Consider the following 144,179-nt stretch of genomic DNA (forward strand, 5'->3'; position numbering starts at 1 on the left):
GGCATTTGGGACACTTTCAGGTTGAAATTTATCCTGGCCAAATTGAAAAACTTGGCCAACTCGACGAAACTGGCCCAGAATCAAGGTTTAATAAATTTGCTCATCTCTAACCACATGCGCACAAACCATAATCAAAGCTCCGCTTTGTCCATACCCAAGGTTTACCACAATCAGCTTCAGTTGTGGTAAGTAACAAGGTGAACAACAAAGATCTGAGTATAGCTGTGCTCTATTACAACCAGATCGCTGTGACAAACTTTTTCGTCATGGTGCACCAAGGGATAAATAGGCTGCAGTATTTGCCCATGTCAAAGCTCTTGACATCATTAAATAATGGGGTATACCTAGAGGGGTTCTAGCTCTGCTGGGGCATAGCCTCCTTCCTTATAGGCGAAAACCTAAAAGAGGGGAACGATTCTACAGTATCTTCCTTTATTCAAGTTTTAGGAAGTAGGGGATAACGTTGTAGTGTAACAGTAATAATCTTTGTATGACATTGTGATGCCAAGAGCTTAAAGGGTGGTGGAGACCAGATTCCCTTGTGTGACCATTTACCATGATGTAAGGGGATCCGGTCTTTGCCGTTGTCAGTGATTGACTGAGGTGATGTCAAACTGGATGATTACATCGAGGGAGCCCAGTGGAGCATTGCAGCCTAGGAGGAGAAGGAGCAGGGAGCCAGCGCCAGGAAGCAGGTAAGTAATCTTCTCTACAGGTCTGGTAAAGTGGGTGGCGGTGTTGCAAAAAAAAACTAAATTTTTGCACAACCCCTTTAAAAGCCCCAGAAAAGCACCCAATGATTCGAAGACTAATTAATTAATGCCATCGTTCTCCTCCTCCCCTTTAGAGCTTCCTTCACGTCTTTATTTTTCAAACTGTAAATTAAGGGGTTCAACATGGGGACCGCCGCGGTATTAAACAGAGAGTAAAGTTTATTGGAGCCTTTGCTAACCATTGAATCTGGTTGGAGATACTGGCAAACCAGAGAAGTGTATAGAAGTATTATGACCGTGAGGTGCGAGGAGCAAGTGTAGAAAGTTTTACGTCTCCCGGTAGAAGAACGAATTTTGAGAATAGCGAGGACAATAAATATGTAAGGGATGAACGTGAGGAAGAATGGAAATACAGCCAGGATTAGTCCATTGATTAAATTGTACAGTTCCAAAGTGGAGATGTCCTCACAAGGAAGTCTTATAAGGGGCATGATATCACAGAAGAAGTGGTTGATCTCAGTGGTCTTAAAGCAAGTGATGCGTGAAAGCATGACAACAAGAGGCAACACCTGTAGGAACCCAACCACCCAACAGAAGGCAGTCAACTTGCTGCAGAACTTAAGACACATCACAGTGTGATAACGCAAGGGGCTGCAGATGGCCATGTAACGATCATAGCTCATAATCAACAGAAGCAGCTCATCACTAGTTAACAATGCAAAAATATACATTTGGGTCATACAAGCAAAAAAGGATATTGTGGTATCTCCTGTAATAAAGTTGATGAAGATCCTATGCATTGTGACGGTGGAGGAGGACATGTCCAGAATGGACAAATTGCAGAGAAAGAAGTACATTGGGGTGTGGAGGTGATGATCCAGGCAGACCAGGAGAAAAATAGTGATGTTACCAACAAGCATTGGGATATTAGAAATCCCAGTTAGAAAGAAAAACATCACCAATGTGTGGTTTGAGGAACTCATAAGTCCTGAAGGAAATTGTGTCAAAGTTCATATTCAATATGGGAAATATGTATCAATTATTCATTATGACATGTTCATTAGACTTATAAAATAAAGGAGTGTTGTAACATCATCTAACATTTATCTATTATCTATAAATCTGTCTTTATCTTCTTTCTATCTATCTAGCATGATACCGGGTGAATAAACGCACATTCACGGAAATGCCGCATCTTTTCTTTATTTTTTGTATTTTTGGGCTTGAGGGATGGCCCTTCAGCCGCTGGCACTCCAGCATTTGTTTGTTTTACAGCGGTGCTCCATGATTTATTTATTCTTGTATCTATCTATCTATCTATCTATCTATCTATCTATCTATCTATCTATCTATCTATTATCTAGAGTAAAGAAAAAAGGCAGCACTCCAAATTTGTGATGAAAAAAAGTGGACGGTTTATTCACCCATCAGACAGCAACGTTTCAGCTCTCTCAATGGAGCCTTTGTCCAGCTGAATAACATGTGCAAAAAAGCATATATATATAGTGCAAGCAATATCATGATCACAAATTGGTAATTAAACATTAAAGTGCAAGTGCATCAAAAATACACTGCTCAAAAAAATAAAGGGAACACTTAAACAACACAATGTAACTCCAAGTCAATCACACTTCTGTGAAATCAAACTGTCCACTTAGGAAACAACACTGAGCTACAATCAATTTCACATGCTGTTGTGCAAATGGGATAGACAACAGGTGGAAATTATAGGCAATTAACAAGACACCCCCAATAAAGGAGTGGTTCTGCAGGTGGTGACCACAGACCACTTCTCAGTTCCTATGCTTCCTGGCTGATGTTTTGGTCACTTTTGAATGCTGGCGGTGCTTTCACTCTAGTGGTAGCATGAGACGGAGTCTACAACCCACACAAGTGGCTCAGGTAGTGCAGCTTATCCAGGATGGCACATCAATGCGAGCTGTGGCAAGAAGGTTTGCTGTGTCTGTCAGCGTAGTGTCCAGAGCATGGAGGCGCTACCAGGAGAGAGGCCAGTACATCAGGAGACGTGGAGGAGGCCGTAGGAGGGCAACAACCCAGCAGCAGGACCGCTACCTCCGCCTTTGTGCAAGGAGGAACAGGAGGAGCACTGCCAGAGCCCTGCAAAATGACCTCCAGCAGGCCACAAATGTGCATGTGTCTGCTCAAACGGTCAGAAACAGACTCCATGAGGGTGATATGAGGGCCCGATGTCCACAGGTGGGGGTTGTGCTTACAGCCCAACACTGTGCAGGACGTTTGGCATTTGCCAAAGAACACCAAGATTGGCAAATTCGCCACTGCGCCCTGTGCTCTTCACAGATGAAAGCAGGTTCACACTGAGCACATGTGACAGACGTGACAGAGTCTGGAGACGCCGTGGAGAACGTTCTGCTGCCTGCAACATCCTCCAGCATGACCGGTTTGGCATTGGGTCAGTAATGGTGTGGGGTGGCATTTCTTTGGAGGGCCGCACAACCCTCCATGTGCTCGCCAGAGGTAGCCTGACTGCCATTAGGTACCGAGATGAGATCCTCAGACCCCTTGTGAGACCATATGCTGGTGCGGTTGACCCTGGGTTCCTCCTAATGCAAGACAATGCTAGACCTCATGTGGCTGGAGTGTGTCAGCAGTTCCTGCAAGACGAAGGCATTGATGCTATGGACTGGCCCGCCCGTTCCCCAGACCTGAATCCAATTGAGCACATCTGGGACATCATGTCTCGCTCTATCCACCAACGTCACGTTGCACCACAGACTGTCCAGGAGTTGGCAGATGCTTTAGTCCAGGTCTGGGAGGAGATCCCTCAGGAGACCGTCCGCCACCTCATCAGGAGCATGCACAGGCGTTGTAGGGAGGTCATACAGGCACGTGGAGGACACACACACTACTGAGCCTCATTTTGACTTGTTTTAAGGACATTACATCAAAGTTGGATCAGCCTGTAGTGTGTTTTTCCACTTTAATTTTGAGTGTGACTCCAAATCCAGACCTCCATGGGTTGAAAAATTTGATTTCCATTTTTTAATTTTTGTGTGATTTTGTTGTCAGCACATTCAACTATGTAAAGAACAAAGTATTTCAGAAGAATATTTAATTAATTCAGATCTAGGATGTGTTATTTTTGTGTTCCCTTTATTTTTTTGAGCAGTGTATAACAGTGTTAAAAAATGCAGTTCATCTATCACCATGATAGAATCTCATATATTGTGAACATGATCGTATAAAATACATATCGTCATTAGTACAGTGCAAAATCCATAAACATACATGATTGCCAATCAAGCATAGTGAAGTGTGCACAGTGAATAACAATCAAGAATCAATATAAACATTAAAACCTTTGAATGGATCACGTTTGAACCATGGAGACCTGGTGGAATCTGCTGGCGTCCGGAAGAGCAGTCGGCGCATGCGCTGCTCCTATGTGTTCACGCGAGACACGTGAAAATAACCAAGAATAGGGAACCACTTCAAAGATGGCCGCTGACAAACTTCGCATCAGAGCGCATGCTCATGCCCATACAGGCCGGCCGGCGCCCAGCGACTAGCACAATTATTGCAGACACTGTACAGTGTCAAAAGCCCCACAGTATGAAGCAGATGAGGCTAGTCCACAGCCGGGGAACCGGCGGGTGAGCGACGGTCTCCAAATGTGATATCCGTCACAGGGGGGCGGTACGGCCGTGAAAACCGCATACACCCCTCTGTCCAGAAATGACAGCACATCCGCTCCGCGACACAACCCACCAAATGGGAATAGGGGTCCACATAATGTGAACCCGCTACCACCAAACAGCAGGGGGAGTCACGGATGAACCGCATCAGAGCATTACAAAGTATATAGTATAATAAATATTACAAAAGGACACGGCAGCCCGTCTGAGGTCAGTGTCACCCAAGTCCCTAGGGGCTGGAGTGGCACCAAGTACGGACGAAGACTGTCGTAAGAAAATTAAAGTGGTATCCCAATATAATAAACTATTTAGTAGCATTTAAGTGGATCGTCTGCATAGTTCCTCCAGTCTACACCGAACGTGACCATTCATGACATACAGTCAAGGAGATTGTCCTACAGAAAAAAGAGAGAACACAATTTTAGCATATAGCACATGTTGTTTTCCATACAAAAAACGAAGGGAGAGGGCACATACACAACTGGTAACTAAACGACCCTAAATTCTGCGTTAAGACCCTGTGGCTTCAGAGTACCTAGTGTGTATATCCAATAGAGCTCTCTTCTTTTCAATAATTTATTTCTATCACCACCTCGTCTCAAAAGTGGTATTTGCTCTAGAATTTTAAACCGTAAATCCCTTTCTGAATGTTTTGCCTCAGCAAAATGTTTTGATACAGGGAGATCCATTTTTTGTTTCCTGATAGAATATCGATGTTGGTTGAGTCGGGTTTTAACATCCCAGGTAGCTTCGCCTATGTATAAAAGATGGCAGGGGCACATCAACAAATAAATAACATGGGACGAGTCACACGTTAGGTATTGTTTGATTTTAACCGTTTGGCCAGAAACCGGGTGAACAAAAGAGTCACCTCGTAACATCAAATTGCAATTTACACAATTGTTCCATGCTACAATTGTGTAAATTGCAATTTGATGTTACGAGGTGACTCTTTTGTTCACCCGGTTTCTGGCCAAACAGTTAAAATCAAACAATACCTAACGTGTGACTCGTCCCATGTTATTTATTTGTTGATGTGCTTCTGCCATCTTTTATACATAGGTGAAACTACCTGGGATGTTAAAACCCTACTCAACCAACATCGATATTCTATCAGGAAACAAAAAATGGATCTCCCTGTATCAAAACATTTTGCTGAGGCAAAACATTCAGAAAGGGATTTACGGTTTAGAATTCTAGAGCAAATACCACTTTTGAGACGAGGTGGTGATAGAACTAAATTATTGAAAAGAAGAGAGCTCTATTGGATATACACACTAGGTACTTTGAAGCCACAGGGTCTTAACGCAGAATTTAGGGTCGTTTAGTTACCAGTTGTGTATGTGCCCTCTCCCTTCGTTTTTTGTATGGAAAACAACATGTGCTATATGCTAAAATTGTGTTCTCTCTTTTTTCTGTAGGACAATCTCCTTGACTGTATGTCATGAATGGTCACGTTCGGTGTAGACTGGAGGAACTATGCAGACGATCCACTTAAATGCTACTAAATAGTTTATTATATTGGGATACCACTTTAATTTTCTTACGACAGTCTTCGTCCGTACTTGGTGCCACTCCAGCCCCTAGGGACTTGGGTGACACTGACCTCAGACGGGCTGCCGTGTCCTTTTGTAATATTTATTATACTATATACTTTGTAATGTTCTGATGCGGTTCATCCGTGACTCCCCCTGCTGTTTGGTGGTAGCGGGTTCACATTATGTGGACCCCTATTCCCATTTGGTGGGTTGTGTCGCGGAGCGGATGTGCTGTCATTTCTGGACAGAGGGGTGTATGCGGTTTTCACGGCCGTACCGCCCCCCTGTGACGGATATCACATTTGGAGACCGTCGCTCACCCGCCGGTTCCCCGGCTGTGGACTAGCCTCATCTGCTTCATACTGTGGGGCTTTTGACACTGTACAGTGTCTGCTATAATTGTGCTAGTCGCTGGGCGCCGGCCGGCCTGTATGGGCATGAGCATGCGCTCTGATGCGAAGTTTGTCAGCGGCCATCTTTGAAGTGGTTCCCTATTCTTGGTTATTTTCACGTGTCTCGCGTGAACACATAGGAGCAGCGCATGCGCCGACTGCTCTTCCGGACGCCAGCAGATTCCACCAGGTCTCCATGGTTCAAACGTGATCCATTCAAAGGTTTTAATGTTTATATTGATTCTTGATTGTTATTCACTGTGCACACTTCACTATGCTTGATCGCCCGTCATGTATGTTTATGGATTTTGCACTGTACTAATGACGATATGTATTTTATACGATCATGTTCACAATATATGAGATTCAATCATGGTGACAGATGAACTGCATTTTTTTAACACTGTCATATTCTTGATGCACTTGCACTTTAATGTTTAATTACCAATTTGTAATCATGATATTGCTTGCACTATATATATATATGCTATTTTGCACATGTTATTCAGCTGGACAAAGGCTCCATTGAGAGAGCTGAAACGTTGCTGTCTGATGGGTGAATAAACCGTCCACTTTTTTTCATCACAAATTTGGAGTGCTGCCTTTTTTTCTTTACTCTATACACTTGGGACCTTGGTCTCAGGCCCCCAAGAGGACTTTGCACCCGCGTTTAATGTGTGCTGCTTTTTTTCTTTCTTTTTCTATCTATCTATCTATCTATATCATATCTATCTATCTATCTATCTTTTTCCTATCTATCTATCTACCGTATTTTTCGCCCTATAAGACGCACCTAGGTTTTTGAGGAGGAAAATAAGAAAAAAAATATTTTGAACCAAAAGGTGTGCTTTTGGTGGGTTTTATAACTAATTGTGGTCTGTGGATGGCACTGTTATGGGGGATCTGTGGGTGACGCACTGTTATCGGGGATCTGTGGGTGACGCACTGTTATGGGGGATCTGTGGGTGACGCACTGTTATGGGGGATCTGTGGGTGACACTTATGGGGGATCTGTGGGTGACACTTATGGGGGATCTGTGGGTGACACTTATGGGGGATCTGTGGGTGACACTTATGGGGGATCTGTGGGTAGCTCTTATTGGGCTCTCTGGATGGCACTGTTATGAGGATCTGTGTATGACAGTTATGGGGGGGATCTGTGGATGACACATATATAGCATCTTATGCTATGTGTCATCCACAGATCCCCTCCATAACAGTATCCCTGTAGTGAATGACCCTCAATACACGCTGGGGGCTGGTATCTGCTTTTATAATGACAGCGGGGCCCGTGCAGTGACTGTATTCTACTACACGGGCCCCGCTCACTGTATGATCCTATGTCTAATAGTTAATTGTAATTGTATGTAATCACATAAGGAGCGCTGACACGGTACTTACAACTAGAAGCGGTAGGTAGCAGAGAGAGGAGGGAGGAGGGAGAAGGCAGGCCGGGAGGACGAACGCTGGCAGCGTGAGTCATACGTCATGCGCCCAGTCCACGTCGCCTGCTTCATTCATTCATTCATAAAGTGGGCGGCGCAGCCGCATGACGTATGACTCACGCTGCCAGCGTCCGTCCTCCCGGCCTGCCTCCTCCCTCCTCCCTCCTCTCTCTGCTACCTACCGCTTCTAGTTGTAAGTACCGGTAATACACAGCCCTCCTTATGTGATTACATACAATTACAATTAACTATTAGACATAGGATCATACAGTGAGCGGGGCCCGTGTAGTAGAATACAGTCACTGCACGGGCCCCGCTGTCATTATAAAAGCAGATGCCGGCCCCCAGTCCCGCCTCCCTCACAGCTGATACACCCGCCGCACGGCATCGCGGCGGGTGTATCATTGAAAACCCGGCAAAATCGGCAGCATTCGCCGTATAAGACGCACTGCTATTTTCCCCCCACTTTTGGGGGGGAAAAAGTGCGTCTTATACGGCGAAAAATACGGTATCTATCTATTTTCTATTTCCTATCTATCTATCTATCTATCTATCTATCTATTAGCAACATAGTACATAAGGTCGAAAAAAGACATTTGTCCATCCAGTTCGGCCTGTTATCCTGCAAGTTGATCCACTTCCTGCTTTTTAATACCACGCCAATTTGTAGTTTGTATTTTGAATTTTTGGAGGTGTAGAAACTCCTACATGGAGTGCAGAATTATTAGGCAAGTTGTATTTTTGAGGATTAATTTTATTATTGAACAACAACCATGTTCTCAATGAACCCAAAAAACTCATTAATATCAAAGCTGAATATTTTTGGAAGTAGTTTTTAGTTTGTTTTTAGTTTTAGCTATTTTAGGGGGATATCTGTGTGTGCAGGTGACTATTACTGTGCATAATTATTAGGCAACTTAACAAAAAACAAATATATACCCATTTCAATTATTTATTTTTACCAGTGAAACCAATATAACATCTCAACATTCACAAATATACATTTCTGGCATTCAAAAACAAAACAAAAACAAATCAGTGACCAATATAGCCACCTTTCTTTGCAAGGACACTCAAAAGCCTGCCATCCATGGATTCTGTCAGTGTTTTGATCTGTTCACCATCAACATTGCGTGCAGCGGCAACCACAGCCTCCCAGACACTGTTCAGAGAGGTGTACTGTTTTCCCTCCTTGTAAATCTCACATTTGATGATGGACCACAGGTTCTCAATGGGGTTCAGATCAGGTGAACAAGGAGGCCATGTCATTAGATTTTCTTCTTTTATACCCTTTCTTGCCAGCCACGCTGTGGAGTACTTGGACGCGTGTGATGGAGCATTGTCCTGCATGAAAATCATGTTTTTCTTGAAGGATGCAGACTTCTTCCTGTACCACTGCTTGAAGAAGGTGTCTTCCAGAAACTGGCAGTAGGACTGGGAGTTGAGCTTGACTCCATCCTCAACCCGAAAAGGCCCCACAAGCTCATCTTTGATGATACCAGCCCAAACCAGTACTCCACCTCCACCTTGCTGGCGTCTGAGTCGGACTGGAGCTCTCTGCCCTTTACCAATCCAGCCACGGGCCCATCCATCTGGCCCATCAAGACTCACTCTCATTTCATCAGTCCATAAAACCTTAGAAAAATCAGTCTTGAGATATTTCTTGGCCCAGTCTTGACGTTTCAGCTTGTGTGTGTTGTTCAGTGGTGGTCGTCTTTCAGCCTTTCTTACATTGGCCATGTCTCTGAGTATTGCACACCTTGTGCTTTTGGGCACTCCAGTGATGTTGCACTGAAATATGGCCAAACTGGTGGCAAGTGGCATCTTGGCAGCTGCACGCTTGACTTTTCTCAGTTCATGGGCATTTATTTTGCGCCTTGGTTTTTCCACACGCTTCTTGCGACCCTGTTGACTATTTTGAATGAAACGCTTGATTGTTCGATGATCACGCTTCAGAAGCTTTGCAATTTTAAGAGTGCTGCATCCCTCTGCAAGATATCTCACTATTTTTGACTTTTCTGAGCCTGTCAAGTCCTTCTTTTGACCCATTTTGCCAAAGGAAAGGAAGTTGCCTAATAATTATGCACACCTAATATAGGGTGTTGATGTCATTAGACCACACCCCTTCTCATTACAGAGATGCACATCACCTAATATGCTTAATTGGTAGTAGGCTTTCGAGCCTATACAGCTTGGAGTAAGACAACATGCATAAAGAGGATGATGTGGTCAAAATACTCATTTGCCTAATAATTCTGAATGTGCCTTTATTTCCATCCACAGGCAGCATTCTGGTGCACATGTGAGGCCCGGGCTATATCAGCCAGTCTTGGGTGTGGCTCAGAGCTCTCTGCCTCCTCCCATTGTATGCATGGTCACATGCTGGAGGTCACTGGGAGATTGCTTTGAGTCGGAGCTTGCACACCTGTAATTCGCCCACTGGCTCCTGGTATTGCCCATACGGCCTAGGTAGGTTTAGCGTTAGGTCCCGAGCTACTTGAGAAACCTTGGCGCGGTGCTCGGGCTCATACATGTCCTCCAAGCAGGATATGTTGGCTAATTCTCAATTTTACACCAGTACGAGGGTTAGTAAGACCGGAGAGTGCACCTGTCTTTGTTTTTGTTATGTTATTTTGATTCAAAAGGAAGGCAAAAAAAAAACTGGGAGGTAGAAGCCAATTTTCCCCACTTTAGGGGAATAAAAAATGCCTCCCCGACTCCAATCGGGCAATCAGAATAACTCCCTGGATCAACGACCCCTCTCTAGTAGCTATAGCCTGTAATATTATTACGCTCCAGAAATACATCCAGGCCCCTCTTGAATTCCTTTATTGTACTCACCATCACCACCTCCTCAGGCAGAGAGTTCCATAGTCTCACTGCTCTTACCGTAAAGAATCCTCTTCTATGTTTGTGTACAAACCTTCTTTCCTCCAAACGCAGAGGATGTCCCCTCGTCACAGTCACAGTCCTGGGGATAAATAGATGATGGGAGAGATCTCTGTACTGACCCCTGATATATTTATACATAGTTATTAGATCTCCCCTCAGTCGTCTTTTTTCTAAAGTGAATAACCCTAATTTTGATAATCTTTCAGGGTACTGTAGTTGCCCCATTCCAGTTATTACTTTAGTTGCCCTCCTCTGGACCCTCTCCAGCTCTGCTATGTCTGCCTTGTTCACAGGAGCCCAGAACTGTACACAGTACTCCATGTGTGGTCTGACTAGCGATTTGTAAAGTGGTAGGACTATGTTCTTATCACCGCCATCTATGCCCCTTCTGATGCAACCCATTATCTTATTGGCCTTGGCAGCAGCTGCCTGACACTGGTTTTTGCAGCTTATTTTGCTGTTTATTAAAATTCCTAGGTCCTTTTCCATGTCAGTATTACCGAGTGTTTTACCATTTAGTATGTACGGGTGACTTGCATTATTCCTTCCCATGTGCATAACTTTACATTTGTCAGTGTTAAACCTCATCTGCCACTTATCTGCCCAAGCCTCCAATCTATCCAGATCCCTCTGTAGTAGTATACTGTCCTCTTCCGTGTAAATTACTTGACAGGGTACTGGTTATTCCCACTCGACCCCCCTTTTTCCTCAGGCTGCCCTCCACACACCATCACGCCTCAACTTCCCCTCCAACCTTCTTCCCTCCAAATAAAAACACCGACACCTGGATGGAATAAATTGGCCACAGCAGCCTTTTATTAAACAAACATACATATAAAATTAACCCCACATTAACCTAACCCAGGGGGAGGTCCTTGAAGCCCGGAAACCTTGGAAACCATGCCGGGGTGGCCGACCTTACCTCCAGCCGTTGCACCTTAGCTCGGAAGCACCACGGTTGACACACCCCAACAATCCCGCCACAGCCGCCAAGCAACCATGGGAGTCCAGCCCCCACCGTGGGGCCCTCCCATCCTCGTCCTCTGATAAACCCACCGACTCCAAGGACCTCCCACCGCCAACCTAAGCCGCCGTGACAAGAGCCACCCCTTTTCATCCTTCTACTTTTTTTTTTTTTTACAAATGGAACCCTCATTATGTGCAGACCAACACACAACCCAAAATCCCACACTGACGACTATTTTCCATGGGCCTTCACCCCCCTCCCCCTCCCAAAACACAAGGGTGGGTGGGCGGGGGTCAGTACGCACCAAAATGGCCCCTCTCTCCTGCCTCGCTCCCCCTTTTAACCCCTCTGGCTCCCCCCCACCTAAATCCAACCCACCAATCCCTAACTATCCACAGGGAGGGGTCTCCTTAAACCACCCCCTGTCATGCTCGCCTCCCCCTATGCTGCGCCTTAAGTCCGGCTCCTTCTTGACAGGGTACTGGTTATTCCCACTCGACCCCCCTTTTTCCTCAAGCTGCCCTCCCGCCATGCTCTCCACCGCTCCCTCGCTGGGAGGCCCCAGTCCCCGCTCCATGGACTGGGCCTGCCGTACCGGGTCCCGCCTCCACACGCCGACCGTCACGCCGGGCAGGCCTGGCAGAGCATGCAGCAGAGCTCCGCCGCTGAGCAGGATTCCTCCCACGCCTGGGCGTCCAGGGAGGCACAGGTACCGACGGCCCCAGGCGTGAAGGGTCCCTTGAGGGGCTCCTTTTCCGGCGCTGAGCTCTAGGGGGCGCCATCTCGGGACTGAGGCGCGCCGGCGGTACGGACCGCCGCGGCCGGGACGTCTGAGGCAGAGACAAAGCGGGAGCCTCTGCCACCCCCTGCAGCAGCTCCTGGACCCGACCTTGCAGCCAGTCCTCACCCTTTTCGGCCGCCGCTGCTCGAAGCTGTGCAATGATCGCCTCCATGATGCGTCCGGATGGCGGTCAGTACGCACCAAAATGGCCCCTCTCTCCTCCCTCGCTCCCCCTTTTAACCCCTCTGGCTCCCCCTTACCTAAATCCAACCCACCAATCCCTAACTATCCACAGGGAGGGGTCTCCTTAAACCACCCCCTGTCATGCTCGCCTCCCCCTATGCTGCGCCTTAAGTCCGCCTCTTTCTTTACACAGTTTAGTGTCATCTGCGAAAATTGATACTTTACTATGCAAGCCTTCTACAAGATCATTAATAAATATTATCCGGCCAGAAGAAGCGCTATCCCAGCGCGAAACGGCCGTCGCCGCCGACGCACACTGTGGCCATCCCGCCCCCCCTGCCTGCGCATGATGTCGTACCTGTAATAAACAGTCACCAGCATTCAGAAGTCCGGTGAGTGCCGCGTCTCTTTCTCAACTTCTATTCAGTTACCACTTTATCACGCTGAGCACCACCTCCAGCTGGGTCCCACATCACGGCTGCCTCCCCTGGATTTGACACGGACGCACGAAGGTATAGGTGTTTTGCAAGTAGTGCCGCTGCATTTTCCTTTCCCTGTCTCCCTGCTCCACTCATTAATAAATATATTGAAGAGAATAGGGCCCAATACTGACCCCTGAGGTACCCCACTAGTGACAGTGACCCAATCTGAGTGTGTACCGTTAATAACCACCCTCTGTTTTCTATCATTGAGCCAGTTACTTACCCACATACAGACGTTTTCTCCGAGTCCGAGCATTCTCATTTTATATACTAACCTTTTATGTGGTACAGTGTCAAATGCTTTGGAGAAGTCCAGATATACGACATCCATTGATTCGCCGCTGTCAGGTCTAGAACTTACCTCCTCATAGAAACTGATTGAATTAGTTTGGCATGACCGATCCCTCACAAAGCCATGCTGATATGGCGTTATTTGCTTATTTCCGTTGAGATGCGGATCAATGTTGGCAGCACATCTTCTCATGTAAACAGGGGATGTGCTGCCGACAAACTGCAAACTTTATGGGGGCAAATAATCAAACTTACAACCGTTGTTTCATTTCAGCGTGCTCAACAAGTTCCAATCGACATGTCGTAATGTTGATTAGTGATTGTTTACATGAAAATGAATCAACCCTTGTAGAAGGACCCTTAGGAAACCTTAAGCCATGTCTTTCCGAGCCTTGATATTTATATATTAAACTGATAAGACTTAATAACAAGGGCAGAGAAGTCAGTATAAATGGCTCTATAACTGCAGGCTGTGTCTGTGATAGACACAATACTCTACTAATGAGCCATCAATATCTGGTAACTGAGGATTTTTTCTCAATTACATCTACAAGTACATATGCCCTGCCATCTTACCAGCTCAGGTACCTGTACGTATAACAGTCTCCCTCACCTTAATATACCATCAGACGTGTGCAAGTGCAATAAAGTTATCAAAACAGTGAAGAGTCTTCAGGGATTTAAAGCACTGGAGAATGGGGTTATCCCAGGAGAGATGATTATTTTAATGACGATGAATTGTACAAAGTATGAAACAAAATAAGCATGAGTAGATTTTTATTATTAGTATTATTTATTATTAAAGTGCCATTCATTCATTCCATGGCTGTACATATGAAGTGGGGTATAAAATACATAATGCAAACAATTGTAATAATCATGAACAAGTTACAATCTGGTACAGAAGAAGAGAGGACCCCGCCCGCCAGGGCTTACAATTAGGGTTGAGTGAACCCGAACTGGAAAGATCGGGTTCGTACCAAACTTTAAGATTTTTTGACCCCAAACTTTTCAGTAAAAGTTCGGGTTCAAGTTCGGTGTTCGGCGATTTAATGGCGCGTGTTGAAAAGCTGCAGGGCAGCCAATCAACAAGCATTTAACTCGTGTGCCCTTAGAAGCCATCACAGCCATGCCTACTAATGGCATGGCTGTGATTGGCCAGTGCAGCATGTGACCCAGGCTCTATATAAGCTGGAGTCACGTAGCGCCGCCCGTCACTCTGCTCTTACCAGTGTAGGGATAGGATGCTGCTGCTGTGAGGGAGAGAATAGGAAAGAATTCTGGTGTTCTTGGTGTTAAATCTGCAAACTACAGCAATTATTTTTGTGGGTGCTATGCTACATTTTTGTACCCCTGAAATAAGCTTTAATCAGTTTGTTAGGTTGGCGTCGGCGACCAATTTTTTTCAAGTCCAGTGCACTTGCAACTGCATGTGTGCCAGGGACATTATTTTAATCCTGTTCTGGTAGCTCAGTGGGCGACATCTAGGCATTTTTTAAGGACACCTACACTGCATATGTGCCAGGGGAAGGGAAAATAATATAGGTAATCCGTCTTCAGGGCCCCAGGGGGGCGACATATTCACATTTTTTTCTGTGAACTACCCCTGTGCTGAATATCTGACAGGGAAAATCTATTCATTAAATCCATCTGTTAGATTCCAGGGGGACAAATTCCCTTTTTTTGGCGGTCAAGTACCACTGCGGCCTGCAGGGCATACCTACCAGTGAAAATAATTCAATTACATTAGCCTGTCACATATTTGTGTGACCTAAAGCGATTTTTTATTTTTCTGACACCAGCACTGCATATCTGACAGTCAAATAAAACCGTTAAATACTGCTGTTACATTGTTGGCTGAAAAAAAGCACACTTTTTGTGCTAGATAGTACAATTGCGGCCTGCGCTGCCTTTCTGACAGTCCACTAAACCGTTAAATACTGCGGTTACATTGTCGGTTGACAAATTCATATTTTTTGTGACCGTGAAGTAATTGTATTAAATTCGGCTGTCACACTGTTGTGTGGCCTCAAGAAATGTTTTCTCTTTATGACACCGGCACTGCCTTACTGTCAGTGAACTTAATTGTTGACTATTGGCGGTTACATTGTCGCCTGACATAAACCAACTGTTACTTTGGTTGGTGAACGCAAAGAATGAGGAGAGCGTCAAATAAGGGACGTGGCCCTTGTCATGGTGCTGCTGGTGTTGGTGGAGCTCCTGTTGCAGGAAGAGGACGTGGTCGATCTATGCCAGCTACACGCACAAGTGAAACACCTTCCTCAGGTGCGAGTAGGCGACAGAACCTGCAGCGGTATTTGGTGAGGCCAGAACAAGTACAGACTATAGTAGATTGGGTGGATGACAGTACCTCCAGTTCCCTCACATTGTCTCCAACCCAGTCTCCTGCTGAAAGATCAGAGTTGGCACCTGCAGCCGATGGCCATCAGTCTTTCACCTCACCCCTTGCAAATCAGCCAAGCAGTCTGAGCCCCAAGTCATGCAGCAGTCTCTTCTGATTTTTGCTGACTCTGCTAGCACGGTTTTCCAGGGCCATCCACATAGCCCTCCCCCAGAAGTGGAAGAGACCCAACCACTTATGTTTCAGGGTGAGTACATGGGAGGACCATCGCAGCACGTCTCGGATGATGACGAAACACATGTGCCAACTGCTGTGGCTTTCTGCCGTGTGCAGACCGACAAGGAGGGCAGGGGTGAAGAGTGGGTGGAAGATGATGTGGAGGACGATGAGGTTCTCGACCCCACATGGAATCAAGGACATGCGAGTGACCTGTGAATTTCGGAGGAAGAGGCGGTGGTCGCACAAAGCCACCAGCACAGCAAAACAAGGAGCAGGGTGCAAAAGCGGAGCAGCCATCCCCTAGATAGTACACCTGCTACTGCCCACCGCACCAAGGGACCGAGCACACGAAAGCCAGCTCCAAGGAGTTCCCTGGCATGGCAGTTCATCAGACAATGTGCTGACGACAAGACACGAGTGGTTTGCACGCTGTGCAATCAGAGCCTGAAGCGAGGCATAAACGTTCTCAACCTGAGCACAACCTGCATGACCAGGGATTTAAGTGCAAAGCACGAGCTGCTGTGGAGTAGACACCTCAAAAACCAAGAAAGGTCTCTGGCTCCTCCTGCTTCCTCTTCTGCTGCAGTCTCGGCCTCTTCATCCACCTCTGGAGTGACAGAGGATGTGGCAGCAACGTCACCACCTCGGTCACCAAGCATCTCCAAAATGTCCCATGAAAGCGTTCAGCTCTCTATCTCCCAAACACTGAAGCGAAAGAGGAAGTACCCCCCTACCCACCCGCGATCCCTAGCCCTAAATGCCAGCATTTCCAAATTCCTGGCCTTTAAAATGCTGTCATTCCGTCTGGTGAACACGGACAGTTTTAAGAATCTGATGGCGGTGGCTGTCCCACAGTTCGTTGTGCCCAGCCGCAACTACTTTTCCAGGCGAGCCATCCCTTCCCTGCACAACCAGGTGGGGGGCAAAATCAGGTGTGCACTGCGCAACGCCATCTGTGGCAAGGTCCACCTAACTACGGATACGTGGACCACTAAGCACGGTCAGGGACGTTATATCTCCCTAACAGCACACTGGGTAAATGCAGTGGCGGCTGGGCCTGAGGCGGATAGCAGTTTGGCGCATGTCCTTCCACCACCGAGGATTGCAGGGCGTTTCTCTTTGCCTCCTGTTGCTTTCTCCTCCTACTCCGCTTCCTCATCCTCTACCGCCTCCTCATCCGGTTAGCGAAACACCTTCACCACCAACTTCAGCACAGCCAGGGGTAAACGACAGCAGGCAGTTTTGAAACGTATCTGTTTGGGGGACAAACCCCAGACCGCGCAGGAGATGTGGATGGGCATGGAACAACAGACCGATAAGTTGTTGGTGCCAGTGAGCCTCAAGCCCTAGATCAAGATTATTATTGTCACGGAACCATGAACCAGACGTACAACAAGAGATAAGAGAAAATAAGAAGGCTTTATTGAAAATAAAGCTGTAAAGCAAAAGTCCAAACGGATGGTGAAACCGAGCAGAGTCTTTGCGAAGCCAGAGGTCAGGAACCAGAGGGGTAGTCAGACGAAGCCAGGATCAGGAACCAGCAGGGTAGTCAGACGAAGCCAGGATCAGGAACCAGCAGGGTAGTCAGACGAAGCCAGGATCAGGAACCAGAAGGGTAGTCAGACGAAGCCAGGATCAGGAACCAGAAGCAGCAGCAGTCTTAGAAGCATGTGAACACAAGAGGACCAAGCAAGGAACTGAAGCCACAGACCTCCTATATATATGAGCTAGGCATCCAGCTCCTCCCAGTGGGAAGGAGGAGCCGCAGGGTGGAAGGCTACAAGAAACCCAGAAACCAAGATGGCCGCCAGCACATGTCAAACGAAGGAGAACAGCAAGAAGGTAAGACCATGACAGTACCTCCCCCTCAAGGGCCCCTCCTCCGCGGAGCACAAAACGGTTTCTGAGGGAAGCGTGCGTGGAAGGCTCGGAGCAAGGCAGGAGCATGGACATCTGCGGAGGGAACCCAGGAACGCTCCTCTGGACCATAACCACGCCAATGGACCAAAAACTGCAACCGACCGCGGACCAGGCGTGAGTCCAGGATATTGCTCACCTCATATTCCTCACGATTGCCCACTTGGACCGGACGAGGCCGAGGAACCGAGGAAGTGAAACGATTACACACCAGTGGCTTCAACAGGGAGACATGAAACACGTTGGAGATCCGCATGCCAGGAGGAAGCGCAAGGGCATAGGCTACCGGGTTTACCCTGCGAAGCACTCGGAAGGGACCAACAAAGCGAGGCGCCAGCTTGGGAGTGGGCACTCGAAGGTTGAGGTTGCGGGTGGACAACCATACACGGTCTCCGACCTGGTAGGAAGGAGCAGGCGCTCGTCTGCGATCAGCCTGGAGTCTCTGGCGCTGCGCAGAGACCTCAAGGGACTTCTGGATCTGTACCCAAGAAGCACGTAGGACGGAAAGGTGATCCTCCACAGCCGGAATATCCTGGGGAGAGAATACCTCCGGTAACACGGCAGGTTGGAACCCATAATTGGCCATGAAGGGAGACGTCCCAGAGGAAGAGTTCACCGCCGTGTTCCTGGCAAACTCAGCCCAAGGCAGGAGGTCAACCCAATTGTCTTGGTGATCGGAGACATAGCAACGAAGGAATTGCTCCAAGGCCTGATTGGATCGTTCTGCGGCCCCATTGGACTGAGGGTGGTAGGCCGAGGAGAAGGAGAGATGAATCCCCAACTGGGAGCAAAAGGCGCGCCAGAACCTGGACACAAACTGACTCCCCCGATCCGACACAATCTCCTTGGGCAAACCGTGCAACCGGAAGACCTCCCTGGCAAAAATCGTGGCCAACTCCACCCAAGATCTGCCCCCGACAGGATCTCAGGTACGAGCGTTTTCCCGGACGGTTCGGACATGCCAACCGAAAATGCCCACCGAGACCACAGTACATGCATCGGCCCTCGCGTCTCCGGAGTGCCCTCTCCCCCTCGGACAGGCGAGCAAACCCCAGCTGCATGGGTTCACCCCCAGACAAGTCATCCCCAGGAGGCGTGGGAGGAGAGGGAGGCACGGGTGGGACAGCAAACGTAGGCACCAATCTGTTAGAAGACCTCCGCAAGTTCTCCTTAAAGGAAGGTCTCTCCCTGAGTCTGGTGTCAATCAAAATCAGGAAAGAAATAAGAGACTCGAGCTCAACTGGTAGGTCCTTAGCTGCAACCTCATCCTTCAAGGCATCCGAGAGACCATGAGAGAAAGCAGCGACCAGAGCCTCATTATTCCAGCCCACCTCTGCTGCCAGGGTACGAAACTCAATGGCGTATTCAGCTACGGATCGTGAACCCTGTCTGATGGACATAAGGAGCTTCGCAGCAGAGGCAGCACGAGCCGGCACATCGAATACCTTCCGAAGAGAAGCAACAAAACCGGAAAACTCGGCAACCACCGGATTGTTGTTCTCCCATAAAGGGCTGGCCCAGGCCAAGGCCTTGTCCGAGAGCAGCGAGATCAAGAAGCCCACCTTTGATCTCTCAGTAGGAAAGGCATGTGGCAGCAACTCGAAATAAATGCCCACCTGGTTAAGGAAACCTCGGCACTGAGTTGGCTCTCCCCCAAAGCGCCGTGGAAGAGGGGCAGAACCGGTCATACCCCGAAACACCGCAGGCGCAACAACAGGTGTCGGGGTAGACTCTGGTGCAACAACCGGAGCGGCAGTAGGAGCGAGCCCAGGAGCGACAACCGACCCATCGGCAACGGGAGCGAAATGAGCCGTGCGTTAAAGCAGGGTTTGCAACGCCACAGCGAACCGACCCAACAGGTGATCCTGCTGATCAAGTCTGGCAACCAGCGTGGGTAGCGAGGATGGCCCTGTACCGTCAGAAGTCATGGCTTGGTCCTAATGTCACGGAACCATGAACCAGACGTACAACAAGAGATAAGAGAAAATAAGAAGGCTTTATTGAAAATAAAGCTGTAAAGCAAAAGTCCAAACGGATGGTGAAACCGAGCAGAGTCTTTGCGAAGCCAGAGGTCAGGAACCAGAGGGGTAGTCAGACGAAGCCAGGATCAGGAACCAGCAGGGTAGTCAGACGAAGCCAGGATCAGGAACCAGCAGGGTAGTCAGACGAAGCCAGGATCAGGAACCAGAAGGGTAGTCAGACGAAGCCAGGATCAGGAACCAGAAGCAGCAGCAGTCTTAGAAGCATGTGAACACAAGAGGACCAAGCAAGGAACTGAAGCCACAGACCTCCTATATATATGAGCTAGGCATCCAGCTCCTCCCAGTGGGAAGGAGGAGCCGCAGGGTGGAAGGCTACAAGAAACCCAGAAACCAAGATGGCCGCCAGCACATGTCAAACGAAGGAGAACAGCAAGAAGGTAAGACCATGACAATTATTTTTTATTTTTACATATTTTATGTTATTTGAAGTCATTTCCCTATCCACATTTGTTTGCAGAGCACTTGCCATGCTCTTAACCACATGTTGCTGCCTTTTGCAGCCCTCTAGCACTTTCCATGACTTTTTAGAGCCATTTTAGTGCTCCAAAGTTCAGGTCCCCATTGACTTCAAAGGGGTTCGGGTTCGGGGTCAAGTTCGGGTCACGTTCGGGTCCCGAACTCTAACTTTTTTGCGAAGTTCGGCTGAACCCGTCGAACCCGAACTTCCAGGTGTCCGCTCAACTCTACTTACAATCTACAAGTATATTATTATATTAGTATAAAAGATTAATGAAAGACACAGGACTTTTGTATGCAGTTCAGGATTAGTAATGTAGTTCTATCTCTTGTCACTAGATGTCACTGTTGTAAAAGATACATACAGAACTGCCTGTAGGAGGTTAGGTTGAATGTGGCTGAAGCCACATGGTATGCAAAGATGTCTTGCACTAATCTAAGAGATGACAACAAGACTTGGGGCATGGTTTGATTCCTTAAGAAGGGGTCTGACAAAGGAAGTGCTTCAGAGATGTCTATGAGAAATATGACAGCAGCAACTAAACATGTTGGTGATAAGCTTCGAATACCCTGCAAATGTCATTGAGGAGATGAGAGGTATTGGTGCAGGAGATAACAATTATGAGAAAGAGGGTTGATGTGTAAGTGACAGGCTAAAATGTATTGGTGTCATCCCTGAGGTGCAGGCTTCGTGTGTGAGGTGTGTATCTTGTGCTGTGTTGCGCTTTGCCCCACGTCGGTCTCGCACTTTGTACATCAGGTTGGTGGCAAGATGGTGGGCTTCTATATTCCACACCACCACTCAACCTTTCCCTTATAAGTAGGTGTCAGCACCTACTTTTTCCAAGTCTAACGCTGCTAAAGGTATTAGTATTGGCATTTGGCAGTAGTGTGCTGTGCAACAATGCTGGCATTCCGGGCAACAAACATGGTTTTCAGAAATGTGGAAGATGCATGGGTAAGCTGTTGCTGGCCTATGGAACTGTTAGGCCTGAGCTTGTCCATTAAGAGCATGTTGGTGAACTGTATATCAAAGAGGGCTCGATAGGAGTCAGTGTGCTGGAGGGTAGACTGGATTTTCCACTGAAGAGAAGTGGATGAAAGCCTCTCTATGTCCTTTAGAGTGAGAGTGCATATAAAGGGGCCTTTGAGGTGAGGAACTGGATAGCAGAGGTCTACCTCCTGACCATATTATGGGATCCTTGACGTAAATGCCTGAGAAGTGGAGACTGGTGTGGATAACCTGAGGTAAGAGAATCCTAATAGGAGATCTGTGTGAAGTAACGTAGGCCAATTCCAGCATTCTCTGCTCATAAGTACATAATATGTAATACTAACATGGGGTATTAATGTGTCAAAGTGAAACTTTTTCTTAAAAACAGAAACACTTATAATCTTTTTGTACTCGCCAAGGGAGCGTGGCTCATCTGGGAAGAGACGTGAAATAGCTGGAAGGAGCTTGGCTTGAGATGCACTAATGTGCTCCAAAATTTCACCAAAATTTAAGAGCAAAGTAAGCTTAACCACAAGGCGGTAAAAAGTCAGACATCTAAAATTGTTCACTTCTATGAGAGTTAGAAGAACAGGTGAGTATGATGCATGCTGGGAGTTGTAGTTTCACAGCAGCTGGAATGCCAGTGGTTGCTGATCCCTGGTCTAAGGCCTAGTGTCACACCAGTGATCAGAGATCCAGGAGACTGTTAGGGCACAGAACGGCCTACTGAAGCTCTCTGGATCCGGCGTTGCTGAACTCTGTCTGAATGCCTAAGGGCAAACTAGTTTTTTACTTATACTCAAGGTGCTGTACAAAATAAGAATAGATCGGTCAACAGTAGCTTGTTGACAGTTTCCAGGTAGCAACATGAAATAAAAAATTGTACTAAAAAAGAAACAAATAGAAAAATAGCAATGCAAACTTTTCGCTGTAGTATCTGTGGTTATGCTATATTCTCCATCTCATATGAATGTAGCAGACCCTAAATCACTGTAAATATTTCGAAACAGCCTGAATAAACAGAAGGTCTGGACGCAACCTACTGTAAATACAACTATGGACACCGTGTGATCTCAGCTGTTGACCCCCGGGTCAATGTAAAAAGCCTCATGTGCATATTCCACTCCGTCTATGTCCTGGTAGGAAGAAACTTCAAAGTTACTACACCTAAGATCTAGATACAGGATACTGGAGTTAATGTGATGCTAGGGATGGAGCTGTGACAACCTCCATGCAACAAAGGTTGTCACCCCATATAACATAATATATTACTGATATTGTCATCTGATAGAGCTAGTTAAAATGTAACATGGGCGCTCAGGTTGTGTGAGGGTAAATTAAACAACAACCAGCGTAGGAGTTATGTTCAATGTTGTTTTAATTTGTCCCAAGACTCTTACATTCTGGCTCGAGTTTCATTTCAGAATTATTGAACACATGGCCGGTTCTACCTGCTTTAAAAAATATAAATTTATTATAAAAACAATACATTCAACATTCATGTAGTGAAATAAAAACAAATTCATAAAATAAAACCAATTCATATGGCTTGTGCGCACTTTTTGCATTCGCGCGTATTGGTAATCACAGTCCCTCTTTTCCTGTTGCGGAGCTCACGCAAAGCAGGAGTAGTATAGCGGTGTTATGTAGGAGACAAGTACGTGTCTTGCACTGTATATTTATGCAGTGATAGGCCTCATGCACACGACCGTTTTATTCCGTGTCCGTTGTTCCGTTATTTTGTTGTTCGTGATTTTCTGAGGACCTATTGACTTTCAATGGGTCCGTTGAAAACTCGGCTAATGCACCGTTTGTCATCCGCGTCCGTGTTCCGTGGTTCCAGTCCGTCAAAAAAATATAACCTGTCCTATTTTTTTCACGGAAAACGGCTCGCGGACCCATTCAAGTCAAAACGCGGAGGCACACAAGATTGTCATCCGCGTCCGCGCGTCCGTGTCCGTTTTTTTCCCATCATTTGCATGGCAAACTTGACTTGGACTTTTTTTTACTTTCCTTCATGTCTGGTGATCCTCCAAAAATAAAGGAAGACACGCGGAAACAAAAACGGATCACTGAAAAACTGAACCCCATTTTGCGGAACGGAACACAACAACGGTCGTGTGCATGAGGCCATAGTCCGTTGTTGCTGGTCCCTTATATTGCAATATGCCTATATCAGCAGGTGGATATGTTTAGCGCTTCAATTCTGCGCCATATTGGTCTTTTATTTTATGCCTTTTGTATTGATGTTTTTATGTTACCCTTTGTTAGCGTTGTCCATCGAATATAACATATAGGACACACTTGGGTTAGTTTGTTGCTTACCCTTTTCCTGGTGTGTTTAATCAATGTATTGGGTACTATATGTCATATTCGATGGACAACAGTAACAAAGGGTACCATAAAAACATTGATACAAAAGGCAATAAATAAATAAAAGACCAATATGGCGCAGAATTGAAGCGCTAAACATATCCACCTGCTGATTATACGCATATTGCAATATAAGGGATCAGCAACAACAGACTATCACTGCATAAATATACAGTGCAAGACACGTACTTGTCTCCTACATAACACCGCTATACTATTCCTGCTATACATAACACCGCTATACTATTCCTGCTTTGCGCGAGCTCCGCAACAGGAAAAGAGGGACTGTGATTACCATTATCGCAGTGTATGAATACACGCGAATACAAAAAGTGCGCACAAGCTATATGAATTGGTTTTATTTTATGAATTCGTTTTTATTTCACTACATAAATGTTGAATGTATTGGTTTTAGAATAAATTTATATTTTTTAAAGAAGGTAGAACCGGTCATGTGTTCAATATTTTATAATTACAGCTGAGTGGTTTCAGCTGGGCCGTCTTATATTTCGGTGAGCAATCCAAACTCATCTATTATTGTTCATTTTAGAATTACAATGTTAGATGCTTAACCACACCTTTTAACCCTAATTCTACTGGAAAGTGCAGATCTGTCCTAGATGTAATGTAACCTGAGATGTGTGGCACACAAGGATCTGCTTTAAAAAAAAAACTTATGTTTGCTTAGTGCTGGAATGGTCCACTAGAGTACCGGAGGATCCTCCAGTGGGCCCAGGCTCTCATACTATAGTGGGCCCCAAAGGTCCAGGAGAAAAATCCCATTAGAAGTTGCCTTTGGAGCCAGTCACTTGCTACTGGGGTCTATTTCTTTGATTAAAAACATTTAATCAGACATTATTTCCTCTGGTGGGCCTAAGGAACTCCAGTCCGACACTGGTGGCGGTGATAGGAATTGCAGATTGACAAGAGTTTTGCTAGCATAAAGCTATATTGTATTGAATTCGTTTTGTTTTCTGGTTTCATAATGATTTTTTTAAATACCTAAACACTGAATACTTTTGCCCCATATACCAGTTTTTCATGCTAGCACTTTCCATCCCCTTTTGTCAGCATCAATGCCTCCTGGCAGTATGTTTACAAAAAGAACTTCCTGTTTTCAGAGGCTTCCTGCTGTGTTTGCTAACCAATCCCAGCATGCTTAGCTCTGTAATGTTTCACCGGGCTTGCTCCGCCATTGAGAGGGGATAACTACTACAGATGGAATTGTGTGACAGGAGGAGCAAGTCCAGATAAAAAGTTACAGAGCACAGCATGCTGGGATTGATTAGCAAACAACAGCAGGAAGCTGATGAAAACAGAAAGTTGTGCAGGTAAATACGGGAAGGAACTTGCTGACATGAAAAATAGGTATATGGAGGGGGTAAATCTGTAGTGTTTGGGGCACTCTAGGTACATTAAAAAATATTATTGAAATGGAGAACACCTTTAACCAAATTTGAGCAATGGTAAAGATGAACACATCTGTGTTGGCTTCAGTGGCACCATGTAGGCATCTAGGGGCAAGCTTGTCTACACACAAACAATTGTCTATATTGGTTGCTCGAAAAGTGTTATGGTTAAAAGAAATCACAACCATGGTCTAAACGGTATACTCTCCATGGTAGACAGGGCTGGTAGAGATGAGACAACAGGCCTTCTACTGACTGGAAGTGACATCACTGGTTTCCAAAAGACAATGTAGACAGAGGCATACATAGAAGAGACAAATCTCCAAAGTAAAGATCTAAATTGCCACCCAAAACACATCATTTGTATAGCCTGTGGATCAAGCCCCCACCCTTTTGCTGGCTATAAAGGATTTAATCTTTAAATGGGAGGTATGTGCAACCAGGACTGGAACCTCTCTCCATTAGCCCCACAGCCTCCTGTCTTTACGGTATTTATGCTCTTGAAAGTTGTATGTAAAATAAACACAATGATGCGAGTCCCATGGAGGTCCTGTTGTGAAGGACCACCTTATGACCACTCTTCTTTGTCATGATTCTTCACATGATTTCCCCTCTCCACCAGCTATGCCTATTAGCAAACAGGACAGATGGAAACAGCTCCAAGGGTCACACCACCCTTTCCTCCTGCAGGAGTTAGGAAGTAAGGAGAGAGAACCTTTCCTATCACTAGGGTGCAACTGCAAGAACCAGTAAGATAGACTTCTTTTTGACGTGCTGTTCTATGTATATGACACAGCTAAAGCAATACTTTTTGTATAGTATGAATAGTGAAAACTATGCAATGCCAGGGTTAAGTATTTTATCTTCCTGATTGCAAGACCTGTGTCAATATTAAGTTTGTATGAATTGTACTTTGTTTCCTCATCTCTGTGAGACCTCCGATCGTTGACCCCTGGTAATGGGAGCTGTTTTTTTTTTTTTTCTGTTGAGTAATTATACAGTTATATTATGACCTGTTCTTGGAAAATAGGTTCCTTTCTCATTCATCTCGTAAAACCATGAGGATCACCACCACACTCCGACTGATCGTTTGTCTCTTTGTAACATGTGCGCGATCCTCAGATTCTTGCGTGGAGCTAAAGGGTTTAACCATCGATTTCAGCCAGGTAAGTTGTCCGAATAGAAGACTTCTCAATTGTTATGTTCTTCCCTTCTTCTAAAGGGTAAACAACCGCTTCTCCAGTAACACCGTACAGACCTCTCCTTCTTGTTATATTGACAGTTCTTAAACTGGTAATGATGATACAGGGGAATTCAGGTGCACCAAATGGAGCACCCCGGCCCATGGTGCACCAAAAGCATTATTTGCATAAATAGACGCATTTCTTATGATTAAAAGACCAGATTTTCACAAGAAAAGTATTGCTATGTTTTGTGAAAGGTTAACTATTTGATCATCAATTGAAAATTCACCACCCCGAATAGAAACATAGAAACATAGAATGTGTCGGCAGATAAGAACCATTTGGCCCATCTAGTCTGCCCAATATACTGAATACTATGAATAGCCCTTGGCCCTATCTTATATGAAGGATGGCCTTATGCCTATCCCATGCATGCTTAAACTCCTTCACTGTATTTGCAGCTACCACTTCTGCAGGAAGGCTATTCCATGCATCCACTACTCTCTCAGTAAAGTAATACTTCCTTATATTACTTTTAAACCTTTGCCCCTCTAATTTAAAACTATGTCCTCTTGTAGCAGTTTTTCTTCTTTTAAATATTCTCTCCTCTTTTACATTGTTGATTCCCTTTATGTATTTAAAAGTTTCTATCATATCCCCTCTGTCTCGTCTTTCTTCCAAGCTATACATGTTAAGGTCCTTTAATCTTTCCTGGTAAGTTTTATCCTGCAATCCATGTACCAGTTTAGTAGCTCTTCTCTGAACTCTCTCTAGAGTATCTATATCCTTCTGGAGATATGGCCTCCAGTACTGAGCACAATACTCCAAATGAGGTCTCACTAGTGCTCTGTAGAGCGGCATGAGCGCCTCCCTCTGTCTACTGGTAATGCCTCTCCCTATACACCCAAGCATTCTGCTAGCATTTCCTGCTGCTCTATGACATTGTCTGCCTACCTTTAAAGGGACTCTGTCACCACTTTCTAACCCCCCCTTTTCAAAGTATTGTTATCTGCATGGCGCCCCTGTGATTATAAATGTGTTGTTAGAAGTTAAATTCGCCGTCTCCTTTTGATAAAAAGAGCTTTTATCTAACCTGTCAATCTTCTTGATAAGGTGCCCAGGGCGTTTCTTTTCGTCTCAATCTGCCGCCCGCCGCCGCCACCGTTGGTACCCAGCTCCTCCCCTCATGCTTTCAGCGCCGCCTGAATGTAATCAAATACGCCTCCGGCTCTCTCTCAGTGCCCCCTCCTCCTTTTCAAAGATCCCGCGCGTGCGCACAGGGCTGTGCCTGATGCGCCCGTGCGGACATTTACAATCAGCCTCATTGAGCGAAGTGCGCATGCGCGCACTTCGCTCAACCTCCTCATCAGACGAGCACTGCAGCCGGCTGGCTGCAGTGCTCGTCTGATGAGGAGGTTGAGCGAAGTGCGCGCATGCGCACTTCGCTCAATGAGGCTGATTGTAAATGTCCGCACGGGCGCATCAGGCACAGCCCTGTGCGCACGCGCGGGATCTTTGAAAAGGAGGAGGGGGCACTGAGAGAGAGCCGGAGGCGTATTTGATTACATTCAGGCGGCGCTGAAAGCATGAGGGGAGGAGCTGGGTACCAACGGTGGCGGCGGCGGGCGGCAGATTGAGACGAAAAGAAACGCCCTGGGCACCTTATCAAGAAGATTGACAGGTTAGATAAAAGCTCTTTTTATCAAAAGGAGACGGCGAATTTAACTTCTAACAACACATTTATAATCACAGGGGCGCCATGCAGATAACAATACTTTGAAAAGGGGGGGTTAGAAAGTGGTGACAGAGTCCCTTTAAGTTTTCTGAAATAATGACCCCTAAATCCCTTTCCTCAGATACTGAGGTTAGGACTGTATCACTGATTTTATATTCTGCTCTTAGGTTTTTACGCCCCAGGTGCATTATCTTGCACTTATCAACATTAAATTTTAGTTGCCAGATTTTTGACCATTCCTCTAGTTTTCCTAAATCCTTTTCCATTTGGTGTATCCCTCCAGGAACATCAAACCTGTTACAAATCTTTGTGTCATCAGCAAAAAGACACACCTTACCATCGAGGCCTTCTGCAATTCCGCTGATAAAGATATTAAACAATATGGGTCCCAGAACAGATCCCTGAGGTACCCCACTGGTAACAAGACCTTGGTCTGAATATACTCCATTGACTACAACCCTCTGTTGTCTGTCCCTCAGCCACTGCCTAATCCATTCAACAATATGGGAGTCCAAGCCCAAAGACTGCAATTTATTGATAAGCCTTCTATGTGGGACAGTATCAAAAGCCTTACTAAAGTCTAGATAAGCGATGTCTACTGCACCTCCGCCATCTATTATTTTAGTCACCCAATCAAATAAAATAAATAAGATTAGTTTGACATGATCTCCCTGAAGTAAACCCATGCTGTTTTTCATCTTTCAATCCATGGGATTTTAGATGTTCCACAATCCTCTCCTTAAGTATGGTTTCCATTAATTTCTCCACTATTAATGTCAGGCTTACTGGCCTATAGTTGCCCGATTCCTCCCTACTACCTTTCTTGTGAATGGGCACAACATTTGCTAATTTCCAATCTTCTGGGACGACTCCTGTTGCCAGTGATTAGTTAAATAAATCTGTTAATGGTTTTGCTAGTTCACCGCTAAGCACTTTAATTAGCTTTGGGTGTATCCCATCAGGCCCCTGTGACTTATTTGTATTAATTTTAGACAGCTGACTTAGAACTTCTTCCTCTGTAAAGACACATGCATCAAAAGATTCATTATCTTCCTTCCTAACTGAGGTCCTTTTCCTTCATTTTCCTTTGTAAAAACTGAACAGAAGTGATCATTGAGGCAGTCAGCTAGTTCTTTATCTTCTTCCATATACCTTCCTTCTTTTGTTTTTAATTTGTTAATTCCTTGTTTTAGTTTCCTTTTTTCATTTATGTATCTGAAGAAGGTCTTATCTCCTTTTTTCACTGACTGAGCTAATTTTTCTTCTGCCTGTGCTTTAGAAGCTCTTATAACTTGTTTGGCCTCTCTCTGCCTAATCTTATAAATTTCCCTGTCATCCTCTTTTTTTTTTATAATTACTAAATGCTATCTTTTTGTTTTTAATGATTTTGGCAACTTCTACTGAGTACCACAGTGGTCTCTTCCCTTTTTTTACTTTTACTGACAAGCCTAATGCAATTATCTGTTGCCTTCAATAGTGCCACTTTTAAGTAGTTCCATTTCTCCTGGACTCCATTGAAACAGTTCCAATCTGATAGGGACTCATATATCACTAATCTAATTTTAGAAAAGTCAGTTTTTTGTGTGGGGTGACTCACTCACTGTGCTTATAGTAAACCACACTGACTGGTGATCACTAGATCCAAAGCTTTCCCCTACAGTAATATCAGATACCAAATTCCCATTTGTGAATACTAAATCTAAAATGGCCTCCTTCCGGGTTGGCTCCTCAACTACTTACTGTAGAGATAATCCCAGAATTTTACCCTGACCTCCCAACCTAATGCTGACTACTTTGCTTCTTTATTGTTGGTGTCACCATATAACCAGTTGACTTCACCCAAGTTCATAGGGTATGTTTACACAGTGCTTTTTCACGTGGATTTCAGAGCTTATTCTGAAATGCGCATCCCATTGTTTTAAATGGAAATCCGCATTGCCTTTTGTACACTTAGATTTGAAATTAATGTCAAGTGACATTTCCCATATTGACACAGTGTGGAGACCACGGTGGAAAACCACATGAGGATTGAATGGAATTGGTCCATGCACAGATCCGTAGCAGTTCAAATAGAAAAATCCGCAGATTTCTACTGCATCTGATCTCTAGATTTTTTAACATGACAGATTGCACTCAACCTACTATGACCCTACACAAGGAAAAGAGAACTTGGGGTAAGATAGGACTAGGGCTCAGGGGAAGGTAGTCAGCAGCATCCCAGTTTACTGTTGTAGACTATGGGGGTAATTTATTAAGATTGCCGTTTTAGACGCCAGTCTTAATAAAGCCCTGCACTAGCAGTGGATCCGCCAAAGTTATGTAGAGGCACCAGTAAATGGTGCTATTCACACCCCCACTTTTCTGCATGGACTGAGGGTCTGTGTGTAGAAACTCAGGAAATGCAATATTTTAGTACATGTCTCACAGAACACAGAACTGCAGACCACTGGAGATGATGGTTTCTTGTGGTCACCAAGTCAGTATTCTACATGAATAAATTGACCTGCAGCACTGGCATATCAAAAATGATGCATGTTTTGTGGAGCTAAAAGGTTTTTAATGTCATTACATTATCGATTATCGTTATTACAGACACGTGATTCCTGACATAGAGTTTTCTACGTCTTTTCTCTACAGATCAATGGCCTGTGGAACATGAAAGCCATAGCATCCCAGGAAACGTTGATGGCTCTAAATGATATACATTATTCCTATGCCAAAATATCTCTTGCAGAAAAGGAGGGAACAATAACAGAATTCTCTAATCCGTAAGTTCATGTCAGAATTCCATGTATTGGAGTATTGAAAATTCTTTAATTGGGTAGAGTCATTGTCCCTCATAGCTTAAGAGGATATCCATTATTTTTTGGTTGGAGTCCTCGTAATAAGTTTTTATGTTATCTGTCTTTTATAACCTTTGAAATGCTGAGGTAGAGATTATTATCATATGTGATTTTGAGACCTTGTATAATTTACAAATGATCTTTTCCTTAACGTTCACAGCCTGAAGAGTACCAACCGTGGACCCATTAGTTTTCAGAGGGTGTATGACGAGAAGGAGACTCTGGCTTACAAAAACGTTGCTCAGAATGGTAAAATAACTGCATGCTACAAAACTATAACTTTGGTGGTAAGCCTTCACAAGTTTCAGGACCAAGTCATAGTTCAAAAACCGCCAGTGTAAAGGGGTTGTCCAGGATAAAAACAACATGGCTGCCTTCTCCTGCCCAAAGTTTGTGTGTGGAATTGAAGATAAGCTCCATTTAGTTCAATTGAGCTGAACTGCAATCCTAGACACAACCCATGGACAGTTGTTGAGCTGTTTTTGGAAGAAAGCAGCACAATGGAAGCCAGTCATCTCAGATATTCTTACCCATGAAGGTAGATGGACCAAGTCAACTGATCACAGAATATGACCCCAGAAAACTGCACTGCAATCTGCAACAGATATACGCCAAAAAGTGGTGTATTCTGTTCGTAATTACTCCTTCAGTTCCTACTGGCCAAGACAGGGTGGCTTGTTGGCATACCGTGGCCCCCTTAGCGCCTAACACTTTGGGCACGTGCCTCTTTCTTGGCATAGTGAATCTAAGAAATGGTGAACTCTCCTGAGCAATAGCAACAACAACATGGCCATCATTATATAGTAGCTCCTGCAAAGGTTGTCGCCAAGTTGTCCTGACCTTTAAATCTGTCTAGTTAAGGGCTCTTTCACACTTGCGTTCTTTTCTCCCGGCATAGAGTTCCGTCGTCGGGGCTCTATGCCGGAAGAATCCTGATCAGTTTTATCCTAATGCATTCTGAATGGAGAGAAATCCGTTCAGGATGCATCAGGATGTCTTCAGTTCCGGACAGGAACGTTTTTTGGTCGGAGAAAATACCGCAGCATGCTGTGCTTTTTGCTCCGGCCAAAAATCCTGAACTTGCCGCAAGGCCGGATCCGGAATAAATGCCCATTGAAAGGCATTAATCCGGATCCGGCCTTAAGCTAAACGTCATTTCGGCGCATTGCCGGATCCGACGTTTAGCTTTTTCTGAATGGTTACCATGGCTGCAAGGACGCTAAAGTCCTGGCAGCCATGGTAAAGTGTAGTGGGGAGCGGGGGAGCAGTATACTTACCGTCCGTGCGGCTCCCCGGGCGCTCCAGAGTGACGTCAGGGCGCCCCACGCGCATGGGTGACGTGATCACATGGATCACGTCATCCATGCGCATGGGGCGCTCTGACGTCATTCTGTGGCGCCCCGGGAGCCGCACGGACGGTAAGTACACTCCCCACTACTACTATAGCAGCCAGGACTTTAATAGCGTCCTGGCTGCCATAGTAACACTGAACGCATTTTGAAGATGGATCCGTCTTCAAATGCTTTTTTCCGGATCCGGCGGGCACCTCCGGCAAATGGAGTGCACGACGGATCCGGACAACGCAAGTGTGAAAGAATCCTAAGCCATTATATCAAAGAAGGATGTATCATTAGCAGACTTACTGTTTAGACACCCCTACATGAGAAATATAGCCTGTATAGTGCTTGTCATCCAGCTTTGTCAAAACTATAAATTAGAACTGGACAGAAGACAATTGTTCTAATATTCGACTATAATATCATGGCAAAGTGGTTGAAGAGGTCTAAGTGTGACATGTTCATTTCTCTTTCATCCAGAACCTTGGTTGTTGAAATTTTTTCAAGTTCACCCCAATGTTTTAATCGTAAACCGTCAATCAAATGAAGTCATTAAAACATCAGCCTTATACGGTGAGTCATGTGTATGGAATCAGGCCCTGATTATGGTTTTGTCTGATTTCTCAGTGCTTCACACTAGTGCCTCTTACCCCCATGGGTCAGCTGTCACTTGAACATAGACTACTCCAATATGTAGTGGCCAAGTAGTCCCTCTGCAGCAAAGTCCCTGTACACGGGTAAAAGGAGCAGCCATGGGAGTAGCCACAATCCAAATCTGTTCAAGTGGCATGGCGGATCCACACCCGTATCTTAAAGGCTATGTACACCTTTCTTTTTTATGATTGCATTTTGCTCATTTGGGGCCAAAAATCATTTTTCCAGTTGGTCTTTATTTAAAAATATCGACAAGTTCTGTCACAAAGGGTTAACTGTTTGTCTAGCTGCATGAATCATGCATTTTACTTTCACTTGGTGCCGTTTATTTAAGCCACATTCTTATCAGTAAGATGTCAAAGATCAGAGATAAGGAGTCTGTCAGCTCCCCAACTGATGGGGCAGAGAGAAAATTCAGAGTAATTATTCTTTTTTTATTTTTAACAAACATTACGTTACATGATAACATTTTGGCAAGTACTGATACTGGAGTTCCAAGATGACTAGTCTGACTGATTTCTACTCGTAGTGAGATCATCATCATCATATCCAGAATCAGAGGTGGAAAATTTCAAAGAATGGATCAAATGCAAGGAGTTCGCCTTTCTTAAAGAGTTCAACATCGATGTTGATCATGGTAAGAAAAATTATATCATTGACCTCTGCGATTGTGATGGGACAATTAGATTTTATTTCAACTATTGTACTGTACGTACATTGTCAACATTTTTCATGGGTCATCATGGTGATGGGCCACCAATAATAAGCTGATCAGAATTAGTCCTAATGCTAAGATTCCAGCAATTAGCAGTTATCTGTGGAAGAATCTGGCAGTATGCGTTGATTTTAGCCTGAGCGCCACCTCGGGAGAAATGTAGTATTACATAGCTTCCATACATATCAATAAGCCATCTATGTAATGCACAGTTGTGCTAGGTCCTCCATAGTGACAGATGTTGTTTGTAGACACTCTCTGTGTAAATACTGTTAGAGGAAATGTACTCTGTCTAGAAGCATTTATAACCAGTACAGGCAGCATGAAGATATAATAATGAGATAACAGCGAAGGTTCAGGTTGTTTTTAACTACTTTTCGGTATGTCTTGAGTTGATATCATTAGTGATGGCCCATAAGAGAGGATTATTAGTGGCAAAGGCATAACTTGGGGGAGTCTGGTAGAGTACACGTATCTAGGGGGAGCTGGTGTGGAATGTGTCCTGGGTAATGTCAAAAGTCAAAATAGGGACATTTAAGCTCTATCCCAAGAACAGCATAAAACACTGCCACTCTTTTTGTGGCCGGTTTTCCAGATTGTACTGGTAAACTTGGAACTGTTGCCAAGTGTGGTACTGGGTGCCAAGTGTATCATCAACAGGTCACCCTGCCTTTGCCAAAGGTATACAGGACTTGGACAGCTAACAAGGTGAAGGAAAGTTTGTACTGTACATCATCACAGGGTTGGTTGTGACATTGTCAGAAGCTCATACCCATAAGGTGGAAGATCTGAGCAAAAGATCTAAGGAATCAAAGTCAGTAATTTATGGAATATTAAATTATTCCACTAGGTGTCAACTAACACTTTACTATAATGTTTATTCTTTTTAGCACAGAAATGTTATGGAATTTTTGAAGAAAGTACATCTCTGGAGGCAACTGAGGTTCGTATCTATATGTGGTTTAAAAATGTAGAACAGCTTGATTCTATCAATCCACCATTCATATAATCCAGAAATTTTGGTAAACTAATAATAATGAGATTAATACAATAATTTAACATATCAACGTAGGTTTATTCAGGGTAAAGGGATACCTATAAGTACTGCATAGAGACCTTGTCTTCCTGGACTCTCATGAATTTTATTTGTGGAGAGTTAAGCAAAGTTAGTCTATAAAAGGTAGTTTTCTGACGAGTCACACAGGTGGCATATACACAAAATATAAGGAGCCAAGGAAACAGCTCTGCTTGCTTGGTTTTTCTGTAACTCCCCATAGACTTTGCTGGACATTGCCAAGGTGGTGGCAATGAGGGACATGGGATTCCCTTACATCACCCTGTGTTAGGCCACATAGACAATAATGATCTTAACCACTACTCTCTCCATTTCTGTAGGAGAAACTTAGTTCTTGGCATCTTGTGGCTAAGTCTTCCACTTTCATGGACCAACATTATAATTTGAGAATCCTGTACACAGCCCGGCTGGAGATCAGTGAAGAAGAAGGAGACCATACTTTCAAGGAGATCATTACAGCGTGAGTTCTACCTTAATTTCTCAGTCACTGTGTTGGTACATTTTATAGATTCACCCCAATTTTTCTTCTTTATCTCACTATAAACCTCAATATTCTCAAAGACTGAAGTTCTCCGTGGTTATATATTTTTCCACTATGGTTAGCCATTTTCAAAAGTACAGTATGTAGAACCACCTGTGGTCAAGTGGTTACCAGCGTCAGACTGGCCCACCAGAGGATCTTCTGGTGGGCCCTGTGTTCATACCCATAGTGGGCCCCAAAAGGTACAAGAGAAAAACATTTGGACCTGCCTTCAGAGCCAATCACCTGCCATTAGGGTTTATTTCTTGGATTCAAAATCTATTAGACTTCATCGATAACATAGGTCCCCAAGAAGAAGTCCTCTGGTGGACCCAAACAACCCCAATCCGACATTGCTGGTCACTCAAGCTGTATACAAGCTCGGACTGGTCCACAGGGGTACAGGTGAATCCCTCGGTGGGCCTCTGAGCAAGGTGGGCCCCTAGTCTCCCACTCCCTGCACAAGTGGCACATAACACAGTAGACTTACTGCACTACATACATATATTCACTGTACAGCACTTCAACCAGCCTATGTTCATATAAAAAAAACTTGATAGATTATTAAAGAAACTCCCCAGTTTATTATTATAGACGCAATCAGAGCTGAGATGACTTCTAGGTAAAGAGGAAAGCTAGACAGTATCCTCTTTTCTCCAGGACCTACCGTCTCAAAGTTTCTGCAGGGACCCCTATATTTAATCATCTGGTAGCATCTTGATGCTATGTGAGCAGGTAATATTTGAATGTATCCGTACGGTGAGCCCCCAAAATAAATTTTACTGGAGGGCCCTGGTCTACCCAGTCCTACACTGGCTGTATATACAGTACAGACCAAAAGTTTGGACACACCTTCTCATTCAAAGAGTTTTCTTTATTTTCATGACTATGAAGGCATCAAAACTATGAATTAACACATGTGGAATTATATACATAACAAACAAGTGTGAAACAACTGAAAATATGTCATATTCTAGGTTCTTCAAAGTAGCCACCTTTTGCTTTGATTACTGCTTTGCACACTCTTGGCATTCTCTTGATGAGCTTCAAGAGGTAGTCACCTGAAATGGTCTTCCAACAGTCTTGAAGGAGTTCCCAGAGATGCTTAGCACTTGGTGGCCCTTTTGCCTTCACTCTGCGGTCCAGCTCACCCCAAACCATCTCGATTGGGTTCAGGTCCGGTGACTGTGGAGGCCAGGTCATCTGGCACAGCACCCCATCACTCTCCTTCATGGTCAAATAGCCCTTACTTTCAAAGTTTTCCCAATTTTTCGGCTGACTGACTGACCTTCATTTCTTAAAGTAATGATGGCCACTCGTTTTTATTTACTTAGCTACTTTTTTCTTGCCATAATACAAATTCTAACAGTCTATTCAGTAGGACTATCAGCTGTGTATCCACCTGACTTCTCCTCAACGCAACTGATGGTCCCAACCCCATTTCTAAGGCAAGAAATCCCACTTATTAAACCTGAGAGGGCACACCTGTGAAGTGAAAACCTCTTGAAGCTCATCAAGAGAATGCCAAGAGTGTGCAAAGCAGTAATCAAAGCAAAAGGTGGCTACTTTGAAGAACCTAGAATATGACATATTTTCAGTTGTTTCACACTTGTTTGTTATGTATATAATTCCACATGTGTTAATTCATAGTTTTGATGCCTTCAGTGGGAATCTACAATTTTCATAGTCATGAAAATAAAGAAAACTCTTTGAATGAGAAGGTGTGTCCAAATTTTTTGTCTGTACTGTATATCTATACATTTTACTCTCTTCAATTTACCTCCTACTTTGTGAATGTTACCACCAGAGTCACACTCTAGCATGTTCTGTTGCATCTATACCAATGGTAACAATGTCCATATAATAGCTCACATGAACCCTGGGAGTTAACAATCCTGATTATATTATGGTTTACATCCAGTTCAATGGAGGATACAACAAACTTCTAAAAGTCTGAGAAACATGCTTAAAACAGAGATGACAATGCAGTGAGCCGGAGCGGGGTATGCACTCTGACGCCAAATTATGCAGTGGCTGGCTCAGGTGTAGGTGATATTCTATAGTTTTGTTCGTGATGCCAATTGCAGCATGCACAGGGTACAATCACAGGGCCCTCCAAGGTGTTATAATTCACACCCCAGGTTAAGAATGCCAGAGTGGTGTAATGTCTCTGTATGGTGGTTATAATGGTGTCAACGGTGTCTCCTACCTGGGTATGGCTGGACTCCTGGATCCTGGCTCACTTTCAATAAATTGAGTGTAGTGCTAGTAGGAGTAATAGAGGAATTTGCAGCAGAAATTGAGATCCAAACCTTGGGTGAAGTTCAGACTTGTCTTTACTGATTGTAACTTCCATCCAAGCAAGATACAGCTTTTGTCTTAGGTCCCAGCAGGTATTGGCAATGGTTGGCAGGAATTTATCTTCTGCTCTATCAACCTGGAGCTTGCAGGAAAGGACGTCTGCTTTGTAGCTCTATACTGTGGCAGGAATTTGGCTTCTGCACTATCTATCTACTGCTGTATGGGGACTGACTAGCTGAGGAGGAATATGGCTTCTCCTGGATCTCTGGACTTTACTCACAGTTATCTTCACAGGGTATGACTTCTTCCTGGAACTGGAGTTATCTGCTTGCTTCTGTCTTCCAGCTGATGCTGCAGGGCTCAAACTGGGGATGGGGATCAATGTCTCAGCCGAGACAAGATCCTGGGTTGGTTCCCTAAGCAGGGGGGCTCATGAAGACTAACACACAGCCTTCCCCAACAGGGGTGGCTGGCACACTAACTCTAACTTCCTTCTCCACCCATGAGGCAGGATGTGGGCACAGCCCACTCTTATCACAGAGGGGTGAGCTAAACTGGAATGAACTATTCCAGCCTAGATGTACTAAACTGAACTTAAGTCCTTGCCAGAACGTTGCTGCCACCTGCTGGTGAACATGAAAATTACAGCAATATATATTTAACAAGGTTTACAATGCACAGTTGTGAGGATATAATGTAAAATTACATGAGATGACAAGGTAAATGCTTTTAACAGATTGTAGCGGGGTAAAAGAGTTTAGTAACACAACTATGGGGTGTTACACCATATTAAAAAAACAAATCTCCAATTTTCATTTAGCAATACAAGTTTAGAGAAAAGTTAAGCTCTGTGGCTCATTCTCATAACTTTGCTTTGTCTCACTACTTTCTTCCTTAGGCCGAACGATAACATCATCTTAGAGCTGAAGTTTGGCAAGTCATTTCCAGGTACAGACTAAGATAGAGCTCTAATGTCTGAATTTGAATGCATGTGCAGCAAGTTCCCAAGGAGCCTGTGCAGAGGATGTGAGTGGTAGTGGCCCAATGTGCTCCCTCAGGCTGTCACTGCTTGGGGTTCGGTGTGGTGAAAAGGTAGTTTGAAGAATCAGGCCAGAAGTAAATAGGTTGGCACTAGGAAGCACTATATAGGTGTCCACTGTAGTATAGTTTGGCTTAGTGATGGCTTAGGTAGGTGGTGGTGTCTGACCTGTTGTCCCTCACCTTGCAGCAGTGTCTGCAAAGCTGTATTTTGTTGATCACTCTGCTGTCTTGTCACCCAGATGTTTTATTTAAGCTGAATTTGCTGGTCACTCTTTAGTGTTGGTCACACAGTAGAAGAATATCCAGTTTCTGAGTTTCTCTCTGGAGTGTTGGTCTCACATGAAAATAAGATATGGTTATTGGTAGTAGGAGCCCTTCATGTGCTTCCTCACTCCCCCACTATCAGAACAGGAACTTGTTCTCCCTTCTCCTAGTGAGACTGGAGCTCCCCCTCCTGGTAGGAAGCAGGACCAGCCCACTCCTACCTAGAGGGGAGGAACAGGGTGGTTAGCCCTCTTCGTGCCAACCTTTGCCAACCATTACCTCCCCCATGCTTCCATTTAAGTGACTGATTTTCTTAATTTTGTTGTTAGCTGGGGATATAATTTGTATGACCTTCAAAACTGGAGAGAATTTGCTGCTTCTGGTGATACAAACTAAAAGAGGAAGAACCCTATATCTCGCATGTGAGTATATGGCACTGACATACATACTATATATTTCAGACTATAAGTAGACTAATTATCTACAAACCGGATTCCAAAAAAGTTGGGACACTATACAAATCGTGAATAAAAACTGAATGCAATGATGTGGAGGTGCCAACTTCTAATATTTTATTCAGAATAGAACATAAATCACGGAACAAAAGTTTAAACTGAGAAAATGTACCATTTTAAGGGAAAAATATGTTGAATCTGAATTTCATGGTGTCAACAAATCCCCAAAAAGTTGGGACAAGGCCATTTTCACCACTGTGTGGCATCTCCCCTTCTTCTTACAACACTCAACAGACGTCTGAAGACCGAGGAGACCAGTTTCTCAAGTTTAGAAATAGGAATGCTCTCCCATTCTTGTCTAATACAGGCCTCTAACTGTTCAATCGTCTTGGGCCTTCTTTGTTGCACCTTCCTCTTTATGATGCGCCAAATGTTCTCTATAGGTGAAAGATCTGGACTGCAGACTGGCCATTTCAGTACCCGGATCCTTCTCCTACGCAGCCATGATGTTGTGATTGATGCAGAATGTGGTCTGGCATTATCTTGTTGAAAAATGCAGGGTCTTCCCTGAAAGAGATGACGTCTGGATGGGAGCATATGTTGTTCTAGAACCTAAATATATTTTTCTGCATTGATGGTGCCTTTCCAAACATGCAAGCTGCCCATGCCACACGCACTCATGCAACCCCATACCATCAGAGATGCAGGCTTCTGAACTGAGCATTGATAACAACTTGGGTTGTCCTTGTCCTCTTTGGTCCGGATGACATGGCGTCCCAGATTTCCAAAAAGAACTTTGAATCGTGACTCGTCTGACCACAGAACAGTCTTCCATTTTGCCACACTCCATTTTAAATTATCCCTGGCCCAGTGAAAACGCCTGAGCTTGTGGATCTTGCTTAGAAATGTCTTCTTCTTTGCACTGTAGAGTTTCAGCTGGCAACGGCGGATGGCACGGTGGATTGTGTTCACTGACAATGGTTTCTGGAAGTATTCCTGAGCCCATTCTGTGATTTCCTTTACAGTAGCATTCCTGTTTGTGGTGCAGTGTCGTTTAAGGGCCCGGAGATCACGGGCATCCAGTATGGTTTTACGGCCTTGACCCTTACGCACAGAGATTGTTCCAGATTCTCTGAATCTTCGGATGATGTTATGCACAGTTGATGATGATTTTTCGCTGGGTAACACCTTTCTGATATTGCTCCACTATCTTTCTGCGCAGCATTGTGGGAATTGGTGATCCTCTACCCATCTTGGCTTCTGAGAGACACTGCCACTCTGAGAAGCTCTTTTTATACCCAATCATGTTGCCAATTGACCTAATTAGTGTTAATTGGTCTTCCATGCTCAAATTTACTTTTTCCAGCCTCTTATTGCTACTTTTTTGGGATTTGTTGACACCGTGAAAATTGCAATCAACGTATTTTTCCTTTAAAATTATACATTTACTCGGATTAAACGTTTGATCTGTCATCTACGTTCTATTACAAATAAAATATTGACATTTGCCATCTCCACATCATTGCATTCAGTTTTTATTCACAATTTGTTTAGTGTCCCAACTTTTTTGGAATCCGGTTTGTAGACAATATTCTGTATTACAGGGCCCTTTCATGACATTGGTTAACTTAACCAACCACTGTCAATTTTATGTGCAATACCATACATACCTGACCACATGGTGTGTTATTAAAGAAAAATACTCAATGTCAGTGCATTCTTGAGCGCAATGCATTTTTTCAGGCACCTGTAGTTCAAGAATCTAGAGCTCCATCTAGAGGTAGAAAAAAAACAAATACAATGTAATTACCGTATGTCCATGGGCCAAATGAAGGTCCTTGGACGTCTCAGACAGCCATAGTGCTAAAATCATGCTCAAATATCAAAATGCATAAACAGTACCACTATACATTGCCCAGGGTTGGACTGTCCCACCAGAATCCCAGAGGTTTCTCTTGAACATTCAATCTCTGACACAAAAATAGGCCTCTAAACTAACAGGTACCATAGGTCTACCAGGAGACAACCCCACTTGGATGTCATTTTGGACACAGTCACCTGCATTTAGAGTCTATTTCAAATAGGATGATACACGCTCAATCTTAATGATGATTTGTCCTGTGTGTAAAATATTATAATAATATAATGGAGAAGGGGTTGGCCAATTACAATGACATTTCTCAAAATGACATAAACAGTCCTGTATTTCCACCAGCCTAGTCTACTGGTCATAATGGAAGCTTTATTTGCATTTTAAGGGTATTATTGACTTTTTGTATTTTTCCTGCTAAACAAAGGTACAATCATAGATGTATAAATGGAAATCCCCATATATTTACCTTCTTTCTGGGTCACAGTGGTCGGTCACGTGGTTTATATACAGCATCCGCTCACAGCAGCGCGTGCGGTATTTAGAGGAGCTGGAGATAAAGCTGAGGCTGTGAGGTCAGTAAGAATACTGAAACTCCCATCATCTGTGTCACAGTCTCTATAAATGAGTTAGTCAAGCTAATATCTAATAGAATTTTTATGTCCACTGATAATTGACCTTCTCTTTAGCTTTTTAGTTTTTTTTTTCCAGTTTTTAAGTCAACACATTTAGCATACAGGGGAATATACAGGTCATGTTTGGGGGGTTCCCAATACTATGCTTCTTTCATAACAGAAAATATAGTTTCCCTTTCCTGTCTGTATGTGCTCTGTAAATGTTCAATAACCTAAACGGAAGACAGGGAGGGGGAGGAGGGGGATGCAACTGCAATCTCTCTTTCTCAGGGAAGCAGCAGGATGGAGACATCAAAGCAGACAGATGTAAAATCACATCAGCATGGAGATAGATAATGTGTATGTTCAGAGCCAAAAAGAGTCACAGAAAAATACCCAAATGTGCATAATCAATACAACGGTTCTAGATGAAAAACCGGTATACATCTACGTTACTGTGTAAAGCCAACAGAGCCTATGGGCTTGGCATATGAGTCAGAGCCAACGAGTGGATATGAGCTGTTAGAGACCACTACAATAGCTGAATGCTCTTTACTTTTAATTGCAGCCAGGACACCAACCGTAAGAAAATCTGTTATCGAGAAATTCATGACCCAGACTCTGTGCATTGAGAATAAATATAGTTACTTCATACCAGGGAGTATCAGGAAAGATGATGATGGTAAGAACGGGATTGAGTTATTTTGTCTGAAATATTTATATGGCAAATTCTGAAACCAGCAGCCAATATTTTTCAGTTCTAGCATGATTCAACATACAGGAAGAGACATGGAGGCAGTACTATCTGTACCTACATCATTTATAGTGGGTGTTAAGGAGACACATATCTGTACCTATGTCATTTACAGGAATAAACTGGAAGTGCTGTAGGACCAGTAATTACATAATTTACAGGGAAATACACAGAGGCAGTAATATTCGGGTGTTGCTATCTTTCATAGCACTGTCTCTTCCTATAAATAATGTTATATATACTGACATCATTTACAGGAAGAGACCAAGATGCAGCACTATCTGCGATAGCATAGCTTATAGGAAGAGACCCAGATATAGCATCGTCTGTGATTACATAATTTGCTAGGACAGAGCAGAAAGCAACACAATCTGTGATGACATACTTTGCAGGGAGAGACCAGGGTGCAGAGTGATTACATAATTTACAGGGAGAGACCAGGGCGCAGCACTATCAGTGATTACATAATTTACAGGGAGAGACCAGGGTGCAGCACTATCAGTGAATACATAATTTACAGGGAGAGACCAGGGTGCAGCACTATCAGTGAATACATAATTTACAGGGAGAGACCGGGGTGCAGCACTATCAGTGATTACATCATTTGCCAAAAGAATCTAGTATTTAGCACTATCTGTGATGACATAACTTGCAGGGAGAGACCAGGATGCAGCACTATCTGTAATGACATAATTTACAGGTAGAGACCGGGAGATAGTACTATCTGTGATGACATAACTTGCAGGGAGAGACCAGGATGCAAGACTATCTGTGATAACATAATTTACATGGAGAGACCAGAAAGCAGCACTTTCCATGATGACATAATTTATAGGGAGAGACCAGGATACCGGCGGTATCCTGGTCTCTCCCTATAAATTATGTCATCATGGAAAGTGCTGCTTTCTGGTCTCTCCATGTAAATTATGTTATCACAGATAGTCTTGCATCCTGGTCTCTCCCTGCAAGTTATGTCATCACAGATAGTACTATCTCCCGGTCTCTACCTGTAAATTATGTCATTACAGATAGTGCTGCATCCTGGTCTCTCCCAGCAAATTATGTCATCGCAGATAGTGCTGTATCCTGGATTCGTATGGTAAATTATGTAATCAGAGATAGTGCGGTATCATACCGCACTATCTCTGATTACATAATTTACCATACGAATCCAGGATACAGCACTATCTGCAATGACATAATTTGCTGGGAGAGACCAGGATGCAGCACTATCTGTGATGACATAATTTACAGGGAGAGACCAGGATGCAGCACTATCTGTGATGACATAATTTACAAGGAGAGACCAGGATGCAGCACTATCTGTGATTATATAATTTACAGAGTAAGGCAAGGAGCAATACTATGTGTGTATACACCATTCACATGCAGACATAGATGAAGTACTGTCTGTACCTACTTAGGTTAGAAGGAGAGATAGTCAGGCAGTACTATCTGTTCCATATGTGTAATATGGATTGTAATGGGAAGTTAACACAACCTGTGTTTCTATATCTTTAGAGGTTGAAGCTTGTTCTAATCATTTGGAGAAAAAAGTGCCCATTAATTTCCGAGAAGTAAGTCTATAACGTTTTCCTGTATTTGCTGCACAATGCACCTGTACCTTTGTCTCTATGTCTTGTTGGTTTTCATCCTACATTTGGAGGGATTTTCTAACGATTCCAGGTGGGAAAACCTACAAGCCCATCAGCAGAAAATAACCTATTATCTGGCAGATAAGGCTCAGACAGGAAGACAACTGGCTACTAGTCAACAGAGCAATGTGTTAAAGGGGTCATTCGAGAATAGTTATTGGTGACTACTATATGTACGGAGCTGTGCTTGGAAAGCTGCCGGGAGTCGGCTGAGCTCCCTGAAACAGCTGATTGGCAGAGGTGCCGGGACTTGGACTCCCGCCGATCTGGTAATGATTGACCCATTGGGTGGGTGGTTTGTAAGAAGGAAAATAAGTATAGACATGTTATGTCACAATAGCAATCCCACTTACATAACTGGTCTTCTGTGGATCAGGAAGGCGGTAGGTGGTAACAAGAGCAGGGGAGGACCACTAACATCTTCTATCATTGATGTGTCTTCAGCCTGGGATAGAAATGTTCCCTTCTCCGTCATCATTACAAATACAATCTATTGTAGAAGGACTATATAACTAGTGAGATGGTCATCTTTCCTTAGGACAACTTTGCATATCCTTTTCCCATGGAGCATTGTCAATAAGTCTCCAAACCATGGAGCTCTTCCAGTAAGTCCATGTAAGACTGGTCTCTTACTTTCACACAATTTAGACACAATTGAGACACACAAGACGGCTCACATGTAGAAGCAGCATGTCAGAGCCTGATAAAACCACTGCTTCTGCACAGCTTCTGAATTTACAGAAACCTCCTGTGTGTTTGTAAGTGTGATCCCCCCCCCCCCCCCTTCCTTATCTGTTCTGTGAGCATCGGATCTTAAAACAAACATAGTGGGAAGTAAAGGAAAGGATGTCACAGCATTACAGTGCTGGCAGATTCCTCAGAAGTAACACAACGGCTGCTTCTGAGAGAAATGTATCTAGCTGTGCAGCTGAAACATGGAATAAAATGGATGAAAAAGACCTGTTCTCTCACAGTTATGATTGTAAAAAGAAGCATAGCCATTATGTAAACTTTTTTGGAAAACTCAGGTATGCTTTCGGGACAACTGCTACCACGTCTAAATTGCGTGTGTCGAACTTTAAGGTTTCTAATATTTACCTGTCGATCTTTATTTTAGTCTGTAGGTAAATGGATCCTGATGGCCTCAGCCCATGAAAACACAAAAATGGCTCTCGATGATCTCCTAACTTCTTACGGAGCCACAGACATTAGGGTTGTAAATGATACGGTGTACTTGTCCCACATTTCAATACAGTAAGTATGACCTAATGGGAGTAGTAATATCTCAAGAAAGAAAAGAAACCCAGCAACTGGGTATGCCGATTTATAAAAGCTTTAAAAAACTATTGACTTTCCACCTGAGCAGAAAGCAGTTTTGCTGCCATTTGCTGGCCACACTTGAATTTGGCTACCACCTGCTGGCCCCACTGGATTTAAGCTGCCACCTACTGGCCACAATGGAGTTATGCTGCCACCTGGTGGCCCCACTGGATTTAAGCTGGTCACAGAGAAATTATTCTACCACAAAAGTTATAATACCACCTACTAAATACACTGAAGTTATGCTGCCACCTGCTGGTCACACTAGAGTATTATTGCTACCTGCTGGCCACATTGAAGTTATGCTGCCACCTGCTGGCCATATTGAATATGTGTCCTCTAAAACAGGGGAATTATAATTTATGCCGTTTCCAGATATCAGATTCCTGAGACAGCAGGACTGGGCCCAGAGTCCGGGATATTCCTGCTGAATCAGAGACACTTTGGAGTAAGTGTGTCACAGTGTTGTATTGCTAAGTAGATAAAGAAAATCTCTCCATGTCACCTGCAGTACAGGGACAGATAAAACCTTTGCGCCATGACATATCCCTGTGTGGGGCATTGCATCTACTGTATCTATTGAATAAATATATAACGAGACAGATTTGATGGAGTTGTGACAGCGCCACCATTGTCCATGGGCCACGTCTGGTATTGCAGCTCAGTCCCATTCACTTACATAGATGATTGTTAACTGAGTGTACACTAATTTATTATTGTACTTACAGTGGTGGTAGAATCAGCCATCTGGATGACATTGACGTGGAGGAGAAGACCGGCCATATTACATACAAAGGTAATGCCGCACAGGTGCCTATAGAGGAGCTGGGCACACAGATTTCACAGGGCATAGCAGAAACATAGATGGGCTCCACATCACTCCTTGTGATAGCGGGATTTAGCCAATGCAGGAAATCCGCTATTTCCGAATCAGTTCCAGTCCATACTCCCAGAACGTCATCGATGTGACGTAGCCAAGAGGGCAACAGATTGGTCATCCCTTTGGCCACAGAAAACAAATAACAAATGCATTTAGTGAATTTTTCCAATTTTAATACTAATTAATAGAGGAAGGAATTATTATTTTCACTGCTTTGCTGAACTGTGTGCTTGACTGAGGACCTATGATATTTATTTGTGTGCTTTCTCGAGGGGGTGGGGGAGTCCTGGCTGCTGCAACTGGTGACAGTTGAAGGATGGAACTGAGCATGTGCTTCCATCTCAGTGAGCAGGACAGAGAAATTAGAAAAAGAGTAAACAGCAGGTGGCGCTATAAAGATAGATTTCAGTGAATAACAGTGGTTATACCAATTTATTTTTTTCATGCAATTACTAAAATATTCATATCCAGTTACTGGTTTGAAAAATGTAGAATATCTTTTGTGGAACCACCTCTTTTATGTTCGATGTTGAGCACCAAATGCTCCAAACGCTGCATTATCTATTAGACTGTTGTATGTATGGTCCAGCACTATTCACGGATGACCATAGACGTGTGCTGCCATTCATGTTATCTGTCTTCTGTGCTGTGGGGAGGAGTAATAGGACTGACTGATCTCATATACTCATAAACTTTACTTTGTGTCTCCGTAGATACCCCATCAGGGACCAGAGTGGCCATCCACAGTGTGAGCCCCACCTGCATCATTTTCTCCCCTGAAGGGCGCCTCTTTCTTAACTGTATGTACCTGGCTACCTGTCTCCTACATGCAGTAGGAGATATATTCTTCTACACAGTGACAGTGTTATCATAGTTATAGTCTTCTACATGGGGTATTATAGTAGTTATATTCTTGTACATAGGAGGCAGTATTATAGTAGTTATATTCTTGTACATAGGAGGCAGTATTATAGTAGTTATATTCCTGTACATAGGAGCAGTATTATAGTAGTTATATTCTTGTACATAGGAGCAGTATTATAGTAGTTATATTCCTGTACATAGGAGCAGTATTATAGTAGTTATATTCCTGTACATAGGAGCAGTATTATAGTAGTTATATTCTTGTACATAGGAGGCAGTATTATAGTAGTTATATACCTGTACATAGGAGCAGTATTATAGTAGTTATATACCTGTACATAGAAGCAGTATTATAGTAGTTATATACCTGTACATAGGAGCAGTATTATAGTAGTTATATTGTTGTACATAGGAGCAGTATTATAGTAGTTATATTCTTGTACATAGGAGCAGTATTATAGTAGTTATATTCTTGTACATAGGAGCAGTATTATAGTAGTTATATTCTTGTACATAGGAGCAGTATTATAGTAGTTATATTCTTGTACATAGGAGGCAGTATTATAGTAGTTATATTCTTGTACATAGGAGGCAGTATTATAGTAGTTATATTCTTGTACATAGGAGCAGTATTATAGTAGTTATATTCCTGTACATAGGAGCAGTATTATAGTAGTTATATTCTTGTACATAGGAGCAGTATTATAGTAGTTATATTCTTGTACATAGGAGGCAGTATTATAGTAGTTATATTCTTATACATAGGAGCAGTATTATAGTAGTTATATTCTTGTACATAGGAGCAGTATTATAGTAGTTATATTCTTGTACATAGGAGGCAGTATTATAGTAGTTATATTCTTGTACATAGGAGGCAGTATTATAGTAGTTATATTCTTGTACATAGGAGCAGTATTATAGTAGTTATATTCTTGTACATAGGAGCAGTATTATAGTAGTTATATCCTTGTACATAGGAGCAGTATTATAGTAGTTATATTCTTGTACATAGGAGGCAGTATTATAGTAGTTATATTCTTGTACATAGGAGCAGTATTATAGTAGTTATATTCTTGTACATAGGAGCAGTATTATAGTAGTTATATTCCTGTACATAGGGGCAGTATTATAGTAGTTATATCCTTGTACATAGGAGCAGTATTATAGTAGTTATATTCTTGTACATAGGAGGCAGTATTATAGTAGTTATATTCTTGTATATAGGAGCAGTATTATAGTGGTTATATTCTTGTACAAAGGAGGCAGTATTATAGTAGTTATATTCTTGTACATAGGAGCAGTATTATAGTAGTTATATTCCTGTACATAGGAGGCAGTATTATACTAGTTATATTCTTGTACATAGGAGGCAGTATTATAGTAGTTATATTCTTGTACATAGGAGGCATTATTATAGTAGTTATATTCTTGTACATAGGAGCAGTATTATAGTAGATATATTCTTGTACAAAGGAGGCAGTATTATAGTAGATATATTCTTGTACATAGGAGCAGTATTATAGTAGATATATTCCTGTACATAGGAGCAGTATTATAGTAGATATATTCCTGTACATAGGAGCAGTATTATAGTAGTTATATTCTTGTACATAGGAGCAGTATTATAGTAGTTATATTTCTGTACATAGGAGGAAGTATTATAGTAGTTATATTCTTGTATATAGGAGCAGTATTATAGTAGTTATATTTTTGTACATAGGAGCAGTATTATAGTAGTTATATTCTGGTACATAGGAGCAGTATTATAGTAGTTATATTCTTGTACTTAGGAGCAGTATTATAGTAGTTATATTCTTGTACATAGGAGCAGTATTATAGTAGTTATATTCTTGTACATTGGAGCAGTATTATAGTAGTTATATTCTTGTACATAGGAGCAGTATTATAGTAGTTATATTCTTATACATTGGAGCAGTATTATAGTAGTTATGTTCTTGTACATAGGAGCAGTATTATAGTATATTTTTAAAGGGAACCTGTCGCCAGGATTGTGTATAGAGCTGAGGACATGGGTTGCTGGATGGCCACTAGCACATCCACAATTCCCAGTCCCCATACCTCTGTGTGCTTTAATTGTGTAACATTTGCACATGTATCAAATCGGGTTTTTTTTTACACAATAAAAGCACACAGAGCTATGGGGACTGGATATTGCGGATGTACTAGTGGCCATCTAGCAACCCCTGTCCTCAGCTCTATACCCAAAATCCCGGTGACAGGTTCCCTTTAAGAAAACTAGATGATGATCTTTAGATTATTACATCTTCTTACTGTGGCAAATGATGTTGAAAGACTTTGACAACACATCCTGCTCTTTTATTCTTATAGTTCAATAGTTTAGTAGGCACAACAAGCATAAGAGTAAATCAGAAAACAAAACTGGATTGTGACTGGCTATGAATGTTATTCGTAATTAATATCTGCTGTCTCAATGGTAGCCCTGACACACCTCAGTCTATTGTCTCCTTTCTCAGATATGTTTTTTTAATCTTTTTATTACAGGTCGTGCAAACCAGTTTCCTTCTATAGGTGACATTAATCAGTTTGCGAAGTATGCAAATTGTCGAAACTTTAATAATATTTTGTTTCGTCAGCCGTCATGTGAGTATCAGACTTCTGGATTTAGCCATAGTGCAATAAAGCATGAGAAGACCAAGAGCAGTAATATACTAGAGGAAGAAAGGGTGTCTGCCATGAACAAAGGGGAACACATCAGGTATCCCCAGGGGTGCACCACCAATGAGGCCAGGTGAGGCGATTGCCTCAGGCAGCAACAGGTAGGGGCAAGAGAGGGGCAGCGGAGGGGGATTATCTGTTTCTGAATTATAGTATTGGGAAGCACAGTGGGCACAGTATGTGGCGAGGTATTACCCTGTATGTTTTGTAGCTCTGTATGTAGTGTTTTACTGAGTACGGGCCGGAGGAAAAAGTTTAGGTTAAGAAATTGGCATTGGAGGGTTGGGGTGCCGTTTCAGTTTTTTTTCAGAAAGGCTAGGTACTTCACTGGGTGTCCCCATAGTCTGATTGTATTGTGACCCCACATTAGAATATAAATGAAAGGGAAAGAAGCCCAAGGACCATAAACACCTCTTGTTCTTCAAGTGATAGGTCCATTTTTACTATAGGGCCTACTCTGTTCAGCCTCTGCCCCCCGTGGATGAGGGAGGCCATATGCCAATCATTTGTTGTATAGAGAAGAGCGAAGTAATGCAAAATTCGATTTGACGGCTTCGCCGAATTTCACGAAGAAATTCGCTTTGTGACTAATTACTTTGTCACAAAGCATGTTTCTTTGTATATAGCAGGTGAAATGACGGGAAACGGCAATGATGGGAAACGGCAATGATGGGAAACGGCGATCGCGCCATTCCCCTGTCATTGAACCTCTGAGATGCTGCGTTTATTGCTGATTGCGACCTCTGAGGCTACCATTTAGTCCTTTCAGGGGTTAATCAGGGTAAAAAAAAGAAATAAATAAATACTCACCTCATCCATTCGATCATGTAGAGGCCGTCGCAGCCATCTTGATCTAAGACACTGCGCAAAATACGTCATCACGCTTGCCGGCTTAATGACATCACACGTCACCGCGTGAGAGATTTTGCGCGGTATGTTCAATCAGGATGGCCTCCACAGCCTCTTGGCGCGCTAGTGGTTGAGGTACGTTTTTTTTAACACCGTTTCAGGGAAATTTGATTCGTTACCATGAAGCGTAAAGAAATTCGGCTTTGCTGCGATCTAATTTTTAGTTAAATTCGAATTGAAGTCAGTTCATTTGACTTTGATTTGCTCAACACTAATGTCCTATGACATGTACATAGTTTATGGCTCACACACAGGGGTGGACCACCAATGAGGCCTCAGGCAGCACCAGGTAGACGTAAGAGGGGGGCAGCGGAAGGGCCAAGGGGAATGAGCGCTTTCATCATGGCAAAGGGGTTAGGTTAAGAAGTTGGCATTGGAGGGAGGGGCGCCGTTTCAGTTTTTGCCTCGGGCAGCAGAAAGGCTAGGTGCACCCCTGCTTACACATAAAGAATTATCACTTCTCTTATTCTTTGATTCGTTCTTATTTTTATTTTTTTAGCATTTTTGTGCTCGGAGATGCCTGACGAAATTGATGCTCTAGATTTGGAAAAGGTAATCTTCAGCCATATTTACTTTCACAGGGCTTTGATTTCTGTCACCTGGTCACCAAGAGCCGCCCTCTGTCTCTAAGATTTTTACCTTACCACAGTATGATCCCAGTAAGGGCTCCTTCACATGTGTCCTGCCATCCGGTTCAGTTCACTTCGGACATGAAGCGGAAAATGCGGCGGGCTGAAGCGACCGCGGCCAGGGGTCCCCTCTTAGCAATGGAATGGATGTTTTGTCGTGACGCCAGTTACAGTGAAGCAACAAGGGCACAGGGCCCCTTTTAGTGATATGGATGGTACCCAGGGTAGGAATGCCAGAGTGGTGGTGGATGGCCTAAATGTTCCTTAATGGTGTTGCACTTGTCACATTGCTCCTACCTGGATACGCCCCAGGCGGTGTCGTCCGCAGCAGAGCAAAGGGGTAGTTGGAAAAGGGGATGAAGAAATAAATTGAGTCCAGACCTTGTGATGAGGTTGATAACAGCTTTACTTGAATAAACTTTCTTCGAAAGCTATTTACAGGCTTTGTCTTGGTTTCCAGCAGGCATTGGCCTTAACTGTGGCAGGCAAACTCCTCTCTGCTACATCAGTTGCTCTCTGGCTCTGCTGTGCTCACAGGATAGCTGTATAACTTAGCTTTCGCTGTACTTGACTTTGTAATCTGGTCTGTCTATAGCTTTACTCCTGGTCTCTGAGGCTTCAGGCTTTGGTTGGCCTCCGTGTCCAGCAGATCTGAAGCTGCTCTAGCTGGCCCAGACAGGGCTCATCCAGCAGGGACGAGCTCCTGTTTCCTTCCCCAAGGAGGGGTTACTCTCCACTGACTTCTAACTAACTAGTCCCTCCCTCTCTTAAAGAGAGCTAGAATGGAAAGAAGAGTTCCAATCTAGGTAAAATAGCTCTGCCAATTATGCTGCCACCTGCTGTTGAACCAATAGATTTGCACAGTGTGACGGTCCTGAAAGTAGCAAGGCGCAAAGGTGGTCAAGCGTACAGTTATGTCTAATCTTCAAACTGCCATTGTGTCACTGCGGCGGTAACAGTGAAGCGGTCACAAACGGTATTGACAATTGCCGAGTGTATCTTGTCAGCACGGGACCGATCACACAGGTCACATGCCGGCGATCACTTTGACTGAGCAGTCAGTAATAGAATGGCCAATCACAGCGCTGAACACTGGATTTGCAGGCATCTCCCATTCGGACAAGCTCAGTTCTGTCAAAGAGCTTGTCAGAGCAGGGGAGTGTCCACACTGGTCACTGGTCATCCACCCAGAGATCACCCACTAGGATTTGAGATTTGTGATTGGGATCACAGACCCAGCATGCCCAATTTGCCTGACGCCATTGCCTGATGCTACTGCCTGATGCCATAGACCTGTGTCCAGTGTCCATTTCACCCTACTGGTCACCCACCCAAAGGTCACCCTAAACCCCACTGGGATCTGTGATTTGTGATCAGGATCACAGACCCAGTATGCCCAATTTGCCTGACGCCATTGCCTGATGCTACTGCCTGATGCCATAGACCTGTTTCCCAACCCTATACTGCCCAGTGTCAATTTCACCCTACTGGTCACCCACCCAAAGGTCACCCTAAACCCCACTGGGATCTGTGATTTGTGATCAGGATCACAGACCCAGTATGCCCAATTTGCCTGACGCCATTGCCTGATGCCATCGACCTGTTTCCCACCCCTAGACTGCCCAGTGACCATTTCACCCTACTGGTCACTCACCCAAAGGTCACCCTAAACCCCACTGGGATTTGTGATCAGGATCACAGACCCTGTATGCTCAATTTGCCTAAAGCCATTGCCTGATGCCATTGCCCTGTTTCCCACCTCTAGATTGCCCAGTGACCATTTCATGCTATTGGTCACTCACCCAAAGGTCACCCTAAACCCCACTAGGATCTGTGATTTGTGATCATGGATCACAGTCATAGTACACCATTGCCTGATGCCATCACCGTTTCTCACACCTAGATTGCCAAGTGACCATTTTAGCCCACTAGTCACCCACCCAGAGATCACTCTAAGCCCTACTGGGATCAGGATCACAGACACAGCATGCCCAATTTGCCTAAAGCCATTGGCTGATGCCATTGCCTTACCCCATCACCCTGTTTCCCGGTGATCACCCTAAACCCCACTGGTATCTATGATTTGTGATTAGAGATCTCAGATTTAGTAATCCATTTCCGGACAGAATTAAATTTTTAATTTTTTTATTTCTGATACTGTAGTTAGTATGGCCCGCAGGAATTTCACAGCTTAGGAGTCATACAAAATGCTATACTCAGTGAAGGTCAAGTACAGTTTGAGCTTTCATCTTCATCTGAGTAAAGCGACTTTGACCCCCCTCCACCTTCTCAGCGCCGTAGAGTTGCAGGTCCTGCTCTGCCCAAGCTGACATTGGTAGCTGCAGACAATATTAGCCCCCAAGTGATTTATTTTACTTCCCCCAGGCCTTAAATTTGATGCCACAAGGTTAAGGCCATCAATTATTTTATCAGCTCATCACCCAGAATCCCAGCTGTTTCTATGATATAGGCCCAAATTGGACAAGTACAACAGTACTGTGCAAATTTTGGGGCATATTTCTAAGTTTTGGCATCATTAAAAAGCCAAGTATTCAAGAATATTGATCCTCAAATATATTACATAGCATAACCTTTACTTACAAGTTGAACACGTTTTGAGGCTTCTTCTAGAAGTGATTAATAACGTCATCAGGGGGTTTCAAATGTTGTATCTGACTACAACTACAGTTTTGTAAGCAAAAGGGTGCGCTACCCCTATAGATCATGTATAATCTTTTTTTTTTTTTAAATAGACATACTTTACTAACATTGAGTGTTATCCTTTTTTATTTCTGATGTATTTTCTCACCTATCAGATTGTCGGTACATGGAAGTTTGCTGCCCTTGCCTCCAATGTTCCAGCTGGTGATGTGCAGTTTCGAAATGAAACACAGGTTACTGTGAACAATGAGGAGGTGACATTCATAACTGACGGTTGGTAAGAAAGAAAGCCTTAATCTTAAGCAGTAATGTATCTGCAATAGAAATTAGCAAATGTATGGGACCTGTAGTCAGGCTAAGGTTGACCCAGCTTTATTTAAGCTCCAAAATAATTTACTGATTAAGTTAGCCATGTGACAAAGTTAGACCAAAATCCTGTCCAGATTGGGCCTCCCTGTTTTGGGAGCAGCAGCCTTTAAAATCCCCAAAGTGGTTTCCATTGGTGGCATTAAACAGACCCCCATCGCTGTGCCAGGTTTGTTTGAAAAATCTAAGACACACTCACCACCATGGGAAAATTAAAGCAAAATTTTAGGTAATTTATGGTAAGGCTGCTTTCACACTTGCGTTCTTGTCTTCCGGCATAGAGTTCCGTCGTCGGGGCTCTATGCCGGAAGAATCCTGATCAGTTTTATCCTAATGCATTCTGAATGGAGAGAAATCCGTTCAGGATGCATCAGGATGTCTTCAGTTCCGGACCGGAACGTTTTTTGACCGGAGAAAATACCGCAGCATGCTGCGCTTTTTGCTCCGGTCAAAAATCCTGAACACTTGCCGCAAGGCCAGATCCGGAATTAATGCCCATTGAAAGGCATTGATCCGGATCCGGCCTTAAGCTAAACGTCGTTTCGGCGCATTGCCGGATCCGACGTTTAGCTTTTTCAGAGTGGTTACCATGGCTGCAAGGACGCTAAAGTCCTGGCAGCCATGGTAAAGTGTAGTGGGGAGCGGGGGAGCAGTATACTTACCGTCCGTGCGGCTCCCGGGGCGCTTCAGAGTGACGTCAGGGCGCCCCACGCGCATGGATGACGTGTCGCATGGATCACGTCATCCATGCGCATGGGGCGCTCTGACGTCATTCTGGAGCGCCCCGGGAGCCGCACGGACTGTAAGTATACTGCTCCCCTGCTCCCCACTACTACTACGGCAACCAGGACTTTAATAGCGTCCTGGCTGCCATAGTAACACTGAACGCATTTTGAAGACGGATCCGTCTTCAAATGCTTTCAGTTCACTTGCGTTTTTCCGGATCCGGCGTGTAATTCCGGCAAATGGAGTACACGCCGGATCCGGACAACGCAAGTGTGAAAGAGCCCTAAATCTCAAACAATTTGAATGTATTCATTATTTTAAGCAGAGAAATTTCAATCTATTGCAGTGTGACTACTTTCCAGAAAAGAGGAAATAGACGACTTGAATATGTTAAGGGTAAGGGCTATCTCACAGAGTACATTGGCTATACTGTTCCCATCTCATGAGTTGTTGCATATTTCCCAGGTGATCCGTGTGCAATGGAGGTCAGATTTCATGAAACACTGAGAGACACCGGGTTGATATGGGTTTCCACCCCCAGAAGGCAGGGAATCTTCTTGATCCTTTTCTGTAAGTGAATGTGTTGTCTGCATCAGTATAATAAATGCATACAAAGTATGGAAGGTGGATGGCATATGGTCAAATAACTCTACTAGATTGTATATAAATCATGAAATTTCAGAGCTCAATTTACAAAAATAGAAAAGTAGATGGAGATTACCAATGACAGGAAATTGCTTTTGCTGGAATAGTGAGGAACAGAAGTATTTGAACACCCTGCGATTTCTCCCACTTAGAAATCGTGGAGGGGTCTGAAATTCACATTGTAGGTGCATTCCCCCTCTGAGAGACAGAATAAAATAAAAAAAAATCAGGAAATCACATTGTATGATTTTTATAGAATTTATTTGTCTTGCACTGCTGGACATAAGTATTTGAACACCTGAGAAAATTAGTGTTAATATTTGGTACAGAAGCCTTTGTTTGCAATTACAGAGGTCAAACGTTTCCTGTAGTTCTTGACCAGGTTTGCACACACTGCCGCAGGGATGTTGGCCCGCTCCTCCACACAGATCTCCTCCAGATCTGTCAGGTTTCGGGGCTGTCGCTGAGCAACACAGAGTTTCAGGTCCCTCCAAAGATGTTCTATTGGATTTAGGTCTGGAGACTGGCTAGGCCACTCCAGAACCTTGATATGCTTCTTACGGAGCCACTCCTTGGTTATCCTGGCTGTGTGCTTCGAGTCGTCATGTTGGAAGACCCAGCCACGACCCATCTTTAATGCTCTGACTGAGGGAAGGAGGTTGTTGCTCAAAATCTCACAATAAATGGCCCCATTCATCCTCTCCTTAGTATCCAGAGTATTAGGTCATCAGTATTAAAGTCAGGGAAATGCTTGGCTCCGCCCCTTGGTGCACTGAATCCCTCTTTTGCAGAAAAAATTAAAGTCTTTTTTCTCAAGAAGGCAATCACCCACTTTCACAAGCCAGGTATCATTTTAATCAGCAGGATCAACCCCATTAGGCAGCATGCCTGGTTTAATAGGTTTCATCCTGCTGACAGGTCCCCTTTAAGGAGCATCCAGAGAAGTTATTCATTAAGGCTGCAACCTGCAACTCACAAAAGCGCTTGAAATATTATCACGAAAAGGTATAAAAACCAAAGTTTTTGGTACACTAAATATCTACATCTCTAATGGCATCATTTACTGATCTTTTCTGTCACAGCTAAATCCGACCACGTCAGACCCGAGGAGCTCATAAGGTTTAAACACTTCGCAGCCTGTTTGTCGCTCCCTGTGATATTTCCGAGGTAAGTACCGAGGTAAGGGCCGGGTGGAACTGACCCTCACCATTATGGATCAAAATACTAGCGGACATGTTTGCTTTAATAAGTCACTGACAGTCACAGGGAAATAACTAATGTTATCATAGTTATCCTGTCATCTTCTCCATTCACATCCAAAGCTGCAGAATTCTGATATTTCATATATAAATTGCATAATAATAATAGTATATTAGGTAATTGTGCTTTATGTAAAACACTTCCAAAAGGGACTATATTATTTAAAGGAGGGGGGGGGGGTGCTGGTTGTCAGACCCCCAACAAACAGCTATTGATCGCCTGTCTTTGGATAGGCCGATACTTGTAAAATCCTGGACAACCCCTTTAATAATTGTATATTAGGAGATCTGAATTGATGCTTTGGAGCAGTGTTCCTCAACTCCGGTCCTCAGGGCCCACCTACCGGACATGTTTTCAGGATTTCCTTAGTATTGAGCTGGTGATATAATTAGTGTCAAGTCCTCTAAAGCAGTGTTCCTCAACTCCGATCCTCAGGGCCCACCTGTCAGTCATGATTTGAGAAGATCCCACAGAATGAATACCTGTGGGATCTTCTCAAATCATGACCGACAGGTGGGCCCTGAGGACCGGAGTTGAGGAACACTGCTTTAGAGGACTGTATAGTTCCATATAATGACGCAACTGCTATAGAAGCAAGGCAGGCCAATGCTCATGATCCACTTGATGGAGCATTCCAGTTACAGCAAGTTATCGCCTATCAACCGGATGGGGTAGAACTCTTAAATTGGTGGAGGTCCAACCACCAATCATGAGAAAGAGAGTCCCGTGCCCCACCATTTAAATGAAGTTGCAATCAAGAACTTTCACTCCATTCCAACTTTGTTGGACTGCCGGGGAGCGACAAATGTTGTACTCTGCTATCTCCAGCAGTCTCATATAGATGAAGGAAGCAGTAGTGTGCATGCTCAACCATTGCTCCCCAGAACCCCTGTTTTTTTGATCATTGAGGGTCCCAGTGGTCGGACCCCTACCAGCCTAACAGTATGTTCTTATTCAGTGGGTAGGGGATATCTTGTTTTTACTGAAATACCCCTTAATTGCTTCCCCTAGTTTCCATGACACTTGCAGCTGCCACTGCATACAAGTTAATATAGCTCCAACTGAGTGTAATGCTAGCTGTACACATCAATTTGCAGTTATCTTCCACAAAATGTATACTTTATCAAGTCTAAAAACATTCCTCCTTCACAGATATATTCTGAAATTCATCAGCACGGTATCGTGGACCTTAAAAAGTTGCCGTATGACTTCCTTATACACCCCTACCTTTTCAAAAGAAATTATGGACAACAAATTAGGCAAATCTTCAGGATTCCCTGAGCACAAAATTGACCTCTTCACTAGTCTAGGCCACCAGATATATACAGTTACCCTTTCATTACCCTAGACCATTGGGCATTCTGAAGTTATGACCTACGTGTAGAATTTATATTTTTGTCTTTTTTTTTTTTTTTCTAGATGAAATATCTTAAAGCTTCAAGATGCTTTATGAAGCCTGACATCCTGAGTCAAGATCTTAGAGATTGATGTAAAATAAAGACAAATTATCTGTATCCATTTTATACTATCTCTGTCGAGAAGAAATCCAAACTCTAGCCGAGAAGATATAGAAGATTAATAAACTTCATATAAGATATATATATACACGTGCAGGGGACACTTTGTTCAATGCGCACCCTAATCTTCACTAGCTTACTTAAGGCACCTTCTCTCGTGGGGAAAGTGCCTGAGCAATAGGTTTCCTAGCCTGCTAGTATCCTATGAAGATGTGCTGTTTTTGCCCACCGCTGCTTTACCTGATCTGTGCCTGACCTCAATACTGATCCTTCTTTGCCAGCACTGAGCTCACACTGTTTATTAGATTGCTTGTACTCGGCCTGCCCTGACCTCGGTCTGTCCCTGACTATGATGTTGGCTGATCCCTTGGTGCTCTGCACAGGTTTCTCTGACCCTCATGGCTCATCTGTCAATCATACAGAGACTACTCAAGAAGGTAATGCATGGTGGTTCCACTGCTGCAAAGTCCAGATCCTTGTACAGAGGTTAAAGGGAGAAAACCAGAGGACTGCCAGAATAATGCCCTTAGGAGTAGGCCAAAGTCTAATTTTTCATTGACAGAGTGGTTCCACACCTACTGCCATAACAGTAACTATGAAGGAACCTAGTCCTATCAATCAAGAAGGGAAGGGTGAGGCTGGCAGAGGAAGCAGTGGCTTGACCCGGCCCTTGGTGCACGTAGCTGCTCGTTTATATATGAATTAAAAATACTTTTTCTCCAGAATGAAGCAGTGGATCACTAAGTTAAAGGTATCATTACATTCAGCTGAGCTAGCCCTACAAGGCATGGTGCCAGATTTATCAGTGAATTTCCTATTTGCATTAAGGATTAATAGAGCTACTGGTCAGCTGAAGTAATCTAAGTGGACGGGATGACCGTGCAACGGCTTACATGGCTGCTTAGCGTGTAATATATCCAGTGGTGGTAGCAATGATTGAGGTAATTGTTTATCACATTAAAGGTCCTCGCAGTGGTGCTTCCTGGGCCGTGCAGTGATGGAAAAGGGTGCACTCTTTCTTCCCTTCGTGGCACACTCTGGATAGGGGGAGTCTTCTGCTTGGTGATAGGTCAGGGTGCCTTCGTGTTGGTGGTGAATCATGAGATGCAAGGCAGAAACCAGTACAGAAGTAGTGCTATGCAGGTGTTGGTGCATGCAATGATAAGGCCAGTTCTAACAGTTTACTTAAGGTTCCAGTACAGTCTTTGGCATACATGGGCAAGCACAGTTTACATAGTTTCGCAATTTTCATAGTTCTCTCAGTTCTGCGGGTTGCAAACAGGCCTAACTGATTTCTCTCTGTGTCAAACTTCCAGCATATGTACTTAGCTCTCAAACTCAAGCATCCAAACATAAGGGTGCAACATTTGTCTTGCTGCTCTTTGATCTTGCTTTCCCTCACTTCAATTATGCATTCACAGTGCAAGACTATGAATTTCCCACTGCAGAGTGTAGTCCTTAGCAAATCTCCCATCTGCCTCCAAAGTACAGTACAGACCAAAAGTTTGGACACACCTTCTTATTCAAAGAGTTTTCTTTATTTTCATGACTATGAAAATTGTAGATTCACACTGAAGGCATCAAAACTATGAATTAACACATGTGGAATTATATACATAACAAACAAGTGTGAAACAACTGAAAATATGTCATATTCTAGGTTCTTCAAAGTAGCCACCTTTTGCTTTGATTACTGCTTTGCACACTCTTGGCATTCTCTTAAAGAGCTTCAAGAGGTAGTCCCCTGAAATGGTTTTCACTTCACAGGTGTGCCCTGTCAGGTTAAATAAGTGGGATTTCTTGCCTTATAAATGGGGTTGGGACCATCAGTTGCGTTGAGGAGAAGTCAGGTGGATACACAGCTGATAGTCCTACTGAATAGACTCTTAGAATTGGTATTATGGCAAGAAAAAAGCAGCTAAGTAAAGAAAAACGAGTGGCCATCATTACTTTAAGAAATGAAGGTCAGTCAGTCAGCCAAAAAATTGGAAAAACTTTGAAAGTAAGGGCTATTTGACCATGAAGGAGAGTGATGGGGTGCTGCGCCAGATGACATGGCCTCCACAGTCACCGGACCTGAACCCAATCGAGATGGTTTGGGGTGAGCTGGACCGCAGAGTGAAGGCAAAAGGGCCAACAAGTGCTAAGCATCTCTGGGAACTCCTTCAAGACTGTTGGAAGACCATTTCAGGGGACTACCTCTTGAAGCTCATCAAGAGAATGCCAAGAGTGTGCAAAGCAGTAATCAAAGCAAAAGGTGACTACTTTGAAGAACCTAGAATATGACATATTTTCAGTTGTTTCACACTTGTTTGTTATGTATATAATTCCACATGTGTTAATTCATAGTTTTGATGCCTTCATAGTCATTAAAATAAAGAAAACTCTTTGAATAAGAAGCTGTGTCCAAACTTTTGGTCTGTACTGTATGTTCCGGATTCCAAAGCCTTTCATGTCTTAGACAAGTCTGTTGTAGAGTCCAAAAGTTTCTCATGTGAATTATCTCCACAGTCTATTTTGCATGCACCTCCTCTTCACACTAGAATGCATAACAATATCATACTTTCCAGAGGCTGGTTAAAGTTCTGTCTCTCACACTGGCTATTTCACTACTCAGAGCTGTTCACTGCGGCTTCACTTCTATGGCTTAGGCTTATCATTTCAGTTATTTCAATCAGTTATTGTGAGTCTAAACCAAGTGTGGGTCAAAAACACAGAATAGGAGCAAATTAAATCATTACACTTGATCTCTGAGTAGTCTTGACTACTGGCTTTGGCTCACAATAACTGACCAAATAACTGAAGTGTTAACTCAGCCTTAGGCTCCATTCACACGTCCGCAAGGTGTTTTGCGGATCCATGGAGCCGCAAAACACGGAAAGCGTCAGTGTGCGTTCCGCATTTTGCGGCCGCACATTGCCGGCACTAATAAATTATGCCTGCAATTGCGGACAAGAATAGGACATGTTCTATTTTTTTGCGGAACGGAAGTGCGGACCCGGAAGTGCAGATCCGAAATTCCGGGTCCGGGCAGCACATCCTGCTGCTCCATAGGAATGAATGGGTCCGCAATTCCGTTCCGCAAAATGCGGAACGAAATTGCGGATGTGTAAATGGAGCCTTAATGTGACATTAGGTTTAGGTGTGGGAGGGAAACACCACACCAAACAAAGGAGGGAAAGGGGTGAGGGAATAAGGCCTGGAAACTAGGGAAAGGAGATGGACACCTTCTAGTAAAACCCTAATCAAAGTGCTGACTAACTACCAGTATGAACAGACCCCAGAGGTAGGTGAGTTCATACACAGCAATACCTAGTGTCCTAACTCACCCTATCGGACCCTGGTACTAATGTCAGGACTGAGACAACCTGTTCCTCCAAAAGGAAAGACGAACAGGAGTCTCCCTCAGACCTTAATACAAATGCAACACACAAAATAACCCAACAGAATACAAAAGGGAAAGAAAACACTTAACTTTGAGTGGCTTCTTGAGTGGCAGCACCAGGAACTCACCCAAGATCCACACACCAGCTATCCACAACTCCAACAGAAGCTATAAACCGCTTAGCATAGTGGAACAAACAACAACAAATAGAGAAGGTTATATCACCATAGTAGCCACACCTGGGTAAAGAAGGTGAGGCAAGCACCATAAACAACACAGACGTCATTTGATCCAAACGAAAACATGTCAGATCAAACCACGTGTTGCCAGTCTCACCGATCTAATGCCACCTGTCGTGGAAACGTCCGTGACACTTAATCTGTTCTGACCTACTCCTCCCTATGGAGAGGTTGGAACCTCCCCACCAAGCAACAGTTACTAATAGTCTGTTAACCCCGTCTGTAACTTGTGGACAAGAAATGCACATAATATACACATAAACACAGTTTTTTTTCCTTTATCTCTTTAAGTGGTGGAACAGTACAATATCACATCAACATAAACACACATATATGCGGTGCTGTTTTTAAAGTAACAACCATGGTCCTGCTAAATCCTCAGAATCTGAATATTTTTTCTCATTCAATGAAGCAAAAATAAGGCAGCTCTCACCTGTTGAAACACCCTCTGGGCACGGATACCGCACCTGGATGCGGAGATATATATAGTTCAACAAGAAAGATAATCCAGCTCAGCTCGGGTGAAAGGTTTTGCGACTTTATTTCATCAAAGAATAGAAAAATAGATGCAGGAATATTCTAGTAGATTCTTATTATTATTAAATAACTACAATATTTCACTCATAGTATCATGCTAGGTTCAAATGAAGTCTAATCATTGTTTACCGACTTCAGTGGTTGTACTCGCAGAAGTTCACCACGGAGGTGGATGGAGCTTGAACCACACCACCTGCAATGTTTCGTGAGACTCAGTCCCCGAAGGCTATTGGGAGATTTTTGTGTATTGTGCTATTTTTCGATGTTCTGCAATATCAGTTTGGACTATGGTCATGTACTGGTAGGACTGCACTGTGTAGAGCCCTGTTGAGGTAGGATCTAGAAGAGGCCACAAGATGTCAGTGGAGACTTGTACTAGAGACACGATGGTGGAGACAGAAAAGTCATGAGAGCGAGAGCAAGAGAGAGGCAGGGAGAGAGACATAGAGAGACAGTCATATACAGAAAGCAAGAGAGCAAGAGAAGCACACACTTTAGCATTGAAAAGATGTACAATTTTCCTCTCCTCCAAAAACATGGCTATCTCCTTCTAAAAAACGAATGTAGGATCTCCTGACAATTTTCTATGCACTCCACAGTCAGACAACTGTCCATATGTTTTGCTAAATACAGTGGTATGCAAAAGTTTGCACACCCCAGGTCAAAATTACTTACTGTGAACAATTAAGCAAGCTGAAGATGAAATGATCTCCAAAAGGCATACATTTAAAGATGACACACTTTTCAACATTTTCGCAATATCAGTGTATTATTTTTGTTTTGTACAATATTAGTGGAGTACCTTGCAAAAGTATGGAAACCCAAGGAGATTTGAGTGCTCAGATAACTTTGACCCAGGTCTCAGACCTTAAATAGCCTGTTAGGGTTAAGGCTTGTTTACAATCATCATGAGGTGATGCAAATGTCAAAGCTTTATAAACACCCTGACTCCGCTAACCTTGTCCCAAAAACAGCAGACATGGGTTAATCTAAGCAGCTACCTAACAATCTGAAAATGGTTGAGGCTCACAGAGTAGGAGAAGGCTATAAGAAGATAGCAATCCGTTTTCAGGTTGCCATTTCCTCAGTTATGAAATGGTAATTAACTGGAACAGTGGAGGTCAAAAGAAGGTTTAGAAGACCAAGACAAATTTCAGAGACAGTTGCTGGTAGGATTGTTAGAAAGGCAAATCAGAACCCCCCTCTTGACTACAAAAGACCTTCAGGAAGATTTAGCAGACTCTGGAGTTGTGGTACATTGTTCTACTGTTCAGCGACAACTGCACAAATATGGCCCTAATGGAAGGGTTATCAGAAGAAAACCTCTCCTGCGTCTTCCCCACAAAATTCAGTGTCAGAAATTTGCAAAAGAACATCTAAACACACGTGATGCATATTGGAAACAAGTCCTGTGGACTGATGAGGTTAAAATAGAACTCTTTGGCCACAATGCAAAGGTCTGTTTGAAGAACTTCAACCATTCAGCATGGGAGTGGATCGATCATGCTTTGGGGTTTTGTTGAAGCCAATGGCACGCAAAACATTTCACAGGTAGAGGAAAGAATGGATTCAATGAAATTCCAGCAAATTCTGGAAGCAAACATAAGTCGAAAAGAGGATGGCTTCTACAAATAGATTATGATCCTAAACACACCTCAAAATCCACAAGAGACTACCTTAAAGGCACAAGCTGAAGGTTTTACCATGGCCCTCACAGTCCAATGATCTGAACATCATTAAAAATCTGTGGATAGACCTCAAAAGTACAGGGCATGCAAGACAGCCCAGGAATTTCACAGAACTGGAAGACTTTCACAAGGAAAAATGGAAGAAAATCCTTCAAACAAGAATTGAAAGACTCTTGGCTGGCTACAAAAAGCATTTACAAGTTGTGATACTTAATAAAGGGGGTGTTACTAGGTACTAACCATGCAGGGTGCCGAAAGTTTTGCATCAGGTCCTTTTCCTTTTTTGTTATTTTGAAAATGTAAAAGATGAAAATAAAGAAATTGTTTTTGATTACAATACAAAGGGAATGTGTCATCTTTAACTTCATAGAGATATGTAGGAAGAAACAAAGGAGTGGTGCTGCAAAGAAGAGTTTCATCAATCATTGATGCACTTACCTGACGAAGGTGGTCGGTCCGACCCCGAAATGAGGTGTTTTATCATCAATAAAACAGATATCTGTGGAAACTTTTCTTTGCTAGTATCTTCTTCACCAGTGTCTCCTTTGCTTCCTCCATATCGCTATGCAGTCACCAGAACTCCGGCAGGAGGGGGTGCAGCAGCGAATACTTACTACAGTACATGCGATCAGCACAACGCTATCAGGTGAGCGGCCTACCTCTCTCTCTTGTATCCCACCTAGCACCTTGATCTTGCACACCGAGCTCTCCTCTTCTCGTTCTATTAGTATTTTTAACTTTATGCCTTTTGGAAATCATTTCAACTTTAACTGTTCATAGTAACGCGGTACAGAAATTCTAGCGCATTACAGGTATGGCGGGCTTATTGGGTGGGTGCAGGAGCTGCGCCCGCCTGATCTGCAGCAGGGTTCCGGCAGTCACTGATAGCCGGACTCCTGCTGTATGCTCCAGCATAGGTGAAAACACTGATGCATTAAACCTTGCACGGCCGCGGTCAGCGCTGAACGCGGCACGTGCGGTATCCTCATTGGTGCCGGTTTCCATGGGGCCCCCGCGCTGCTGTGACGGGAACCCCATGGCAGGGAAGGCAGCCCGATGTCTTCCTTAGGCATCATGGCTGCCTTCCGGGAAAGCCTGTGAGATCCAGCCCCCTGGATCTCATAGGCAAGCAGGTTGTAGGCGTATTACAGTGTGTAATACACTTATAGCCAATGCATTACAATACAGAAGTATTGTAATGCATTGTAAAGGGGATCAGACCCCCAAAAGTTGAAGTCCTAGAGAGGTGGACTTTGGTGGAAGGCAGTGGCGGATAGGGTTAATTTGTTTGGTGAAGAGGTTTTACATGGGAGGAGGGAGGAGGGAGGGGCGGAGCGGCGCATGGCTCTATCTATTGCGGCGTGCATCTATGAGGTTTTGGTGGTGACTGGAAATCTGGGGGATCCTGTTTGGGCTAATAGCCTTGCAAGGGTAGAAGTTTGAGGAGTTGGTGCCCTTGGGTCGGAGAGTGCGGCTGAGGGTAAAGTTGGATTAAAAACCTGGATCATAAGCTGGAATTGCCTTCCAGGATCCCTATGTGTCATATAGGAGTATTCTGGGACAGGAAGGGAAGAAAAAGTTTACATGTTGGATTAAGGTTACAATGTGCAATGTATGGTAATTATGGTTTTCGTTAATAAATTACCGCTACGGCCTTTACACCAAGTCCGGTTTTTTGGGATAACGGTTGGAAAGAAAATGGGATACGAGCCAGAGAATCTTCCGTCCCAGGAAGTCACAGCACAGCCCTCAGTTCACAGCACACAGACTCCTGAGCTCCACTGTCAGAGGGAGGTAAAGCCACACACCTGGCAGTGCTGGGTGGTTTTTATGCCTGGCAAAACCAGGCCTGGAACATGGGGAGCAGTCACCCACCCAGCACTTTGACTACTCCCAGTAAGAGCCATCCCGGATCAGCTATGACAGCCATGCTAAATCTCAAGGTGTCAATTAGCAATAGCTGCTGCCGACACATAAAATACCGGCTCTTACGGTACTTTACTGAGGCCAGGAACCTCGGTGACACATACCTTCCATCCACGATGATTCTAGGTACCTTCTTACAGTAGTCTCAGGTATCCCTTTCAAATGTTGGTGTCTTTCCTTACTAAATGAATGCCCACAAGTTCTCATGGTTAGCATTCATCCAGAGATCTAGATTTCTTAATCTCTTCCTTGATACTAGATATCTCAACCTGTAATGACTCAATTTCTGCTTTTAAATGTTGGAAGTCAACAGCACAAGAACGGGTGTCAATTGTTCCTCGTATACGATGGTTGTAAATAAATTGCAGCATCTTGAAGTAATATCGGTGCTAAAGTACATCTTAAACTGCGTGGTATGAACTGTACTTTCAGATACTCAATCAGGGTGGAGGAATGTAGGCCCAAACTGACCTCTCTTTTCTTAAGGGTTTCCAACCATTTAACATCAAAAGGACATTGTTCCTTTATTTCAGACAGTGAGAGATCAGCCTGTGACAATATACCTAAAGGGGTTATCTCATGACTAATGTAAATCAGACATATAGTACATGACAATCTCTAGAACCAGCCCTGTACCTCATATGGATCCAGAGATCTCCCCATTCATTGCTGTGATATCACGCTGGCAGCTCAAAGGGAGTGTCTTTCCTGCTGCAGCTCAGGGGGTGTGCCCATTCTGCTGGAGCTCTCCCTATCACAGGTCAGGAGGCGTGTCCATGCTCTCCCTGTCACAGCTCAGGAGGCAGTTGAAGGATGAAACTGAGCATGTGCGGCCTTCTCAGTGAGCAGGCCAAAAAGATAAGAAAAAAAACAGCAGGTGGCGCTATGCAGATACATTTAATTGAATATCTCAGTGGCTATACAAAATTTTTAATTACATGCTATTGCAAAAGTATTCAGATTCAGGTGCTGGTTTGAAAACTGTAGAATATTTTTCATGGGACAACCCCTTTAAACCATTGTCTTTATTCTCAGTAAGTCTCGAAGGTGGGGGATAGCAAAAGGCTGCTATTGCAGTGGGAGACATATTGGATTGTGAGATTAGAGTTGTGTATTCCAAAAGGATTAACTGAGATCCGTAGCTGTAATGCATTTTTGTAATGTACTTTATTATCTCTCGAGAAAAGGTAAGAAAAGTAAGAGGCAATTGAGAGATAAGTGAGAATGAAGATATATATGCCTATTTATAAGTAGTGTATGTACAGTAGTGGCCAAAAGTTTTGAGAATGACACAAATATTAGTTTTCACAAAGTTTGCTGCTAAACTGCTTTTAGATCTTTGTTCCAGTTGTTTCTGTGATGTAGTGAAATATAATTACACGCACTTCATACGTTTCAAAGGCTTTTATCGACAATTACATGACATTTATGCAAAGAGTCAGTATTTGCAGTGTTGGCCCTTCTTTTTCAGGACCTCTGCAATTCGACTGGGCATGCTCTCAATCAACTTCTGGGCCAATTCCTGACTGATAGCAACCCATTCTTTCATAATCACTTCTTGGAGTTTGTCAGAATTAGTGGGTTTTTGTTTGTCCACCCGCCTCTTGAGGATTGACCACAAGTTCTCAATGGGATTAAGATCTGGGGAGTTTCCAGGCCATGGACCCAAAATGTCAACGTTTTGGTCCCCGAGCCACTTAGTTATCACTTTTGCCTTATGGCACGGTGCTCCATCGTGCTGGAAAATGCATTGTTCTTCACCAAACTGTTGTTGGATTGTTGGAAGAAATTGCTGTTGGAGGGTGTTTTGGTACCATTCTTTATTCATGGCTGTGTTTTGGGCCAAAATTGTGAGTGAGCCCACTCCCTTGGATGAGAAGCAACCCCACACATGAATGGTCTCAGTATGCTTTACTGTTGGCATGACACAGGACTGATGGTAGCGCTCACCTTTTCTTCTCCGGACAAGCCTTTTTCCAGATGCCCCAAACAATCGGAAAAAGGCTTCATCGGAGAATATGACTTTGCCCCAGTCCTCAGCAGTCCATTCACCATACTTTCTGCAGAAGATCAATCTGTCCCTAATGTTTTTTTGGGAGAGAAGTGGCTTCTTTGCTGGCCTTCTTGACACCAGGCCATCTTCCAAAAGTCTTCGCCTCACTGTGCGTGCAGATGCGCTCACACCTGCCTGCTGCCATTCCTGAGCAAGCTCTGCACTGGTGGCACTCCGATCCCGCAGCTGAATCCTCTTTAGGAGACGATCCTGGCGCTTGCTGGACTTTCTTGGACGCCCTGAAGCCTTCTTAACAAGAATCGATCCTCTTTCCTTGAAGTTCTTGATGATCCTATAAATTGTTGATTGAGGTGCAATCTTAGTAGCCACAATATCCTTGCCTGTGAAGCCATTTTTATGCAACGCAATGATGGCTGCTTGCGTTTCTTTGCAGGTCACCATGGTTAACAATGGAAGAACAATGATTTCAAGCATCACCCTCCTTTTAACATTTCAAGTCTGCCATTTTAACCCAATCAGCCTGACATAATGATCTCCAGCCTTGTGCTCGTCAACATTCTCACCTGAGTTAACAAGACGATTACTGAAATGATCTCAGCAGGTCCTTTAATGACAGCAATGAAATGCAGTGGAAAGGTTTTTTTTTGGGATTAAGTTAATTTTCATGGCAAAGAAGGACTATGCAATTCATCTGATCACTCTTCATAACATTCTGGAGTATATGCAAATTGCTATTATAAAAACTTAAGCAGAAACTTTTCCAATTTCCAATATTTATGTCATTCTCAAAACTTTTGGCCACGACTGTATATACTCTGTGATGTGTAGTAATCCGGGACTTGCAAACTGTTCTTGTCATATAATGTTATATGATGTTTTTTAATGCTTTGAAATGTACCCAATATAGTTCTGTATGGATCTGTCAGGGTTAATGAGCCTGATTCAGCCCCTGCAGGAAGATAGGTGCTGGACTTGGGTCCGCCCCTAGCTCATTTACTTGTGAGTTAGCTGAGGAAGTCAGAGGGATCTACATGTGCTCACTCCTCAGAGTACTAGGCCTGAACACTACAGAACCCCTATCTCTGAGAGATCCACCGTACTCCAGGAAAGGAGAAAGAAAGAACCGAGAAGGTCCAGAATCTGTATGACTGAGCAGTTTAGTAAGTCAGTAAGGTATTCACAATTAAAGAGAGCTGATAGAGACTTTACTGCAATGAAAGGGACATTGCTATAACGCCTTTCACTCTTGGACACGGTCTGGTAAGCCAAGTACTAATCCTGTACCCCTCAGCTCGGAATTACAGCCTTCACTGCAAGAATAATATTGCCAGCCATAGATTCTACAGAGAGAGAATTTGGAGAGATAGAGGGAAGGAGTACTACAATCCCCATCCTTGCTCATATCCATACATTGTTAACCGGGAAGATTTGCACTGTGAATTATTTGGAACTGTGTTTTGATACCATTGGATGTACTACAACTCCCATTCTACACTTTAGTTAAGAGAGACATTTATTTTCTACTCTTGGCCTGGTTACCGATTCCAGCACTATTTGCCAGCCACAACACCAACATGTCTTGCCTTGCACTCTTACCAAAACCACACCACCAAGGGCACCCCAACTACCACTAGGCAGGAGCCCCAGCATCAGGGTGTGCCCCGAGGGAGGAAAGGGTGTGTCCTCTTATCACTGCCCGGCCCAAGGGAGCGTCAATGTGAGGATTGCTACTGATAATATTTTGATGTAAGATAAGCTAGTAGGAATGTGACTGTGGACAAGCTTGTCGACTGTTTCCTATATTATGGACCAGCAGTATTGTGATTGCAGCTCTTGAGTATAATAGAGGCTGCGACTGCTGTAACTCAGGATCTGTACAAGTCATAGAACGATATAAAATGTATAGAGTGACTCCTTTACTATGTAGAATCATTGTTATGTTAACTCTAAAAGGGTGTCCAAATGTGGGCATACCCTTTAAGCCTGTGACTTGACAAAAACTTCCAATATTTCTCCCCATAGCAATCTTATAGCTTGCAGGTTCCTACATTCATACTTTCCTCCTTGTGAGTCATGAAATTGCACTTTACCATAAAGCGGAGGAAGTGGTTTTACTTAGAAGTAAGATTAAAATCAGTATTTCCCCCTGGTCTCAGTAGCATCGGCGGGTGGAGAATGTCAGGCTATACAGCCGGCGTGAAGATATAGAGGAAAGAATGCAGCATATGATATACAGTAGCATGCGTCTGACCTCAGTGACTAATACAAGGCAGACAATGTGAAAGTATAATGTGTAGGTGCTGAATTGGATCCAGTGTAAAATCACATGAAAACCCTTTAAATCATTTTTATAATTTCACATAGAGATAAAGGATAAAGTTTGTGCAATAGCCCAGGAAGAGTCGGAGCAGAGGTTGGGAGTGGTAGTGGCTCTGGCTGTCACAGTCAATCATGATGGCTGTCCTCTATTGCTCCCCAGTGCCGTCCAGGGACGGTAGATGGGGTGTCCATGCTGTGAAATGTTTGTATGGGTGCAAGGCTGGGCATGTAGTGTGCAATGACCAGTGTATGGTATAGGAGTCCGAAAATCTGGCTACTGGTGGGAGAATAAACGTCTCTCTTTACTCAAGTGCAAAATGGGAGTTGTAGTATAACCAGTTATATCAGACACAGCCCCAACTGTACACAGCGCAATTCTCTCCCAGAAAGCTATGTATGGATTTCAGACAAGGATCGGTGTTATGGCCCTTTTTCCTCTATATCTTCCTCTCTCAATCTATGGCTGGCAACAGCACCTTAGCAATAATGGCTGTAGTGTTCACCGTGGGATACAGGGTTTTGAAAATAGCTCCATGTCCAAGTGTAATGATTCTTAATGGTGTCCCTCACTGCGGCAAAGTCTGAATGGCTGTAGTAGCGGGTTACCTTGCTGACTCCTGTGTCTGGACAGGCAGATTCCAAGTTCTCCTTTGTCTTCCTCTCTTTCTGTAGATCAAGCAGAGATTGTTGGCTCTGAGAAATGGGAGCACATGGACTTTGCAAACTCTCTTTCTGAACTCTCCCTAGAACAACTCCCATCTAGGGGTGGAGGCATCCGTAACACCCAGAGTTGTGTTACTACACGCCTCTACCCCACTACTATCTGTTAAGAGCCTTTATAATGTCATCTAATATAATATATATTTTGTCTTCACAAAAGTGCATCTAAAACCATGTTAAATGTAAATGTTCCTGTAATTTTCCTGGTTACCAGTAGGTGGCAGCATCATTGGTAGGGATAGTTTTAATGCTATGGTATTTTAGAGTGGAACAATCCAAAAAACAGTTAGAACCAGAGTTGTGCTTTCCCCTGTATAGGGAAGACAGCAAGGATCTTGTCTCGTCTGAGGCTTGGTCATATTCCCATTCTGAGCACCTCCAGCCTCAGCTGGATGAAGAAAGCAGAAACTACAACCTCCAGAGTTCCAGGAATAAAGCATCCCCTGAGAATCTGTCTGTGAGTTAAGTCCAGAGACCTAGGAGAAGCCATATTCCTCCTCAGCTAGTCTGTCCCCACAAAGCAGAAGTTACAGAACAGTGCATAAGATTAATTACTGTCACAATTACAGAGCTACCAAGCAGACGACTTATCCTGCATGCTCCAGATTTAAAGCAGAAGTATTTATTCCTGCCAATGATTGCTAAAACCTGCTGGGACCAAGAGACCAAAGCTGTATACTGCTTGGATGCAAGTTATTTCACGTAAAGCAACGTTTGAACTTCATCTTAAAGTCTGGACATCATTTACTCTGCAAAATTCCTCCATTACTCCTACCATCACTACACTCAAGTTTATTGCAGGTGAGCCAGGAGTCCAGCCGTACCCAGGTAGGAGACACCGTGACACAATTACCACTACTCTACAGAGACATTATAGGCTATTACACCACTCTGGCATTCCTAATCTGGGACGTGCGTTATAACACCTTGGAAGGGCCCTGGGATAACACCCTGCGCACGCTGCAATTGGCGTCACGGCAAATACAGAACATCACCCACCCGTACCTGGCCTCTGCACATCCTCCACCTAGCCTTCTACAAGAGCTGAGCCAGTATTGTTAACCCTGGCTGTGCTATCCATACATAGCTATACAGAGTGCAATACAAAACATTACATAACAATGAAACACACCATATAACAAACTATTTGCAGATGCCTCTTGCTCTGCGGTATTGCATTTGTACGTCCCAATGGTGTCGGATGGTGGTGTCACTGGAATGTTCCAGACACTTTTGAGTGCAAAAGGGAAAAAACTATTTCATGTAAAGTGACAGTATTCTTGACGGTTGCTATCATCAGGTTAGTGCAGTCTCTAGAACATTACAATATTCGAAGAACACATGTACAGTCTCTGGTGAGGCCTAATGATCAGGTTGAGCCCAGAACGATGGATGTTGTCAGAAACTTCTACGATATTACTAAATACTCGTCTCCCTGTGCCAGCCCCTGCATCCTTATATGCATATTAGATATGTTACTCAAATCTACCGTGTTCCTTGCATATCTGTCTTGCTATCAGCACTGATTGCTGCAGTGCTTCTCTCCTTTGTCTGCTCAACGCATCCCTGCTTAGTTAGTGAGCGCTGGGCAGAGACAGGAACGGCGCTGCAGCAATCAGTGCTGACGGTCAGTATATTGCGTTCATCTGTGTCGGCGGTGATCATTGCAGTGCGGTTCTCTTCTTTCACCCAGTGCATATTAACTAAGCAGGGACCCATCAGAGAGATAGAGAAGAGAGGGCTGCAGCAATCATACCTGACACAGAGATACGCTGTCCCACTTACTGTCAGTATAAATTGCTGTAGCCCTACTCTCCTCTACCCGACCAGTGTGTCCCTAAGCACTGGGCAAACAGAGGAGCATGATGCTGTTGACGGGACTTTTTTCTGTCATGTATAACGGAACCATTATTTGTGGCCATAGACATGTATTAGGACTGAGCAAAACGGAATGCCTCTTAAAGGCTTCCGTTTTGCATTCCGTCCTAAAATTCCATTATATTCCGTTATAACTCTGTTATAACGGAACCCTATAATGGAATTGATAACGCGAATGCGAACCCGCCATCAGTAAGCATTGGTCAGATAGAGCAGAATGCAGCTGCGGTGATCAGTGATGGCACAGGTGGAAACAGTACACTTGCCATCAGTGGTGATCACTTCATCCTCATTCTTCTCTGCCCAGTGCTTACTAACTTAGCAGGAACACAACAGACATATATAGAAGAGCAGAACTGCCATTACTATGTTCTCATAGCAAGACAGCCAGGAAAGTTGGTAAAATAGTTTTTTTAGTAACACCTCTAATATACTGTACATATTAGCTGGGGTGTCAATAGTGCAAAACATCTGAGGCTTGTCCAGGGCCGCAAACGTAGTGGCCTCCAACTATACAATTGTATGCCCATCCTCAGGAGAGTGGCACAGTTGAATTAATGGCATATGGAAGTCAATGGCTCTCTGCTCCACCCTTCACTCCCGTAGGCTTCAGGCCACTAGGTCTGAGGCTTATGAGACAGTAGAAGAGCGGAGTTGACTTAACCTCATCTGCCTAAGCCGAGAAGCAGGCAACTGGTCGAAGGAGGCCTGTGGCCTGTATTGCAGAAGACTGGGCGAGGGGGGCTGGAAGTCAAGTGAGTATTTTCCTTTCTTCTTTAGCGTGTGCCCTTGCTGCTGGCAATACAATAAACTTTATTATGTTTTAATACTATTATCTCTATCACAGTAGGCAGCAGTGATCACTGAACTACCCCATCCCACTGCCCCTGCCTACTTGCACGATCTGCCCTAAGTAACAGTCCACAACTGGTCGACAGTCCCTTCCTGAATCAATTCAAGGGCCTACACAGGAAGGGTAAAGGAGGACAAAAATAATAAACAGATCGGCAAGACTGAATAGACACTAGTTGGAACAGACAAAAAGCGCAAACCAGGAGAGAGAAACCAAATTAGATCAGGTACCACGAATCAGAATCCGATACCACGCCAAAGTCAAAACCAGTAGATCTGCCAGGGTACAATCAAAAATCAAAACCAGAGTCAATACGAAGCAAAATGTAAATGCCAGTAAAGCATGTCAAGTTCCAAAAACACCAGGCAGGAGTTAGAGTCCAGATCACTATTTTTTTATTTTTCTACTGCCCCCCAGAGCTGTGTCAGGACTGCCATACATGCGCAGAGGAGTCCTCATTATCATGTTAGCACAGCCAGTAGGGTAACAGGGAGCAGTGGGGAAATGCATGAAATAGTGATCCAGATTCCTTATGTGCAGTACTACTCATGTATTATCTCAGATAATAGTCTAGAATCGTGGTGACAGATTCCCATTAAATATTGCTTTGTGTCCCATTATATTGACACCCATACAATATTTTTATTTTTCCCTTGATGTACCTGCATGAGGGTTTTTTGTTTTTTTTAATCTTTTTTTTATGTGAGCTTAATGGTATCATTTTGGAGTTTATATTTTTTATGTCTTTCACCATGCCAACAGCAGAATGTTATACAGTTGCACTGCAGGGGGTCCGATCAGGGGGCAGTTAGAGCCCTCCCATCAAATTGCTCAGATGCCATCGTCAGTAGCTATTGACATACATCTGGAGGGTTTACATCATCAGGGTCTGAGTTATCTCAGATCCCAGTCACTGCAGACAAGTGTCAGCTGTATAATACAATTAGCCTCTGCCACTTATGTGTAGTAACACAGATATGGGAGTACTACAAACTTGTATGGCCTGTATTGTATAATATTCTATAATATTATGTTATATATTTTTCTGTGTAATATGGCCATAATTTTCTGAAAGGTATTGATGGCAAAGGGTTGGCAAGGAACAGGGCTAACCACCCTGTTCCTCCTCTCTTAGTAGGACTGGGCTGGTCCTGCTTCCTGCCAGGAGGGGGAGCTCCTGTTGAGGCAGAGAGTGGAGAGGAAGCACACTGCAGAGCTCCTGCTCCTGTGAAGGATTCTTCCTAGAGATCAACTTTGTTCATTCCTCAAATGAATCCTTGAGGATACAGAGAGCAAAGTGAACAGCTCCATTCAGCATTTTAAGACACTACTGTAAGGTAATGGACTACGGCTAAGACCCCCATCATCCAGACTACTGCTAGGCCACTACAATACTAGTGTAAAACTGCCGCCTCCATCATCCTTACTGGTGCCAGAAGATTGCCCTCAAAATGTGCTGCTATTGAATGTATTTGAAGTTCTATTTAAAGACTTTTGTAGCTTCAATTCTGGCCTCGTTCTTCAGTACTAGTGATGAGCGGCAGGGGCTATATTCGAATTCGCGATATTTCACGAATATTTGGGTGAATATTTGTCATAGCTGCTAGAAGTTTCCTGAGACTGGAGAAAATGTTTGGCACGGCAGAACATTAAAAATGGCTTTATATGCAGATAGGGCGCTCCAATATATTCGCGACTGCGCAAATCAGCACTAATCATGCGAATATTTTGGCGCAATACGTGAAACTTCACATTTTAGCAGGTCTGCATGTATGTATGGACAGCAGAACCTATCACAGTACCTAACACACTGCACTGCAACAGCTACACTATATCAGGATCTAACCTACACTGACTATCTCCCTCTAACTATCTGTATTATATATAAGCTAACTAACTATCTAATGTAATGACACAGGAAAGCACAGAGCACAGCAATGTCACTGCTGTCTCTCCCAGAACTTTAAAAAACTGTAGAAAATGGCTGCTGTTGGGAGGTTCTTATATAGTAAGGGGTAGGCAACTTTCCTATTGGTTGCTAGGGATGATGCTAAGCTCAGACAAAGACATTGCAGCCTTCTCATTGGCCCACAAGCAAGAAGGGAGGTTACTGATGAAAAAAAAAATCTAAAATATTCAAAATTACAAATATATATCACTATATTCTAAATATTCACAAATTCTCAAAGTGCCAATATTTGTGATTAATATTCGCGAATCGAATATTCGCGCCCAACAATATTCAGTACTACGTTTCCACTGTACTGAGTGAGTACACAGTGACACAACAACTCATCAGGACTAGTCCCATCCTCTGCTCCAGCTCCTCCAGGGCTTGCTCCATACACTGCGTGCAGAATTATTAGGCAAATGAGTATTTTGACCACATCATCCTCTTTATGCATGTTGTCTTACTCCAAGCTGTATAGGCTCGAAAGCCTACTACCAATTAAGCATATTAGGTGATGTGCATCTCTGTAATGAGAAGGGGTGTGGTCTAATGACATCAACACCCTATATTAGGTGTGCATAATTATTAGGCAACTTCCTTTCCTTTGGCAAAATGGGTCAAAAGAAGGACTTGACAGGCTCAGAAAAGTCAAAAATAGTGAGATATCTTGCAGAGGGATGCAGCACTCTTAAAATTGCAAAGCTTCTGAAGCGTGATCATCGAACAATCAATCGTTTCATTCAAAATAGTCAACAGGGTCGCAAGAAGCGTGTGGAAAAACCAGGGCGCAAAATAACTGCCCATGAACTGAGAAAAGTCAAGCGTGCAGCTGCAAGATGCCACTTGCCACCAGTTTGGCCATATTTCAGAGCTGCAACATCACTGGAGTGCCCAAAAGCACAAGGTGTGCAATACTCAGAGACATGGCCAAGGTAAGAAAGGCTGAAAGACGACCACCACTGAACAAGACACACAAGCTGAAACGTCAAGACTGGGCCAAGAAATATCTCAAGACTGATTTTTCTAAGGTTTTATGGACTGATGAAATGAGAGTGAGTCTTGATGGGCCAGATGGATGGGCCTGTGGCTGGATTGGTAAAGGGCAGAGAGCTCCAGTCCGACTCAGACGCCAGCAAGGTGGAGGTGGAGTACTGGTTTGGGCTGGTATCATCAAAGATGAGCTTGTGGGGCCTTTTCGGGTTGAGGATGGAGTCAAGCTCAACTCCCAGTCCTACTGCCAGTTTCTGGAAGACACCTTCTTCAAGCAGTGGTACAGGAAGAAGTCTGCATCCTTCAAGAAAAACATGATTTTCATGCAGGACAATGCTCCATCACACGCGTCCAAGTACTCCACAGCGTGGCTGGCAAGAAAGGGTATAAAAGAAGAAAATCTAATGACATGGCCTCCTTGTTCACCTGATCTGAACCCCATTGAGAACCTGTGGTCCATCATCAAATGTGAGATTTACAAGGAGGGAAAACAGTACACCTCTCTGAACAGTGTCTGGGAGGCTGTGGTTGCTGCTGCACGCAATGTTGATGGTGAACAGATCAAAACACTGACAGAATCCATGGATGGCAGGCTTTTGAGTGTCCTTGCAAAGAAAGGTGGCTATATTGGTCACTGATTTGTTTTTGTTTTGTTTTTGAATGTCAGAAATGTATATTTGTGAATGTTGAGATGTTATATTGGTTTCACTGGTAAAAATAAATAATTGAAATGGGTATATATTTGTTTTTTGTTAAGTTGCCTAATAATTATGCACAGTAATAGTCACCTGCACACACAGATATCCCCCTAAAATAGCTAAAACTAAAAACAAACTAAAAACTACTTCCAAAAATATTCAGCTTTGATATTAATGAGTTTTTTGGGTTCATTGAGAACATGGTTGTTGTTCAATAATAAAATTAATCCTCAAAAATACAACTTGCCTAATAATTCTGCACTCCCTGTACGTATATATGACAGATGTCAGGAAGAGGTTACATTTTGTGGACTTTTCTAAAGATAAGCCAACCATAGCGATGGAGGTCCAGCTCTCCCTACTTTTAGTAGCGTTGGGGTGTTCCACTGACGTATTCACATGAAAATGTTAGTGAGGGCCCATCCTCTATCAATACAGAATATATTTTACACACAGGCCATATCACCCATGGCCTAACAGGTTATTTGCTTGACCTTTGGAACCCTGTATTGTGTCAGAGCCTAGGTCCACCTGTCCTGAGGATCCTCAGGGAGATGACATACCTGATTTCAGTGCAGGAACAACACCAAGAACATTTTTCCATGAACACACTGGTACAGGACGTTGACATCTTGGCTTCCAGTATCTGGTGTTAACATGTAGATAGGGACTTATTCCACATTTTCGACATCTTTTGTGCTCATGACTAAATGAACCAGACCATGGAGATGTTACATAACTTCACCCAGGTCCCCAATTTGATGAATATGAGTCAGCGCCGTCATTACAGCCCATAGTAGGAGATTTTCTGGGGCTTCTAGATGAAACCACAGAAGTATCAGTACCAACACTTTCACTTGATGTTTAATTGCTCTTTCTATTCTTGAGTTTATTTTTCCCCTTTCGCTTTTTGTCACATTTCATTGTCAGCCACTTGTACTTTCCTTGTTCCTTTCTATTTCATGTCTCACTTGTTTCTTCCACCTTCTCCTCACAATCAGTCTTCTTCTCCTTCATGATTTCCATTCATTTTTATTTTGACCTTTATACTGTAAGTTTCTCTAGTGATGGCATAAAGTCATTTCTCCCCTCCTCTGTGACCGGCTACTCTCACAGTAGGATATGTTTCAGCTAATTCATCTGGGTTACCACCGCTGTGCAGCAAGTTTCTGTTGTGGCTCTCGGTGACATTCCACTAGATTTCATCAGTCATTTAGTTTAGAGACTACTATAGACCTGAAAACAAGCATGCTGTCCTATTCCATGCCACGTTTAAACCACATTTTAAAATCTGGAACAAACGTTATTAACACACTGCCCACCTCTGAGCACCGTTTCATGGTATATACAGTCGTGGCCAAAAGTTTTGAGAATGACACAAATATTAGTTTTCACAAAGTTTGCTGCTAAACTGCTTTTAGATCTTTGTTTCAGTTGTTTCTGTGATGTAGTGAAATATAATTACACACACTTCATACGTTTCAAAGGCTTTTATCGACAATTACATGACATTTATGCAAAGAGTCAGTATTTGCAGTGTTGGCCCCTCTTTTTCAGGACCTCTGCAATTCGACTGGGCCTGCTCTCAATCAACTTCTGGGCCAATTCCTGACTGATAGCAACCCATTCTTTCATAATCACTTCTTGGAGTTTGTCAGAATTAGTGGGTTTTTGTTTGTCCACCCGCCTCTTGATGATTGACCACAAGTTCTCAATGGGATTAAGATCTGGGGAGTTTCCAGGCCATGGACCCAAAATGTCAACGTTTTGGTCCCCGAGCCACTTAGTTATCACTTTTGCCTTATGGCACGGTGCTCCATCGTGCTGGAAAATGCATTGTTCTTCACCAAACTGTTGTTGGATTGTTGGAAGAAGTTGCTGTTGGAGGGTGTTTTGGTACCATTCTTTATTCATGGCTGTGTTTTTGGGCAAAATTGTGAGCCCACTCCCTTGGATGAGAAGCAACCCCACACATGAATGGTCTCAGGATGTTTTACTGTTGGCATGACACAGGACTGATGGTAGCGCTCACCTTTTCTTCTCCGGACAAGCCTTTTTCCAGATGCCCCAAACAATCGGAAAGAGGCTTCATCGGAGAATATGACTTTGCCCCAGTCCTCAGCAGTCCATTCACCATACTTTCTGCAGAAGATCAATCTGTCCCTGATGTTTTTGGAGAGAAGTGGCTTCTTTGCTGCCCTTCTTGACACCAGGCCATCTTCCAAAAGTCTTCGCCTCACTGTGCGTGCAGATGCGCGCACACCTGCCTGCTGCCATTCCTGAGCAAGCTCTGCACTGGTGGCACTCCGATCCCGCAGCTGAATCCTCTTTAGGAGACGATCCTGGCGCTTGCTGGACTTTCTTGGACGCCCTGAAGCCTTCTTAACAAGAATTGAACCTCTTTCCTTGAAGTTCTTGATGATCCGATAAATTGTTGATTGAGGTGCAATCTTAGTAGCCACAATATCCTTGCCTGTGAAGCCATTTTTATGCAACGCAATGATGGCTGCACGTGTTTCTTTGCAGGTCACCATGGTTAACAATGGAAGAACAATGATTTCAAGCATCACCCTCCTTTTAACATGTCTAGTCTGCCATTTTAACCCAATCAGCCTGACATAATGATCTCCAGCCTTGTGCTCGTCAACATTCTCATCTGAGTTAACAAGACGATTACTGAAATGATCTCAGCAGGTCCTTTAATGACAGCAATGAAATGCAGTGGAAAGTTTTTTTTGGGATTAAGTTAATTTTCATGGCAAAGAAGGACTATGCAATTCATCTGATCACTCTTCATAACATTCTGGAGTATATGCAAATTGCTATTATAAAAACTTAAGCAGCAACTTTTTCAATTTCCAATATTTATGTAATTCTCAAAACTTTTGGCCACGACTGTACACTCACTGACGGAAATATACCGCACCCAGAGCAAAAATGTGAAACTGCTGCAAAACTCACTATGCAGTACTGTCTCAGGCAGATATGTAAATGGACAATGGGTCTTGCCACAAGATGTGCTTTCCCCACTGTCCTATAAATAGGCTCTCAGAGGTTATTTTTGGGTAGTGTATCTCTTGTATCTCTTGGTGAGAGATTGTTGTGGAGTCACTGTGTACATACATTACATTACTTATCCTGTACTGATCCTGACTTACATCCTGTATTATACTCCAGAGCGGCACTCACTATTCTGCTGGAGGAGTCACTGTGTACATACATTACATTACTTATCCTGTACTGATTCTGAGTCACATCCTGTCTTAAAAATACAGGATGTAATAAATAATACAGGATGTAATAATTGAATTTAAAAATTTAGAATTTTAGGAGAAAAACAGTAATAATGCAGTTACAAGAGAAGAATCAGTTGCAAGTCCAATTTATGTATAAGATAGCCAAGAGTATTTTTTGTAAAATGATGGTAATCTCATATTCGAAGCTGTAATGGGTGGTGAGATATGGAGCCTGAGAGTCAAAAGATCCAAACATTGTTACTAGTGTTGGGCGAGCATGCTCGGCCGAACACCATTTTAACTTGAGCATCGCGATGCTCGGCACATCGCAGTGTTCGGTCGAACACCACATGTGCTCGAGCGTGATGCTCAAGTCTCCTCCCCGCACGTTTGTTGGCTGCTACGAAGCCAATAAACATGCGGGGAAGTACTGGCACTCACTGTAATGCCGTAGCCATGTTGGTTACTGGCATTACAGTGATTGGCTGTCCAGAACGCGTCATCGGGTGCTATATAGCACCCGATGACACGTGGTTCGGCTCAGTCTTGGTCTGGGAGAGCTGCAGCAGAAGGGACAGTGTAAGGACAGGAATTGTTTAGTGTTTTCAGGTGTTAGAGAACCAAAAGTCCTTTTAAGGACTATTGTTTTATCTGGCTGCTATATATATTATTAACGCAACCTGCGCTAAATTGCGTGCAATTGTTTGGCCGCTGCTGACAGTGGCACAACCTCTGCTACATCTGTTGTGTTACATTAGCGCATCTAAAATATCTGTGACATTCAGCGCAATTGTTTGGCCGCTGGTCACAGCAACATTACCTGCGCTACATCTCCTGTATAACGTTTGCGCATCCTAAATATCTGTGACACTCAGTCTAATTTTTTTGCCGCTGGTGATAGCGACATTACCTGCGCTACATCTCCTGTATAGCGTTTGCGCATCCTAAATATCTGTGACACTCAGTCTAATTTTTTTGCCGCTGGTGACAGCGACATTTCCTGCGCTACATCTCCTGTATAACGTTTGCGCATCCTAAATATCTGTGACATTCAGTGTAATTTATTTGCGCATACACTTACAAAACCTGCGCTACTGTACGTGTGACATACTTGCAGGCATATATACCATTTAATATGCTCAAGTCGAGCAGTAAGGGACGTGGAAGTGGCCGTGCTGCTGATGGTGCACACAGAGGCCGTGGCCCTGGGCGCGGTCAAACTGTGCCTGCTGCCGCAGCACAAGAAACACACTCATCCACGATACCTAGATTCATGTACCAGTTTGCAGGGCGGCGCAGGACACCACTCGGGAAATCACACCAGTGCGACCAGGTGGTCGGTTGGATTGCAGCAGATTATGCTTCCAGTCGCTTGCAATTGCCAGCTCACCGACTGTTGTGTGACGTGAGCACGAGCTGGAACTCCACGTTCCACATGTTGGTCAGAATTTGCGAGCAGCAGAGGGCAGTAGTGGAATACCAGCTGCAACATGGTCATCGCCTTTCCAGTCAGCTTCCGCTCTTTACAAGCGAGGAGTGGGCATGGATGTCTGACCTCTGTGAGGTTTTAAGAAACTTTGAGGAATCAACACAGATGGTGAGCTGTGATGCTGCTATTATCAGCGCCACCATCCCACTTCTGTGTCTACTCAAACGCTCGCTGCTCACAATGAAGGCGGATGCTTTGCATGTAGAAGAGGTGGAAATGGATGAAGACAGTACACAGGGTGATAGCCAGACCACCCTACGTTCATCTTCTCAGCGCGAATTGGATGAGGAGGAGGAGCAGGAGACGGTTGCCTCCGCTACAGAGGGTAGTACACATAGCAGGTTTATTCCATCTGTTCAGCGTGGATGGGCGGAAGAGGAGGAAAAGGAGATTGATTTGAGAGTCATCCTCCTGATGAGGACAGCGAAGTCTTGTCTGTTGGGACTCTGGCACACATGGCTGACTTTATGTTATGCTGCCTTTCCCGTGACCTTCGCGTTATACGCATTTTGGCCAAAACTGATTACTGGTTGTTCACCCTACTCGATCCCCACTACAAAACTTCTCATCTCTCATTCCTGTGGTGGAAAGGACTAGCAAAATGGTGCAATACCAGAAGGTCATTGTGGAAAAATTGCTCCAAAAATTTCCAGCTAACAACGCTGGCTGCAGAGTACGTAGTTCTTTGGCCAACTGAGGAGGGACGACGAGGGGAACACACAGCAGTTCCAACAGAGGCAGGGCAAACTCTCCAAGGCCTGGGATAGTTTCATGACACTCCGCCAGCACCCTCACCCTGATGCGCGGCCTAGCGTCACAAGGAGGGAAAAGTTTTGGAAGATGGTGAAGGAGTACATAGCAGACCTTGTCAGCATCCTCAGTGCCTTACAACTACTGGGTGTCCAAGCTGGACACGTGGAACGAACTGGCGCTCTATGCCTTGGAGGTGCTGGCCTACCCTGCCGCCAGCGTTTTGTCAGAGCGGATATTTAGTGCTGCTGGTGGCATTATAACAGATAAGCGTATCCACCTGTCAACTGAAAATGCTGACAGGTTGATGACTCTTATCAAAATGAACAAGGCCTGGACTGACCATGACTTCTTGACTCCACCAGAGGAAAGCGGCTGAACATAAAGGAACTTTAAATGTGGTTTTTATGGTGTATTGAATACACTGTATTCCCATGCACCCCTTCCAACACAAAAAAGGGTATATGGTTCAATCTTCCTTTTCTCGTCCTCCTCCTTCACATCAACATGCTTATTAGGCTGCCCTCGCTCCTAATGTTTTAGAGGGTCAGCTCAGCAGCAGACCCTCACCCCTAATGTTTTAAAGGGTCACCAGCAGGCCCTCGCCCATAATGTTTTAGATGGTCAGATCAGCAGCAGGCCCTCGCCCCTAATTTCTTAGATGGTCAGATCAGCAGCAGGCCCTCGACCCTAATTCTTTAGATGGTCAGCTCAGCAGCAGACCCTCACCCCTAATGTTTTAGATGGTTAGATCAGCAGCAGACCCTCACCCCTAATTTTTTAGATGGTCAGCTCAGCAGCAGACCCTCACCCCTAATTTTATAGATGGTCAGATCAGCAGCAGGCCCTCGCCCCTAATGTTTTAGTAGGTCAGCTCAGCAGCAGACCCTCACCCCTAATTGTTTAGACGGTCAGATCAGCAGCAGGCTCTCGCCCCTAATGTTTTAGAGGGTCACCAGCAGGCCCTTGCTCCTAATGCTTTTGAGGGTCACCAGCAGGCCATCAATCATCACTTTTCAAGGGTGTGTATGATGCCCTCCTTTATGTGTAAAAAAGAGTGTATTGGAGTGCCGGTTCCTTGTAATTTTTGGCAGCTCTTTCACTTAGTGCATAGGCTTTTTGAGTGTAGGAGTCCCACTACCTGAACAATTGTACCACAATGTGAATAAGGCCCTCCTTTATGTGATATACAGGTTGTATTGGAGTGCCTCTTCCTTGTAATTTTTGGCAGCACTTGCACTTTATATACACTTGCATAAAGCTGGAAAGGGGTATAAAAGTATCTCCAAAAGCCTTGCTGCTCATCAGTCCACGGTAAGACAAATTGTCTATAAATGGAGAAAGTTCAGCACTGCTGCTACTCTCCCTAGGAGTGGCCGTCCTGCAAAGATGACTGCAAGAGCACAGAGCAGACTGCTCAATGGGGTGAAGAAGAATCCTAGAGTGTCAGCTAAAGACTTACAAAAGTCTCTGGCATATGCTAACATCCCTGTTAGCGAATCTACGACACGTAAAACACTAAACAAGAATGGATTTCATGGGAGGATACCACAGAGGAAGCCACTGCTGTCCAAAAAAAACATTGCTGCACATTTACAGTTTGTACAAGAGCACCTGGATGTTCCACAGCAGTACTGGCAAAATATTCTGTCGACAGATGAGACCAAAGTTGAGTTGTTTGGAAGAAACACACAACACTATGTGTGGAGAAAAAGAGGCAGAGCACCCCAACATCAAAACCTCATCCCAACTGTGAAGTATGGTGGTGGGGGCATCATGATTTGGGGCTGCTTTGCTGCATCAGGGCATGGACGGATTGCTATCATCGAAGGAAAAATGAATTCCCAAGTTTATCAAGACATTTTGCAGGAGAACTTAAGGCCATCTGTCCACCAGCTGAAGCTCAACAGAAGATGGGTGTTGCAACAGGACAACGACCCAAAGCATAGAAGTAAATCAACAACAGAATGGCTTAAACAGAAGAAAATCCGAACAACCTGATTGAGATGCTGTGGCATGACCTCAAGAAAGCGATTCACACCAGACATCCCAAGAATATTGCTAAACTGAAACAGTTCTGTAAAGAGGAATGGTCAAGAATTACTCCTGACCGTTGTGCACGTCTGATCTGCAACTACAGGAAACGTTTGGTTGAAGTTATTGCTGCTAAAGGAGGTTCAACCAGTTATTAAATACAAGGGTTCACATACTTTTTCCACCTGCACTGTGAATGTTTACATGGTGTGTTCAATAAAAACATGGTAACATTTAACTCTTTCTGTGTTATTAGTTTAAGCAGACTGATTGTCTATTGTTGTGACTTAGATGAAGATCAGATCACATTTTATGACCAATTTGTGCAGAAATCCATATAATTTCAAAGGGTTCACATACTTTTTCTTGCAACTGTACATTACATTACTTATCCTGTGCTGATCCTGAGTGCACATCCTGTAATATACTCCAGAGCTGTGCTCACTGTTCTGCTGGTGGTGTCACTGTGTACATACATTACATTACTTATCCTGAACTGATCTTGTGTTAGATCTTGTATTCTTCTCCAGAGCTGCGCTCACTTTTCTGCTGGTGCAGTCACTGTGTACATAAATTACATTACTTGTCCTTAACTGACCCTGAGATACATCCTGTATTCTTCTCCAGAGCTGTGCTCACTGTTCTGCTGGTACAGTCACTGTGTACATACATTACTTATCCTGTACTGATCCTGAGATACATCCTGTATTATACTCCAGAGCTGCACTCACTATTCTGCTGATTGTGCCACTGTGTACATACATTACACAAGGCTACTTTCACACTGGCGTTTTGGCTTTCCATTTCTGAGATCCTTTCAGGGCTCTCACAAGCGGTCCAAAATGAATCAGTTTGGCCCTAATGCATTCTGAATGGAAAATGATCTGCTCAGAATGCATCAGTTTGCCTCCATTCCGCTCTGGAGGCAGACACCAAAGCGCTGCCTGCAACGTTTTGCTGTCTGCCTGACGAAGCGGAGCCAAACGTATCTGTCTTGGCATATAATGTAAGTCAATGAGACAGACCCGTTTTCTATGACGCAATCTGGCACAATAGAAAACGGATCCGTTGCCCATTGACATAATACAACCGGATCCGTTCATGACGGATGCATGCGGTTGCATTATTGTAATGGAAGCGTTTTTGCAGATCCATGACGGATTCGAAAAAAACACTAGTGTGGATGTAGCCTTACTTATCCTGTACTGATCCTGAGTTACATCCTGTATTATACACCAGAGCTGCACTCACTATTCTGCTGGTGGAGTCACTGTGTAAATACATTACTTATCCTGTACTGATCCTGAGTCACATCCTGTATTATACCCCAGAGCTGCACTCACTATTCTGCTGGTGGAGTCACTGTGTACATACATTACATTGCTTATTCTGTACTGATCCTGAGTTACATCCTGTATTATACTCCAGAGCTGCACTCACTATTCTGCTGGTGGAGTCACTGTGTACATACATTACATTACTTATCCTGTATTATACACCAGAGCTCCACTCACTATTCTGCTGGTGGAGTCACTGTGTACATACATTACATTACTTATCCTGTATTATAAACCAGAGCTGCACTCACTATTCTGCTGGTGGAGTCACTGTGTACATACATTACATTACTTATCCTGTATTATACTCCAGAGCTGCACTCACTATTCTGCTGGTAGAGTCACTGTGTAAATACATTACTTATCCTGTACTCATCCTGAGTTACATCCTGTATTATACTCCAGAGCTGCACTCACTATTCTGCTGGTGGAGTCACTGTGCACATACATTACATTACTTATCCTGTATTATACTCCAGAGCTGCACTCACTATTCTGCTGGTAGAGTAACTGTGTACATACATTACTTATCCTGTACTGATCCTGAGTTACATTCTGTATTATACTCCAGAGCTGCACTCACTATTCTGCTGGGGGAGTCACTGTGTACATTCATTACATTACTTATCCTGTACTGATCCTGAGTTACATTCTGTATTATACTCCAGAGCTGCACTCACTATTCTGCTGGTGCAGTCACTGTGTACATACATTACTTATCCTGTACTGATCCTGAGTTACATCCTGTATTATACTCCAGAGCTGCACTCACTATTCTGCTGGTGCAGTCACTGTGTACATACATTACATTACTTATCCTGTACTGAATCTGAGGTGCAGTCCACTTCCCCATATCGCAGAAAAATAGTTCTGTGCTAATTTTATTTATTTTTTTGCTTGATCACACCACTCACCACTTAAATATGTGTACCACATGTTGAATACAAAATGGAAAGTCAAAGTACAATTAGAAACATCTAATCACATATTCAAAGAGAGATGTTACCTCACCAGAAGCACCACATACAGCAGTGCAGCACAAAATACCTCTACAGCAGTGCCAGATACCATAGTGCAGGGCAAAATTCACCCCAAAGTGCCAAACAAATACTGCTGTGCAGCACACAATACTTTCTCTGTGGTGCCAGATACCATAGTGCAACTCAAAAGACATTCCCAGAAATGTCAACATATACCACAGAGCAGCACACAATACCTCCTCTGTCAGATGCCACAGTGCAGCACAAAACACCTCTCCTGCAGTGCCAAACAAATACCACAGTTCAGCATCACTAGCAGCAACATTATTTTGCTTTCCACCCTCCCCCATTGGCAGCAGTATTGACTCTCTTCCCAACCCCTCCCCCACTGCCAGCAGCACTGTCCCTCTTTCCCTCACTGGCAGCAGCATTGTCTCTCTTCCCACCTCTAGCTCACTGGCAGCAGCATTCTCCCCCAAACCAATTTTCCCCATTACCGCCTCTTCCAAACTTGCAAGACAGGAGTACAGGCGTTGCTGGAGGTAGGGGAAGAGTCAGGAAAGCTCTTTTACCTCCTCTGCAGACTACAGTCTCCAGAATGCCACTGAATCACACACTGGTTGATGGACCTGTGCACTGGTGACCATATGGCCAGGATGACACAGCTGGTCCTTTATCCCTTCTAGCCTCAGAAAGCACTGATAATTCAGGACTGTTCTGTGCCATAGTGGGTATCCCAGTGGCTGGCCCACCAAGCATGGTGGTGGCTTCAGGTAACTAGAATGGTATGTATTAAATATATATCTGGTAAATACTGGTAATGGGGGCTAATAAATGGGGATCAAGAAATGGCAGAGCTACTGCTTACATTACTTATCAGTACTAGATAACTAATGTATGTGCACGGTGGTGCTGGTGGAATACCAGCAGAATAGTGAGTGCAGCTCTGGAGTATAAAACAGGGTGTAACTCAGGATCAGTACAGGATAAGTAATGTAATGCAGGGGCGGACAAGAGCCCAGTGTGTAAGGGGCTGCGGCAGGGCAGCGGGAGATGAGTGGTTCCATTGTGGAAGTCCTTATCTCTCTATTCATCTGTATCGCCGTCCTTAGGACAGTGATACAGATGAATGGTGCGGCGGGGCAGGGGAGTGGTGTCTCCCTTCCCCGTTCCTCTGATAGGCTACAGGCACTAGGCCTGCAGCCTATCAGAGGCCAATGCAGGCGGCGCGATGGCGTCACGCCGTCTAAGCCGGGCAGCATACAGCGTGGGGCACAGGCCGGAAGAGGCCTGCATTGCATCATTGAAAGCATGGAGGTAAGTATCAGTGTTTATTTTTTTCAATATTTTTAGTATAGAATGGTGAAGAAGGGGGGCCTATATACTGGCACATATTATGGGGGGCACTACGGAGAAGTGGGGGGTGAAAGAGCACTATGGGGTCATCTACTGGGTGCCCTATATACTGGCATATATTATGGGGGGCACTATAGAGAAGTGGGGGGGAAAGAGCACTATGGGGTCATCTACTGGGGGCCCTATATACTGGCACATATTATTGGGGGCACTATGGAGAAGTGGGGGCGGAGCACTATGGGGTCATCTACTGGGGGCCCTATATACTGGCACATATTATTGGGGGCACTATGGAGCACTATGGGGGCATCTACTGTGGGGCATTACATACTGGCACTTATTATGGGGGCACTATGGAGAAGTGGGGGGGATGAAGCACTATGGGGCATCTACTGGGGGCCCTATATACTGGCACACATTATGAAGGTGTAAAAGGGAATATTAATTATTAATATTTTGGGTTAATATCAATAATTAATATTTGAAAATAGGCGTGAGTCGTCTGTTGATGACTCCGCCTATTTATAATACTATAAATACTATCTACCTGTTGCTGTACCTTACTGTGAACTATGTGCGACGGATTATTACGGAGACAAACAGACTATAAACTGTATTATAACAACAAAATAAATTTATTACACAAATACAAGTTACAGTCTATTATTATTGCTATATCTATCTATATTTATATCAAAGGTTATATAAATATATACAGTCAGGTCCATAAATATTGGGACATCAACAAAATTCTCCCATTTTTGGCTCTATACCCCACCACAATGGATTTGAAATGAAACAAACAAGATGTGCTTTACCTGCAGACTGTCAGCTTTTATTTGAGGGTATTTACATCCAAATCAGGTGAACGGTGCAGGAATTACAACAGTTTGCATATGTGCCTCCCACTTGTTAAGGGACCAAAAGTAATGGGACAATTGGCTTCTCCGCTGTTCCATGGTCAGGTGTGTGTTATTCCCTCATTATCCCAATTACAATGAGCAGATACAAGGTCCAGAGGTCATTTCCAGTCTGCTATTTGCATTTGGAATCTGTTGCTGTCAACTCTCAAGATGAGATCCAAAGAGCTGTCACTATCAGTCAAGCAAGCCATCATTAGGCTAAAAAAAAAAAAAAAACATCAGAGACATAGCAAAAACATTAGGCGCGGCCAAAACAACTGTTTGGAACATTCTTAAAAAGAAGGAACGCATCGGTGAGCTCAGCAACACCAAAATACCCGGAAGACCACAGAAAACAACTGTGGTGGATGACCGAAAAATTCTTTCCCTGGTGAAGAAAACACCCTTCACAACAGTTGCCCAGATTAAGAACACTCTCCAGGAGGTAGGTGTATGTGTGTCAAAGTCAGCAATCAAGAGAAGACTTCACCAGAGTGAATACAGAGGGTTCACCACAAGATGTAAACCATTGGTGAGCCTCAAAAACAGGAAGGCCAGATTAGAGTTTGCCAAACAACATCTAAAAAAGCCTTCACAGTTCTGGAACAACATCCTATGGACAGATGAGACCAAGATCAACTTGTACCAGAGTGATGGGAAGAGAAGAGTATGGAGAAGGAAAGGAGCTGCTCATGATCCTAAGCATACCACCTCATCAGTGAAGCATGGTGGTGGTAGTGTCATGGCGTGGGCATGTATGGCTGCCAATGGAACTGGTTCTCTTGTATTTATTGATGATGTGACTGCTGACAAAAGCAGCAGGATGAATTCTGAAGTGTTTCAGGCAATATTATCTGCTCATATTCAGCCAAATGCTTCAGAACTCATTGGACGGCGCTTCACAGTGCAGATGGACAATGACCCAAAGCATACTGCAAAAGCAACCAAAGAGTTTTTTAAGGGAAAGGAGTGAAATGTTATGCAATGGCCAAGTCAATCACCTGACCTGAATCCGATTGAGCATGCATTTCACCTGCTGAAGACAAAACTGAAGGGAAAATTCCCCAAGAACAAGCAGGAACTGAAGACCGTTGCAGTAGAGGCCTGGCAGAGCATCACCAGGGATGAAACCCAGCGTCTGGTGATGTCTATGCGTTCCAGACTTCAGGCTGTAATTTACTGCAAAGGATTTGCAACCAAGTATTAAAAAGTGAAAGTTTGATTTATGATTATTATTATGTCCCATTACATTTGGTTCCTTAACAAGTGGGAGGCACATATGCAAACTGCTGTAATTCCTGCACCGTTCACCTGATTTGGATGTAAATACCCTCAAGTTAAAGCTGACAGTCTGCAGGTAAAGCACGTCTTGTTTGTTTCATTTAAAATCCATTGTGGTGGTGTATAGAGCCAAAAATGTTAGAATTGTGTAGATGTCCCAATATTTATGGACCTGACTGTATACACATAGACACACACCGCAATACATTAACAATATTATAACACCTGACTACGCTAACACAACACAATCTACTACACAATCCCAATTCCACCCCACAAACTATCTAAACATCACACTTACATGCACACAATGGGCAATGATAGCAGGGATCAGGGGTTAACAAAGGGGTTAATGGTAGGGATAATGGAGGAGTCCTCAGCTGGGGGAGGGGGGAACCCGTAACTGGGGGAAACTGGCAGCATTAATATAAGTTTATATATATATATACACTGAACAAAAATATAAACACAACACTTTTGGTTTTGCTCCCATTTTGCATGAGCTGAACTCAAAGATCTGAAACATTTTCTACATACCATTACTCTCAAATATGGGGGGGGGGCACTATGGAGAAGTGGGAGAGAAGAGCACTATGGGGTCATCTACCGGGGGGGGATTATATTGGGGCATTTAATACTGGCACACATTTTGGGGCCACTATGGCGAAGGGGGAGAGGACCATTATGGGGGCATCTATGTTGGGCACTTTATAGGAGAATTTTATACTGGCACATTATGGGTGCACTATGGGGATGGAGAGGAGCACTATGGGGGCACCTTCTGGGGGCACTATATAGGAGTATTTCGTACTTAAACAAATTATAGGGACACTATGGGCACTTAAGCTCAACTGGGGGCACTAAAAGTGGGTTTTTTTTGTAGTGGCACACAGTATGGTCATTGGCACACATGAGGGCACTCTGGGGACATTGGCTTTACCGGGGGCCCTAAGAGGAGGTATTTTTTTTACTGGACGAGGTTAAAAGCAGAGTGTGCCTGGCATGCATGCTGCACCTGCATTCCCTGGACTTTGTGTGGCTGTCATGGCCCATAAACAGGTAGGAACTAGTGTTAGGGACCACTCATAGAGGCGACCTTGACGTGGTGAGTGGCTTATTACGCTTTGGCCAAAATGTACACCAATGCCTCTTCCAGCATGGAGGCAGGGCAGAATGCTGGTTGCAGAGTGCTATTGCATTTGTATTTTGCGTTTGTATTTTTTTTACTGCCACACAACGGTGCATTTTTTGTATTGTCTCACATTGTAAGGGGGCGTTTTTGTACTATCATACATGATAAAGAGAATTATTACTACCAGGGGCATTATGGTGAGCTTTATTACAACTGGAGGACTATGAGGAACATGAATACTAGTATGGGTACCATGGGAGCATTATTACTTCTGGGACACAGTAGGGACATTAGTCCTTTTGGGGGCCCTGTAGGGGCACTATTACTACTACGTGCACTCTGGCAGAGAATTATTACTACAGTATTGTTGGGTCTCTGGGAGCACTATTACAGTGGGGGGCACACAGCATCAGCTTAGCACAGTTCTTTTTGGGGGACATTATGCTTACACTATTAGTGTCGGGGCACTATTTGCTGGGTGCAGTTTTTTTTTTAGGGCACTGTGTTCCAATAATTATTGAAGGGGCACTATCTGTGTATAACTAGTATTTTCAGGGGTTTATCTGTTTCTGCAGTATAATTTTGGGGAGCACAGCGGGCACTGTATTGGGGGTGCATGATGGGATGTTAAGGTGGGAGGATGATGGAAAAGTAGGAAACTAAGATGTCTCAAACTCTGCAGAGACGAGATATGGCTGAAAGAAATTATCATGGTGGTCTGGTCTACGTGGAGAAGATGAGGATCAAATGAGACGTCTTTGAATGTAAGAAGTATGTGGCGCTGTATTAGGCTACCTTCACATCTGCATTAGTGATTCACTGGATCCAGCAGTGCTGGATGCAGATGGAATGCCAGCCGGCCGCATTAACTATAATGGGGTCTGGCAGAGATCCGGCCACAATCTGGAAAAAATGCAGAGAATCAGCGGGACACAGACCTCTGCACGCTGCAGTTTGTGCCTGGCCGATTCCTTGCATTTTCTACCGGATCAGGTGGCCGAATCGTAGTGCCACAGGAGTGAAAGTAGCCTTATCCTGTATGATTTGAATTGCTGTATGTAATCTTAGGAGGAAATAGGTTAGGTTGAGAATTTGGCATGGGGGATGGGGGGGCCAGGCACATTCTTTGCACAGCGGCCCTCTGCTGTCTGTGTCCGCCCCTGATGTAATGTATGTACACAGTGACTCCACCAGCAGAACAGTGAGTGCAGCTCTGGTGTATGCAGATTTCTGGGCTGCAGGCAGTGCTTGAAGTGGGCCGGAACGCGGCGGTACTCAGTACCGCCACTTCCAAAAATTGCCCTGGAGAGTACCAGCACCTCTCCGTGCGCCCAGTACGTGGGTTTCCGGTACCGGAGCGCAGGGCCGGCCTTTGGGGTGTGCGGGCTGTGCGGCCGCACAGGGCGCCATAGTAACAGGGGCGCTGGGCGGCCGACAGCTCGCAATGTAATATGCGGCAGGCGAGGCTGAACTTGTGTTCTCCCTCGGGGCGCCCCCTCCATCTAGCCCTCCCCTGTCTGACCTGATTCGTTCCTCCTCCCCTGTCTGACCTGCCTGCTGCCCCCGCCGCTGCCAATAAGAAGAGAGACGGGAGGAGGAGGGGAGGGGCTGTGGCCACTGCGCCACCAATGAAGATAACTGACCTGAATACAAAAACAGGAGGCGGGTGCTGGAATCAAATAGCCGACAGCCAACCTCTGTGACAGGGAGCTGCGATCAGCTGCAGTTGAGTTAACCCTTCAGGTGCGGTACTGGAGGGGTTAATTGTAGCTGATCGCAGCTCCCTGTCACAGAGGTCGGGTGCCGGCTATTTGATTCCAGCACCCGCCTCCTGTTTTTGTATAAGAAACGTTTGTGGCACAGTGCGCCCCCCCCCCCCCAACACCCCAGTATAAGAAACGTTGGTAGGCAGTGCGCTTTCCCCCCCAAACACCCCAGTATAAGAAACATTGGTGGCTCAGTGGGAAGTGCCAGTGAGGGTTAAAAAATACTAAAAATTTTTTAACTCACCTCCTCCAGATGATCGCGTAGCTGCCGGTCTCCTGTTTTCTTCAAGACCTGTGGTGACGTCACTGAGCTCATCACATGACCCATTACCATGGTGATGGATCATGTGATGCTAACAGTGATGTCACCACAGGTCCTTTGACAGGTCATGAAGAAAGAACAGAAGACGATCAATTGGAGGAGGTGAGTTAATTATTATTTTTATTTTTTAACCCTCATTGGCACTGCCCACTGCGCCACCAATGATTATTATATTGAGGGGGGGCCCACTGCGCCACCAATGATTATTATATTGAGGGGGGGCGCACTGCGCCACCAATGTTTATTATATTGAGGGGGGGCCCACTGCGCCACCAATGTTTATTATATTGAGGGGGGGCGCACTGCGCCACCAATGTTTATTATACTGGGGTGATGGGGGGGCGCACTGCGCCACCAATGTTTATTATACTGGGGTGTTGGGGGGGCGCACTGCGCCACCAATGTTTATTATACTGGGGTGATGGGGGGGCGCACTGCGCCACCAATGTTTATTATACTGGGGTGTTCGGGGGGCGCACTGCGCCACCAATGTTTATTATATTGGGGGGGGCGCACTGCGCCAATGTTTATTATATTGGGGGGGGGGCGCACTGCGCCACCAATGTTTATTATACTGGGGTGATGGGGGGGCGCACTGCGCCACCAATGTTTATTATACTGGGGTGTTGGGGGGGCGCACTGCGCCACCAATGTTTATTATACTGGGGTGTTCGGGGGGCGCACTGCGCCACCAATGTTTATTATATTGGGGGGGCGCACTGCGCCAATGTTTATTATATTGGGGGGGGCGCACTGCGCCACCAATGTTTATTATACTGGGGTGTTGGGGGGGCGCACTGCGCCACCAATGTTTATTATACTGGGGTGTTGGGGGGGCGCACTGCGCCACCAATGTTTATTATACTGGAGTGTTGGGAGGGGCGCACTGCGCCACCAATGTTTATTATATTGGGGGGGCGCACTGCGCACAATGACGGGTTAGGGAAATTTCACAGCAGAGTGCGCATGCGCTGGGAGCCTCGCCGGCGGTTAGGGTAGGGAAAAATTATGGGCCAGTGCACAGGTGCGATGATCGGATGGATGTTCTCAGCAGGACACCGGCCGACACTGCGCATGCGCTGGGAGCCTCACCAGCGGTTAGGGTAGGGAAAAAGCACTGACCCGTACATAATTTTTCCCTTCCCTAACCGCTGGTGAGGCTCCCGGTGCATGCGCAGTGTCGGCCGGTGTCCAGCTGAGAACATCCATCCGATCACTGCGCCTGCGCACTGGCCCATAGTTTTTCCCTACCCTAACCGCCGGCGAGACTCCTGGCGCATGCGCACTCTGCTGTGAAACTTCCCTAACCTGTCATTGTGCGCCTGCGCGGCGCTGCACACCTCCTCACGTCATGTCCGGTGCGACCGGAAGTGACGAAGGTAGGGAAATCTCACGAAGTAGGGAAGTATAACATTACACCGGCCTTTGGGGTGTGCGGGCTGGTAACTACTTGGTTGGATAGTCAGCCAGCCTATGCCATGATGCCAGCAACAAGCAGTGTTTTTTTGTTTTTTTTGGGGGGGGGGGGGCGCCACAAGGTTAGCTCGCACAGGGCGCCTGGACACCTAAGGCCGGCCCTGCCGGAGCGCAGCGGAGAGCTGGCAGTATCTCCTCCCTAATGTCGTTGGCTGGGCAGCTAGTGGAGGGGGGCGGGTCGTTGCAGAGTACGGCTCAGGCTGGCGCAGGCAGGGAGTTGACCTCACGTTAGGTGACGTCAACTCCTTCCCGCGCGCCTGTGAGGAGCGATCAGTGCGGCGACCAGTGACTGGTCCTCCTTGGAGTCAGGAGTCGGACGGTGCAGCAAAGAACATCGACTTTGCTTTGGAATCCAACTTCTGAAGAGTACTGGTGAGTGACAGGCACCCCCCCTCCCCCCACACACATTAGTTCCTCTCTGTACCAGTACCCCCCCCCCCCCTGGCAGGGGGGTACTGGTACAGAGAGGAATTAATGTGTGTGATGAGGGGGGGGGGGGGGGTCTGATGTGCAGGGGGGTACTGGTACAGAGAGGAACGAATGTGCGGTGGTGGGGGGGGGGGGGTACTGGTACATAGAGGAACTAATATATATGTGTCTGATGGGTGGGTCTGATGTGTAGGGGGCCCCTGCACATCAGACCCCCCCATCACACACATATATATTAGTTCCTCTATGTACCAGGACCCCCCCCCCACCACCGCACATTCGTTCCTCTCTGTACCAGTACCCCCCTGCACATCAGACCCCCCCCCCCCCTCATCACACACATTAGTTCCTCTCTTTACCAGTACCCCCCCCCCCCCCCACCACCACCACACATTAGTGCCTCTCTGTACCAGTACCCCTCTGCACATCAGACCCCCCATCACACACATATATATTAGTTCCTCTATGTACCAGTACCCCCCCCCCACCACCGCACATTCGTTCCTCTCTGAACCAGTACCCCCCTGCACATCAGACCCCCCCCTCATCACACACACACACACATTAATTCCTCTCTGTACCAGTACCCCCCTGGCAGGGGGGTACTGGTACAGAGAGGAATTAATGTGTGTGTGTGTGATGAGTGGGGGGGGGGGTCTGATGTGCAGGGGGGTACTGGTACAGAGAGGAACGAATGTGCGGTGGTGGGGGGGGGGGTACTGGTACATAGAGGAACTAATATATATGTGTGTGATGGGGGGGTCTGATGTGCAGGGGGGGGGAGCACCGGCGCCTAATAGAGTACCGGCACCTCTTTTGGCCCACTTAAAGCACTGGCTGCAGGCTCCTCCCACACAGGCCGGCAGCACGATCTGTGCATGCAGGCTGGATGGTGGAGCGGGGAGAAGTCTTCCTGCTTCACCATTCTGTGCACCGCCGGCCTAAAGGAGGGGAGGAGTGCCGGGAGCTGATCGGTGAGTGACAGGACCGCAGATCCCAGTGCTCCAGCAATGAGCGCTTCCATCTGTATTGATGCAAGTGCTCATTGCTTCTGGCACCCCCCTGAGAGCCAGCAACTGGGGAGGACCGCCCCACCCCTTAGTACGCCACTGCAACTCCTTGCTTTATTTCACTTTAAAGGATTACCTTCCACTGTTTAATACTGTAGAATTGCATTTTATATGTATGTTGTGATATATATCCTATTCATTTGCACTGTGTTTCCACAGTACTGTAGAGAGAGTTAATTAATACTGAGAGACTTTTGGGACTTTATAGCTAATAATCAGAAGCTGGTAATATTCCACAGCTATCATAAGGTTTAAAGAAGAGCATGTTTTAGAGGGAAAAAGCGAAACTTGTTTAGCACCAAAACCAGACAGACTGACCTTTTGAATGTCTAATTTAGATCTATTATTATATCTGAAAACCAGCTTTTGTCTGGAAAAACTGCTGTGCCATTCCCATTGAGTATCATTGAAGCTCTATTGTAAGTCTATGAGAGGCAGGAGTTGTAACATTGTATTTGTTTGGGTTGTGTTTCTCCACTCCACCCCTCCTACTAGAAGGTTCTAGTTCAGCCAGAAACTGTGTATAAGTAGAGCAGTCAGAGCCACTAGAGTTCTGCAGTTAGGGAACAGTACTTAGAAGAGGAGACTCTGCCAGGCTATTGAGTGACCAGAAGAAGATGCCGAGACTGGGATACACTGCCACAGACCCTGGATCACCAGCCTTTGACCAGGGTATCAGTCTTCTGAAGAGAGAGAGGGACAGCTAGTTGAGGTCTTTCCTCAGCATCAAACCCTTCTTCTGCCAGGGAGGAGACTGAAGCCGGCCCTATGCCTCGCCTGTATTGTTTTGCACCTGAATTCCTCCAGTAAAGAATAACACTAGTTTACTGCACACCCTGACTCTCTGGACTTATTTCCCATTGGGGTGCACCACGCCTTACCATCCCTTCCGGAGTGCAGCAACACGTGGTGACACCTCGACGGTGTCCTGGGGGACCCGGCATAGCGCTAGGGCCACCCCAAACCTGGACACTGAATGTATGTACACAGTGACTCCACCAGTAGAATAGTGAGTGCAGCTCTGGAGTATAATACAGGATGTAACTTAGGCCCTACCTGACAAGGTTTAGCATGCTGAGTAAAACAATATATTTCCTTTCTATAAAGGGTATAAGGATTAATAGGGGCAGATGTGATGATGTTTTCACTGCCTGGCCCTGTCAATCAAAGTGCAGAGGGTTCAACAGTTGCAGAGAGAGCAAAGCCTCTAGGTGTAATGACAACGCCTACGTTGCTCCTAGAGACTCATTTGCATATATTAAAACATCATTTTTCTCAGCAATGCGGGCACATATGAACATGAGATCAACACAGATGCCTTCATCCGCCAAATGCACATACAACAGGTCAGCCAGTGTTTTAGGTAGAAATCTGCTGATAGATGCCCTTTAAAAGCATCCTAGTGTTGAGAGGGTCTGCGAAGGATACTAAAGAGTCTGTGGAGATAAACTGTCTAAAAGACTTTGTAGACTCTATAGCCAAGTTGTCTAAGAGAACAGAATCTTCAAGAACTTGGACATGTATTAGTGTCAGACTGAAGGTGTCTGCTGAGAACCTGCATCCCACAGAGGATATTGCAGAATCAACCCTGAGCACAGCAGCCTACAAAAGGTGCAGAACTTAGTCTGATATGCAGGGGGGCCGCCCCATGGTTGTATAGTGGAGAGATTATTGCACACCCCTATTTCTGGATGCTTATGCTAAAGTCATACAGAAAAGTCCACTGTGAGGAGAATTGTTTTAAAGAGACATCTTGGCCTGTTAACTATGCCGGTCCATCCAGTGACTAATATACCTGAGTTTGATTCTTCAGTAAAGAACCATTTTGCTGTTACCTTGGTGTCATTACTGCCTGCACTGACACACTGCACCAACACCATCAGCTGCTATAGAACCTGCCTTGACCTCACAATTCATCACCACCAAGGGCTCCCCAAATCACCACCAGGCAGAAGAACCCTAGGGTATGCCCCAAAGGTGTGAAAAGGTGCACCCTTCCCATCACTGCATGGCCTGGGGGAGTGTCAGAGGGAGTAACTACAACCACCATTTTGGCTACTATCACTCCTATCCTCTCCTCTCTGCTCTCCCCTGTGGCTCGCTTCAGTGAGCGCAGCTCTGGGGTATAATACAGGCTGTAACTCTAGATCAGTACAAGAAAACCAGTCCAAAACTGAGCAATTTTCTTCCTGCAGCTCCTGGTGACCACATGATCCCTGGGATTGGCAGAGCGACCTCCTTGGCCATTTCAGGACCTGAGTGCTCGGTGTTCATGGAGCGCTATGTAGACAGCCACCCGGGGAAGTCCCGGTGTCACTGACATGTGGCTTCCAGCTCCTGCAGTTGCACAATCACCGTGCGGCTGCAAACTGTGCCATGATGTTCAGAAACAGAGTCCTTAGAGTTTTGTGCAGACCCGCTTATGGGCAGACCCCTTACAGTAGCTGATGATATTTCTTTCTCATTTTGGAAGAACCATTGATGGAATTGGTCAGGGTGGAGATACTAGGTAAAAGAGCAGCGGCGTGACCAGAATGCAGTTTTTACTGTTACATCAGATGTGATACTGTAGGTATAAATAGCACAAATGTATGAAATTCTGCAGACTCATATCTGGCTTCAGTAATCACACATCTAACTGCTAGTTTCAATTCAACTCATAAGTTTATAGTTAAAGCAGGAATTCTGCAGCGGTTTAAACTGACACAGCTCTATAAATGACATTGAATACTAAGAAAGATCCTTTTACAGGGACATCCTGCGATTGTCGGTTGTTTCGTCTACACAGGGAGATTTATCAATACTGTCTATGGGCATTAGCCTTCTATAAAGGCACATGGTACATGGGGGGCCCTCTCACAGATTATGCAGTGGGGCCCGTAAGCTTCAATTTATGGCTGTGATTGCGTTGGGACGTGCACGAATTTAGAGGTCGATAAAAATTGCGCCAGTCATGCAAAACGAATGAATCAAAATGGCACAGCCCGCTATGTATGGCATTGAGCACACGTATGAGGGACTGTGCCAGAAACAGCCTCAAGAAGAATGGTGCTGGGAACACGAAGACTAAGGATAATAGAAATATGGTGATGCGGTCCAGCCGCTAGATGGTGCTTTCCATCACAAGCTAAGGATGACTTCTTTTGCTCTAGGCTGCTGATGATGATGATGAGCGGTGATGTGGTTAACGTGTCAGCTACCCAGAAAAAGGAGGGTGGATCCTCATGTAAATGTTGATCAGTTGCCACATGCGAGCAGAGCATTGTATACCCCGTGATGGGCACTCACTCAGCCACCTTCGTGCTGGGGGTGAGCAGTTGAACAGACTTGATGCAGTGACTGCTGCAGCAGGTATGTACAGGAATGAAACATAGAAACATAGAATGTGTCGGCAGATAAGAACCATTTGGCCCATCTAGTCTGCCCAATATACTGAATACTATGGATAGCCCCCGGCCCTATCTTATATGAAGGATAGCCTTATGCCTATCCCATGCATGCTTAAACTCCTCCACTGTATTTGCAGCTGCCACTTCTGCAGGAAGGCTATTCCATGCATCCACTACTCTCTCAGTAAAGTAATACTTCCTGATATTACTTTTAAACCTTTGCCCCTCTAATTTAATACTATGTCCTCTTGTAGCAGTTTTTCTTCTTTTAAATATTCTCTCCTCTTTTACCTTGTTGATTCCCTTTATGTATTTAAAAGTTTCTATCATATCCCCTCTGCCTCGTCTTTCTTCCAAGCTATACATGTTAAGGGCCTTTAATCTTTCCTGGTAAGTTTTATCCTGCAATCCATGTACTAGTTCAGTAGCTCTTCTCTGTACTCTCTCCAAAGTATCACTATCCTTCTGGAGATATGGTCTCCAGTACTACGCACAATACTCCAAATGCGGTTACATAATACAGTGTGGCTAATGTAGACCAAACACGTGACTACAGTACTGAGCAGCGTAGTGGCAGTATCAGACTTTACATTTAGTAACTTACAGGTGAAATCTCTCCTAGAGTTATTCTCTTTCATTTTCTTTCTATTTGGTTCAGACCACGATGATGACTTCTCCCATGATGTCTCCAGCTCCTTACTTTTCTAAGACACCTGCACCCTATGTACTAACACAGACCCCTCGTCCACCCACTTCAGTCTCAATATGAAGAATGTTCCCTGAATGCAATCATCTCACATATTATGCCCTCTGAAAGTAAAGCACCACACCCACACTGTGCTCCAGGAAAATATTGCCACACCTGAAAATAGTGCCCAATGCATATAAAGTGCCACACACAGTGGCCCAGATTCAAGAAGCACTTGCGCGGGAACAAGTGTGATTTGGGCCGCGCAAGTACTGATTTGCTCCTATGCAAATTTGCGGCTGATTCTGTAAACCAGTTAAGCCTGAAATGCGGCCATTTTCCCGCGCACGCAGCCTAGCTGTTCCTGCGCAATTTTCGTGCAATTTCGCGCGGGGTGTAAGTTGCGCCTTCATGGAATTCCCTCAGCGAATATGCAAATTAGGTACTGCCGATGATTCAGAAACATGCGCGTGTGATGCGCATCTTGCGCTGGAAGCGTGCAAGCTTTTTTCCCTGGGCAAACTTGCTCCTGTTAAAAGCAGGGGCAAGTTAGCAAAAGATGGCCAAATGTCATCTGAAGGAGCGCGCAACTTCTGCAGCACCTAGACAGACGATCTGAACAAGCAGAGCACCCACATTTTCGGGACCTCACATCTGTGCACCAACATGCCAGGGGCAGCTATGGTTCTTGATATTTTATTGACTGAGCCGACTCGTAGGAGGGCACGGGAGAGGATTTACAGAGGGCGCTACAACCTTTTTCAGATGACTGATACTGAGGTGTATCGCATGTTTCGCTTTAGCCCTGAAGTCATCCTTGAGTTGGTAACAATCCTGCAGGATGACATCAGCAGCCCGACCCATCAGGGACAGGCAGTGCAGCCACTGGTGAAGGTAGTGGCAACCCTTCATTTTTTGGCAACTGGCTCATTTCAGCGCACAGGTGGAGTGGTGGCGGGGATGTCCCAATCCAGCATGAGCAGGTGTGTGCACCAAGTGATCCCTGCAATACTCAGACGAATGGGCACACAATTTATCAAACCAACCACGGCTGACGTGCGGCAGAAGGCAATCAGTGATTTTTATTTATTAGCCAGATTTCCACGCACTGTGGGTGCAATAGATTGTACCCATGTGGCACTACGCCCCCCCCCCCCCCCCCCCCCCCGGCACCTCGAGCATATCTACTGCAACAGGAAACATTGGCATTCGATAAATGTGCAGATGATTGTGGATGCACATGGCCTCATATGGCATGTCCGTGCCAAACACCCAGGGTCAAGCCATGACAGTTTTATTTACCGACACAGCCCCATCCCAACCGAGTTTGACCAGAACATGTATGGAGACAGCTGGCTGATTGGTGAGTGACATGGGTGTCAGGTATGACTGCCCCCCCCCCCCCCCCCATGATGCACACATCACAAGGGGCACATGCACGACTAACATCCTCCTGTCTTTTCCCTTCCAGGTGACTCTGCCTATGCCCTGGGACCTCACATGATGACCCCATTTCGTAACCCTCAAACACCAGGAGAGGAAAGATATAATGAAGCCCATGCACGTACCCGTGCGGTGGTGGAGCGCACATTTGGCATCCTTAAATCTCGATTCAGATGTCTGGATAAATCAGGGGGGACCCTATTGTATTCACCCAACTTTGTATGCCAAATCGTAGGGGCATGTAGTATTCTCCACAATTTAGCTCAAAGAAGGGGCATGCACATTGAGCTACGCAATGACCTTACCCCCGAACCACGCAACCCCCCCCCCCCCCCAAGAAACACTACCGGATCTTCTGAGGGAAGAGCAATCCGGAATGGTCTTGTGGAACGTCTCTTTGCACATTAAACACACCCTGATCTTGTCACAAGTATAATGCATGTATGTACACCACTGTAGTCCCTAGCACACACCCGACACATGCACCCCCAATTGGATTAGACCCAACAATACCCCATGGTATTAGGGAGCAGCAACGCCGCGTCAAGGCTCCAATTATGTTGCTGTCCATTCATACACCTTTCACATGGCAGAGGGTGACACCCCTTTTCCAGCAGGAGTGCCACCCCCCCCCCCCCCCCCCCATTTACACAGCAGTCACACTGTAGTATACACTCCTCACCGTGTGTAGGGACTACAAATAAATATAAAAACTCATATCCTGAGCATATAAAAAAAAAATAATCTCATACCCTGAGCATATAGAAAAATAATAAAAAAAATAAAAAAATCATATTGTGTTCAGCAAAAAAATGTTGACATAAAATTATTTTTTTGTTTTTTTTTTTGGGCCAAGGGTGCCCCGGCTCTGGCTCCTCAATCTCCGTGGTGCGGAGGAGGCATGGGGTGGGGATGGAGGGGTGGGGGGAGGAGGGGGGGGAGGAGCATCAACCCCTACTTCCACACTCCTTGCAGGTGGTGGCTGCATGCCCTCCATGGCCTTGGCCAGGCGGGCAAGGATGGTGTTGGTCTGGGCCAACATCCGCATTTGGCGGGTGGTGGTATCCCGCTGATGCCGGCGGGTAACTCTCGCCTCCTCCTGCACTGCAGCGGTGTTGGCCTGCACCGCAGCTGTCATCCTGCTTAACAAAGCTGGTGTGGTCTCCAGAGCCACCAAGCAGGTGACTATGGCCTTAGAGTTGCCACTAATTTCCCCCAGGCTCTGTGCCACATGTTTGTCCCGGTCCTCATGCAGGGTGAGGGCATGCTGCATAGAGGTGGAGGTGGATGCCATGCTGTCCGCCAGACGACGCACCTCTCCCACCATGGCCCCTATATGGCGGGTCTGCAGGGCCTGCTCCTCCAGCAGACCGTCACGGAGGCTGGAGGATATATGCCTCGTTTTGGACAGAGCCTTCCTGGGAGGAGAGGCTCGGCCACGGACAGAGGGAGAAGGGGAGGGGTCCACAAGGGAGGGGCTTGCCCTGGAGGGGGATGACGTGCTGGGCGGGGGGGTGGTGGGTTGCACAGGGATGGTGGTATCCTCCTGGAGGGAGCCAGAGTCCTCCTGGATGAGGAAAAAGGAATCCTCCTCCAATACCACTTGCTCCTCCATACTTGGCCCCGGTATGATCTCCTCCTGGACCAGCATAGCCAGAATGTCCATGGGGCCTGACTGGACCCCTGGCTCTGGTCTGGATGGGCTGGGTCGAGCCGCAGCCGAAGACGGCCCAGCTTCTTCTTCCTCATCACCACCTGTGGATGACACCAAAACGACATATTTTGCTGGTGCAACACACTTCTCATATGTTCACTTGTACCCCCTCCCATGATGCACAGCAGATATGAAAGAAAAATAACTTACCAGTCCCCAAGTTCCCAACAGTGGAGTCGTACCCTTCAAGTCCCTCCACCTGCTCCTGCACGAACGTTTGTGCAATAAGCTGCTCCTCCTGATTGAGCCGGATCATACATCGCGGACCACCTCCCGTGCCACCGGTATGCTTCCTGATAAGAGCCAGTTTTTCACGGACCCTGCGCCTCATATCATTTAATTTCTTCTGGATGTCATCCCAGGTACGCACTTCATTACCCAGGGCATTGATGTCCAGGGCAATGGCTTCATATATAGCCCTCCTTTGGGCAATGGTGGTGTTTGCCCGCTGGGCACCATATAGGACTTCCTTATGCTGCTGGAGTGCAGCAATCAGGATGTCCATCTCTGCAGCCACAAAGTTGGGCTTCCTTTTTTTGGTCCCTTTGGGAGGTGCCATGTCTTGCAAAAGGGCTGAATTTCCTTGCTCAGGGGGGGTAGGAAAAAGCAGGATGAAATTCAGCAAAGAACCTGCGCAAGTCTGCTCCTATTTATTTGCTCAGTGCAAGCAGCTGAGCAGGATTTGCCCTGAAATTATGCTAGCAAACCTCTGCTGAGCCGAAAATTCCTCATTTACATAGGGGCACACCCACTTTGACTTGCATGGCCTTGCGCCCTCAGCTTTGCCTTAAACAGGAGCAAATTAAATGAACAAACGATTCCTGAATCAGGTGGCAATTTGGCAAAATTGCTCCAGCGCAGAGAAATTCAGCTGAGCGGCTCAGGTGTAAGTAATGGGCAAATCTACCTGAATCTGGGCCAGTGACTTTTAGAAATGGTGCCCCAAGCTGTGCTCCCTGAAGATAAAACATGACAGTGCCCCTGTAGCTAGTGTCACATCACAAAAAAGTGATGAATGACAGGGCAGGGTTCTCATGACCCACCAGTGTTTCTAGTGAAAGAGCTTTTTGATTGTATCTGTGTCCTGGGGATGAAGATACAATTGAGTATAGGGTGACAATGGTGGGATCCATGGACAGGACCCAGATGAACCAAGGTGGTGACCACAGAGAAGAGTCTCAAAATCTGGATGACTGTAAAAAAACAGAAGAGTTGACAGCTCTACAGAGGGAGTCTCCCTCACCACAGCCGTGCAACCAAAGTAGAGGAGATTGAAGGACGAATGATAAAACGATGGGGGATGAGAGGGCATCAAAAGTGCCAGGTGAGAGCTGGGTCCATGTGAGTAGACGCAGCTCAGAGAAGGGTCAAATTTGTGATAATATGTGCAGAAAAGCTACTGTTTGCTGAAAGTTTTTGTATGTCTCTGCCTGCGTTATTTCTGTGTCATTCCATAATTTTTGAATGTAAGACATTGCTTGTGCATCATTGTATATCGAGGTGTGTATTTTTGGTGGCCTGCTTAAAGGAAACATTCATATTTCTTGCATGCGTTAATTATTGTTATACATTTCTGGAGCTGTAATGTCACTGTGATGTCTCCATTAGTGACCCATCAACATAAAAAAAAAAATAGAACTTGGTAAGTGGAACGTGAAAATTTTATGTTACCAGGTTAATATCTGATTTATAAGAATACCTATCTAAATATAACATGACCGCCAACGACCCTATTCATTACAAATAAGTGACATTTAGTTCCTTATACTTATCAGTTTGTCACTGAAAAATGAATTGAGATCATGAAATAAAAGGACATTTTTGGTGAATTTAAGCCTCTCATATGTCATATTCTTACATATGGGACGTTATATGAGGGTATAATTTGTTAATATGACTACTGTGAAGGTCAAACACACAAGGGTCCAGTTTATCAAAATGTATATTAGTGCCTGCCACAGTGCTCTTATAATAGATTCTGGAATAGTGTTCCTATAATAGAGACTGGTACAGCTCTCCTATAACAGAGCCTTTTACAGCACCCCAATAATAGAGACAGGTATAGTACTGGTATAACAGAGCCTGCTACAGCACCCCAATAATAGACACTGGTCTTCCATGAAGGCCATATTTGTGAAGGTGTCGCTAAAGAGTAGAACAATGTATCACAACTCCACATTCTGCTAAATCTTCCTGAAGGTCTTTTGCAGTCAAGATCGAGTTCTGATTTACCTTTCTAGCAATCCTACGAGCAGCTGTCTCTGACATTTTTCTTAGTCTTCAAGATTAGAGTTGAGCGAACGCCTGGATGTTCGGGTTCGAGAAGTTCGGCCGAACTTCCCGGAAATGTTCGGGTTCGGGATCCGAACCCGACCCGAACTTCGTCCCGAACCCGAACCCCATTGAAGTCAATGGCGACCCGAACTTTTCGGCACTAAAAAGGCTGTAAAACAGCCCAGGAAAGGGCTAGGGGGCTGCAAAAGGCAGCAAACTGTAGTTAAATCCCCTGCAAACAAATGTGGATAGGGAAATTAATAAAAATAAAAATAAAATAAATAAAAATTAACCAATATCAATTGGAGAGAGGTCCCATAGCAGAGAATCTGGCTTCATGTCAGCAGAGAATCAGTCTTCATGTCATAGCAGAGAATCAGGCTTCACGTCAGCCAAAACTGGAACAGTCCATTGTCATATATTTAGGCCCCGGCACCCAGACAGAGGAGAGAGGTCCCATAACAGAGATTCAGGCTTCATGTCAGCAGAGAATCAGTCTTCATGTAATAGCAGAGAATCACTCTCCACGTCAGCCAAAACTGGAACAGTCCATTGTCATATATTTAGGCCCCGGCACCCAGACAGAGGAGAGAGGTCCCATAACAGAGATTCAGGCTTCATGTTAGCAGAGAATCAGTCTTCATGTCATAGCAGAGAATCAGGCTTCACATCAGCCAAAACTGGAACAGTCCATTGTCAGATATTTAGGCCCCGGCACCCAGACAGAGGAGAGAGGTCCCATAGCAGAGATTCAGGCTTCATGTCATAGCAGAGAATCATGCTTCACGTCACCCAAAACTGGAACAGTCCATTGTCAGATATTTAGGCCCTGGCACCCAGACAGAGGAGAGAGGTCCCATAGCAGAGATTCAGGCTTCATGTCATAGCAGAGAATCATGCTTTACGTCACCCAACACTGGAACAGGCCACTGTCAGATATTTTTAGGCCCCGGCACCCAGACAGAGGAGAGGTTCATTCAACTTTGGGTTGCCCCGCAATATAATGGTAAAATGAAAATAAAAATAGGATTGAATGAGGAAGTGCCCTGGAGTACAATAATATATGGTTAAGGGGAGGTAGTTAATGTCTAATCTGCACAAGGGATGGACAGGTCCTGTGGGATCCATGCCTGGTTCATTTTTATGAACGTCAGCTTGTCCACATTGGCTGTAGACAGGCGGCTGCGTTTGTCTGTAATGACGCCCCCTGCCGTGCTGAATACACGTTCAGACAAAAAGCTGGCCGCCGGGCAGGCCAGCACCTCCAAGGCGTAAAAGGCTAGATCTGGCCATGTGGACAATTTGGAGACCCAGAAGTTGAATGGGGCCGAACCATCAGTCAGTACGTGGAGGGGTGTGCACACGTACTGTTCCACCATGTTAGTGAAATGTTGCCTCCTGCTAACACGTTCCGTATCAGGTGGTGGTGCAGTTAGCTGTGGCGTGTTGACAAAACTTTTCCACATCTCTGCCATGCTAACCCTGCCCTCAGAGGAGCTGGCCGTGACACAGCTGCGTTGGCGACCTCTTGCTCCTCCTCTGCCTTCGCCTTGGGCTTCCACTTGTTCCCCTGTGACATTTGGGAATGCTCTCAGTAGCGCGTCTACCAACTTGCGCTTATACTCGCGCATCTTCCTATCACGCTCCATTGCAGGAAGTAAGGTGGGCACATTGTCTTTGTACCGGGGATCCAGCAGGGTGTCAACCCAGTAGTCCTGGCACACGTTAGCATGTAGTCGCTCATGTGTGCCAGGCTGCCCAGAGGTAAGGACAAGCTGTCCTCTGTGTGAGGCGTATCGTCATCGTCCTGCGTTTTCCCCCAGCCACGCACCAGTGATGGGCCCGAGCTGCGTTGGGTGCCACCCCGCTGTGAACATGCTTCATCCTCATCCTCCTCCACCTCCTCCTCATCCTCGTCCTCCAGTAGTGGGCCCTGTCTGGCCACATTTGTACCTGGCCTCTGCTGTTGCAAAAAACCTCCCTCTGAGTCACTTTGAAGAGACTGGCCTGAAAGTGCTAAAAATTACCCCTCTTCCTCCTCCTCCTCCTGGGCCACCTCCTCTTCCATCATCGCCCTAAGTGTTTTCTCAAGGTGACTTAGAAGTGGTATTGTAACGCTGATAACTGCGTCATCGCCACTGGCCATGTTGTTGGAGTACTCGAAACAGCGCAACAGGGCACACAGGTCTCGCATGGAGGCCCAGTCATTGGTGGTGAAGTGGTGCTGTTCCGCAGTGCGACTGACCCGTGCGTGCTGCAGCTGAAACTCCACTATGGCCTGCTGCTGCTCGCACAGTCTGTCCAGCATGTGCAAGGTGGAGTTCCACCTGGTGGGCACGTCGCATATGAGGTGGTGAGCGGGAAGGCCGAAGTTACGCTGTAGCGCAGACAGGCGAGCAGCGGCAGGATGAGAATGCCGGAAGCGCGCACAGACGGCCCGCACTTTATGCAGCAGCTCTGACATGTCGGGGTTGTTGTGAATGAACTTCTGCACCACCAAATTCAGCACATGCGCCAGGCAAGGGATGTGCGTCAAACCGGCTAGTCCCAGAGCTGCAACGAGATTTCGCCCATTATCGCACACCACCAGGCCGGGCTTGAGGCTCACCGGCAGCAACCACTCGTCGGTCTGTTGTTCTATACCCCGCCACAACTCCTGTGCGGTGTGGGGCCTGTCCCCCAAACATATGAGTTTCAGAATGGCCTGCTGACGTTTACCCCGGGCTGTGCTGAAGTTGGTGGTGAAGGTGTGTGGCTGACTGGATGAGCAGGTGGGAGAAGAGGAGGAGGAAGTCGAGTAGGAGGAGGAGGCAACAGGAGGCAAAGAATGATGCCCTGCGATCCTTGGCGGCGGAAGGACGTGCGCCAAACAGCTCTTCGCCTGGGGCCCAGCCACCACTACATTTACCCAGTGTGCAGTTAGGGAGATATAGCGTCCCTGGCCGTGCTTACTGGTCCACGTATCTGTGGTTAGGTGGACCTTGCCACAGATGGCGTTGCGCAGTGCACACTTGATTTTATCGGATACTTGGTTGTGCAGGGAAGGCACGGCTCTCTTGGAGAAGTAGTGCCGGCTGGGAACAACATACTGTGGGACAGCAAGCGACATGAGCTGTTTGAAGCTGTCTGTGTCCACCAGCCTAAATGACAGCATTTCATAGGCCAGTAGTTTAGAAATGCTGGCGTTCAGGGCCAGGGATCGAGGGTGGCTAGGTGGGAATTTACGCTTTCTCTCAAATGTTTGTGAGATGGAGAGCTGAAAGCTGCCGTGTGACATGGTTGAGATGCTTGGTGACGGAGGTGGTGGTGGTGTTGGTGGTACATCCTCTGTTTGCTGGGCGGCAGGTGCCAACGTTCCTCCAGAGGCGGAGGAAGAGGCCGAGGCGGCAGCAGCAGAAGAGGTAGCAGGGGGAGCCTGAGTGAGTTCCTTGTTTTTAAGGTGTTTACTCCACTGCAGTTCATGCTTTGCATGCAGGTGCCTGGTCATGCAGGTTGTGCTAAGGTTCAGAACGTTAATGCCTCGCTTCAGGTTCGGATGGCACAGCGTGCAAACCACTCGGGTCTTGTCATCAGCACATTGTTTGAAGAACTGCCACGCCAGGGAACTCCTTGAAGCTGCCTTTGGGGTGCTGGGTCCCAGATGGCGGTGGCCAATAGCAGACGGACTCTCTTGGCGGCAGGTGTTCTGCTTTTGCCCACTGCTCCCTCTTTTGCTACGCTGTTGGCTCGGTCTCACCACTGCCTCTTCCTCCGAATTCTGAAAGTCAGTGGCACGACCTTCATTCCATGTGGGGTCTAGGACCTCATCATCCCCTGCATCGTCTTCCACCCAGTCTTCCTCCCTGATCTCCTGTTCAGTCTGCACACTGCAGAAAGACGCAGCAGTTGGCACCTTTGTTTCGTCATCATCAGAGACGTGCTGAGGTGGTCTTCCCATGTCCTCATCATTAGGAAACATAAGTGGTTGTGCGTCAGTGCATTCTATCTCTTCCACCCCTGGGGAAGGGCTAGGTGGATGCCCTTGGGAAACCCTGCCAGCAGAGTCTTCAAACAGCATAAGAGACTGCTGCATAACTTGAGGCTCAGACAGTTTCCCTGATATGCATGGGGGTGATGTGACAGACTGATGGGCTTGGTTTTCATGCGCCATCTGTGCGCTTTCTGCAGAAGACTGGGTGGGAGATAATGTGAACGTGCTGGATCCACTGTCGGCCACCCAATTGACTAATGTCTGTACCTGCTCAGGCCTTACCATCCTTAGAACGGCATTGGGCCACACCAAATATCGCTGTAAATTCTGCTGGCTACTGGGACCTGAGGTAGTTGGTTCACTAGGACGTGTGGCTGTGGCAGAACGGCCACGTCCTCTCCCAGCACCAGAGGGTCCACTAACACCACCACGACCATGTCCGCGTCCGCGTCCCTTACTAGATGTTTTCCTCATTGTTACTGTTCACCACAATAAGAAAATAATTATTTGGCCCAATGTATTGAATTCAAATTCAGGCCTTTTTTTACAGGCACCTAACACTATCTGGCTATCTATTTAGGTACCGTATTACACTAATACAGGCACAACAGTAACGACAGATTTAGCTGAATATAAATTGTAGGCCTAGTATTTAGGCGCTGGATGACAGGTATCCCTTTTACGGACAAAATTAAACTTGGAAATGCACGGTAGCGTGTGAAGTTATTGAGGATGACTCTATCCGCACCTTCAATCTAATATACCCTTTTATGGATAGATTTAACCTTGGCCTGATAGTAATTCCCTAAATTTGTGGTTTCTGCTCTAAGTTGGGAATTGTATTTCAACCCAGAACAAAAACTGTGCTTTGGCAGACACTAAATAGATTGACCAGCCACAGCAGTAAACACAGATTTAGCTGAATATAAATTGTAGGCCTAGTATTTAGGCGCTGGATGACCGCTATACGCTTACGGACAGAATTAGACTTGGAGATGCACGGTAGCGTGTGAAGTTATTGAGGATGACCCTATCCGCACCTTCAATCTAATATACCCTTTTATGGATAGATTTAAAGTTGGCCTGATACAGCAGAAACCACTGATTTAGGGAATTGCTAAGTTGGGAATTGTATTCAACCCAGAACAAAAACTGTGCTTTGGCGGACACTAAATAAATTGACCAGTCTCAGCAATAAACACAGATTTAGCTGAATATAAATTTTAGGCCTATTATTTAGGCGCTGGGTGACAGGTATACGTTTACGGACAGAATTATTTAAACTTGGAAATGCACGGTAGCGTGTGAAGTTATTGAGGATGACACTATCCGCACCTTCAATCTAATATACCCTTTTATGGATCAATTTAAACTTGGCCTGATACAGCAGAAAAAAATATTTAGGGAATTGCTAAGTTGGGAATTGTATTCAACCCAGAACAAAAACTGTGCTTCGGCAGACAGCAGACAGTATTACAATTGGCTAGCCACAGCTGAAACACCAGATTACTGCTATTTTGGCCAATTGTATTTTACCCCTCAATAAAATAGCAAGCACAGCCAAGCCCCTGATGTAGGATACAGCAAAAAAAATAACCACACTATTGATGGTTAAATGAACTTGGTGGCAGCTTGTGCTGGCGCACCACAAGACACAAAATGGCCGCCGATCACCCAAGAAAAAAGTGACATAAAAACGCTCTGGGCAGCCTAAAAACAATGAGCAATTAAATAGCAGCAGTTCAATGATCCACAGCTGTAGATCGATCACTGAATTAAGTGTTTTTGCAGAGTTAATCACTGTCTAATCTCGCCCTAACAGCAGCTGCAACCTCTCCCTACACTGATCATAGCAGAGTGACGTGCGGCGCTACGTGACTCCAGCTTAAATAGAGGCACATGCTGCACTGGCCAATCACAGCCATGCCAATAGTAGGCATGGCTGTGATGGCCTCTTGGGGCAAGTATTATGACTCTTGTTGATTGGCTGCTTTGCAGCCTTTCAAAAAGCGCCAAGAAAGCGCCGAACACCAAACCCGGACTTTTACGAAAATGTTCGGGATCGGGTCCGTGTCACGGACACCCCAAAATTCGGTACGAACCCGAACTATACAGTTCGTGTTCGCTCATCCCTATTCAAGATCTTCTCTTGACCTCCACTGTTATTGTTAACTTCCATTTCTTAATTATATTTGAAACTGAGGAAATAGCAACCTGAAACTACCTCGAAAGGCGCAAGCTGAAGGTTTTACCATAGCCCTCACAGTCCAATGATCTGAACATCATTGAAAATTTGTGGATAAACCTGAAAAGAGAAGTGCATGCAAGACAAATATCCCTCAAACAAGAATTGACAACCTTTTGGCTGGCTACAAAAAGTGTTTACAAGCTGTGATAATTGCCAAAGGGAATGCTAATAAGTACTAACCATGAAGGGTGCCCAAACTTTTGCTTCAGACCCTATTCCTTTTTTTATTTAGAAAATGTAAAAAATTAAAATAAAAAATATTTTTTTTGCTTAAATACAAAGATACGTTATGCCTTTTGGGGATTATTTAATCTTCAACTTTCTTAACTGTTCACAGTAACAGCAATTGTGACCAGGAGTGACCAAACTTTTGCATGCCATTGTATAGTAGAGCCTGCTACAGTGCCTCTATAACAGTAACTGCTGTAACAGGGTTGAAAAAGATCTCACCCCGTTACTAAATATGCATACTTAAAGGCTATGTACAACTTCGGGGCAATTTTTTATAATTGCATTTTACTCATTTGGGGCTAAAAATAATTTTCTCAATTGGTCTTTATTAAAAATATTGAGCCGTTCTGTTACAAAGGGTTAACTGTTGGTCATCTAATAACCCTTATCTCTAAATTACTAAGAGGTCATGACCACTTATTTAAGCCACATTCTTTTTAGTAAGATAAGGATTGAGATTTGATGAGTGTTTATAAGGTCTGAGAGCAGAGATAAGGAGCCTATCAGCTAGCTGTCTGACGGAGCAGAGAAAATTCAGATCCTGCTACTAGAGTATCTCAGCTTTGTACAGAGAAATGGACTCCATATTTTTAATAAATTATTTTTATCTCACAATGAGTAGAATGCATTAATAAATATAAAACTGCCCCCAACGGTGAACATAGCCTTTAATACATTAGGCTCAGACTAGTCAGTTGATAGTACCAGCCACATCCTGGTTGGTAATTAGCTAAATAGTGGAGGTAAGTGGTGCTCATCAATTGGTGCATTACCTCAGGGCGAAGATGGGGTGGATCAGCAGTAACGCTACAGCAGAGAAGGGTAGCCTAGGGCCTAAGTACAAAGTTAGAACTTTCTAGCTCCTGCTTTTTTGAGCATCAGTGGACCCGTGGATAGCCATGTTTTGAGAAACAGACCAGCTGGTATGTTTCAAATAGAGTACCTACCATAGGGGCTCCTATTTTAGTACCTGCCATCATGCTCCAATATGGTACCTACTATAGGTGCTCTTATAATAGTACCTTCCATCCATGCTCCTATAATATTAACTGCCATAGCTGCTCCTACATTGGTAGCTGCCAACATGCTCCTATAATAGTACCTGCCTTCAGTGTTCTTATTATAGTATATTCTATAGGTGCTCCTTTCATAGTACCTGCCATCATGCTCCTATAATAGTACCTGCCATCAGTGCTCCTATAAGTGAGCCTTTTTCAGTACCCCATAATAGCATCTTGCACACTGCCCACACACTGCACAGTGATATAAAGACCACACAGTGCTGCTATAATAGTGCCTGTCATTGTGCCTCCTATAGTATTTACCAGAGTGCCCCTATACTAAGCCATTGTTGCTCTTCCACTGAGTTCACCATCGAGAACTTTCAGATAATCGTAGCAAAGGCATTTTGAGCTTCTTAGTAGGAGTCTTCTATACACTGTTACAATGGCGGTTTATTGATGCCGCTGTCTTGTGCACACTGGTGCTGGTTTTCTGTGTGTAAATTAGAACCATTGTTCTGGGTGGGTACTATTTATTTTATGAAGACCAGTTAATATATTATATTGTAGGCTAAGCGATGCTCCTCTTGGTTTCTGGGAAACAATATATGCAAATAATCATGTCTAAGTTAGATAGGCATAGGAAAGCTAATTTGAATATTTTCCAAGAAATCCAGAGGGACATTGCCTGACTTACTATACTACGTACATGAGAGTAGCATACTGGACTGTCTCTCTCATGTCATGTCCAAACCAATTTTGTTGAAGAATGAAATAAACCACATTTTGAAAGATTCACTCATCTCTAGTCAGCAGCCAAGCACCAGTTCAAGAGGTAGCATCCTGGTAGCAGCCTGCAGCGAAGGCCAGATTCCTGTATATGAGTTCAAGGGTGAAAATTAGCGGACTGCCAGGATAGCGCCCTCAGGACTAGTCCAAAGTCAAACTGGTTGGTTAGCACAGTGAGTCCATATCCACTTTCTGTAACACACATCTCTGCAATGGGGCATCTTATGCTTCAGACATTTTAGTAACCTCAGGCTTTTAGCCAACCGAACTGAAGAAAGAAGCAGTACAAGCAGTAATGCATGCTTTCAGTGGTGCAGACTGATCACAATGGCTACACCACTGCCCCAGTGGCTAAAAATGAAGGGCGTGTTTCTCCCTCTATGGTAGCTTCACAACTGATTACGAGTTAGAGACAAAATTATGGAGTCTGTAATTAGCCTCCTTTTTACATACAATACAATACATGTAATTTCCCCTTTTTTATCACAGATATTAGGTGACAGGATGGAGTAAAAGTGAGATGTTGAAAAAGTCCCTGATGTGTGTCAGTTACTCATCTCTCTGGTTTACCTGAGCTCAACCGCTGGTTTTATCTCGAGAACACAAATAAAATAATATTTTAAAAAATCCCTCCACTCCTCCTTTCCCATCAGTCGAGTTGGTGTTGGCTCCGATTTTATATTTTCCCCTAATGCATGCGTCGTGTGGTCAACATTAGCACAGCTTTGATCTGATCACTTTCTTCTAAGAGCTTCGTGTTTGTTGTGGTTGATTCATCTGCCGTTCTCTGTCACTATCAGTTCACTATAAAGGCTCCTTGAGATGAATATGTTTCTCATAACTTTCTGTTCCTTTTTCGCTCTGTCTCACCTCTGGCCGTTATCTCATCATCAATCTTTTTTATGCTCAGAATTTTCGTTAACATTTTTGCTTCTTAAAGACCATTTCCCCTTAATATCAAAAATACCCAGTAAATAAAAGTCCACGAGACATCCTCCTCGGCTTGGAAAAGCTTGGTGCTAACTTTTATTGCCTCAACAGTTTTTCTATAATAGTGCCTGCCTCGTTGTTGTATAAGTACCCTCTGCAATACCCCTATATGTAACTGCTATAGTACCACTATATAAAAGTGCCTGACATGAGGCCCAAATAGTAGGACCGGCACCCATGCTTCCATAATAATGCCTGCTACAGAGTTCCTATAATAGTAACTGCCACAGCACCACTATAATAGTGCCTGAAACAAGGTCAACAAGTCTTCCCCAGTGAGCATCAAGTGCCTTTTCACAGTCCACTATCATATAACTGCAAGACTATCACTATAATAGTGCCTGACATGAAGCACTAGAGTCACAGCTAGAAGAAACGTTGTGATTAAGATAAAACTTGAATAGTTTATTAGATATACACTAAAACTAGGGAGAAGTGTGTGAGTCCCTAAATCTACAAACAAACAAAAATGATATACTATATGTTGACACTAGACGCTTGTGAGATGCGTTTAGATCCCACCAGTACATGTGGCTGTACAAGAGGTACGGAGCCACTACTGCATCAGCTAGTGACACAACATATGTATAGATGCTGGATAAACAGTGGTAACCTAACGCGATGATAGCATCTGTGAAAGAACTACGGTGGCGTGCTCAAATCACATGTTTGTTGCATGGAGGGGCATGTAGGGAGGATTTTTTCACCTGGTGTTCATTAAATGAGGGTCACCTACTCAAAGGCCCTCCCCCCTGGCAATGTTCAGTCCTAGACTTGGTAACCTTTTACTTGATGATATAGCATATGATAACCTGTGATTTGAGCACGCCACAGTAGTTCTTTCACAGATGCTATCATCGCGTTAGGTTACCACTGTTTATCCAGCATCTATACATATGTTGTGTCACTAGCTGATGCAGTAGTGGCTCCGCACCTCTTGTGCAGCCACATGTACTGGTGGGATCTAAACGCATCTCACAAGCGTCTAGTGTCAACATACACTCACCTAAAGAATTATTAGGAACACCATACTAATACGGTGTTGGACCCCCTTTTGCCTTCAGAACTGCCTTAATTCTACGTGGCATTGATTCAACAAGGTGCTGAAAGCATTCTTTAGAAATGTTGGCCCATATTGATAGGATAGCATCTTGCAGTTGATGGAGATTTGAGGGATGCACATCCAGGGCACGAAGCTCTCGTTCCACCACATCCCAAAGATGCTCTATTGGGTTGAGATCTGGTGACTGTGGGGGCCATTTTAGTACAGTGAACTCATTGTCATGTTCAAGAAACCAATTTGAAATGATTCGAGCTTTGTGACATGGTGCATTATCCTGCTGGAAGTAGCCATCAGAGGATGGGTACATGTTCTCATTCTGTTTACGCCAAATTCGGACTCTACCATTTGAATCTCTCAACAGAAATCGAGACTCATCAGACCAGGCAACATTTTTCCAGTCTTCAACAGTCCAATTTTGGTGAGCTCATGCAAATTGAAGCCTCTTTTTCCTATTTGTAGTGGAGATGAGTGGTACCCGGTGGGGTCTTCTGCTGTTGTAGCCCATCCGCCTCAAGGTTGTGCGTGTTGTGGCTTCACAAATGCTTTGCGGCATACCTCGGTTGTAACGAGTGGTTATTCCAGTCAACGTTGCTCTTCTATCAGCTTGAATCAGTCAGCCCATTCTCCTCTGACCTCTAGCATCCACAAGGCATTTTTGCCCACAGGACTGCCGCATACTGGATGTTTTTCCCTTTTTACACCATTCTTTGTAAACCCTAGAAATGGTTGTGCGTGAAAATCCCAGTAACTGAGCATATTGTGAAATACTCAGACCGGCCCGTCTGGCACCAACAACCATGCCACGCTCAAAATTGCTTAAATCACCTTTCTTTCCCATTCTGACATTCAGTTTGGAGTTCAGGAGATTGTCTTGACCAGGACCACACGCCAAAATGCATTGAAGCAACTGCCATGTGATTGGTTGACTAGAGAATTGCATTAATGAGAAATAGAACAGGTGTTCCTAATAATTCTTTAGGTGAGTGTATAGTATATCATTTTTGTTTGTTTGTAGATTTAGGGACTCACACACTTCTCCCTAGTTTTAGTGTATATCTAATAAACTATTTAAGTTTTATCTTAATCACAACGTTTCTTCTAGCTGTGACTCTATTGATAATCATGAAACGTAAATTTCCTAGCAGAGTTTTTTCAGAAATATCTGACATGAAGCACACTTGTCTTCCCAGTGGTCAGAAAGTGCCTTACACTGTCCCCTAAGACCGTAGTCCTCACACTGCCCAAACATATCTTTCATAGTGCCCCATTAAGGATATCTGGGTTGTAGAGGGAACCCCCACTCGGACCCTCTCTATGAGCTTGGTATAAAAGGGGCTTATGTTGGAACCCACCACGTGTTACATGTAGAGACATTTGTCTGAAGGACTGCCATGAAACGCCATATTCCCCCCGCACAGCCCGATGCAGCAAAAATGTCAGGTTGGCAACTGATTTCCAGTAAAAATCAACTGGTTGCTGGTGATATTGGTGGCTCAGTGGTTAGTGTTGTTGCCTTACAGCCATTCTGGTTCAAATCTGTCTAAGGGTACTTTGACACTTGCGGCACAGTGATCCGGCAAGCAGTTCCGTCGCCAGAACAGCCTGCCGGATCTGTCAAAACGTGTGCCAACTGATGGCATTTGTAAGACTGATCAGGATCCTGATCTGTCTTACAAATGCATTGAAATGCCGGATCCGTCTTTCCGGTGTCATCCAGAAAAACGGATCCGGCATTTATTTTTTTCACATTTTTTTCAGTCTGTGCATGCGCAGACCGGAAGGACGGATGCGGCATTCAGGTATTTTGAATGCCAGATACGGCACTAATACATTCCTATGGAAAAAAATGCCGGATCCGGCATTCAGGCAAGTGTTCAGTTTTTTGGGCCGGAGATAAAACCGTAGCATGCTGCGGTTTTATCTCTGTCCTGATCAGTCAAAAAGACTGAACTGAAGACATCCTGATTAGGGATGAGCGAACCCGAACTGTATAGTTCGGGTTCGTACCGAATTTTGGGGTGTCCGTGACACGGACCCGAACCCGAACATTTTCGTAAAAGTCCGGGTTCGGGTTCGGTGTTCGGCGCTTTCTTGGCGCTTTTTGAAAGGCTGCAAAGCAGCCAATCAACAAGCGTCATACTACTTGCCCCAAGAGGCCATCACAGCCTTGCCTACTATTGGCATGGCTGTGATTGGCCAGTGCAGCATGTGACCCAGCCTCTATTTAAGCTGGAGTCACGTAGCGCCGCACGTCACTCTGCTATGATCAGTATAGGGAGAGGTTGCAGCTGCGACGTTAGGGCGAGATTAGGCAGATTAACTCCTACAAAAGACTTCATTCTGTGATCGATCTGCAGCTGTGGATCATTGAAGTGCTATTATTGACTTGCTCACTTTTTTGAGGCTGCCCAGAGCGTTTTTAGATCACTTTTTTTCTGGGGTGATCGGCGGCCATTTTGTGACTTGTGGTGCGCACGAGCACGAGCTATCACCAAGTGTATTTAACCATCGATAGTGTGGTTATTTTGTGCTATATCCTACATCAGCTGCAGGCTGAGCCTGTGTCACCGAAGTGCATTTAACCATCAACAGTCTGGTTATTTTTTGGCCATATACTACATCAGCTGCAGGCTGAGCCTGTGTCACCGAAGTGCATTTAACCATCAACAGTCTGGTTATTTTTTGGCCATATACTACATCAGCTGCAGGCTGAGCCTGTTTCACCCAAGTGCATTTAACCATCAACAGTCTGATTATTTTTTGGCCATATACTACATCAGCTGCAGGCTGAGCCTGTGTCACCGAAGTGCATTTAACCATCAACAGTCTGGTTATTTTTTGGCCATATATTACATCAGGGGCAAGTTGAGCCTGTCACCCAGCGCCTAAAAAATAGACCTGACATTTCTATTCAACCAAATCTGCACAGTTTTAGCTGGTCAAGTTATTTGTAGTGATCGTCAAAGCAGACTTTTTGTTCTGGGTTGAAAAAGCATTCCCAAATTTGCCATTCTGAAAATAACTAGTTTGTGGTATTTCAGGCCTACTTGAAATCTATCCCAAAAAGAAAATCTTCCATTAAAGTTATTGATAGTATCATTCAGAAAAACCTAAGACACACGCTAGCGTGCTGATAGAAGTGTCATTCTGTGATTAAACCTATAACTGTCACACAGCGCAAAAAAAAACAGGTCTCACATCTCTATTCAACCAAATCTGCACAGTTTTAGCTGGTCAAGTTATTTGTAGTGACCGTCAAAGCAGACTTTTTGTTCTGGGTTAAAAAGGATTCCCAAATTTGCCATTCTCAAAATTGTGGTGAACGGGAACAATGAGGAAAACATCTAATAAGGGACGCGGACGTGGACATGGTGGTGTTAGTGGACCCTCTGGTGCTGGCAGAGGACGTGGCCGTTCTGCCACAGCCACACGTCCTAGTGAACCAACTACCTCAGGTCCCAGTAGCCGCCAGAATTTACAGGGATATTTGGTGGGGCCCAATGCCGTTCTAAGGATGGTAAGGCCTGAGCAGGTACAGGCATTAGTCAATTGGGTGGCCGACAGTGCATCCAGCACGTTCACATTATCTCCCACCCAGTCTTCTGCAGAAAGCGCACAGATGGCGCATGAAAACCAAGCCCATCAGTCTGTCACATCACCCCCATGCATATCAGGGAAACTGTCTGAGCCTCAAGTTATGCAGCAGTCTCTTATGCTGTTTGAAGACTCTGCTGCCAGGGTTTTCCAAGGGCATCCACCTAGCCCTTCACCAGGGGTGGAAGAGATAGAATGCACTAACGCACAACCACTTATGTTTCCTGATGATGAGGACATGGGAATACCACCTCAGCACGTCTCTGATGATGACGAAACACAGGTGCCAACTGCTGCGTCTTTCTGCAGTGTGCAGACTGAACAGGAGGTCAGGGGTCAAGACTGGGTGGAAGACGATGCAGGGGACGATGAGGTCCTAGACCCCACATGGAATGAAGGTCGTGCCACTGACTTTCACAGTTCGGAGGAAGAGGCAGTGGTGAGACCGAGCCAACAGCGTAGCAAAAGAGGGAGCAGTGGGCAAAATCAGAACACCCGCCACCAAGAGACTCCGCCTGCTACTAACCGCCGCCATCTGGGACCGAGCACCCCAAAGGCAGCTTCAAGGAGTTCCCTGGCATGGCACTTCTTCAAACAATGTGCTGACGACAAGACCCGAGTGGTTTGCACGCTGTGCCATCCGAACCTGAAGCGAGGCATTAACGTTCTGAACCTTAGCACAACCTGCATGACCAGGCACCTGCATGCAAAGCATGAACTGCAGTGGAGTAAACACCTTAAAAACAAGGAAGTCACTCAGGCTCCCCCTGCTACCTCTTCTGCTGCTGCCGCCTCAGCCTCTTCTGCTGCTGCTGCCGCCGCCTCGGCCTCTTCCTCCGCCTCTGGAGGAACGTTGGCACCTGCCGCCCAGCAAACATGGGATGTACCACCAACACCACCACCTGCGTCACCAAGCATCTCAACCATGTCACACGGCAGCGTTCAGCTCTCCATCTCACAAACATTTGAGAGAAAGCGTAAATTCTCACCTAGCCACCCTCGATCCCTGGCCCTGAATGCCAGCATTTCTAAACTACTGGCCTATGAAATGCTGTCATTCAGGCTGGTGGACACACACAGCTTCAAACAGCTCATGTCACTTGCTGTCCCACAGTATGTTGTTCCCAGCCGCCACTACTTCTCCAAGAGAGCCGTGCCTTCCCTGCACAAACAAGTGTCCGATAAAATCAAGTGTGCACTGCGCAACGCCATCTGTGGCAAGGTCCACCTAACCACAGATACGTGGACCAGTAAGCACGGCCAGGGACGCTATATCTCCCTAACTGCACACTGGGTAAATGTAGTGGCGGCTGGGCCCCAGGCGGAGAGCTATTTGGCGCACGTCCTTCCGCCGCCAAGGATCGCAGGGCAACATTCTTTGCCTCCTGTCTCCTCCTCCTCCTACTCAGCTTCCTCCTCCTCTTCTTCCACCTGCTCATCCAGTCAGCCACACACCTTCACCACCAACTTCAGCACAGCACGGGGTAAACGTCAGCAGGCCATTCTGAAACTCATATGTTTGGGGGACAGGCCCCACACCGCACAGGAGTTGTGGCGGGGTATAGAACAACAGACCGACGAGTGGTTGCTGCCGGTGAGCCTCAAGCCCGGCCTGGTGGTGTGCGATAATGGGCGAAATCTCGTTGCAGCTCTGGGACTAGCCGGTTTGACGCACATCCCTTGCCTGGCGCATGTGCTGAATTTGGTGGTGCAGAAGTTCATTCGCAACTACCCCGACATGTCAGAGCTGCTGCATAAAGTGCGGGCCGTCTGTTCGCGCTTCCGGCGTTCACACCCTGCCGCTGCTCGCCTGTCTGCGCTACAGCGTAACTTCGGCCTTCCCGCTCACCGCCTCATATGCGACGTGCCCACCAGGTGGAACTCCACCTTGCATATGCTGGACAGACTGTGCGAGCAGCAGCAGGCCATAGTGGAGTTTCAACTGCAGCACGCACGGGTCAGTCGCACTGCGGATCAGACCCACTTCACCACTAATGACTGGGCCTCCATGCGAGACCTGTGTGCCCTGTTGCGCTGTTTCGAGTACTCCACCAACATGGCCAGTGGCGATGACGCCGTTATCAGCGTTACAATACCACTTCTATGTCTCCTTGAGAAAACACTTAGGGCGATGATGGAAGAGGAGGTGGCCCAGGAGGAAGAGGAGGAAGAGGGGTCATTTTTAGCACTTTCAGGCCAGTCTCTTCAAAGTGACTCAGAGGGAGGTTTTTTGCAACACCAGAGGCCAGGTACAAATGTGGCCAGACAGGGCCCACTACTGGAGGACGAGGAGGACGAGGATGAGGAGGAGGTGGAGGAGGATGAGGATGAAGCATGTTCACAGCGGGGTGGCACCCAAAGCAGCTCGGGCCCATCACTGGTGCGTGGCTGGGGGGAAACACAGGACGATGACGATACGCCTCCCACAAAGGACAGCTTGTCCTTACCTCTGGGCAGCCTGGCACACATGAGCGACTACATGCTGCAGTGCCTGCGCAACGACAGCAGAGTTGCCCACATTTTAACGTGTGCAGACTACTGGGTTGCCACCCTGCTGGATCCCCGGTACAAAGACAATGGGCCCACCTTACTTCCTACACTGGAGCGTGATAGGAAGATGCGCGAGTACAAGCGCACGTTGGTAGACGCGCTACTGAGAGCATTCCCAAATGTCACAGGGGAACCAGTGGAAGCCCAAGGCGAAGGCAGAGGAGGAGCAAGAGGTCGCCAATGCAGCTGTGTCACGGCCAGCTCCTCTGAGGGCAGGGTTAGCATGGCAGAGATGTGGAAAAGTTTTGTCACCACGCCACAGCTAACTGCACCACCTCCTGATACGGAACGTGTTAGCAGGAGGCAACATTTCACTAACATGGTGGAACAGTACCTGTGCACACCCCTCCACGTACTGACTGATGGTTCGGCCCCATTCAACTTCTGGGTCTCCAAATTGTCCACGTGGCCAGAGCTAGCCTTTTATGCCTTGGAGGTGCTGGCCTGCCCGGCGGCCAGCATTTTGTCTGAACGTGTATTCAGCACGGCAGGGGGCGTCATTACAGACAAACGCAGCCGCCTGTCTACAGCCAATGTGGACAAGCTGACGTTCATAAAAATGAACCAGGCATGGATCCCACAGGACCTGTCCATCCCTTGTGCAGATTAGATATTAACTACCTCCCCTTAACAATATATTATTCTACTCCAGGGCACTTCCTCATTCAATACTATTTTTAATTTCATTTTACCATTATATTGTGGGGCAACCCAAAGTTGAATGAACCTCTCCTCTGTCTGGGTGCCTGGGCCTAAATGTGTGACAGTGGCCTGTTCCAGTGGTGGGTGACGTGAAGCCTGATTCTCTGCTATGACATGAAGACAGATTCTGCGCTGACATAAGGCCAGATTCTCTGTTACGGGACCGCTCTCCTCTGTCTGGGTGCCGGGGCCTAAATGTGTGACAGTGGCCTGTTCCAGTGGTGGGTGACGTGAAGCCTGATTCTCTGCTATGACATGAATACAGATTCTGCGCTGACATAAGGCCAGATTCTCTGTTACAGGACCTCTCTCCTCTGTCTGGGTGCCGGGGCCTAAATGTGTGACAGTGGCCTGTTCCAGTGGTGGGTGACGTGAAGCCTGATTCTCTGCTATGACATGAATACAGATTCTGCGCTGACATAAGGCCAGATTCTCTGTTACAGGACCTCTCTCCTCTGCCTGGGTGCCTGGGCCTAAATGTGTGACAGTGGCCTGTTCCAGTGGTTGGTGACGTGAAGCCTGATTCTCTGCTATGACATGAAAACAGATTCTGCGCTGACATAAGGCCAGATTCTCTGTTACGGGACCTCTCTCCTCTGCCTGGGTGCCTGGGCCTAAATGTGTGACAGTGGCCTGTTCCAGTGGTGGCTGACGTGAAGCCTGATTCTCTGCTATGACATGAAGACAGATTCTGCGCTGACATAAGGCCAGATTCTCTGTTACGGGACCGCTCTCCTCTGTCTGGGTGCCGGGGCCTAAATGTGTGACAGTGGCCTGTTCCAGTGGTGGGTGACGTGAAGCCTGATTCTCTGCTATGACATAAGACAGATTCTGTGCTGACATAAGGCCAGATTCTCTGTTACGGGACCTCTCTCCTCTGCCTGGGTGCCTGGGCCTAAATGTGTGACAGTGGCCTGTTCCAGTGGTGGGTGACGTGAAGCCTGATTCTCTGCTATGACATGAAGACAGATTCTGTGCTGACATAAGGCCAGATTCTCTGTTACGGGACCGCTCTCCTCTGTCTGGGTGCCGGGGCCTAAACATGTGACAGTGGCCTGTTCCAGTTGTGGGTGACGTGATGCCTGATTCTCTGCTATGACATGAAGACAGATTCTGTGCTGACATAAGGCCATATTCTCTGTTACAGGACCTCTCTCCTCTGTCTGGGTGCCGGGGCCTAAATGTGTGACAGTGGCCTGTTCCAGTGGTGGGTGACGTGAAGCTTGATTCTCTGCTATGACATGAAGACAGATTCTGCGCTGACATAAGGCCAGATTCTCTGTTACGGGACCGCTCTCCTCTGTCTGGGTGCCGGGGCCTAAATGTGTGACAGTGGCCTGTTCCAGTGGTGGGTGACGTGAAGCCTGATTCTCTGCTATGACATAAATACAGATTCTGCGCTGACATGAAGCCAGATTCTCTGCTATGGCATGAAGAGACTGATTCTCTGCTGACATGAAGCCAGATTCTTTGCTATGGCATGAAGAGACTGATTCTCTGCTGACGTGAAGCCAGATTCTCTGCTATGGGACCTCTGTCCAATTAATATTGGTTCATTTTTATTTTTTTTATTTTTATTTTAATTCATTTCCCTATCCACATTTGTTTGCAGGGGATTTACCTACATGTTGCTGCCTTTTGCAGCCCTCTAGCTCTTTCCTGGGCTGTTTTACAGCCTTTTTAGTGCCCAAAAGTTCGGGTCCCCATTGACTTCAATGGGGTTCGGGTTCGGGACGAAGTTCGGATCGGGTTCGGATCCCGAACCCGAACATTTCCGGGAAGTTCGGCCGAACTTCTCGAACCCGAACATCCAGGTGTTCGCTCAACTCTAATCCTGATGCATCCTGAACGGATTACTCTCCATTCAGAATGCATGGGGAAAAAACTGATCAGTTCTTTTCCGGTATAGAGCCCCTAGTACGGAACTCTATGCCGGAAAAGAAAAACGCTTGTGTGAAAGTACCCTAAGGACTTGTATGTTCTCCTCATGCTTGTGTGGGTTTCTTCCCACATGCTAAAATATATTACTAATAGGATAATTTGGTTTTTAGCAAGACCCTCTCTCATTCCTCTTGAATCCAATCTGAAGAAATCCTGATCCTAATGAATTTTCAGGTCTAAAGAATCAAATTGCTCATCTCCTTGCTACAGTATTAAAATAAAGAGATAAAAATCAAGTTTCTCATAGACATAAAATATAGAAGTGACTATTTTAGTGGCTTTTAGGAACTGAAATAACTCATACATTGTCCAATCATGGAAAGTGTGGTTAGATAGAATATCCTCACTGTCTGACCACCTATATTCTCTCTATACCTTTGAAAAATAGATAGCAATAAATTGCGACACTCACTTAATTTTTCTTGCAGCGTTTTATTCAAGGCATAAAAACAAGGTTGCGGATGCGGGCATACACTCAGTCACAGGCGGCAATGGCCGTTTCGCGAGTACTGCGCTTCGTCTGGTTCCTGACATGATGGCGTCAGTGCGCTCCTCTCTTTTCAATTGCAACTGACGTCATCACGTTCACAACGACAAACTTGTGTCTAAAAACAAAACTTTATTTATATAAATGACTAAATGAAGACTGATTCAAATCAACAAGAAAACAACCAACTAATAGATTTTTAATAATAAATTTTTTTTATTATATAAATAATTTTTAAAGAAAAGCTTTTTTGTAAAATAACCAATAATAAATATCCTATAGAAACCAGATATAGAGTGCCTGTCGACTTCTTTACTTCTAACATCTTTATTATGAACTTACAGGCTGTACATTGGCCACATTTATAGTTTCCCTGTGGGATTCCCTTTTGTAGCCATTTTTCTTTTTCACTCTCAAAGTTACTACTACTTTTTTACTTGTTTTTAATGGTCTGACTTCTTCTAAAACTTACTAATGGTGGATTTCTTGTTTTATCCTTCAAATCCTTATCATATGCAAGAAGATGCAAATTATTCACGATAGCTTTATTTATGTTCATTGCCATTGGCGTGTATTTAAATGTGAACCCTGCTCTCCCTATCTTCTCTTTTTTGTTTTTAATATCTCTCCTTCCTTTTTCTTCATCCGCCTTCACTGTTCTCAAAAAGGATTCAATTATTTTCTCAGGATACCCTCTCTAATAATCTCCTCTTCAAATCTTTGGGTTGGTCTATGAAGTCTTCATCTTCACTGGCTATCCTTATCAATCTTGTAAGCTGTCCGTATGGTATTGCTGTTTTCATATATTGGGGAAGAAAACTCCTGAACAGTGATGGTCAGTTCGCAGTGTTCACCAGCGAACACATGCGGGCTGCCATCTTTGGTAAGGTAGACTCACCCGTCCGGCGATGCACAGGTAAGCCCTTACCTGTTCCTGTGCCGGGAGCCAGTCTGAAATCAAATGCAGTCACTGGGAGCAAGCAGTTCCGAGAACAGCCCGATGAAGGCCCCCGGCGGCTGTTCTCGGAACTGCCTGCTCCCGGTGACTGCATTTGATTTCAGACCGGTTCCCGACACAGGCACAGGTAAAGGCTTACCTGTGCATCGCCGGACGGGTGAGTCTACCTTACTAAAGATGGCAGCCCGCATGTGTTCGCTGGCGAACACTGCGAACTGACCATCACTGCTCCTGAAGTGAAAGAGGGAATTTGTGGCAGTCTGTTTTCTATATACTTTTGTTTTTTATTGTTTCCCCTTCTACATTAAACTTTACATCCAAAAACTCCAACTCTTTTGAGTCAATCTTACTAGTGAATGTCATATTCATATTATTTTGGGTATTCATGTACTCCACGAATTCCTCAAATTGTACTTCAGTTCCTCTCCATATAATGAACACATCATCAATGAATCTCAAAAACAGTTTTATGTTACTCACATACTTGTTCTTAGTAGTGAAAACATATTTGACCTTAAGATCCGACAGGTACAAATTAGCAAAAGTACAGGAGACCGGGGTCTCCATGGCCGTTCCTGTTTTCTGATTATACCATTTATTATAAAACGTAAAGGCGTTATGCATCAAAACAAAACCCAAGGCCTCCTTCACAAATTCCACATATTCCTTACTTTTCTGCTGACACTCCAATATTTTTCCAATTACCTTTACCCCAAAGTTTTGTGGTATTCTTGTGTACAAACTCTCCACGTCTATAGACGCTAAGAGATCACCTTTCTGTTACTGTACATCTCTAATCACTTTCAGAAAATCATTGAATGTTTTTTAGAAGCCTTATCTTTTGCCAAGCCCGACAGGTGTGGGAATATTCATACACCAGAAACCTAGGCCCTAGTAACCCTGAAAATCCCTAGGAGTAGTGACAGGGTCTGAGACTATTGGTTCCTTCACAGATAAACGAACCAGCCTCTCCCTGAGGCCTAGTAAACAATGAGCAAATGGGACCAACAAAATACAAAGAAAAGTACACTTATCTTCAATAGAAAATGGATGAGCAGGAACTCAGATGAGGACCACACACCAGCTCTTCCAACTCCAGGCAGATAATATCAACCGCATGGTATGAAGTGTGAGTCCAGACTAAATAGAGAAGCAGTAATGACTACAAGCTTCAGCAGGTTCAACATATATCTTCAGCAATGATTTGTGGAAAACATTATGAATTTTTAAAGCATGCAAAAGGCTACCGGGTTAATAATGGCAGTGATCTTATATGGACCAATAAACCTTAGACCAAACATCCAAGAAGGTACCTTCAACTTAATGTTTCTTGTGGACAGCCACACAGAATCACCCACTCTCAGGTCCGGACCACTGATACGTCTCTTGTCAGCCATCCGTTTATACTTGTTGCCCATTTTTTTTAAATTATTTAGATTTTTCGTCCAAATAGATGACAAAGAAGAGGAAAATCTTTCTTCTTCAGGTATACAAGAAGACTCAGTACCAAAAAATGTGCCAAAGTGCGGATGGAACCCATATGCCCGAAAAAACGGCGACTTATCAGTGGACTCCCGTCTATGGTTATTTATGGAAAACTCGGCCAAAGACAAAAATGAAGACCACTCCTCCTGATTCTCTGAAACAAAACATCTCAAATAAGTGTCCAGATTCTGGTTAGTGCGTTCAGTCTGTCCGTTCGACTGAGGATGAAAGGCCGAAGAGAAGGACAATTGTACCCCCAGGCGAGTACAAAACGCATTCCAGAATCTTGAAACAAACTGAGTCCCCCTATCAGACACCACATCAGAGGGAATACCATGTAGCTTCACAATGTTATCGATAAACACTTGTGCAAGAGTTTTAGCATTAGGTAGACCTGATAATGCTATAAAGTGTGACATCTTGCTGAAGCAATCAACAACCACCAAAATCACAGTTTTTCCTTAGGAATTCGGCAGATCTGTGATAATGTCCATGGATAAATGAGTCCAAAAACGGGATGGACAACGGAAGTAGAGATCCTGAAGGCTGAGTATGTGTCACCTTAACACTTGCACAAGTACCACAAGCTGACACATAGCCCTCAATACATTTACGCAACCCTGGCCACCAGAATCTACGAGAAATGAGATCGACCATGGATCTGCTCCCAGGGTGTCCTGTAAGAATTGTACAGTAATGTTCCTCGAACACCTTGTGTCGTAATTCGGAAGGAACAAACAACTTCCCCGGAGGACAGGAATCCAGTGCATCTCCCTGGGCCTCTCATACCTCTGCCTCAAGGTCGGGATAAAGGGAGGATATTACCACCCCTTCAGCCAATATTGGGCGAGGATCTTCCGAATAAACCCCCCCCCCCCCCAGGAAATCTACGCGACAAAGCATTTGCCTTGACGTTCTTAATCCCAGAGTGATAGGTGACAACGAAATTAAATCTGGTTAAAAACAAAGACCATCTGGCCTGCCTTGGGTTCAGACGTTTAGCCGACTCCAGGTAAGCGAGATTTTTGTGATCGTAATCACCGTAATCGAATGAATCACTCCTTCCAACCAATGATGCCACTCCTCAAAAGCTAACTTTATGGCCAGCAACTCTCTATTACCCACATCATAATTCCTCTCTACAGCCGAGAGTTTCTTAGAGAAGAAAGCACATAGGCGCCATTTACTAGATGAAGGACCCTGCGACAAAACTGCCCCTTCCCCTATCTCGGATGCGTCAACTTCCACAATAAATGGTTGTGACACATCAGGTTGCACCAGTATAGAAGCATAAGCAAAACACTCCTTCACCGCAGAAAAGGCTTGTAATGCCACATCAGACCAGACTGAGACACCAGAACCTTTCTTAGTCATGTCCCTCTAAGGTTTGACCACAGTCGAGTTGATTTTACCTTCATTTTTTCAATCCCAGTTGACTCAGGAGTGTGAGGGGGCGTGGCCTAGCCAGATCTGGGTGTGGCTTAGCAGGACCTGGGGTCGGGGTTTAAAGTCTTTTGAGGGTGAACACATTGTGGCAGGGGGCATGTCTGGGCTCCTTCCTGCAAGAGTGGCGCCCCTCTAGGCACCTTACTGGCTCATTTGCATACCAAATAAACAGGATTTTCCAAGGATAAAAACATCTATTGCTGGAACAAAGGCACATCTTGAAATAAGGTACTAAGTGCTATAAGGCCATGGCTTTACTTCAATAGCAATTATCCTGGTGACAGATTACCTTTAAAGCTCTCCTACAGCAGTGAAGATAAATGGCTGGGTTGTTAAGGAAATCTGGAGTAAAACTGTGTATGTGGAGGCTAACGGCCTGCGAGCTTGGCTGATAAGGGTCATTTGACCAAGCTTCTATTGGCTAATGCATTTTTGGGGAATATCTCAGGAACTGTACGTCCTAGAGAGCTGAGACCTGGTCTAAAACCTTCCCGGACACCTGATGTACCTGTGTGCCAAATTTCGTGATTGTAAATGCAACGGTGTGGATTCCTTTAGCGGACATACACACACACACATACACTCAGCTTTATATATTTGATTCAGATAGTTAGAGGGAGATAGTCAGTGTAGGTTAGATTGATCTATAGTGTAGCTGATAGGTTCCAATGCAGGGTGTTAGGCAGTGTGATAGGTTCTGCTATCCATACATACAGTGGATATAAAAAGTCTGCACACCCCTGTTAAAATGTTAGGTTTCTGTGATGTAAAAAGATTAGACAAAGATAAATCATTTAAGAACTTTTTCCCCCTTTAATGTGACCTATAAACTGTACAACTCAATTGAAAAACAAACTGAAATCTTTTAGGTACAGAGAAGAAAAAATATAAAAATAAAATAATATGGTTGCATAAGTGTGCACACCCTTAAACTAATACTTTGTGAAGCACCTTTTGATGTTATTACAGCCCTCAGTCTTTTGGGGTATGAGTCTATCAGCATGGCACATTTTGACTTGGCAAGATTTGCCCATTCTTCTTTGCAAAAACGCTCTAAATCTGTCAGATTTCGAGGGCATCTCCTGTGCACAGCCCTCTTCAGATCACCCTACAGATTTTCAATCGGATTCAGGTCTGGGCTCTGGCTGGGCCATTCCAAAACTTTAATCTTCTTCTGGTGAAGCCATTCCTTTGTTGATTTGGATGTATGCTTTGGGTCGTTGTTATGCTGAAAGATGAAGTTCCTCTTCATGTTCATCTTTCTAGCAGAAGCCTGAAGGTTTTGTGCCAATATTGACTGGTATTTGGAACTGTTCATAATTCCCTCTAGCTTAACTAAGGCCCCAGTTCCAGCTGAAGAAGAACAGCCCCTTGGCATGATGCTGCCACCACCATGCTTCACTGTGGGTATGGTGTTCTTTTAGTGATGTGCAGTGTTGTTTTTGTGCCAAACATATCTTTTGGAATTATGGCCAAAAAGTTCAACCTTGGTTTCATCAGACCATAACACCTTTTCCCACATGCTTTTGGGAGACTTCAGATGTGTTTTTGCAAAATGTAGCCTGGCTTGGATGTTTCTCTTTGTAAGAAAAGGCTTTCGTCTTGCCACTCTACCTCATAACCCAGACATATGAAGAATACGGGAGATTGCTGTCACATGTATCACACAGCCAGTACTTGCCAGATATTCCTGCAGCTCTTTTAATGTTGCTGTAGACCACTTGGTCGCCTCCCAGACCAGTTTTCTTCTCGTCTTTTCATCAATTTTGGAGGGACGTCCAGTTCTTGGTAATGTCACTGTTGTGTCATATTTTCTCCACTCGATGATGACTGTGTTCCATGGTATATCTAATGCCTTGGAAATTCTTTTGTACACTTTTTCTGACTGATACCTTTTAAAATGAGATCCCTCTTATGCTTTGGAAGCTCTCTGTGGACCATGGCTTTTGCTGTGGGATGCGACTAAGAAAATTTCAGGAAAGACCAACTAGAGCAACTGAACTTTATTTGGGGTTAATCAGAGACACTTTAAATGATGGCCGGTGTATGCTAACTCCTATTTAACATGATTTTGAATGTGATTTCTTAATTCTGAACACAGCTACATCCCCAGTTATAAGAGGGTGTGCACACTTATGCAACCACATTATTTTTTTTTTTGTTTTGTTTTCTTCCCTCCACCTAAAATATTTCAGTTCATTTTTCAATTGAGTTGTACAGTTTATAGGTCACATTAAAGGTGAAAAAGTTCTGAAATGATATCTTTGTCTTATTTTTCTACAGCACAGAAACCTGACATTTTAACAGGGGTGTGTAGACCTTTTATATCCACTGTACATGCTACAGAAATAGTGCTGTGATGTCACAAGTTGCACATATTGCGAAAAAATATGCGCATCATTAATTGCTGAAAATTCGCAAGCGCAAATATATTGGAGCACTCTATCTGCATATCAAGCTATTCTAATGTTCTGCCATGCCAACCATTTTCTTCAGTCTCAGGAAACTTATGCCAGCTTCAAAAATGTAGCATAAGTGACCCACGTCTGTATTTTGCGCGCGTTACGAGAATATTACATTGACGATTTTCGCAATCAAGAATATGATCTCAAATTCTCAAATTTGCGAATATATGACTAATATTCTACAAAATATTAGCGAAATATCATGAATTTGAATATTGCCCCTGCCGCTCATCACTACACGGAAGTCCAAACATGGCCTAAGAGTTCCATCCTTTTTCTTAAAAATGAAGAATCTTGCAGCCACTGGGGATTTGGATGGTCTAATATGACCTTTAGCCAAACTCTCCGTTATTTATTCTCACATGGCAGCTCTTTCGGGTTCAGAAAGATTATACAACCAAGACTTGGGCAACTTAGCTCCAGGAATAAGGTTGATGGGGCAATCATACTCCTGATGTGGAGGTAACTCCTGGTCTCCACTTTCAGAGAATACATCAGAAAAATCAGAAATAAACGAAGGTACAACTTTAGTGGTTACACCAGAAAGCGACGTGCTAAGACAGTTGTCTATGCAATAATCACTCCAATGAAGAATCTGTCTCACTTGCCAATCGATGGTAGGATTATGTTTGCCTAACCATGGTAAACCTAGCACCAAGGGAGCAGGCAGACCCTCCAGCACAAAACACAAAGTGGATTCTTGATGAATCACCCACTTTTAAACTGATGTCCTGCACCATTTGTGACAAGCATTTCTGTGTGAGTGGAGTGGAATCAATTGCAAACACCAAAATATTTTTGTCTAATGCACTTGTTGTCAACCCATGCATACGGACGAACTGACCATCAACTAGGTTAACCCCTGCCCCACTGTCAATAAACATTTAAATTCCCACAGTTTTGAAATCTAGAGCCACCTTGGCAGACAGGAGAAATCAGGTACTACCAGTAAATGACAAAAGTAAATTCTCAGATTCCCCACCCACACCACCAAGAGTGAGATGAGGATTAAACATTTTTCTTTTGTTTTCACCTTGACGCTGAACATAAGGACATACGTTAACAAAATGTCCCCCTTTTCCACAGAAAAAGCAGAGTCCCCTCTTAAGCCTAAAGTTCTTATGACCAGGTCCAGGTGTAGCTCCTCCCAACTGCATTGGTTCATTACCAGACATGAACTCAAGTGTCTCTCTACCCAAAGTGTCGGAGGAGGCCGCCAACCTATATGATAGTACGTCCTGACAGTGAGGAACCTTAGATCTCTCCCTCTGGCGTCTATCAATAAATACAGCAAGGGACATGGCTGCTTCCAATGACTCAGGATATTCGTGAAACGCCAATGCGTCCTTCAGGCTCTCGGATAACCCTTGACAGAATTGACTATGGAGAGCTGGATCATTCCACTCCGTATCCATAGCTAATTTTCTAAAATCAGAGCAATAGGTCTCCGCAGAACGATCGCCCTGCCGTAAGCCACTCAACTTGGTCTCGGCCAGGGAGATCCGATCTGGGTCATCGTAGATAAGACCTAGGGACTGTGGTCCGGTCGGCAATGAAATAGTGAAATAGCCCAAGACTGAGAGTCACCTTTAAGTAATGAAATGATTATACCCACTCTTTGACTCTCGTCCCCAGAAGAGTTAGGACGTAATTTAAAATATAATTTGCACGACTCCCTGAACAGAATAAAATTGTCACTCCACCCGGAAAATCTATCCGGGAGAGCGACCTTAGGTTCAGGACAAGCCCGGTTCCCGGTGCCGGAACCAGCCGCCTGTGGTCTCTGGATCTGTGAGACGGTCGTGTGGAGGTCAGCTACCTCCAAAGGCAGCCCCTGCAGTTGTCCGACCAGTGCAGAAATAGTATCCAACAAAATGGCAGTTTTTTTCGGCAGTTGATAATGTCACAATGAAAGGGGAGGGGGGGTACATAGAATGACAATAGAAGGAAAATGACCAGAAACTAGGCCTCACGGCTAGGGAGAGGGAAACGGATGACAGGCCGAACTGGATGGACAAATGTCTTTTTTCGGCCTTATGTACTATGTTACTATGTTACCTAGGAAACCCTAAACCTAGCCCTGACTCCTGTCAGTATGAATAGACCCTGAAGGTGGGAATATTCATACACCGTAAACCTAGGCCCTGGTAACCCTGAAAAGCCCTAGGGTTTGTGACAAGATCTGAGACTACTGGTTCCTTCCCAGATGAACGAACCAGCATCTCCCTGAGGCCTATTAAACAATGAGCAAATTGGAACAACAAAATACAAAGGGGAGTACACTTAGCTTCAATTGAAAATTGATGAGCAGAAACTCAGATGAGGACCTCACACCAGCTTTTCCAACTCCAGGCAGATAATATCAACCGCATGGTATGAAGTGTGAGTCCAGACTAAATAGAGAAGCAGTAATGACCACAAGCTGCACCTGAGACAAGAGGTTAGGTCATTATCAACAACAACACTGCAACAAGTGAAAACAGATAGGCTGTCAGATAACCTAACGTGCAGCCAGTCTCTCAGATCTTCTAACCTCTGTCACAGGAGGGACCGTGACAGTTCCATCATAGAGTGTCCAAATATACAGTGTTGAAATAATACTACTATATGATAAAGGAAAAACAGTGCTTGTGTTGTGAAACTATGGAATGTGGGGCCAAAACTTGGAATGGCAATACTGAGTCACCAACTCACTGGAAACTAGAGGCTGGGAAAAGAAAATTAATAGACACCAAAGAAAAGGGACTAAATTACTGGTTACTTTGGAATGGAGCAGTATAAACTGGAGACCAGCGCATTAAATGTAGGACACAAAACCACCAGGTACTACACTACAGCATACACTGGAGCCTTTGTTACAGCAAACTACTAGACACCAGGAACCAGGGTCACCAAAACATTAAATGCTTGAAACTGAAGCACTGAACCACTAGGGACTGGACTATAATACTACTTGACAATCGTTCTAGAGATTTACTACTCACACCATGTAGAGTATACTTTGCTAGTTAAACCTGAAAAGTGGTACCCGGTTTTGAGCAATTTAAAAGTGTGAAATTCTTGTGAAATGTCTTTGGTTTGCAGGTAGCCCACGCATGTTTGTGTAAGTTGTTTTCAGTTCTAAAGAGTCCCACATCAAGGGACTTCCCCTCTGCGGAAGGGACTCATATTGAGGACATGAGAAGCCCACTAGTTTCCACTATTCTCCAGTGAATGGTCAATATCTCTATCAGCCTTGTCTTCCCACCTGCTGTCAACATTTGGTCATTTCTTCAACTTTGTTTCTGCTTACGGTCAGTCTGTGGTTCCAGGTAGAAGATGTGACTACAGAGGAATTTCATCAGGTCACTTATCTCATTCCTGTGGCCAAATTACAGAAAAGAAGAGTGAAAGTTAAAAGTAGCATAGAGAGGTCACAGTGAAGAAGCAAAAGAAAACAAATGGACAAGTATCCCACATAGTGTATGGGTCTCTGGTGTCTTCATTTTGTGATGTAGCATACTAAAAGAAGCTTCTCCACCTTTAATTAATATATAAGACACCTTACCAAAGTATAATTGAGGATATAGGGGTCAAGGTGTGTAGATAGTTGCATTGGTTGTTGAAACCCATGTTGGAGGAGAAGTTAGCTACTCCCACCCTCACTGATACCATTAATAATAAACGTATTTCATAAAAGATACATCTCTCACCATAGGTCCAATGGTCCTATAGAGGTGATAGAGTGATAGAGTTTGGTGATAGAGTTGTTTTCTCCTTTAGAGCAAATATGACTCAGAGTAGATGGTAAGTAGTTGCTTCTTGACCCAAAAACTTTCGGTAGAAGTCTGGAGTACACACATTGTGTTTTAAGAGAAAGGTGGTCCAGCTCCAATTAAATTAGGCTGTGTAGCAGTACCAGACATAGCCACCCATGCGGTTGAACCACCGTGCATCAGGGGATGCTTTGTTATGCTAATGAGGGGAAGTCACTGATGTTTGGCTCCTTACCGATAAAATATTGATCAAACCTATCCATAGGACAGGCCATCAGTGTTATAGTCCCAAAGAACTGAAGTGCTCTCTAGCAAATATACGCTCTGAGAATTTTAATGTGGTCTGTGGGATAAGCACTAGATTTTAGAACAGTGGATAGAATGCTCAGTATACATTGGGGCATATGATTCAAATGCTTTAAAATGGCCATGATAATGCTACACAATATTTGTGGCTATTTAGAATGCCCTCAGTATTTTACTTTTATTCTAGAAAAATCATTATGATCTTTGCATTTCAGTGTAGTTGTTTAAGTGCCTTACGAATAGTGGACATTAGAATGCTTTGTGTATTTTACACTGGACAGTCAAATTATTTCTAAATAATAGGTAGGATAAAATATTCAGAATGTTAGAGTAGTCATTAGAATGTTTTTCTCATTGCACATTGGTCATTAAAACACTCAGTACATTTGTAGTGCCCTGGAATAGGGGTACTTTGAAGTCTAGAAGACTGTGGACATTTGCCCCTGTTTCCCCTGTGCAAAGTCATCAACTCCTTACTTTATTTCACTTTAAAGGGTTAACTTGCACTGACTTTTACTGTGTTTAATACTGTGTAACTGCATTTTATATATTTGTTGTAATATATATCCTGTTCATTTGCACTGTATTTGCACAGCACTGTGGAAAGGGTTAATGAATATGGAAAGACTTTTGGGACTTTCTATCTAATAACAAGAAGCTAATAATTTTCCACAGTTACCATAAGTGTTAAAAAAAATAGTATGTTTTGGAGGGAAAAAGCTAGACTTGTTTACCACGAAAACCAGACAGCCTGACCTTTTGAATGTCTTGTTTAGCTATGTTATTATGTCGGAAGACTTGTTTTTTTCTGGGAAAAACTGCTTTGTCATTCCCATTAGGTATTATCAAGTTCTATTGCAAGTTTATGACAGATGGGGAATTGTAACTTTGTATCTGTTTGGGCTGAGTTTCTCCACTCCACCAGAGACCTGCGGCTAATTGCCGTGACCAGCAATAATGCCGATCGCGGTAATTAAATGCTTTAGATGCCGTGATCAAGTGAGATCACAGCACCTAAATGCACAAAAACCCGGAAGCTCTGGCTTCCGGGCTTCCTACCAATGCCCCGTGTGGCCAATTCGGGCATCGGTGGTTGGGCTGAACACGCTCAGCCTTGCTGATAAGGCTGAAAGTGTTCATGCTGCAATTATTATTTTGTCCACCAGATGGCAGGCCAAGATAAGAAATTAGCAAAGTTTACTGTAAATGGCAAATATAAAATCCCTGATAAACCAAAATAAAAAAAATCTAAATATAATTAATAAACTCATATATGAGGCACAAAATGATCAAATTTTTTTTTCAAATGTTAAAAAATATATAAAAAATAAAAAAATATATAAAAGTTTAAATTAACCTCCTTTCCGTATAATTAAAAAAATAATTAACTAAATAACAATATATATAAACATCATGGGTATCACCGCGACTGAAAATGCCCATACTATTAAAATTTTTAAAAAATTCCAATACGCAAATGGCGTAACGAAAAAAAAGGGTCAAAATGGCCGATTTGCCATTTTTTTATTGCTTCTCTTACCCCAAAAAAGTTTAATAAAATGTGATCAAGAGGTCACACACAGTCCAAAATGCTATCAATATAAAGTAAAAATTGTTATGCAAAAAATGAGCCCCTAAACAGCTCAGTAGACATAAGTATAAAAAAGTTATGGGGGTCAGAATATGGTGATTAAAAAAAAATTAAAATCTCAAAGTTGACATTTATTTTGACACTATTTAGACATAAAAAAAAAACTATACATATGGGGTATCACTGTTATCGTACTGACCGAGAAAATTAAGGGCATGGGTCAGTTTTGCCATAAACAAAACGCTGTGGGAACAAAACCCGTAAAACGGTGGAGGGAATGCTGGGGTTTTTTCAATTCCACCCCATTTGGAATTTTTTTTTTCCGATTCCCACTACATTTTATGCCATAATTAATGGTGCCATTAGAAAGTACAACTTGTCCTGCAAAAAATAAGCCCTCATACAGCTATGTGACTGGAAATATAAAAAAAAGTTATGGCTCACGGAAAATAGGGAAGAAAAAACAAAAAAAACCTCCGGTAGCCAATTCTTCATTTCATAAATTTGGTGCAGGGACTCAAAGCAAAGACAGATTTAAAACGGACACAAAAACAACCTCAAAGGATAAATGTCTCCTGTAATCTTTTTTATTCTAGCTCATCTTTCTTTGCGTGCTGGGTCGTTTCCTGGTACGTGACGGGGTTTCCCCTGTTATTTCCTTCCACCTTCTCATCTGCGATGATATAAAACTGGTCACTTGCACATCACTCCTCCGCCAGCTACAGCATCCTTCTAATCTGCACATTGCCACTATGCCTGCAACATTACCCAGAAGCACATGGGCTTGGCATTGCCTTACAAGTTCAAGAATTCAATCCCTGATGACCCTTTTCTGCCTCATGTGTCTTGCAGCAGGTTCTCCGGTGCAGGTAAGTGACCTCGCCTTCACACAAGGTCCCATTTCGTCTTTTACCAAGTTGTGAAAAAATCTAATCAGCCATTTCTTAGTGGGAAAGTTGGGTGACAACCAATAGAGCCACTTATGTAACGGTTGTATTGGGCATCATGGGTCCAAGGGGACCGAGGACACAAAGTCCTGATGCTAACCAGTACCAAGGCATCATGTGTGACATAGCCTACAAAACCGGGCAGTGCCTGATGCTGGGCAGAGGTGAATCGGCAGATGTGTGCAAAAACGAATTTAGGAGTCTGGCTTGATTATTCCCATGTTCCCATCCCGTGTTTTGTACTTATGTGATGGATAGCGTGTGTGGTACCAGGTTCCTAGCATGCTCTGAACTGATGGGAGTTGTAGTTTTAAGTTGTGATATGTCTTCTGTGAAGCCTACTATTTTAAATCAGCAGCCATGTCAATTCATGTTGTGGATTTTTGCCACGGATTTCACAATTTCCAATCGATAGGGTGAAATCTGTAGCGAAATTAATTTGCAGCATTTACATTATAAATTTGGTGTAAGTTTTGCTCTTGCAGAATATCGGCAGATACCCTGCACAATCCTCGTGTAGGTACTCTCACTAGGCAGATGTATTGGTTGATTTTCCAGGAACGCGTACAACTTAGGTTCACATTTGTGTCGAAGGCTCCGTTGGGGGCTTCAGTCACGGAGTTCATCAAAAATAGTGGAGAAAAAAGTCCTGCATGAAAAAGAAATATTCTCCCGAATGACAACCTAACGGATCCCATCATAGTCAATGGGATCTGTTTGACTCCGTTCATGTCAGTTACGCGCTGAATCTGGCACTTCTTTGATTTTCGTTCTTCTGCTCGTCTGACGAAGCGGAAGAATGGGAATAAATAGCGCTGATGTAAAAGTGCCCCAAGAGACATTTAAAAATAATTTTTGTCCAATTTGATGACTCGAGGACTGATAGCTAGTGGAGTATTTTGGGGTTGAAAATTCTTCAAGAAATGGTTTCTATAGCACGCTCTCGTCTTAAAGCTACAGATTAGTGCTCATTGAGCCAAATGAATTTTCCCGTCCAGGTGCTGTCCGAGTTTAGAATGGACTGAACACAGAACCAGTGAATGGGTCAGTTCACATGAGCAATTTGCCACGTGGATCCTCAGTCTGTGAAGTCCGAGAAGGTTGCATACTGTATTCATCCACAAGACTCGCTCACTCGAGACCACACATGGTCGCCATCCATTTAAAAATGTTTCCACATTTAAGGATGGATAGAACAGAAAGAGACTTTATTCTACGTTGTTTTAACAATCACATTTTTCTTTCCAGAAAGAAGCCAAGACGTCTCATCATCCAGGACCAGCTCTGCCAGGTAAGGTTGTGGCTGTTTGCCATGTGTTTTTTGAATGTCTTATCTCCACTGACGTCTTATACTCAGGTTTAAATTTTCCTTCTCGAATTGCCTTAAAAGGTTTTTCCAAAACTGGAAATCCCTTTAAATAATACAAGGCAGGGTGCAAGAATTAAAAAAACAAAAAAAGACTCACTTGTTACTAGTGTTCCGGTTCCATCTCCAAACTCCTTTCTCCTCCGCCCCTTGCTGGTCCGGAAGTGTGACGTGCCATCTACACGTAGGTCACTGCTGTCGACAGTGCTGTGTGCAGACCCGGCTCATGACCGCTGTTCTCAGAAGTTGAAGCGGTCACATGCCCGGTCTGCACGCGGCACTGATGAGGCCACTGATTGTCCTGTAGCAGTGACCTTCATGTCACATGGCCCCACATGGAGAAAATCCACCACAACAAAAGCCATGTGGATGTTCTGCAGCGGATTTTACCCTCTGCGTTGCAAAGGGAGAAGTCTGCGGATGAAATTCTCAACATGAGCTGACATGCAGCAGATTTAAAAAAAAATCTCAGCTTCTCTTTACTGCTGGTGTAAACGCTGAGGATTTACTGCACGAGATTCTGCTGCCAAAAATCCTCAGCGTAGAAGCCACATGTGGCGCCGGCGGATCCACAGTCCAGAACCATTCAATTTGAATGGGTCCTTGGTCCGTCCGCACCACAAAAAAGTAGTGCCTGCATTACTTTTTTGCGGTGCGGAGGCACTCCATGGTGCTTCTGGGGGGTTTTGTGCCTCCGTTCCGCACCAACCTTCCGGATTGCAGACCCATTCAAGGGCCGCAATGCGGGCACGGCTGGGCAACGGCCGTGTGCATAAGCCCTTAAGCCATGACATAAGGAATTTGGTTTGGTTTCCATTTCCATCCAGGTCAAAATCCACAATATATTTTGTGTGATTAAAGCCAATTAGTCAATGCATTGGGATCCAGAAAATGTCCAATGTCCATGGCTACAGCATATATATAAGGGAACCTGTCAGCGGCAAAAAACACCCCAAACCGCCAGCAGTACCTTCAGTGTGTTTCTAATGATGATTTTCTTCCTGCAGTCAGATGCGGTAAAAGCAGGAAAAAAAACGCTCTTTTATCCCCTGAGCGCGCTATTTTCGAGTCACTCTTGAAGTCAAGCGGGCAGGGGCCTCCTTGCTTCAAGTCAAGGTAACCGCGCCCCCTTCCCTGCCCCTTCGCTGTGACTGACAGCGCTTATGCCCGACAGCCGGCTGGCCTTGCCGAACAGCCGGCTGTCAGTCACAGGAGAAGGGGCTGCCAGCTACTTGAAGGTACTCCTGGCAGTTGGGGGTGGTTTTTGCCGATGACAGGTTCCCTTTAAGAGGTTTATTCACTATCCTGAAGTACGCCTTTTCTGAAGTAGGCGTATTTCTGGCGCAGATTGCGGCGCAATGGTCATTTGTGCCGCAATCTGCAAAGTTTTCCTGCTCACACAAGGTCTAAAAAAGTGTACATGGAGTGGGCAGGGAAGGGTGCGGGGCGGCAGGCCCCTCTCATTCATCATTTCCTACACCTATTTTAGGCTTGGAAAATGGTCTAAATGAAAGACAGCAAGGACGCTGTCTTACATTTAGAAGTGGCGCTGGATGTGCAGAAGTTATGTAGAGGCCTTGGGTTATTAAGACCAGCGTCTAAAACACCGGTCTTAATAAATGACCCCCTAGGTGTTGTCACTGACAGTTTATGGTGTTTTATGAGACACCTCTAATTGAATTATACTATGTTATAGCAAATACTCCCTGTTAGGCAGCAGATTTGCCCCTTTAAAATCAACATTATTGCGGTGCTTTAGTTCAGTATTCTGGTCTGTGCAGGTTTTTTTCTTGTCTTCCTGTGTCCTATTTTCTATTCTAGGTCATGTGTCTCATAAAGAGATCAGTGACTTTTATCTGAACATCCTTCTTGCCTTGTAAAAAAAAAACTAACAATCAGTTCTGTCATTTCACGTATCCGAATATAGTTGCAGGGATCTAGAATTTATAGGGTTAATGCCCACTTGTCCTATTGCATGCAGCTAAGATGTCTATGACACATGGCTGCCCAGCACAACATAGAGGAACAGCTCCATGGACCTTTACTGTCTTCATGAACAGGGGTGCACCACCAATGAGCACTAGGTGAGGCAAGAGGGGGGCAGCGGAAGGGCCATGGGCATGAACAGACTATAGCTACTTTCACATCTGCGTTTTTGATGGATCCGGCAGGGATCAGCAAAAATGCTTTCATTATGATAATACAACCAGCTGCATCCGTTTGTATTATCTCCTAAGATGACGGATCTGGCGCCGGATCCATTTTCTTTTGCATCCGAGAAAACGTATCCGGCAACATTGACTTGCCTTGTGTTTCATGCCAGATCCGTCTTGATCTCTATCCCATGACGCACACAAAAACACTGGAAACACAAAAGGGGTTGGTCAGCACATCCCAATGCGCAGGTGCACGCCGCTATGACTGGAAACACAAAACAACACAACATATCATGCAACAGCTCTCTGCGAACCAAATAAAGTACAAAAACATATTGTAATGCTAATGCTACGCTAATGAAGTAGAGATGCTTGGCAAATAAATTTGTACAAAATGATTTGAGCCCGTCTGCCGCACGTCAAGGCGATCTCTGTAAGACGGGAACCTAACACTAAGTTCTACCTGTTAAGTGCCATGACAGCGACCATGAAATTCAGGGGGTGTAGGTTCCACATGCATGCTGCATTTTTGTGTGCGCCATGGGAACGCAACGAAACAGAATGCATTCTGGAGCACTCTGTTCCATTCAGTTCAGTTTTGGGGAGAAAATGTAAGCGTTTTCCTCTGGTTTTGAGATCCTAAGTCGGATCCTTATACCGGAAAGGAAAATGCAGATGTGAAAGTAGCCTATGTTGTAAAAAGTTCCACCGGAATCGGAAAGTGGACAACCTCAATCTATTTATAGGGGTAATGCCCACTTGTCCTTTTGCATGCAGCTGAGATGTCTATGACAAACAGCTGCCCTTCATATTATAGAGTAACAGCTCCATAGACCTTTACTTTCTTCATGGACAGACTATGTTGTAAAAGTACCACCTGAATGGGAAAGTGGACAACATCAAATCTATGAATTCATACGGGTAATGCCCACTTATCCTTTTGCATGAAACTGAAATGTCTATGACACATAACTGTCCTTTACATTGTAGAAGGAAAAGCTTCACAGACCTTTAATGTCTTCACGGGCAGACTATGTTGTAAAAGTACCACCTGAATGGGAAAGGGGACAACCTCAATCTTTATAGGTTCATAGGGGTAATAATACTTGTCTTTTTGCATGCAGCTGAGATGTCTATGACACGTAGCTGCCTTTCACATTGTAGAGGAACAGCTCCACAGACCTTTACTGTTTTCAAGAACAGGCTGTGATGTAAAAGTACCCTTTGAGTAGGAAAGTGGACAACTACAAT

The 144,179-nt window shown here is 44.7% G+C and overlaps 2 protein-coding genes and 1 long non-coding RNA gene across 6 annotated transcripts in view; 2 read left to right on the top strand and 1 right to left on the bottom strand.

Moving 5' to 3' along the window:
* Positions 1–22,564: 22,564 nt before the first annotated feature.
* LOC120977831 lies at positions 22,565–58,696 on the top strand. 4 transcript variants are annotated; one of them, XM_040405965.1, is made up of 22 exons: positions 22,565–22,590; positions 26,161–26,296; positions 30,687–30,817; positions 31,053–31,141; positions 32,710–32,802; positions 33,413–33,520; positions 34,489–34,541; positions 34,994–35,133; positions 38,393–38,442; positions 39,129–39,221; positions 42,307–42,420; positions 44,014–44,069; positions 45,265–45,401; positions 46,196–46,263; positions 47,061–47,147; positions 49,735–49,833; positions 51,317–51,369; positions 54,263–54,384; positions 55,546–55,595; positions 55,665–55,769; positions 56,927–57,011; positions 58,524–58,618. In XM_040405965.1, the coding sequence occupies exons 1-22, from the start codon at positions 22,580–22,582 to the stop codon at positions 58,525–58,527; spliced, it is 1,884 nt and encodes a 627-aa protein (XP_040261899.1). In that variant the 5' UTR covers positions 22,565–22,579; the 3' UTR covers positions 58,528–58,618. The 4 variants fall into 4 exon arrangements, with proteins under 4 accessions (XP_040261899.1, XP_040261897.1, XP_040261896.1 ...); XM_040405963.1 differs by lacking the exon at positions 22,565–22,590 and adding an exon at positions 24,956–25,052 and having other exon boundaries at positions 56,927–57,023; positions 58,524–58,696; XM_040405962.1 differs by lacking the exon at positions 22,565–22,590 and adding an exon at positions 24,956–25,052.
* Positions 58,539–88,260, bottom strand: LOC120977832. Its single transcript, XR_005773972.1, has 3 exons — positions 88,251–88,260; positions 83,102–83,105; positions 58,539–58,724 (listed from the first exon to the last, which is right to left on the bottom strand). It is a non-coding gene; the product is annotated as an uncharacterized LOC120977832 (long non-coding RNA).
* A 50,887-nt stretch (positions 88,261–139,147) lies between these two features.
* Positions 139,148–144,179, top strand: part of LOC120977833 (lymphotoxin-alpha-like) — a 10,629-nt gene continuing 5,597 nt past the window's right edge. The window contains exons 1-2 of the mRNA XM_040405967.1: positions 139,148–139,328; positions 140,655–140,697. Coding sequence (XP_040261901.1) covers positions 139,212–139,328; positions 140,655–140,697 — 160 coding nt within the window. The 5' untranslated portion in view covers positions 139,148–139,211. The remainder of the gene's footprint in view (positions 139,329–140,654; positions 140,698–144,179) is intronic.

This window comes from Bufo bufo, chromosome 8 (assembly GCF_905171765.1).
Source record: "Bufo bufo chromosome 8, aBufBuf1.1, whole genome shotgun sequence".
Lineage (NCBI taxonomy): Eukaryota > Metazoa > Chordata > Amphibia > Anura > Bufonidae > Bufo > Bufo bufo.

What these genes read in the sequence shown, in the direction of transcription:
- LOC120977831 (XM_040405963.1), top strand. Translation starts at nt 24,994, where the DNA reads ATGCTGGGATTGATTAGCAAACAACAGCAGGAAGCTGATGAAAACAGA. An exon ending in TTCAAGGAGATCATTACAGC is followed by an intron (nt 35,134 to 38,392) that starts GTGAGTTCTACC and finishes TTTCTTCCTTAG; the next exon opens with GCCGAACGATAACATCATCT. An exon ending in AATCTTCTTGATCCTTTTCT is followed by an intron (nt 55,770 to 56,926) that starts GTAAGTGAATGT and finishes TTTCTGTCACAG; the next exon opens with CTAAATCCGACCACGTCAGA.